This window comes from Chanos chanos, chromosome 5, assembly GCF_902362185.1.
Source record: "Chanos chanos chromosome 5, fChaCha1.1, whole genome shotgun sequence".
Classification (NCBI taxonomy): Eukaryota; Metazoa; Chordata; class Actinopteri; order Gonorynchiformes; family Chanidae; genus Chanos; species Chanos chanos.
Window position 1 is genome coordinate 27463840 of NC_044499.1, and position 144179 is coordinate 27608018.

The 144179-nt window shown below is 40.6% G+C and overlaps 1 protein-coding gene across 1 annotated transcript; it reads right to left on the reverse strand.

Moving 5' to 3' along the window:
• Positions 1–17804: 17804 nt before the first annotated feature.
• On the reverse strand, positions 17805–107177 carry plxnb2b (plexin b2b). Its single transcript, XM_030773604.1, has 35 exons — positions 106065–107177; positions 105772–105960; positions 105418–105543; positions 101407–101507; positions 82502–82628; positions 81839–81995; positions 81526–81637; positions 81055–81166; positions 80695–80796; positions 79514–79609; positions 73749–73836; positions 68355–68518; positions 67664–67812; positions 66856–66967; positions 63767–63903; positions 63340–63522; positions 45115–45226; positions 40455–40664; positions 39821–40000; positions 38968–39104; positions 38752–38852; positions 35894–36123; positions 35553–35734; positions 34061–34127; positions 33474–33620; positions 32883–33039; positions 32241–32341; positions 31108–31192; positions 30785–30936; positions 19920–20080; positions 18859–19006; positions 18657–18721; positions 18478–18553; positions 18166–18240; positions 17805–17909 (listed from the first exon to the last, which is right to left on the reverse strand). The coding sequence occupies exons 1-35, from the start codon at positions 107175–107177 to the stop codon at positions 17805–17807; spliced, it is 5559 nt and encodes a 1852-aa protein (XP_030629464.1).
• Positions 107178–144179: the final 37002 nt, after the last annotated feature.

Consider the following 144179-nt stretch of genomic DNA (forward strand, 5'->3'; position numbering starts at 1 on the left):
CTTTTTGAAAAATTCTACAGTGAAGCCATCAGGCCCTGGAGACTTTCCACTGTGCATTAGTGTAATGGCTGTGGTTATCTCATTTATACTTAGTGGAGCTTCCAGGTCGTTTTTCTCTTCAGTTGATAGGTTTGGGATGTTTTGATTTGAAAAGAACTTTAGCATTTCAGAATTGTCGCTCGGTGACTCTGAGTCATAGAGTTGGGAATAAAAGGACCTGAAGGTGTCGTTGATCCCGGCTGGGTCAGTTATTATTTGACCTGAGGTGTTTTGTATTTGAGTAATCAGTTGTGATACCAACCTACCCTTTAGCTGATGTGCAATGAGACGCCCTGCCTTTTCTCCATGTTCGTATAAGATGCCTCGTGATTTGAGTAATAATTTCTCTGCCTCGTTTGTTGATATGAGATTAAATTCTGTCTGCATTTCAACTATTTCTTTGTACAGTTCTGAAGTTGGAGCCAACACGTAACGTTTGTCTAAATCAGCTATTGATTTTAATAATTCATGTTTTTGTTTTTTTCTTGTCTTGGACACAATATGAAATTATCTTGCCTCTAAGGACTGCCTTAATTGTTTCCCAAAGTAAACTGGGGCTAATATCGTTAGTTTGGTTGGTTTCTAGGAACAAATCTATAGATTGAGTAAAACAGGTGCAGAAGTGAGAATCTGATAGAAGTGTAGGGTCAAGTTTCCAAGAACGGAATTCTTTGGGTTAGGATTTGAAATTCAGGTCTAAGGCTAGAGGAGAATGATCTGAGTTTACCCTTGCCAAGTATTCAACAGAGGCCACTGAGAGGAGAAGCGTTTTATCTATGATAAAATAATCTATGCGAGAATGAGACTTGTGAACATGTGAAAAAAAGGAGAACTGCTTATCTGTTGGGCGTAGAGATCGCCAAGGGTCAGTATAGCCATATCGGTTCATGAAATGTGATAAAGTCTGTGCCATTTTTGAGGGGGTTGCATCTTTGAGACTTGATTTATCAAGAAGGGGGTTTATTACCATGTTCATATCACCCCCAAGTATCAAGTAATGAGAATGTAACTTGGGTATTGAAGAAAGGAGCTTCTTCATAAAATCTTCATTGTCGTGATTAGGGGCATACACATTCACTAACACCATTGGGTATTGACATAAAGTGCCAGCCACAATTACTTAGCGCCCATTATTATCACAAATGATTTCAACAGGACTGAAAGGAACATTTTTTTTAAGCAGTATTGCTGCTCCTCTTGTTTTAGTGTTAAACTTAGAGTGAAAAAAAAAGAAAAAAAAAAGGATGGAGCCCCAAACCCTTCCCAGCCCACCCACCTACACTTTCCCCTTTGTCCACTCCCCCAGATGGAGTGAACTGCAGGTTTGTCACACTTTTGGAATTCCGGGGAGAACATGCGCAGGTACTCTACTATCTCCTTTTGGTAGAGAGAGTCTAAGAGCATTCAAATTAGCAAGCTTATCATGTTGCTACATATTTGTTTCCAGAAACTGAGATCAGTCTTGATTTTTAAATCTTTTTCCCAGTTTGTAATTGGTATGGGTAGTGTTTCTTCTTTTGGTGACGATATGTGTTTGTATATTTAAGATAAAGGTTTCTCAGATGTTGAAATGGATGCTATCTTTTCTGCTAATGGTGGTGGTTGTAAATCAATGTTGGAAAGTTGTACTTTATTTTTTAGTGCATTCTTAAGTTGGAGGTGCTGTACAAAGTTTGGTTGGGTCATGTTATATTTCTGTGTTAGTTCATGGATGGTTAAGAATTTATCATTTGCAAACAGGTGTTGTAAGTGGGTGATTCCCTTACTTTTCCAGGAATTAAATGTGAAGGCGGTCTTATTGATTAAGAAATCTGGGTTGTTCCAAATTGGTGTGAGGTTACACGGTTTAAGTGGGTGATTTGTGATCTTATTGGTTTTCCACCAAGCTTCCAGAGTTGTTGAAAAGGTGATGACCTTATAGCAGTTATATTTTTTGATTGATTGGGATAAGAATGGCAAGTCTTTAATAGAGAGTTCTTCACAAACTGACTGTTCAGTTTCAAGCCAAGGATCTTGTTGCATGTCTGAATATGTCCATTTCATTATGTAAAGTAACTGATGAGCTAAGAAGTAATGGAGAATGTTTGGGGCATTTACGCCACTTACAGCTAATCCAGTATAAGGTCATGCACAGAACACACATCACCAACCGTAGAATGCACCTCATGGGCTTCACCAATACAGATATCTGTCCATAATGCACCCTCAACACAACAGATTGTTATTACTACTCTTTCTGGCAATGCACACCAACCCAAAATTTCTGGCAAGCCATAATATTTGAACTCTCCAAATTTCTGGGTCACAGCATTCCACTGTCCCCGTCCCTTTGCCCTCTAGGAGATCTCACACCCATCAGTCATATTCACAAATACCACAAGATCATACTTGTCACCTTAACAAAAGCCAAAAAAACAATACTCCTAAACTGGAAATACAGGCACAAACTTCCAATATCACAATGGCTTAATCTGTTAACAGACTACCTCTCAATGGAACAAATCACAGCTAAAAACAATAAACAGACCAAATTATTCAGTAACACCTGGGAACCCATCCTTGTAGCTCTAAACTTTCCAACAAATTGACGCCCCTGCCTTCCCTTCCTACTCTTTTTTTTTCTCTCTCTCTCTCCCCTTTCTTCCTTCTTCTCCCCTTTTCCTTGAAATGGTATCTAAATGTTATCTTTCTGCTTCATTACTATCACTACATTATTATCATCATCATCATCATCATCATCATTATTATTATTATTATTATTATTAATACTGATCTTTCCTACTAGTATTATTGTCACTGCTATCACTTATGATTACTCAGTATTATAACTATACCGATGATGATTATTATTATTATTATTATTGTTGTTGTTGTTATTGCTGATATTGTTATTGTTGATGACTGTCCTTCATCTTCCTCCTCCTCGTCTTCTCCTCTGTCTTCTTTTCCCTCTTCTTCTCCAACTGTAACATAATGGCTCTGTGACAGGATCAATGCGATGTCTTGTTCTATGTTATGTGTCCCATGTGTGTGTATGTATGTCTGTATGTATCAACAATAAAAAAAGAAAAAAAAAACAACAACAACAAAAAAAACAAATTAGCAAGCTTAACGCTACAATTATGCGAACCATCAGCTGGAATTTGAACTACAGTTACAGCTTTTTAACACAACTCATCGCTATAACCATTTGGCAATTAGTAAAACTGAACATTTTTTCGTCATTTCCTCGCATTACGTATATTTATCAATGAACTTTATATTAACATGAACATCATAGATAGATTGGTATTCACAACTGAACCAACACATAGATACATTCAATACTAATAAAATGAACGAAGAGTTAAACATGGGCTATGAGTTCTAAGGATTTGTAAGTGTAAAGTTGTAATAACTAGTTTGATAAGACTCTAGGCTGTATTTAAAGACACCTCCCCCCGTTGAACGCTTAGGCCTAATAAGCTGTCAAAAAGGACTTATTAGTCATTTTACCACAAGTTTGTACTCACGTGAGACCATGGGAATATGTTCTGATGTCAGATTACAATCAAAGCAAAAGATTTGCATGTCCTTTTAAGACAGTGCTCTGGTCGTCTTCCTGTTAAATAGCAACCACGTCCCAATGTGTGTAAAGGCTAGTCAAACAGATGAGTTGCGTCTATCCAGATGAACAGGGGGCTAGAGTCTGAAAGAACTGCTGAATACCACAAACATGAAACCACACGTGAAACCACAAAAGTTGGGTGATGTAGCCTAAATGAAAAAGTTGCGTCCGCAGGTCCAGGGAAAGATGTCAAACGCGTTGTACAGTTCTATTCAATTATCCGATCTTTCCAATATTACCGAGCTCTATGCCTCGTGAGGTTACCGTTTATGTCCATTCAGGGATTCGGAAGCCATAGTTAAACGTTGCTGGTAAGATGTTGATTGAAGAAACGCTCTGCGTCCTCTGCATTGTAAAACTTATGTTCCACTTGTTGAGAAGTGACACATAGCACAGCGAGGTAGCGGAGAGAAAACTTGATAGCCTTTTGGTGTAATTTGGTCTTGAGTTGAATGTTGCTCGCTTTTTAGCCAGTGCATTGCTCAGATCTGGGAGGATGAAAATCTCATGTCCCTGGTACATTAGCTGTCCTTTTTTCCTTGCAATCGTGAGGACTTGCTCCTTCTGCTGGAAACGCAGGAAACGCACGATAATGGGTCTGGATCGCTCTCCCTCTGCTGGGAGTTCTGTGTGCTCTGTCCAGCTCGGGTTGGTTGGTAAACGAGCTATCCTGCAGCAGGTCGACAAAAAACTTTGACATGAAAGCAGTAGTTGCTCGCCCCTCACATCCCTCCGGTAAACCAATGACGTGCAAATTATTTCGACGAGATCTGTTTTTGAGGTCCTCAGTCTTCGTCAATAACTCCTTGTTGTCAGTCTCAAGCTTTTCCACCTTCCCCTCCAAGCGCTCCAGCCTGTCGCTATGGTCAGACAGGCAAACCTCCATTTCAGTGATGCACGGTTCATAGGCTTCAAGCTTTTTACACAAGATCCAGTGACAGATTTATAGGCGAAAGTGAAGCTTGAATCTCGGACATGATAGCTGCCCGATTTTTTTCCAGTTCAGATTTTAGCACAGAGATTGAGAGCGTCATGCCCTCATCTGACTTCCCCGCCATTGCTACTCTACTGCCGGCGTTAGCTAGCTTGGTAGATTCGGGGGCTATCTTCCCTTTTTGCGACGTCGCTTTTGGCTTACCCAACATTGATAAAACGACTTGTTATCTTAATTTAACTCACTGCAGTTGAACCTATTCACAGTTTCGTTACTTGTAGCGTTTGTAAGTATAAATATATGAAATCGTGCTCAGAGCCCCTCTCCACATGTCTACTCTAATCTGTCGCCATACCGGAAGTCAGTAAGTTCCACTATTATTATACTTTGTCACATGCAGGTCTATGGCAGCCCCTAGAACCCCTCGGTAGATTTTTGTGATATTTGGCACATCGATAGAGGACAGTCCAAGGTATCCAGGCACCAAATTTGGGGTCTCTCCATCCATCCCTTTAGCGCCACCAACAGGCCAAAAATCAAGGTACTTTTGTGGTACTTATTTGCTCATAGCTTTGTCCCAGACTTGTGATCTTTTTTCCCCTGAATCCTTGGATCATGATGAGTCGAATACACCCATTGGCGTCAATTTCTGCCTCACTAGATTTTCCGCCATTTTGAATTTTTCCAAAAACCTACTTTTGCGAACTAGTCCTAGACCGTTGATCCAATTGCTGCCAAATTTGGTACACATCATCTACAGACCATCTTGACCAAAAGTTGTAAGAATTTTGCTAGGCCAAAGGGTGCGGCCGCTGTCGTCTGATGAATTTTGATGGCGAAGGCTCCAAACAGGAAGTGATAATATCTCAGCAATGCTTGCATGGATGGATACCAAACTTGGTACCATGCATTGACATGATACATACTGGGGCCCCACCAAGTTTCATAACATTTGGCCACATGGTGGCACTATACTGGGAAAACATAAAAAAAATGTATTCAAATACCCATAACTCCAAGACAAAAGCAGATATTTCAGCTTTTTGTGCTCCATTGCAGTATCAAGCCCAGCTGGAATACCATGACCCCTAGCCATCAGCCATTTTGTTTGTCGGCCATCTTAGAATAAGTAATTTTCAATGGCACAATATAGAACCCCTTCATGGATCATGATGAAATTTGGCACCCTCATAGAGCACAGCAAAAGATATCCAGTCATCAAATTTGGTGTCATTCCATCATTTGGCTCTAGCGCCACCAAAAGGCCAAACTTCACAGTATATTTTTGCTCATAACTTTTGAATCGATTGACCTAGAGTGGTGATCTTTGGGTCGCCTGATTGCTTTGGGTCGCCTGATTGATATTGGATTATCCGCCATTTTGAATTTTTCCAAAAACCTACTTTTGTGAACTAGTCCTAGCCCGATGATCCGATCACCACCAGATTCGGCACACATCATCTCCAGAGCAGCCTGACCAAAAGTTGTATAAAGAATTTTGCTAGGACAAACAATATGGCTGCTGTCGTCCATTGAACTTTGATGGCGATGCCTCTAAAACAGGAAGTGAGCCTATCTCTGCAATGCTTGCATGGATTGATGCCAAACTTGGTACATTTCATTGAGAGGGGGACTATTGGGTACCCACCAAGTTTCATGAAATTTGGCCATATGGGGGCACTATACCAGAAAAACACATCAAAACGTTTTGAAGTATTCATTACTCCAGGACATCCATGCCCACTGACCTTGACCCAAGTGAGGGGAAACTCGGGTCTCTGCCTCGCTCCCTAGAGCTCCAGCCCAGAGCCCGGCTCTCCCCTGGGCCCCGGGCACCCACTTTGAAGCCTGGAAACCATCATCTCCACACCTAGTGCGACTTTCAGAGGCCTGACCACATGAGGGACCAAATCGAGCCAAATTCAGGTTTGGGTTACCAGGGGGTCGGGCTTCTTTGAGCGGGCGTATGCTGGAGGCAGCGTGGCCCGTGCTTAAGGATGGGTGCTGGGATACTGCGCCCTGGGGCTCCGGAGAGGCAGGCCAAGGGACCTCTTGGCCCGTCCGGAGCGGCACGGCAGGCGCCCCGCTGGGGGGAGTTCCAGGCCGGCCCTGGGTCCCCGCTTCTTCCCCAGGGAAGCCGGCCATTTTCCCCAACTTCCGAGCACCCTGACAGGGGTAGCTTTTCAACCGACCCTGGGTCCCTGCTTCCCAAACGAGATGTCGCTTCCGGAAAGTGGCTCCAGGCCCCGGCTGAGCTCCAGGCCCCAGGGAAGCTTCCCCCAGTGGGCCTCAGTCCCTGGAGCTAACCTCCAGGCCCCAGGGAAGCCAGCGGTCTTCCCCGACTTCCAGGCACCCCAATATGGGGAGCTTCCGGACCGGGCTCAGGTCCCTGCTTCCCCCTGAACCTCAGTCCCTGGAGCTAACCTCCAGGCCCCAGGGAAGCCAGCAGTCTTCCCCGACTTCCAGGCACCCTAATGGGGGGAGCTTCCGCCTACGTCCCTGCTTCCGCCAAAGTCCCACCAAGGGATGCATTTGAAAGGCCAAGCCATCAGCTAACGACTGTGGTCACGCGGATGCCCGAAAACCTCCATCTAACAGCTGTATTTGGACATTTGCGGGAATTTTCAGGTCCGCAGAACTTTGTTATGTTGTTTGGCATCCGAATACCTCCGGCAAACAGCAGGTTTGGCGAAAGAAAACTTACCCCAATTGACCACATGGTGGCGCTATAACAAGCCAAAACACATTTTGGGCTCTAACTCTTCAAACCTTTGGCACAGACTCAAACTTCTTTCTGACCCTGATTCGCTGGCTCCTGATGAGCAAAAAAGTCTATTGGACCATTGTGTTCCGCCATATTGGATTTTCTGCCATTTTGAATTTTTTGTAAAACCTTTAAAATGTATCTGCTCCTAGACAGTTTGTCCGATTTGCACGAAATTTGGTACACAGCATCTTCAGACCCATATCTTTAAAAGGTCTATAAGGAAAGATGCTGCGTTACAAAACGTGGCCACAGTTAACCAATGAATTTTTGGGGTGTGGCCTAAATTCATATAATGAGGTGTAACTTCTGAATGCAATGTCCAGTCATCGCAAAACTTGAGATATGGCATCTATAGGTCATGAGACTTCAGCCTACCAACTTTGGTGTAAATTCACCAATAGGTGGCGCTATGACAAAAAATGGTTATAATTCCTAAACCTCCTGCCCGATCAAGTTCAAACTTTGGATGCTGTGTCTTGGTCAAAAGTCCTAACAGCGGCTACAAGGCCAAGTTGATGGCACAAACAAGATGGCCGTCATCAGCCAATCAAATTTCAGCAGCCCTTAAACTGGCTTAAATTTGACCTATCGTCATGAAATGTTGTAGGATTGTTCAGGATGTGTCAAAGAATAATCTGCATGAACATTTTTCCAATTGTCCAAATGGTGGCGCTATAGAGCAATGCGAAAGATGTGCAGATTTAACAGGTCATAACATTTGACCTGTATGTGCTGGGGACATGAAACCAGTCCTGTTAGATGCCTCCCCTCAAGAGGAACGAAAAAGCCTCTTGGACCAAAATGATCCACCATCTCCTCCTATGTGTTTTGGCCAATTTGCATGACATTTGGTACATAAGATCTTCAGACCACTATCTTTAAAAGTTCTATAAAGAAAGTTGCTATGTTAAAAGACTTGGCCGCAGTAAGCCAATGAAATTTTGGGGCGTGGTCTCTATTGCTATAATGAGGTCTAATTCCTGAACGCAATGTCCGATCCTCACAAAACTTGAGATGTGACACCTATAGGACATGAGACTTAAGCCTACAAAATTTGGTGTAAATCCATCCATAGGTGGCGCTGTAGCACAGAAATGGTCGTACTTCCTAAACCTATTGACTGATGAAATTTTGTATACTTTGTCTCTGTGAAAACATGAAATAAAATCTAGATGGACAAGGCCATAGTTAAAACAGATGCCTGCCATTAGCCAATAAACTCTGAGCAGCCCTTAAACTAGCTTTGCTTTGACATATCATGAAACTTTGCAGGATTGTGTAGGGTGAGTCTGATAGCCATTCATATCAAAATTGATCCTTTACTTATAATAGGCTTTAACCTTTGACCTCTTTGGTTGTTTCACCTGAGCTGCTTGGACCCAACTGATCACCGCTCGCGGCTATATTTATTATTATTTTTCTGCACTAATAGTGTTTGCACAGCAAAAACTGTATATGTTACAGCTACCAGACTTGGCGCCTAGGTTCCTATGGTCACCCACTAGTTAGGATATAAAAGTTATCTCGTTTGACCAAATGTTGGCGCTATAACAAGCCAAACGCGTTTTGGGCTGTAACTCTTGAACCCTTTGGCCTAGACTCAAAATTCTTTTTTACTGAGATGCCCTGGCTGCTGTTGAGCAAAAAAGTAATTTGGACCAATGTTTTCCATCATATTGGATTTTCCGCCATTTTGAATTTTGCAAAAAAACGATTTTTGTGAACTAGTCCTAGAACGCTGATCCTATCAACACCAAATTTGGTACATATAATCTATAACATAGTCTGACCAAAAGCTATTAAAAGAATTTTGCTAGGACAAAGGATACGACCGCTGTTGTCCAATGAATTTCGATGGCGAAGGCTCCAAACAGTAAGTGAGCATATCTCAGGTATGCTTGATTCGATTGATGCCAAACATGGTCATCTTCACTGAGAGGAGATATACTGGGTCCCCACCAAGTTTCATGATATTTGGCCACATGGTGGCGCAATAGCAGAAAAACATATAAAAATTGTATTCAAATATCCATAACTCCAAGACAAAAGCAGATATCTCACCAAATCTTCTTGTGCATCATCAAAGTGGCAAACCCTAACTAAAATAATATGACGCCTAGCCGTCGGCCATTTTGTTAGCTGGCCATCTTGGAACTAGCTACTGTCAATGGCAGACCATGGAGGCCCTTCATAGATCACCATGAAATTGGCACCCTCACAGAGCACAGTAAAAGATATCCAGGCACCAAATTTGGTGTCATTCCATCATTGCCTCTAGCACCACCAACAGGTTAAACTCTAGAGGACATTTTTGCTTATAATTTCTGAACCGTTTGATCTAGCCTAGTAAGCTGTACTGTCCCTGAATCCCTGTATCGTGATGAAAAGGAGTAGAATGGACTCATAATGTTAATGCTCCATAAAAAATAACCAAAATAAATATTGTTCAAGAGTCTCAAGTCCAAGTTGAGACCCAAGTCTTTTAAGGACGAGATTCAAGTCTCAAATCAATATGTATGCAGCATTTGCCTAATAAGCTTCCGACCAAGACTCCTTTTTGATTTCCTGAAAGAGATACATTGCTGTACTTTACACTACAAACTTGAAATTGTCTGGTCTACTTGACTACATTTTTTAACATTTCTTACAATTCCATATCTTATTTCTGCTGTTCAAGCCAGTGAACCAGTTCTATGTCCAGCATTGGCTACAACGTCTGCCATTCTGCTGGGACCCCGATGATCGCCACTTGCAGCTATATTTAATATTACGTTTTCTCCTCTGGAAGTCTATGGCAGCCCATAGAACCTCTTTGTGGATCTTGATGAATTTTGGCACATGTATAGACAACAGTCCAAGGTATCCAAGCACCAAATTTGGGGTCAATCCATGCAGCCCTTGCGCCACCAACAGGCCAAACTTAAAGGTACATTTTTGCCTATAACTTTTGAACCTCTTGTCCTAGAGTTGTGATCTTTTTTCCCCCTGAATCCATGGCTCATGTTGAGTCCAAGGGACCTATTGTCCTCAATTTCTGCCTCATCTGATTTTCCGCCATTTTGGATCTTTCAAAAAACCTTCTTTTGCAAACTAGTCCTTCACTAGGCCAATCACCGTCAAATTTGGTACACATCACCTACAAACCACTCTGATCAAAAGTTGTATAAAGAATTTGGCTAGGCCGAACGATATGTGTGCTGTCGCCCAAACTTTCGATGGCGAAGCTGGCAAAACAGGAAGTGATAATATCTCAACGATGCTTGCATGGATTGATGCCAAACTTGGCACACTTCATTGAGAGGGTAAATAATGGGTCCAGTCCAAGTTTAACTAAAATTGGCCACATGGTGGTTCTTTACCAGAAAAACACATAAAGATGGATTAAAATACTCATAACTCCAAGACAAAAGTAGATATTTCAACAAAACTTCTTGTACATCATCACAGTGTCAAGCCCCAACTGGAATATTATGAGCCCTAGGCGTCAGCCATCTTAGTTTTAATAAATTTCAATTGTTTTCAGTGGCAGTCCATAGAAACCCTTAATGGATCCAGGTGAAATTTACACTCTCTTAGGGCACTTATTTTTCTTTTTGGGTCAACATTTTACCATTTTTGATGTGGTTCGCACAGGTGAAAACTCATGAAATTTGACACACACATCAGTGCTTGTGACAGTTATTCAGGGACAGGGCTTGGCCCTGGGTGTGGCGTGGGGACTCCATAGTGCCCCCCACATGGCATTGAGTCTTGTGCCCGAAATATAGTTTCACCTACACACACCAAATTTGGTAGGCATGTGGGTCTCCCCAAAATGAACAAATTTACCATTACATTATATTAGCCATTCTCAAAAGGAAGTGAATTATTTTGGATTTTGGGCGTTTTGACACGTGTTACATTTTGACTTTCTCCTCCTAGACGGTCCATCAGATTCATGTCAGATTTGCTATATGTGATGTCAAAATGTTGCAGATTTTCAGTTGCGAAGGGACTTTTGATATATTGTAAGGTGTTGAAATGGTGAAACGATGAATTTATATAGCTCGCCAGGTCCCTACGTCATGACCTGCCCCTTGCTACTCCTTAGAACAAGGGTCGCTGCCATGTTTGTTTATGTGCTTAGAGAACGTTAGCTGTGTTGCTGATTCACAGATGTAGGGAGGCCTTTTGCATGCTTAGCGAAAAAGTGAACTCTTTTAATTGTGGTCTTGTGTTTATTTCAGGAATAACGGTTGACAAGCTGTTCCAACATTAAAATACTGGACGAGACCTAGGCAAACTGAGCTTCGAGTCGCTGTGCTGCGAACTCACCCATGACGGGAGGCATTTCGCATGACTAATTCGCATGATTAATTACATCAAATTCAGATCAAATGATAATTACAGCTAATTTATTTGCATGATTGAATGATTAGCATGTTATGCTAGCCCACGGTGTGCTTTACACATCGGGTAGTCAATGAAACAACTGAGGCTGTAGCATTAGCTTGCTATGATATCTGACAGCAAACTAAGGCTGCCTAGGCTGCCAGCTGGCTTATGTTAACGTTAAAGCCACGTCTTCAGGCTATTGTGATATGGATTACTAAATTAGTGACTATTCCAGTACATGACAACTTTAAGCAACAGAAGTATGATGAGTCTATTTACGTTATGTAGCCTACGCTTATGGCTGTCACTTCTTTTCACTGAGATGGGTGAAAAGATTCTACATCACGCATTGAAATAAATAAAATTTGTGAGATGAATATTTACACAGCACACAAAAGGGGTTGTGGTACTACTGCACATGATCAGGTGTTCTGTAAAGATGTGTTAGTGTATGCAATTACTGAACATAGTGACATTTACATGTCAAAAGGTTTTCCTTTTTTTGTAGTTGTATTTAGAATCATGACACTGAAGTCTATATTGTCTAAGGACACACATGAACATTAAATTAACAAAAAAAATTCTGTTTGTTCGTCAATACCTCAGCAAGTTGGTTGGTCAGATCTTGCGGTTTTGTGGTGTAGGCGGGAAATGTTAAAAAATAAATAAATAAAAAGTGCACATATTAATTTAGAAACTTTTTTAACCAAGAACTTTCACTGTGCATTCAAGCCTATGCATTTATGCCTGCATGTGTACAAGGGGAAATGGTTAATATAAAAAAGCTCACCTGTTCATGGTACTACTTCTGGCAGATTGTTTGGTTCACATAAAAATGATTCTGTTGATGAGACCAAATCCTTTTAGCTGTTGCTGTGACCATGTAATTTGGCATACACATCGGATCTGAGTGCACTGCTGGATGATGAAATGTAACTGGTCTCGAATCACTAGAGGTGTGAGGGCCCGCTATTGCCACTTGCAGCTATATTTATTATTATTCTTCTGCCACTTTTCCAATTTTGCCCTTAAAACCAAAACCATGCATTGAAAAGTCACCAAATTTGGTAGGATGGCAGAGGGTCATCTTCTGAGCAATCATCTACAATATGGTGTCCATAGGGCACATGATCTGGTAGCCATCTCGGATTGAAATCGCCATTTTCAAAAACCCTTGACCCATTTGACAAAAAGTCACGAAACTTGGTGTACAGGTTCTGCGCATCACAAGGAACAACTTTGCTTCTTGAACCTTTCAAGTCCTCCGTATTAGGTTTTGAGCTAATTTGCATTACCATGAATTCACCAAAAATGACATCTTCTCCTGAACGGTTGGGCCGATTTGTTTGAAATTTGAAACACGGAATCCTGAACCAAATCCTGACTTAAATTGCGAAGAAGCTTCTACATCAAAAAACTTGGTCTCCACAAGCCAATCAAGTCGTCTCATTTACTTACTAATATGCAAATGAGCCAGTTTCATTCACTGTTGTATCAATCATTCTGAAATTTCTTGCACACAATGACAAGGCCTCAGTGACAGGATATTCCAAATTTGAAAGCAATCCATCAAAAAATACAGACTCCACAAGCGTTTGATCACACGCATTTTAACCCAATTTTTAATATGTGAAAAAATATATTTAAAAATCTTCTTCTCATGAACCATAACTTCAACTGACGCAAAATTTCACTTGTAGGGCCTTTGGCGTATGCTCTAAATTGTGAAGGAATGGTAGCTATGTCAAATAGCATCAGAGCTATGTGTCAATCAAATTGCAATGGTAGGATAATGAGTTTTTTGACATTTAATACTCATGTGCTTCTGAACCACTAGCCTGATCAACACAAAACTTGGTATGTGAATCCCTTACACTGACCTCTGTCTAATTTCTGAAGGAAAAGTTGCTATGTCAAAAAACATTACCACCACAAGCCAATCAAGTTGCTTCATATACTTTTTAATATGAAAATGAGCCAGTGTCATTCATCGTTACATCAATCATTCTGAAATTTTTTGTGCACAATGACAAGGCCTCACTGACAAGATATCCCAAATTTGAGAGCAATCTATCAAAAAACACTCCACGACTCCACGAGTGCTTGAACACACCCGTTTTTAACCCAATTTTTAATATGTTAAAAATATATGGAAAAATCTTCATCACAGACTTTTAGTGCGTGAAATTAAACACCCCCAGGCAATTAGCTTAATTGTGCTTGGACCCTGGAATTGCTGCTTGCAGCTATATTTTGTTATTATTACCACCCCACACCTGCCTGCCGCCTCTCGCCCCAGGCAACTCCAGAGAAGGACAGAGTCCAGCCCCCATCCAGGAGTTTGGTTCCAGAGCCAAGACTGTGCATAGAAGTGAGCCCAACTATATCTAGTTGGTATCGCTCCACCTCCCGCACAAGTTCTGGCTCCTTCCCCCCCAGAGAGGTGACATTCCACGTACCAAAAGCCAGTTTCTGCACCGTAAGTCCAGTCCGCCGGGGCCCTCGCCCCATCCTGCCACCCGTGTGGCATCGCACCCGGCCCCTATTTCTCCCCTCGCAGGTGGTGGGCCCACGAGAGAAAGGATTTTTAATCTTTTTGATATTCCCCTTGATTATTTATATTCATTTGTCCCCTTATTTATTTATATTCATTCCTCTCTGATATATTCAGGAATTTAATTCATTTTTCTTCATGGAGTTTTCAGTGCGGCATCTAGAAAAGGGGAGTGAGAGCTCACAGGGGTGTTGTCATTCTGTAGTCAGAATCAGAAGTAGTTGAGAACCATTCAATGTGTAATGTAATAGAGAGCTATAGGACAGCTTACAGCACAATTTGTAACAATATAAGAGATATACAATCTACAGCTGTAGTCATCTGGATCGCCATGGCAAACTGTAACCTGGAACATATTGTATATTATTCAGATATTTCGATATTGAACTTGAAGCACTTGAGCCAATGCCATTTGGAGAGACAGACGTCACCTTTATTAACAGGAGAATATTAGAATACAATGTTGTATCATTCAGGAAGTATACACTCCACTACAAATTTATTGGGCATTTAAGAGTAGTCATCTGAGCTGCCACAATAGAGAGAGGAACAAGCTGTTTTATTTTACATCCCTTTGAGTACTTTGTAGAATTTTATTTTCACTGCACATTCACAGGAAGGAGAGGTCTTCACAAAAGCATAACAATGGGATGTCCTGTTAGTCAATGCATAGGTTTACACAAGTACCATACAGTGTCTGCTGATTCTTTTGTTATCATACAAAGGCTATCATAGAACATGAAGAAATCAAACATACACAACAGTGAAAATAAGGAACTGTTGTGTATACATGTTCTTTTTTATACATATTTTGTAACAGAGAAGAATTTGACATTGTAGGTAAACACACAATTGGTATAATTTGCAATATTCAATAAATCTACTTCAGAAACTTTTCTGCATCAGGACTAAATTAGAGAGTGGTGATTATTGTGGGGAGAATGATTTACACTCAGCACTGTTTAGTTCGTTTGAAATGTTAACATTGGTATACAAGGCCTACAAAATCCACAAACATCCAAAAGATATGTACAAGTTTCTTTTAAAAACTTGTCCTGAAATATTCAGTCTATTGGCACATCATGGCTACAGTGCATGTCCTTGCATTAAATAACAGTATTGATTCTATCACCACTATTCCAAAACACACTACTGCACTCCTACCACTAGACCTCCAACAGCCAACCAGTAATCAATAATATTAATGTTACTAGTAAGACTTGAAATCATTTAAGGCACATTTTGGTCAAGGAAAGGCTCAAAAAAGTTAAGGGTTTTGAACATTTGGTGTAAAAAAAAACAAAAAAAAAACCCAAACAAACAAAAAAAAGAATTAAGAAAGATTACACTAAAAGAATGGTATCTGCTGTCTGCACGTAGCCAAATTCTGACAGGGCTAAGCTGTGCTGAATGATGTGGCAGGAGATGTGGATGGGGCTGAGCTCTGCTGAGCATAGTGGCAGGTGGTGTGGGCAGGACCATGCTGTGCTGTATTATGTGGCAGAGGACGCGGGTGGAGCTGCGCAGTGCTGTGACATAAGAGACAAAGAAACAAATCGCCTCCGTATTTTAAGAAGCACCTGGAACATTCGTGGCTTAATTCAAATTATATGTCAACACTCAGTGACAGCTCAAATGAGGGTGACAGGAACCATAAGTCACACACACTGAGAGGAATATTTGAAGAATGACAGTTGATATTAAGAGATACTGCTATTTGCTCTAATGATCATTAGCAGAAGGACTTCCTGTGCCATGTAGTCTCTAGATCAGTCCTAAAACTATTGCTTGAATACATCATAGGAAAATGCCCATCATGCAACGATAGTGTAAATCCACCAGAGAGAAGGAAGGCTAATCGGACAACAGATTAATCTACACTGACAGGCGTAAAAAAAAAAAAAAAAAGAAAAGAAAAGAAAAAAAAAAAAAAAAAAAAGCTCAGGTACAAGCATTGCTTGCTGGCAAATGCTTTGCAGTTTGAATCATTACTTTAGAGTACCATCTGCTTTAGTGCCTCTCATCTACGCAGAATCATGTGTTTGCTTACGTGTGCTACTTTCCGTGAAGTGCCCTTAAACAGCTAGTTATAAAAACCCCATGAAAAGGACAGAGGGAGAACTGAATAGGACAACTACACCATTTTCAAAAACACAAGTAACCAAGCTGCCCAAGATTAGTGAACAGAAATAGACGGGGGGGGGGGGGGGGGGGTATGGGGGGGGGCAAAACATAAAAAGAACCCTTGAACCAAATAAAAAACCAAATTCAAGAGCTTCAGTGCAGTCTAAAGCGCTGCTTCACAGACATATCCCATTCAAACATAACTAAAATGGCATAGGTACCTTATCTAGCACAAAGATACATTTATTTCTGAAACGCATAAAATGATGATTTTGGATTATTCACAAAAATAAATTTTATAGCTCTTAAATACATAACAGAATTAAGGCTGCAATAACAGAATGTTTCAGAAGAAATATAAAAATAATATGTGAAATTAAGGACATCAGACTAGCCTGACAAAAATAACTAATCAAACTCTTAAACTGTTCTCAAATGTCTAAGTGACAGTTAGTTCACATTTTATTGGCGAGTGGTCATAAAACCAGTATGTGTACACACCTAAAGCCAATTTGTGTACACACATGAATACAGACACACAGACTCTTCACTCTGAGAAATGTTAGTTGGGGTCACTTTGTCTAGACAGGGAATTTCCTTTTGGGTTTCAGCGGAGGAACCCTCAGTGTGTAAGCATGTGCACACACATTAAACACACATATGCAGAAACAAGTCCATACACACACCAACACCCACACAAGCAGAAACATGTGCACACACACACATACAGAAACATGAGCATAAATATACACACCGACACACACACACACACACACACACACATGCACAAGCAGAGATACACACACAAAGACACACACACACACACACAGTGGCTATAAAAACACAATCAACACAATGCCATCATTTAAAAAATTATTTCTCCTTATAAAGCTTTTTGCATAAAGACTGCACATTAAAAAAATATGAAATACAATTAATATATGTTTTTTTACACAGAAAGAAATGAAACGACTGAATTTAGATATTATTCCCAAATCCAGGCCTTACTTCAATGGATCAGATTACACAAAGTTAAAAGACAACTGATGACCAAAGCAGATCTCAAAACCAGCCCATAGCATCCCTAAAAGCTTTTTGCAAGCACCCAAAAATACAGCTGCCCACAACCATATGTTCCCATAACTACATGTTTCTGTAAGTAGTGGGTTGCTGCAGAAACTACCAGTGAATCTTTGTACTTCAGTTATCACAAATGACTATATTTGGCCATAAATGTCTTTGCTATGATGTCTGCATTGTTTAAATCTACAACAAATCTACATTTCTCACTGTTCTCCATTCATTCTCAAGTGACAAACTCCTAATGGCTGCTGGACACCATTCCTCATACATGCCTCTTTTGTCCTCCCTCACTTTCTCTCTATCTCTGTCTCTCTTGGCACGCTTAGAGATCAGTCACTTTATTCTCCAGTGCAGCAGCAATTTGCTGCAGCCTCAAGGTGAGCTGTTTGCTTTGAGCTGCTGGGTCCTCGTTCAGGGAGGCAATGATCTGGGTTGAGAAAAGAGACAGAGCAGAAGAGAGGGGAAAACGAAAGTGTTATGTACTCAGTTATGGACGCTTGACTCTCCAGAGATTGGATGATTCATTTGCCTTATGCTGTATTGAGTGGCTCATCTAGCCTGTAAGTGGGGAATGGATATACAAGTAATTTTGGAATAGAGCTTGCTGAAAATAAATTTCTAAGTGCAGTGTTACAAATTTTAAGAGAAAAGAATGTGTGCGGAGAGAGAGTGTTGGTACTCACCTTGTCGTAGTACTTGCTAGCATACTGATAAAGCTGATGCAGGGCTACCTGGGTGTTGAGTTTGTCAGTATGAGCCTGAAACACATAAGTGTTACATTTACATTTTTCATTCAACTCGAATCTAACTTGACAAACTCCAGCCCAACTCTATCCAATAAAGTTCAACTCAGTTTGACTCAAGTACATTCATTTTAATGCAATTCACTCGACTCCACTCCACTTAACTCTTCTTAACTCACACAAATACTAGTCAATTCCCTTTACGTTATATGCAAGGCAGTTTTCAGTAAATAAAGAGAGGGGTTTTCTTACACGAGAAACTTCAGCTAAATGTGTGTTCATGTCTTGGTCACTAACTGGTACCATCTGTTGGATTCCCTTGTAGTAACTGAAGACATTGAAAGATAGTTAGGTATGTTCCCAAAGCCAAAACCTAACAATATTCTAAAATGATACCAGATAGTTCGCTACTATTTGTTAAAATCACTTACTCCTCCACCATTTTCTTATATGTGGAGATCTCCTTTGCATACAGTAATTTGTTGCTGGGAGAGTCCTGTGAGGAGACAGGGAAAAAGGTAAATAAATCTGGATTTTTTTTTTCTTTTTTGGCTGTACAGTACTGAGACAATGCACTGTTGGGCCCTCTTTACTGTCCAAGGTCACATGAGGATTCAATGATACTTCACTCACTCGGCTCAGTTTGTGCTCGGTTTTGGTACAGGCATCCATGAATGTCTGGGCTATAACAGACAGGCAAGCATCCACCACTTCTGTCACGTGGACATCAAAGATGAAATGGGGGTTCTTAAGGATGTTTACCCAGAACCTCAAAGGCAAGCTGTGAGATGGAAAACACAAACTCAAACATTCACGCTTATGGAAGCTCAGCACAGTCATATCAGGACAATAACTAAGGAATAGTAACTACACCTCAGCAGTTTTAAGTAATATTCACAAATGGCTCACATATTTGCAGGATAATTGACAGTGATGAAGAAAAACTAACGTCAGACAGTAAATTTGGGAAATTTTAAAATTGGGAAATGTTGAAATTTACACTTATTTATTTACAAAGTTTCATTTATATTTCTACACAGAGTTCATCAGAGATCTGCCTGACACAGTTTTCATTGCATGTTCACCAGACTCATTTTCAGCTGCAATTTGTTCAAGTTTGGTGGTTCTGAAATTTGTGGGTAAATTGTCTTTTTTGTCACTACTGCCTACCTGATAAGCACATGTCTTGTTTGAACTCATTAATATTCTCCCTAAACAAAAATGTGCACACAAACTACTTTTTCAACATAAACCAATCCCACCACACAGGAGGTTTTGCAGCTCAGTCACCACAAAATTGGGAGAAGACAAAAACAAATCAAGAAATTTTATTTCACACTTGATGGGTTTTAAAAGATATAGCTTAAGAAGGGTGGTGCGGAGATTTATATTGCATTGTTCCATCCCTTGGCAGACTGAAGAATACAAAACAAGAACAGAATACAAAAGTACAATCAAATAAGCCAGGGATTTAATTACTGTGTTTGTTTGGCTGCTTCAAGCATTTGTATTTGATTGATTTTGTGAGCAAAACAAGCTACTGAAATCAATAGCATAATTGTATTCTCATTTAATTCATATTATTCCTGTTTTCATCAATCACACCACATCTGCAGGCTGCTCGCCAGCGTGAACACAAACATGCAGCTCCACCCCACCCCCCCCCCCTCCCCCCAACATACACACACACTGACCTGTTGGTCTTCCAGATATGTATAGTTTCATCATCTACGTTGCCATGCTTGAGAGCCTGCTCATCCAAAAAGTCAAAGAAATACTTGATAGCTGGAGGAACCACAGTTCCTGAGCAGAGAACACCACGGAAAAAGTCATCCACAAACTGCTGCAGCGTACCCTGCAAGTACACACAGTTTTAAGACACAGACTGAAAAGTCTCATCCATATATGTAAATAATTTCCTTGAGCAGAAAAATAAAACACTTACCCCAGTCATAGCCTAACAGTGGATGATCTAATGAAATGACACAATAAGTGAAAGCACTCACAAAAAAAAAAAATCAAATTTCTATCACTAAAATGTTCTTGACATATTTGCATGCAGCATTAAGGCACTGCTTAAAGTGATTTCTACCAAACAGCCCAGCAGGTAAATTTCTCTGCAAGAACAATAGGCCTTATTCACCAATATCTTCCTAAGGTTTTTCTTAAATTTGTTCTTGAGAAAGGTCTTAAGAAAAGTCTACATCAGATTGATCACGTGTTCTTAATTGCAGAAGTTTGCGTAGTTGTGACTTTATTTCGCAGAATTCTGACTTTATTTTACAGAATCCCAACTTTATTTCTCGCAATTCTGACTTTTTGTCCCCACAATTCTGACTTCATTTCTCATAATTTCAAGTTCTTTTCTAACAATCAACTAATAACTTGAGCCATCACTTCTGCTCCCGCTTTAATGGTTCAATGCAATGCTCATACAGTAGCAGACAGGCTACAATGGCTGCATCTGCTCTGTCCAGGTATTTTAATATTCATCCATATGTAAAAGTAAAACTGACTGATTCTCTCATACCTGCTTTACAACCTGCCTGGTTTCAGATGGGATAACCCCTAAGTATGGGTGATGGTGCTACCCATGGACGCCACTGCTACTTCTATTCTTATTCTGCTTGATCTGAATGCAGCATTTGACACAGTCGGTCACACTATATTGTTTAAGTGCCTGGAAAATCAAATTGGCATTCATGGCCTGGCGCTCTCTTGGTTTAAATCTTATCTCTCAGAGAGAAAGCAATGTGTCCACTATAATAATGTGACGTCTGAGTAACGTGAGCTGAACTACGGGGTTCCTCAGGGGTCGGTCTTTGGCCCTCTCCTATCTTCTCCTAAGTTTTCTTACCTATCCAGCACAATTACTGCTCTGAATTGGCTAACCTTGAGGCGTGTCTTTGTGCTATGAAGGGTTGGATGTCTTCAAATTTCCTGATGCTTAACGCAGGCAAGTCTGAAATAATGGTCATTGGTCCCCCTATGCATAAGCATCTTTTTAGTGATCTTACCCTAAATTTTGACAACTGCATCATCTCTCAAAACTCTACAGCTAAAAACTTTGGTGTGATTTTTGACTCCAGTCTCTTGCTAGTCACTTGTATCAAAAACACAACCAAAACTGCCTTTTATCACTTCCGTAATACAGCTAAAACTAGGCTCTTTAGTTGTTCTAGTGATATATAGTGATATAGTGATATTGGGCTCTAAATAAACTTGCATTCTTCTTCTTCTTCTTCTTATTATTAAGCAGTGTTTGTAAAATTACTGCTCACTTATCACAGTCTCCATCAGCTGTTACATTCTCATATTGATCTTTTTGTTCATTGTACAAAAGTATGAATAAATATGCACTATATTCTGGAGCATTGCTTGAAGTGTTAGTATAGTGTTTATTTTAAAAGACCACAATGCTGTGTAAAATAATGAAAATAATTCTTAAAAAAACGTATAAAAGATAAAAAGTATTATTGTGATTAAAATCTATAATATTATACACCTGTAGAATTGAAGAAAACACAATAAGCAATCATTTTGCAGAAACATGTCAGCACTCAAATGTGCGTAAGTGTGCTCTTGAGTGTGTGTAGATTCTGCTCTTACGTAAGAAAAAAATCCCAAATAAAAAAACAATGGTGAATGTTAGAAAACTGTGTAAGTGGATTTTGAGAACAGATTTTTTCTTGAGAACGGTTGATGAATGAGGCCCAATGTTTTAGTTACTGTAATAATGTTATAAAAATAATAATCATTAATAGGATTTTTTATATATAATTAAAGCGTTGCATTATCAAAAAATACTTTTGATAACTTTTGATGAAGTGCTTCCCTAAATGGTTCACACTGATATTCATGCTGATCAGATGTTGTTTAAAGGTCATGAACAAAATTCAAATGACAGAAAATCAAATACAATTCTAAATATAGCTGCAAGCAGTGATGAGGGGGCCAAGCAGTCCAGCAGGGCAGAGCTGCAATGGCAGCTTGATCTGATCATGGTAAAAGTGTGGCTGTAACCACTGATAGCAAGTTTTATGTCAATGGAGCTGACGCAAGAATCACTTTTGTTAAGAGAACCACATCAAGACTTGCAAGGCAAAAAGTTGGTCTTGCTTACTGCAGCACCCCCCCAGTAGTCAAATGACACAAATTCTTTTGCACATCCTCAGGTAGGCGTCCCGAGTCCACATACCAAGTTTGATGTTGGTACATCAAAACGTTGCTGAGATATGACCTCATTTCCTGTTTGGAGACTTAATGGGTAATGGGTAAATGCTTTTGCCAATTGAAAAGCCAACAAATAACTTTTCTAAGGCTTGGTCTGAAGATTATCTGTCCAGTTTTGGGGAAGATTGTACAAACTTTGTGGCCTGTGAAAAAATTTTAATCTTTTCCATAAAATGCAGTATGGTGGCCACATCTATTTGGTTCACATAACAAGTTGCCTTGAACTTGGAACCAACCACGGTATCACCAGACATGTGAATCAGTTATGTCAATACATCAGTTATGTCAATACATCAACAGTTATTAGCCAAAACACATTTTTGCTTATTGCAGCACGCTCCCGGTGGTCAAATGATGCAGAATTTTTTGTGCTTCCTAAAAATGCTGAGTCCTTCTGAATGCAAAAGTCCATGTACCAAGTCTACTTTTGATACATCAAACTGTCGCTGAGTTAACTGTCAACCTTGGTAAAATGCAGCATTTTTTTCTGGAATCCCTTTGGGCAGAGTCCTGAGTCAGTCCCCCAAGTCTGGTGTTGATACATCAATGCGTTGCTGAAATATGAGCTCAGCTCTGTGGATTTTGATTGACAGTGACAGATGAATGCTTTCGAAAATCAAAAGTCCATCTGATAACTTACCTGAGGCTTAGTCTGAAGATCATCTGTGCGAATTTTGACTGGGGTGGACAAAATTTGTGTCCAGTGAAAATTTTTTAAACTTCTTCATAAAATCCAATATGGCGGAAATTGACGCCATGGAGTACACTTGACACAAGGAATCCAATGATAACCCCTCTTTGAAAATCGGGTATGCAGTTCAAAAGTTACGTGCGTAAATGCACAACCAACTTTGAACTGTTGGTGGCGCTAGGAGAATCAGGGGACTGTCCCCAATCAGTGTGCCAAATTTCACAACTTTTTACTATACATTTCTAGGGGCTGCCATAGACACCCAAGCCAGAAGAACAAAAATAAAAAGAGGTAGAGCTGCAAGTGACGATCAGCGGGGTTCAAGCAGTTCAGGAACAAAAAAAAGGTCAAAAGTTAAGTCCTACTAAACCTACATGATTTTCACTACACCGTACCCAGTCCTGCACAGTTTCATGATATGTCAAAGCAAAGCTAGTTTAAGGGCTGCTCAAAGTTTATTGGCTGATGGCAGGCATCTGTTTTAACTATGGCCTTGTCCATCTAGATTTTATTTCATGTTTTCACAGAGACAAAGTATACAAAATTTGAAGTTCATCAGTCAATAGGTTTAGGAAGTACGACCATTTCTGTGCTACAGCGCCTTTTATGGATGGATTTACATCAAATTTTGTAGGCTTAGGTCTCATGTCCTATAGGTGTCACATCTCAAGTTTTGTGAGGATCGGACATTGCGTTCAGGAATTAGACCTCATTATAGCAATAGAGACCACGCCCCAAAATTTCATTGGCTTACTGCGGCCAAGTTTTTTAAAGTAGCAACTTTCTTCATAGAACTTTTAAAGATAGTGGTCTGAAGAAGTTGTGTAGCAAATGTCATGTAAATTGGCAAAAACGCCTAGGAAGAGATAGGTTTTGAAGGTTATTCAGACAATTAAAAATGGCGGAAATCCAACATGGTGGATCATTTTGGTCCAAGAGGCTTTTTCGTTCCTCTTGAGGGGAGGCATCTAACAGGACTGGTTTCATGTCCCCAGCACATACAGGTCAAATGTTATGACCTGTTAAATCTGCACATCTTTCGCATTGCTCTATAGCGCCACCATTTGGACAATTGGAAAAATGTTCATGCAGATTGCTTTTTGACACATCCTGAACAATACTACAACGTTTCATGACGACAGGTCAAATTTAAGCCAGTTTAAGGGCTGCTGAAATTTGATTGGCTGATGACGGCCATCTTGTTTGTGCCGTCAACTTGGCCTTGTAGCCGTTGTTAGGACTTTTGACCAAGACACAGCATCCAAAGTTTGAACTTGATCAGGCAAGAGATTTAGGAGTTATAACCATTTTTTTTGTTATAGTGCCATCTATTGGTGAATTTACATCAGAGTGGGTAGGCTGAAGCCTCATGACCTATAGATGTCATATCTCAAGTTTTGCAATGACTGGACATTGCATTCAGAAGTTACAGCTCTTTTGACCAAGACACAGCATCCAAAGTTTGAACTTGATCAGGCAAGAGATTTAGGAGTTATAACCATTTTTTTTGTTATAGTGCCATCTATTGGTGAATTTACATCAGAGTGGGTAGGCTGAAGCCTCATGACCTATAGATGTCATATCTCAAGTTTTGCAATGACTGGACATTGCATTCAGAAGTTACAGCTCATTATATGAATTTAGGCCACACCCCAAAAATTCATTGGTTAACTGTGGCCACCTTTTGTAACGCAGCATCTTTCCTTATAGAACTTTTAAAGATATGGGTCTGAAGATGTTGTGTACCAAATTATGTGCAAATCAGACAAACCGTCTAGGAGGAGATACATTCTAACACTAGAAGCGCCGCGCCGGTTTGACCTACTTATAACTAGAAGCGCTGAGTGCCGGTCATTTGACCGCTTTGACTACCTACTAGGAGCGCCGTGTTGGTTTTACCTACTTAAAGCGCGGCTAGGCGGTCAAATGGCCGCCGAGTCATTAGACAAGGACACTGTTACTGACACATAATAATCGCTAGATGGCGCTTCTTGCACGAAGCAAATAGTTTGCTTACAAGATCAACTCGCGTTCGGCCAGTGTATCATTCATTTCAGTGTTAGCAGTCGATTATTATTTCATTAGAACGTTTGTTGTCCAGCCCTTCCATCATTAAACATAATGTTTTGATTACTCATTTGTGGCAACCGTGTTTTCAAAGGCATAAATTCCGGAGGAAGTCTTGATCAAATTCGACTCAGAAAACCAATCTGAACAAGACTAGTTCAGGCAACTTTTTCATAGTATTTGTTTTTTAACATTTAATCTTCTACCTTGGAGAACTAGTTTATTATACGGGATGTCACACACGTTGCGAGTTAGACTGCGGTTGGTCTGTAAATGCGTAGCCCGACTGTATCAACATTCAGTTGTCGACTGACAATGATCACGTCGTTGCCCCAAGTGATTAATTTATTGTAAGGGCACGGTCCAGGTAGTGCAAAAATCAGAGACAATTGTGATTGTAAATTAACTACTGTAGGGAGCGATTACAGATTTGAACATTCTAATTGTTGGGCATGTCGGGTGACGGAGTAAGCTATAAACTGGACTATGCTCACTCAATAGAACAACCTATCGGAATGACAAGACAGGCAATAATCGGTTGAGAATTACAATGCGTGTAAATCAAAACTTGTGGAAGTTTAGAGTGTGAGACTGCTTTGGGTGGCGCTGGAGGAGTAGACGAAAGCGTTTCAGTTCCGAACTCGTCTGTCTCCGTGAAATTATCGCTTATACCACATAATAAGCCCAGCCGAGCATATCAAGCTTTACACTTGCATTTTGATAAATTAATGATCTACCACAACTAACAGATCATTCTATGCCATGATAGAAGCAAACACTATGACTTTTCAAGGCACTCAGTGGGCTATGAGAAGCCTAACACCTAGCCTGCCAAGTAACCTGCGAGTAACACCACCCAACCCCCTCCCAATAAAGTGCCATAGTCTATTGTTAGTTTCCCGCACTAGAATGATTTGGCCAAAACTAGTTCATACCACGAGTAGCCTACCACCGTCTATCATGAGTCTCAGCTAAATCTAATTCCACACATGTGATAGAAAATGTAGGCACCGCTTGAAAATGAATAAATATGCATGAATGTTGTTTTTACAAAATATGTATGTCGCGATGGATTTTCGTAAACAAAGCTGTGTCAGGTGTGTAGGCTTTTAGAGTAAATAACGTAGCATAAGATGGCCGAATTTTTACCATTTATTGAAACTAAATTACAGCACGAAAAGCCCTTCTTTTTGGTAAATCGACAGCTGTGTAGTTTATTTACAGTAAATACTTAGGAAAGAATGAAATATACATTACACACGATAGATACACGAGATAGTGTATACAGTGAGATGCACTAAGTAAATAAACAGATAAAGTACTTTTTGAGCTATTTAGTATCCTGTGTGTCAGGATGCTGTAACCACTATTACACAGCCTGTCCAAGTAGGGAATGTTGTACCTCGATGTTTTGTGCTCTCAATTCAAGTGGAGAGATATTCGACCGACAGCCTAGAACAATAGCCTAGGTGTGATCTCAACCCCCTCCCAACGACCGCGTCATGAATCACTTAGTCAACCAACTCAGAAGTTCCCTTCAACGTAGACCAAAAGATTGTTTGCTAGTTCCAACAAGGTGAAGAAATTTTCGGCCTACTGCCACCTTTCCCTAGACAGAGAATTGCGCTCAACATGTATTTTGTTTCAACGTCACCGGCCACTCAGAATTTAATAGCAAATTAGTTTAATGGCCATGTTCTGTGTGAAACGACACAGTAACAACTTCATAGAGAACAGTTGTTCATTTACAGTTATGTTCTCACTAGGTATGTAAGAAGCAATACTTTATCGAAAATCTAATTTATCTGTAACAAGGCAGCCCTTGCATTCTTGTCATCAAAGCACAGATAGCGCATGATATCGTGGAATCTCGATAATGGGATTTCCGTCTCTGAAAATGGGATTTCCCACGTTAGCAGACTAGTAGTCGTCCGGGTTTATGATTTTACCGCCCGTAATACCTCCCAAATAAAGGAGACCTACAGTTTGAACTTATTTTCGATCATCATTTCGATCAGTTTCTGCTTCAGAGTATTTCAGAATCTTTCACCACATTTCTGTGTCAGTCAAACACACTAAACTGCTCAATGGACTTGTAACATTGTCCTTGGCATAACATGTGGGCCCTGGGGTTTCTCTCATGATATTGCACTCTCGCGCCAGCAGTTTGTTCAACCCATAATGTGCCGTCTCTTGCGTAGGGTGTTATTATATTGAATGAATTCGCAAAATTCCTGCTCACTATCTAGGTCATATAATAATTAGTTACGCCACTCTACGTGAAACAAAAATGCGTTTATTATACGTTTATCCGCTTTACAAAACATTTGCATTTTAATACTCTAAATTATTTTTGCAGCTCTAAAATAATGTAATGTCATGACATGAGAATAAAGCTTGCCTTAATTTACACACGAACTATCAGTCATATGATGGCTAATTACGCATGGTTCAAGTAGGCTAGTGCAATGAAACAAAAATGCGCTTCATAGTTATTAAATTGTCGTCATTTTTGCACATTATGTAATATTAATTTATGACTCTTATAACTCTCGATATATATATATATATATATATATATATATATATATATATATATATATAGGGTTTTATATATATTAATATATATATATATATATATAAAGACAGAAAACTAGTACGCTGCGCGAGAAAAGGGAAGAAAAGGGAATCGCAGCCTTGAAAGGCAGGAAACAACATGGCCGAACGCGAGGCTGATAGCAGGTTCACAGAATTAGAAGCAAAATAGCTTTAAATTAGCTTGTACTGGGGTGATTTTGACAATTTAAGGATACTGGGTGATAAAATGCACAAATCTAGGAAAAGTCATGGAAGGACGGTCCTGAAATTTGACCGAGTGCAAAGATTTAATTTTTTTTTGGGTCACTGCGGTCAAATGACCGCCGCTCGGTGCCTCTAGTGTTAAAGGTTTTACAAAAAATTCAAAATGGTGGAAAATCCAATATGGCTGAACACAATGGTCCAATTGACTTTTTTGCTCATCAGGAGCCAGCAAATCAGGGAAAAAAAGAATTGTGAGTCTAGGCCAAAGGATTCAAGAGTTAGAGCCCAAAATGCATTTTGGCTTGTTATAGCGCCACCATGTGGTCAATCGGGGTAAGTTTTCTTGCCTGAGTAATGGGTGACCATAGGCACATAGGTGCCAAGTTTGGAAGGTCTAACATATACGGTCTGTGCAAACAGTTTTAGTGCAGAAAGATAATAAAAAAAATAATAAATATAGCTGCAAGCAGCAATGCCGGGGCCAAGCAGCTCATAGGCACGACATAGACAACAATAAGAACGACCCTGGAACAATACACCAGTCCATCACAGTGTGGGCAGGCTGACCCCCACTCTTAGAACTTTAGCAGATGCCAAGAAAATCCACACAGCACTGTCATGGCCTTCCATAGAAAACCAGATAAAAAAAGTATAATACCAAGATGGCTATAGAACAAAATGGACAACATAGAGGGTTCATAATTCCTCAGCTAGGGTCCTTTAATGTGATAACTCACAAGAAGTTTGTCTGATATGCTCACTTCATTTTCAGAGCAGTCACCATCAAAATTCATTGGACGACAGCGGCAATACTGTTTGGCCTAGGAAAATTCTATGTAAAACTTTTGTTCAGATCCCTCTCTAGATGAAACATACCAAATTTGATGGTGATGTGATCAACGGCCTAGGACTACTTTGCAAAAGTAGGTTTTTTGAAAAATTCAAAATGGCGGATAATCCAATATGGCAGATTTTCAAGAAATGGATTCATTCTCCTCAGCATGACCCAGGACATAAGGTGACACAAAGATCACCACTCTAGGTCAATCGATTCCAAAGTTATAAGCAAAAATATACTGTGAAATTTGGCCTGCTGGTGGCACTAGAGCCAATGATGGAATGACACCAAATTTGGTGATTGGATACGTTTTATTGTGCTCTATGAAGGTGCCAAATTTCATCATGATCCATGAAAGGGTTCTATGGTGTGCCATTGAATATTACTTATTTCAAGATGGCCGACAAACAAAATGGCTGACAGCTTGGGGTCATAGTATTCCAGTTAGGGCTTGATACTGTGATGATGCACAAGAAGTCTGGCTGAAATATCGGCTTTTTGTCTTGGAGTTATGGGTATCTTAATACAATTTTACATGTTTGTCTGCTATAGCACCACCATGTGGCCAAATTTTATGAAACTTGGTGGGGAGTCAGTACTCCCTTAGTCAATGAACGGTACCAAGTTTGGGATCAATCCATCCAAGCATTGCCGAGATATGCTCACTTCCTGTTTGGAGCCTTGGCCATCGAAATTCATTGGACAACCGTGGCTGCACCCTTTGGCCTAGCAAAATTCTTTTAACAACTTTTGGTCAGACTCGTCTGTAGATGATGTGTACCAAATTTGGTGTTGATTGGATCAACGGTCTAGGACTACTTCGCAAATGTATGTTTTTGGAAAAATTCAAAATGGCGGACATTCCAATATGGCAGATTTTCAAGAAATGGATCCATTCTCCTCAGCATGACCAAGCAATAAGTTGACACAAAGTTCACCATTCTAGTTCAAAAGGTTCAAAAGTTATAAGCAAAAATATATTGTGGAGTTTGGCCTGTTGGTGGCACTACAGCCAATGATGGAACGACACCAAATTTAATAATAATAATAATAATAATAATAATAATAATAATAATAATATAATAATACAAGTTTATTTAGAGCCAAATATCACTGTTTATAGTATCAAAGGGCTTTACCTGTCCATAACAAAGTCAGATCAAAATTATATGGATATATTATGGATATCTGCACCACACGGGGGTGCACTCTAGTGGCAGATTTTCCAGTACTACAAGCATTCCCATTGACTCCCATTATATTCTGCTATCATATTACATTGAATTTTTGCCCCCCCATCTGTAAACTTTATGACATAATTGCTTACATTTAAGGCACAAACCTAGAGAATTTGTGTAAGCAGCAGTTATCGTTTTGGAGTTGTAGCCATGAGAACTATACAAAATTATGATTTTATGGCAAAGGTGAGGTTTTGATCCAGGTAACTCCGAAATTACAGCAGATATCCTAAAACCCAGTGCAATTGGATTAATACACCCCTAGGGCTATGTCCAGGACCAAGTTTGACATTCCACAAACCTACGCCCTGGGGTGCTTAGATCTTTGAATAGTACCTTCAAAAATGAGTTTTTTTGTAAATATCTCGGTGGGGGGGCCTATGACCCCCCCTCAAAAGTTTCCATGCACGAGTTCATGTCATTCCTGACATGCTATCAAATTTACTGCAAATCGGACTTACACTTCTATGAGTTTGGCCTGGGAGAAAGAGGGAAGGGAAAAAACAAAAAACAAAAAAAAAACCTAAGAATAGCGAGAACAATACGCTTCCCGCAGTGCATGCCGGGAAGCATAATGATGGAGAAAGAAAAGGCAGAAACACAATGGGGGCCTACACAGCTTCATAGGGAAGCATATAAAGAGTGCCACTGAGTGCTCAATAGCAGCTGTGTTACAGAAGTGCTACTGACCTTGACGGAGAGCAGGCGAGTCAAATAGATCTCTGTGATGGCTTTGGTCATGGTTTTGGCCTTCATGCTTCCTCTCTTTGACTTAACCTCATCCAGCTCCTCTGACGGCCGCACCAGATGGAAGACTTTATCATCCTCCAGCAAGGCGTTTCCTGTAGGAGCAGATAAATTGATTTTGAGAGTGAACTGCTTCTTGTTTCCTTGGGGGTGTGGCAATATGTATATGCATTTGCACACTGTTTGGACACAGCATAAACATACAGTGACTCCAATGACAGAGCTGTTAGTGTTGAGATGCTATTTCCAGTACACGGCTCACTCACTTTCCTCATGACCCTCCTGATGCTGATCCACTACTTGCTGTGTGTGAAGAATCCTTGAGAGAACCAGTGTGGCATTGTCTCGCACCTGAAGGAGACATACACACTCAGCAACGTTACCAGTACATTCACGGTAATCATTACTGTACAGAGAGCTTGACTGCCTAGACCTGACCTATACCAGTATATTCACTATAATCACAGCATATCTTTACAGCTCCTGACCTATACCAGAACATTCACCGTAATCACAGCATGTCTTTACAGCTCCTGACCTATACCAGTATATTCACACAGCATGTCTTTATAGCTCCTGGCCTGTACCAGTATATTCATCATAATCACAGCATGTCTTTACAGCTCTTGACCTACACCAGTGTATTCACTGTAATCACAGCATGTCTTTACAGTTCCTGTAAAAGCACAGACCAGGGGCCGGTTGCATAAAACTGTTTTAGACTAGTCTTAGAAGTTAGTCCTCTAATACCAATCTTAGCTTTTTCAGTCAGTTGCATAAAAACTTAGACTGATCTCATTTAAGACCAAAAAGTAAGACTCCCTACCCCGAGGCTAACTTTTACTGTTTGAGGCATTGTATGTACCGCTGCCAGGGGCAACGGCCTGCCGGTGACTCCACTCTCCCTCCCTCTAGGGATTCCCCAAAGCATTGGAGATTCATCACCGTATATTTTAATAACCAATTCTGTTGCTGTCTTCAGTTATATACTTGGACCTCCTCTTGTGGCTGGATTTTTACACTTATATATCTCCTTCTTTGCCTCTTATACCATTTTTTAAAATTGTTTCTGCTACGTCTTTTGTGGTTTGGGCCACCGACGGATCAAAACCGTTAACTTTTTCAGTTATTGCGCTCCACATCTTGTGTTTGTTTTTTTTTTTTTTTCATTATTTGCGTTGGAATTGCTTAATTTGATCATAAAAATGCAGATATTTTCTGCCAAAGAAAACTGTGCTGAGCACCCTCTGCCAGCCATTTTGCTCAGACTTGATCAGTGTCTCTTAGTTTTCTCAGTTTAATGCTAACTTGTAACTCTTTGTTTAAAATGTTTATTTAAATGAATTTAAAAATGGTTTGTCTCAGTTTTAAAAGTGAGTTTTTGCAGGATAACACTTACATTGTAGTGAGCCAGTGTGTTAATGCGTCGCCGCCATCCCTCTGTTAACGAGGTCATGTCTAGGTCAGACAGTATTTGCCCTGTGGAACCAGGCCGCCACTCTGTGGAGAGGGCCAGAAGAACACAAGTTATGTCCACTGCTCTTACTAAACAAGCCCAAACTGTGGCACAGTCACTCAGCTTGACTCATCTCCTTTATATCTTAATGATGGCTGACATTTTTATCTCTTTTGTCTGGCTTATGACTGAACTTTATATTTTAATGATGACTTTAGTCTGGCCTGTGACAGAACTTTTACAGTTCAGTAATTCAGCAGGAAATAAGTCTCAATGAACATGTGTTGAGGCTCAATAAACATAGATAAACTTTAAATATTCAATGATTTGTTTTGAATAAATAGTTATTACGCAGACTATCAAATCGATCATTTAGATGTATATAATTTTAGCATCTACACAAATGAAATATCAGTATCAATTATATGGATGCTAAAAAGCGATCCAAATCTGCAAAAAGATTTGTTTAACTCAGTAAGTGGCAGTCCAACCATTCAAATAATCATGTTCACAAAACATTAAATTCCAAAAAAACACTTTCTCTCACACACACACACACACACACACAAACAATAGAGAGCTCACCAAGTGTAACACTGTCAACTTTTGGTCGCTGAGAATAGGGTAAGTTTCGATAAATTTGCTCAATGATCTTCTCTTTAACCTGTGAGATGGTGTCACAGTTCAGCACCTTCACTGGTGTGACGTCAGGGCCCTCTCCATGAACTTGGACTTGCACAGTCTGAAGATCACATTTACCAATAGCTTATGAGTGACATCAAGACAGTCAGGAGTGTTGCTGCAGCAGAACCTTTGCAAGTGATACTAAAATGCTATTTAGTTATTGAAACATTTGTACTGGGTTTATTTGTCCTGCCGTTACTGGTACATTTGAACTGGTTTTATTTGTACTGCAGTTACATTTAAAGTGGTTTTATTTGTGCTGTAGTTAAATTTATTCTGGGTTATTTGCACAGTGAATACTGTATTTGACTATAGCTAAGCCAATCATATTAGAATGCTTAACTGAACCTATTCATAACAAATGGATAACAAAAGATGTCAAAATAGTAGTTGTGGCATGTAACAGCTGTAACATGAACAACCTGACAATTACACACACACACAAACATACACAAAGTACAACATAAGACCATAAGGCCAAACAGTTCCCACCAGTATGGAGTACTCCACATCATCTCCCAAAAGACCCGTGTCATTAAGGGTGTATTTAGCCTTCTTTACTTTGGCGTCCACTGGACCTTTCTCTATTTGGTGCTTAATGGCCTTGAAGAGCTTGTATAAGGGCTCCCCTGCTGAATCCTAGGGAAACATTAGATTCCTGATGGATCACAAATGCACTGCACTATCTCTGTGTCAGTCACCTTTTGCACTGACCCTTAATGGCTCTCAGCTCAAAAACACAAAGAAAATTACAAGCTTCAGACAATGGGTATGATCATTTTCATTCTATTTCTGGTATCTGATAAAAACATTGCGAAGTTCGGAGAAACTGTCAAGAAGTTGAGAGCAATTAGTTAGAAGTTGAGAGGCCATGTCATCTTAGCTCCATCCTTGGAGACAGCCACGGATACAAAAGTGGCATTGCTTGGACAGAGTATGACTTCAGAAATAACTCTTGAGGGTGCTACACATGTGCTGGTGCAATTAATGTCACATTAAGTTATGCATCATGCAGATAACAGAATTACATGGATATTCTGGGAATTTTGTTCAGATAGTGTCATGAGGGTCCACATTACCTTGAGGAACTGATAGAGGGAAATAGACATCCAGTTACACAGCATCCTCTCAACAACTGTCTCTGATCTGCAGAACACAAAGACACACACACAGACACGCACACAGACACACAATCAGAACATGGTATTTGGCCTTCCATCCTTTAACTTAAAACTGTTTTTACCCATAGTGCTACAAATATGAACACTTGCCATCTGTTAAACAGGAACAAGGCCATGCAAATAGAACGAGTATGATGTTTACTAGATCAGAGGATAATTTACCAGTGCAACTCTTTAGCAAGCAACCGTCAAACTGTGGTTCTGATCTTCTTGTCTGTTTTCAGAGGACCAACCTGGGCTAATCATCTACTTAAATATGATTTATGATCATTTTATCCAAGAGCCCGACCGATACAGGATTTTTCAGACCGATACTGATTGCAATATTTGATGATTTAAAAATCCGAGAATGATATATAGGTCGGTATTCCTTTTTTTTTTCCTTTAGAAACACATAAAATAAAGAAAGATTTCCCGAACATTTGTTATGTATAGTTATTCAAGAGTCCTCACTAAGATAACATGACATAATGGAACTTAAAAATAAACTTGTTTTATTGTTATAAAGTACTTATTAGAACAAAAGTACAATAAAATACATTAAAGTTTTGATAGATAATGCAGTAAACTCATACACCTAGAGGTAATGCTGCTGTTGAATCCATCTAATACTACATTAGTGTCTGCAACGAGGATTTGCGACTTCGGGATTTCGTACTACACATCTGAAAGAGATAACTAGATGACTTTGTTTGGCTACCAAGCCCTGTTAGATACTTGTTCAGCTCACGTTTATTTACGTGTCTCTTCTGGTTTAATACTTTTCAATGCACCAACTGTAACTATAGACATGTCTGTCATAGATATATTTACCACTGCTTCATTTAGGCAAAATAAGTAAACTATAGTGTTTAAATCACCCATTAAGGTTAGCAGTCTTCCACAGATAAACATAACATTAGCTAGCTTTGTCAGCATTTGTGAGCATTTGTGAGAAATGATGGGAACGTTGTTTGTTTACTCCCTAGAACTGCCACACTGTTTCATAAATAAACCTACAATCAAGTTTGTCAACAGCTTAGCCTACACCACTCAACTACCATGACATTAAACGTAATTGTGATGTTTGACTGACTGCACTGGCTTTCACGTTACTGCAGCGAAACCAGGCATGGCTGACATCATCAAACAGTCACTGGAACAGTCTCTTGTAGCATTTCACAGTATATTGTGGAACTACAAATAATTTTCTACGGAATGTAAAGAAAGACATTAGACAAGACCCATGCCTTGTGCATAGTTTGAGAGTACACTGTCAGTCAGTTAAGCATCTGCAGTGATCTAATTTGATTCAAAAACAATAAGACAAGCTCCTGTACATTTTATTAGAAGTGGGACGAGCAAAGACTGATGCCTCAGGGCCAGCAGCAGCTCAGCTTTCAGAGCTCACCTGCGCAGCATTAATTTAGGATTCTTGCTTTGGACGTACTCCTCCATGAGATTCAGTAGCAGAGTTCTCATAATGTCTGTATAGTACTCCAGTTTACCATGTAGTGCAATGGTGAGTAAGGAGGCAAAATATACTTTAGCACGGGCGTTAAAATCTGAATGAGCCTCCAGTGTGCGGATGAACTGTAGATAAAAAAAGAAAAAAGAAAAAAAGAAAAATCACAGGAAGACATCAGACAAGGCTGATTTTAAAAATCTCTGCAGCCATTTTGGAATCAAAGCACAAAAGCTTGTTTGGAGAAGTTGGATAACTGTGTAAACAAAGACGGAATGAAGGCTTACATTGATGAGGAATGTCTTGCTGTTGAGTAAGTTGGAGAATTGGTTGAGGGCATTGACCACAACAGCCCTATGGGATTCTGGGATGTCCAACTTTCCGGTGATCATCACATCGTTGGTGCCGTCTTTGGAGGGCAGGAAGAAGACACGGTCAGTGTAGGTCTTGTAGTCCAGGAAGGGGATGCGTGCTTCGCTCAGGTCATTAGTATGGTCTTCCATTTCAATCATCAGATCTGACAACAAAAGGGTTTCACTTCAAATTATGCTACAGATTTTATAACCCTGTAACCCTGAACTGGTGTAAACCCTAGTAAGAGTCCTGCTTGGGGGAGAACATCCGCCAAAACGTGGCCAATTGTTTCTTTTCCCCGCCCACTTTGCAAGCATCTCCGTGGGATCACAGCATGGGTGGAGGCCCACACTCTTTTCTTTACATTCCCCAACTGCAGACACCCAGTGAATCTTTGGAGTCCCTGAACCCAGTACTGCTGACCAATCTAGAATGTGGATTATGTTCTCTGCGACACCTGTCATTTTTTCAGTCCTGTCATATTGGAGAGACTGTGACATTCTAGCAGGTATATTTTATATGTACATATGGCATAGTTAGATGGCACTAACATAAGCTGGACTTATTAATTGCTATTCAAAGTTCAGGAAAAGTAGTACTATCTATACATGCATACACCGCAAAAGGTGCACAGAGTTTAACATGCCTAATATAGAGTAAAACTTAAACAACATTATTGTTATTATTAGGGGTTCCAGCAGTGAAGCTGCTGGAACCCTATTGTGTTTGTTCCATTTTTTTCCTGCCTTAAAACTGTTCAAACAATAAAAAGCATATGGGTCAGACCTACCAAACTTGGTACCTTGGTTCCTATGGTCACCCACTACTCAGATTAAAAAACTTAACCCGATTGACCACATGGTGGCGCTATAACAAGCCAAAACACATTTTTGGGCTCTAACTCTTGAATCTTTTGGCCTAGACTCAAAGTTCTTTTTCCCCCCAAGTTCCCTGGCTCCTGATAAGCAAAAAAATCAATTGGACCAATGTGTTCCGCCATAATGGATGTTCTGCCCTTTTGAATTTTTTGTAAAACCTTTAAATTGTATCTCCTAGACAGTGTGTCCAATTTGCACATAATTTGGTACACAACATCTTCAGACCAGTATCTTTAAGAGTTAAATAAGGAAAGATGCTGCGTTACAAAACATGGCCACAGTTAACCAATGAATTTTTGGGGTGTGGCCTAAATTCATATAATGAGGTGTAACTTCTGAATGCAATGTCCAATCATTGCAAAACTTGAGACATGGCATCTATAGGTCATGAGGCTTCGGTCTACCAACTTTGGTGTAAATTCACCAATAGGTGAATCTCCTCCTAGGCGTTTTTGCCAATTTACATGACATTTGCTACACAACTTCTTCAGACCACTATCTTTAAAAGTTCTATAAAGAAAGTTGCTACTTTAAAAGACTTGGCCGCAGTAAGCCAATGAAATTTTGGGGCGTGGTCACTATTGCTATAATGAGGTCTAATTCCTGAACGCAATGTCCGATCCTCACAAAACTTGAGATGTGACACCTATAGGACATGAGACCTAAGCCTACAAAATGTGGTGTAAATCCATCCATAGGTGGCGCTGTAGCACAGAAATGGTTGTACTTCCTAAACCTATTGACTGATGAACTTCACATTTTGTATACTTTGTCTCTGTGAAAACATGAAATAAAATCTAGATGGACAAGGCCATAGTTAAAACAGATGCCTGCCTTCAGCCAATAAACTTTGAGTAGCCCTTAAACTAGCTTTGCTTTGACGTGTCATGAAACTTTGCAGGATTGTGTAGGGTGTGTCTGATAGCCATTCATATCAAAATTGATCCTTTACTTATAATAAGCTTTAACCTTTGACCTCTTTTGTCGTTTTGACTGAACTGCTTGGACCCTGCCGATCGCCGCTATATTTATCATTATTATTATTTTTCTGCCCTAAAACTGTTTCCACAATAAAAACCGTATAGGCTATACCTACCAAACTTGGCGCCTAGGTTCCTATGGTCACCTGCTACTCAGGCAAGAAAACTTACCCCGATTGACCACATGGTGGCGCTGTAACAAGCCAAAACCCGTTTTGGGCTGTAACTCTTGAATCCTTCGGCCTAGACTAAAACTTTTTTTTTGCCCAATTCCCCAGCTCCTGATGAGCAAAAAAGTCAGTTGGAACATTGTGTTCCGCCATATTGGCTTTTTCGCCATTTTGAGTATTCCTCCTAGACTGTTTGCCCGATTTGCACGAAATTTGGTACACATCATCTAAAGACCATGCTGATAAAAATTTGTAAAAAGAATTTTGACTTGTCAAACAGTTTCAAAGTAACGAGCCAATGAAATTTTAGGGCGTGGCCCCTATTGACTTCATGGCAAATATCTTGCAATGTAAGAGTTTAAATTTCATGAAACTTGAGACACTTTATCAACATCACATTCCTTGGAAGCACATCAAATTTTGTCCTTAGGACAGTTCATATTTGCCAGTGTGAATGCCTGATCTTCATCAAACTACTATTTTTTTTAACTACTTTTTTTTTTTTTTTTTTACATTTCCTACAAACCCATCTTTTATTTCTCCTGTTGAAGCAATTGAACCACTTCTAATTCCACCACTTCTTGCAACTTTGTGATTCTGCTTGGATCCCGGTGATCGCCGCTTGTGGCTATATTTATTATTATTATCAACACAGCCAGTTTTGAGTTTTCTGGTTGATTTGTCCTGATGATAATTAATAAACAGGCAAATGTGACTGGTTAAGGTGGTTTTTAATAAAACACAGTGGATTTGTTGTAATGACCTGTAAACTCTTTCTTGCAGCGGTCACGCACACTTTCCTCCAGATTTTCAAGCTGGTGTTTGACTTTCTCATACTCTCGTTCGGCCTGCCGGCTCTTCCTCCTATTAGCACAAAGGACACAGTTAATTAAAAGAAACAACTAAAATCATTCACAGCTATTTCTTGTAATATTTCCACTCAGAGTCCATGCAAGGGATGCCCAGTGGAATTGTGTACCTGTAGCACAGCACTGCTATGAGGATGATGAAGACCATGGGTAGGATGACTGCTGGGATAATGATGTCCAAAGGTGGCTTGTACTTACTCTCATATCGGACTAAACCCACCACCCACTCACCATTACCAAACTTAATCTGGAACACAGAGTCACAGACACACAGACAGCAGTTGTTAGTGATGAAATGGAAATTGCACTGCTTTTTCCTCAACTGAATACAATGACTAAGCATCCATAATAAAAAATAACTGAGTACAGTAATGAAGTATAAAAGCTCCTTAAAATAAGTATAGAGCACATTGTAGGAACAAAATATAAAGTATTAAATACTGTAACTGCACAGATAAAAAAAATGAAAATCTGAGCATAAGTCTGCGCTGGCTCAGAGGGTTAGGGTTCAGTGGATGTTACTGTCTCAGTACCGAAGGGTGCAGGCTCTAGAGCCCCTTGTCACTGACCACTACCTCAAAGAGCTCCAGGATAGCCAAGACACAGTATCCCTGCTTCCCCTACCTCTCATACCAGTATCCCTGCTCCCCGTACCTCTTATGCCAGTATCCCTGCTACCCCTACCTCTCATACCAGTAACAGGGTGGTGCTGGGGGTCTCTAAGGAAAATGAATGATTTGGTTATCTATCATTTGGTTAGTTGTCATTTTGTTAGCAATAAGAAAAGAAGTGCCCCATAAGGTCTGTGGGCAGAACTTGAAACTGGTCTAGTGTGTCCTAGCCTGCTACAGCAGCCTTGAGAAACAGCAAGTCTGCTTAAAGGCCCTACCATGGATAAATCAAGTTGAAAAGTTAAATGAAGAAAAAAAAAGCACTAAGCCCAGTCTTAGCATATGTCCTCACCAATAGATCCAGTAGATCAGAACTGGTGTCTGTCCTTTGTCTTTCTGAGCGAGCCTGGGGCTGAGTGGCTGGGGGGTCTAGGAAGAGTTTGTCATCCTGTAGGGTGTTAATGTTACACTGGACATCACCAACAAAAGCCTGAGCCTCTTTGGCTGTCATTGCCTTGGAGAAACCTCGCCCCTAATACAGGAAAATATAAAATAGTTGGGAATTACACTTGTAATAATTATACAGTGTGTATACTTGTGCAGCATTGACACAAACAGTGATCTGAAGTGTTCCCTGCAATTTCTGATTCACCATTATGTAAAAATCATGATAAAAAACCCCATCAAATACGTCAAATATTATCTTGTGACCATAAACTAACAATATCAAAGTTTGTCAGTCTGTTTGTCAGTATTGTCTTGATAAAGCAAGACAGAAGCTAATTTATCAAAGCTAAAGCTAAATATATTTGCACAGTTAAAAATGTTAAAAATGCGTTACAGTTTGTTATTCAGAAGCTGAGAGGACACACATACTTTCCATTCACAAACTACAACAGCATAAGCCTATTTTGTAACTAGACTTAAAAGGTCATCTCTTACCAAATAAACAAAGCAAAATGACTAAAAAAGAGGAGGAAACCTACGGTCACAATGATCATGCTGTTCTCAGTTATGATCTTCTTGGTGAGCTTGTTGAAGATGGGGTCAGGATGGTAGTCAAACGGCTTGAGGTCCACTTCAATGTTGTCTAATCGGATGAACGTCCGGAAGGACTGGGCCTGGTATGTCTTATTCACTGCAGGAGACAGGAACTGTAACACAGTGTCATTCTTACTGATGGCTTCCTGCACAAACTAAAAAAATCAAAGGAAAGAAAGAAAGAAAGAAATTAGTTTTATATTGAAACATCACAGTATATTGATGAAATCTCACATTGCGTAATCTTTAGTTCCAATTTCCACTTGTTTATGTCAACGTACTGTGCAACATCCAGACAGGATGAGTCAAATGTTATGAGTCACATTTTATTAGTCTAATATGTCTAATGTTATGTAGAAATAACTTTGCAGCACGGTTGTAGCTTGCTTTGTTCTCTGAGACATGATTCTTCTTTTTTCTTTTTCATACTGACAACAATACAGAGATCCAGGACATGAGGGGACAGGAGGTTCAGTCAAATCAGGGAAAGTTAAAGAATGGAAAGACAATCTAAATTATGTTCAAAATAAAAATAATACGTTTTATAAGCCACTGGATCAAGAAAAAAATAAACATAGAGAGACCAATGAACTTCTCAGGAGCCAAGAATAAAAACCAAACGTAGACAAAACCATTCTTTTTTTAATCCTTTCTCCTTTCCTCAGTCATATTTTTGTCATGAATTATGTCTTGCACTACCAATACCTTCACTTTCAAATGTGGTACCACCACAGTTACCACAGCACCAGAGTTACCAGAGCTACCAGAGCACCACAGTTACCACAGGTATATACATAAAATGCATTCTATTTATAGAGCGCTTTTCAAGGTACTCAGAGACACTTAACATGCATAAAATAATCATAAGAATCAATACAATAAAAAGCATATGACACACAGCGTTATTCACACATTAAAAGCAATTTTAAAGAGGTGGGTTTTGAGAAGTGATTTGAATGTTGGTAGTTCAGTGCAGTCTCAGATGTGTTTGAGGAGGGAGTTCCAGAGGGAGGGGGCAGCTATGGAGAAAGCTCTGTCGCCCCAGGTCCGGTGCTTGGTCCTGCATGGTACAAACAGGAGTTCAGACATCGGAGGAGAAGAGGCTGTGGGAAGGAGTGTGGTGATGGAGCAGGTCCGTGAGGTAGGAGGGGGCCTGGTTATGGAGGGCTTTGTAAGTGAAGAGAACTTTGAATTGGATCCGTTGTGGGATAGGAAGCCAGTGAAGCTTCTGGAAGACAGGGGTGATGTGATCACGGGAGCAGGAGTGAGTGAACAGGCGTGCAGCAGAGTTCTGGATGTACTGGAGTTTATTTTGGACTTTAGATGATGTATCATAAAGAATGCTTTTGCAGTAGTAAATTCTATGTGATGAAGGCATGGATCAGAGTTTCAGCGGCAGAAGAGGAGAGTAATGAACGGAGATGTGCTATGTTCTTTAGATGGTAAAAAGCAGTTCTAGTGACTTGGTTGACATGGTGTTCAAAAGAGAGGCTGCTGTCAAAAATGACTCCAAGGTTGCAGATAAGTGGGGAGGGAGACAAAGTGGAGTTATCGATGGTGAGACAGAAGTTGTGAGTGGTTTTTGTAAGGGTTTAGGGACCGATGATGATCATGTCTGATTTATCACAATTTAGCTTGAGGAAGTTGGCTTGCATCCAGGATTTGATATCAGTGATGCAGTCGCTCAAAGGGGAGTGAGTTGCGTGGTGCTCGATTTGGTGGAGATGTAGAGCTGGACATCGTCAGCATAGCAGTGGAAGTGAAGACCATGATGACGTATGATGTTGCCAAGGGGGAGCATGTAGAAGATAAATAGAAGAGGACCAAGCACCGAACCCTGGGGGATGCCTTGGGACAGAGGAGCAATGGAGGAGGTGCAGTTGTTGAAGTTGACAAACTGTTGTCTATTTGTGAGATATGACCTCAGCCAGGGGAGGGCAGTGTCAGTGATGTTGACAGAGGATTCCAGACGAGAAAGAAGAATGGTGTGGTTGATGGTGTCAAAAGCTGCAGTGAGGTTGAGGAGGATGAAAATACTGAGTCTGATGAGGAGCAGGTCGTTAGTGACTTTAAGAGGGGCTGATTCTGTGCTATAGTGTGAGCGGAAACCAGATTGAAATGGTTCAAATATGTCATTGGAGATGAGGTGGGCTCTGAGTTGGGAGGCGACAACACGTTCCAGTATTTTTGAGAGAAAGGGGAGATTGGAGATGGGCTGGAAATTGCTCATGATGTCAGGGTTGAGTCCAAGTTTTTTGAGGGTGGGGGTGACAGCAGCCAGTTGAGCATTTGGGGGACTGAACCAGAGCTGAGGGAGGAGTTTACAATTTGCGTGATGAGTGAGGAGATGACTGGGAAGCAATCCTTGACGAGATTGGATGGGAAGGGATCCAGAACACAGGCAGAACTTCTCATTCCTACCACAATGTTCGTCAGTTCTGTTGGAAACACAGGAGAACTGAGACAGGGGCTGAGTGGTGAAGAAGTCAGAGAGAAACAAGGGGTTTGGCTTGGGGGAATGGTAAATAATGGCAATGACTAGAGGAGTGGGGCCAGAGAATCTGAAGGCAAGGTGTTTAAAGGAATGGGTGGCAGGAATGGAGATGGTAGTTGTTTTAATGTCCTCCCTGAATACAGCAGCAACACCACCTCTCCACCCCTCAGTACGAGGTTTATCAATGTATGTGAATCCTGTAGGTGTTGCCTGGTTTAATGAGAAATAGTCTAGAGGTTTATGCCAAGTTTCAGTAAGACAGAGGAAATCTCGATTACTATCCTGCTCAGTTACTTGTTCATTAAGTTCTTTATTTTGCTCCTCTCTACTTTGTATAGGTGGAGATTTTTCAGATAATGTTTTAATATTATTTTGGAAACCTCTTACTAGTATCTTTACTCCGCCCTCTTGATCTGTCATTTGTGCTGATTTTTGTTGTTTAGAAAACTGTATAAGATCATATCATATAATTCCACATCAGCCTCTAAAGCTTTTTTGTTTTGCTCTATTTGCTTTAATATTTCATGATTGTGTGATCTGCTACCACATTCTGGCTAATTTTAGGATCTATCACTCTCTGTACCTCTTGAACAAGCAGTCAAGCCCCAAGTAACTCTTATGTGCAATTGAGAAAAAAAAGTAAAATCTTTGGAAGTAAGTTCAGAGGTCCAAAACTCAGTTCTCAGAGTTCCAGCTGACTCATCCAAGACATGCCCTTTACCATCCTGTGTGTCCAGTTATGGACAGATAAGGTGTCCTGCCAAGACACAAACAACTCTGTCCTGTGTCACCAAGAGTTCTGAAATGCAGCTCTTGAATTTTGCATTTCTTCTTGTGGATTATAAACATTGAGAAATGCAATATAAATGTGCTGTACTCCTTCTATGACCATATTTCTGCCTTTTCTCTCTGTGAACATTTTTATGTTGTTTCTGTAGTTTGTGTTTAATCTGTCTTTTTCTAGCTGAATTACTGGATTAATTATACCATTTACATTATGTGGGACCATCTTTAATTCAGAATTCTTAATTGTGAGAAGATGTAAATATATGTGCATGTACATAATTGAATCAACAACAAAATAATCTGCTTGTATCCAACTTTCATTTAGAATCCTCTAGCTGAATGCCAGTCCACATCTTCTGGCTCAAACTCTATAGAAAATAAAGCCTTCTGGCAATACAGCTATTATTACCTGTGCCACCCAAAGAAAAAAAGACTGAACTCTTCTTTTTGTAAGATTTTTCTGAAGGCACTGGTATAACTTCTGTTGTGGCTGTACTTTATTAAATTCATGGTTAAAGTCCACTCAGCTTCCTTTGAAACATTTTCGCGTCTCTGCCCGTGGCTCCTGCTGAACTCTCTGCTTCATATCCCACATTAAAAAGCACAATGGGACTTGATGGCACATTTGAGCCTAAGGGCTTGTTGAGAGTGACATGCTTGGACAATTGCTGCTCATTTTGCTGGTATATTCAATGTCTCTCTGAGTCATTTTTCAACAAATCCATTTTACCGTAACACTCATTTCTAACTTCCACTTGATATATATGGGTGCAATTTTGTCTCAATTTATTTTACACATAAACAAGTTTCATGCAGAGAGATGTCTGTTCTTGAAGCATGAAAATGAATGGTGTTGTCTCTAGGTCTTCTATCTTCCCAAGACAGTTCATCCTTTGTTTCACATCAGCACCAGACTGCATTTTTTTCTGCACCATCCTTGTTATTTCTCACCACCATCCCAAGCTCAGCCAGCTCTCATCTGACGTAATTTCTAAATTCTTTTAGGTGTCTATGCGCTCCTCTTCAGCCAGGTTGTGCACTACTTAGCCTAATGTTTGGTGTTTCTTTTTTTGCTCTGTTTTCCACTGCATGTGTTACTATTTGTTACTGTTTATGCCCTACGCTTTAAGAGGAAAGAGGGAATATTCAGGGTATCTTAATGAAAACAGGGTTTTTAAATCAGAAAAATGATATCCCCAGTTGAGATCAGTATATCCCTTGATTTCAGTATCAAAATCCCCTCAGATTTCAAAGTAGCAGTGGACAAATTACATTAACACTAATGTAAATAAAGGATACGGTTCAGACAAACACAAAGTACAAACCTCCACAGGAGAGGCAAGCCTTGACCACTCATCCACTGAAGCCTGCACTCTCATACTGGCGCTCTGGATCAGGTCAAAATCCACCCCTGTGACAACAATCTTCCGCCCACCACTGAAACACACATGTAACTCAGTCAGACAACCACAGTAAATGTACAAGCTACATCAAACCATGTGATCTTATCCTGCGTGTTAGTGCTGCTGCTGATTCACTCTGTTATTAGCAGAAGATCTGACAAAACAGGAGAACAGTCTTACACTGTAAAACTTTAATTCACATTAGTGATTGCTTCTAAAGCTTCAAAACTGCGTTACTTTGAGTAAGTCCTGCTTTTCTCTTCAAAACTGCATTACTTTGAGTAACTCCTGCCATAGCCGTAGGAACGTATTCTGAACAGGGGGTGCAGGTGTGATTTAACTGTGCAGAAATGGACCTGGCATTAACAGGGCGTGTCGATTATGAGGAAGCCTAACACTACTTGTTTATGATGTAAATAGCTTAGGAGTGTGGTATAAATTAGGGATGTCCCGATCCGATCTCAAAGATTTTTAACTGATCGGTATCGGCTTTATTGAGTGTGACCCTAAGCCTGAACCTTTGTTTTACATCAGCTGTCACACAGGTGTCATAAACGGAGAGCATAATTTGTGACAGGACGCAGCTAAAGTGTCTGCAGTGTGGAAATATTTTAAATTGGGAAATGAAAGCAGTCCAGAAGCCACTTGCAATGTTTGTAACGCGAGCATTTCGCAAGGCAGGAGGAGCTGCGTTCAAAAAGCTACTACCACTTTGATATGGCACCTAAAAAATGCACACTAAATGGAATGCAGGGAGTTCACTCACTCAGGCAAAGGCTGCTCCGAAGCAACACACATTGGAGGATATAGATTTAAAAGGAAAGAAATTTCCTCAAGACAGCGACAAGGCCAAAACGATTACAGAGAAAGTAATTAAATCAGTCACTTTGGATGACCAGCCCTTCACTGTGGTAGCAAATACAGAGGTACTTTCAAATTCGGCAAACTAAGGTGAATGTTCCATGCTAATGGGTTTTCTTTTAACTTTCAATTTGAACATTTTTGAGATCAGCAGACTCTGACGACATTAGTCCTCAAGGCTACTAAAAACAACCAAGATATCATTTCAAACTTGAAACACCTAACACTTTAGTTGTATGTGATGTATGCAAGTTAGCCAAAACTAACGGCCACAGAGAGTAATACAGTCGCTTAACTAACGCTAAAGACTGATAATGATAGCATACAAAAAGAGGCTTTCCGAAAAAGTAACAACGAAACTGACAGACAATTTAACCACTTGAATTATTGTAAGAAGATTACATAAAATTGAACACTTAGGCTACATATATTTTCTGGTATACCCCCCATCTGGGCACACCTACATCTCCCTTGGTCCAGCGTCCATGTTTATTTGCCGAGAACTACTTCCTCAAACCGTTTGTGTGTTCACAAACGTTCGCAGTGAACTCAAAGCAAACGAAAAATTGTTTGAAAATGTTTGTGAATATTTGCCTTTCTGGGCTAATTGAACGCACCTCTGGGTTTTTGGAGCTTTTGGAACCACGGTACGCACTACCCTCTCAACACTACATTTCAGACACTGCCCTACCAGAGCTTTACAAGGTTTACTTTGTTATTTTGTAAAATGAAAAAAATTATACATAAAAAAAGGACCAGCTGTAATGCAGGCAATTTTTTTTCTTAATGCATTGCTATTCAGTTGTCAAGCATATACACTGGATTGATTTTAATACCTTTACTGTACTTGAAATGTGCACTGTGCAACTGTATTATCTAGGGAAATACAAGTATCGGATTGGGACTCAGTATCGGCAGATACTCAATATTAACTGACTCTGATCTTGATCAGGCGCAAAAAAACTTGATCGAGACATCCATAGTATAAATATTAGGCTACAGTGATGCGTTTCAAATTAACAATGTGTCTAATCTAGCGGTTCCTAAACTTTTTAGGTCACGCCCCCTCTCCCCCCACCAAAAAGCCGCAACATAGCACATTTACAGCTGTATGAGGGCATCAAGTTGAATGTTCACACGCAAAGAATGGATAACTACTGCGGAAGCGCAGAGCTCCGCCAAGGCCAATACACCTCTCTATGAAATTCAGATCTGCAGCCGCAACCATTATATATGTCTGAATATGTTTCCAAAATTGTTAGAACCAAAAAATCAGAATGTACGATTGTGAAGGCTAATTTATTGCACGAAACGATTAGCGATTGTGCACGTGTTATGCAAGTCCACAATAACCTTTAAATAGGCCTATTTTGGTCATATCGATTTGGAAACAGTAAGGGTAATGTAGACATTGCTTATTTCTGACATACCTGCTGCATTTGTTTCTACAGTGATGTTTGAGGTTGCTGTTATATGTTTTGTTTTGCTGTATGCTCAATCGCGGCACAGTATTTAGTATAATTACGACAGACTCGCGCATGCGTGACAAATTCAGTTCATTACAGTTCATCTCGCAATGTTAACGAAACTGGATAATAGTAACTCAGATTCACTCTAAAATTTAATGAGTTCTTCCTTGGCCCACGCTACACCCTTCCACCAAGTTTCATGAAAATCGGCCCAGTAGTTTTTCTGTAATCCTGCTGACAGACAGACAAACCAACAACCACACTGAAAACATAACCTCCTTGGCGGAGGTAATAATTGGAACAGCCATAAAGGCCATAGTGTTGAGGACATTGAAATGCATTTACAGATAGCAACAAAGTTATGCCCGGGTCGGCGCATTTAAAGAGCGAGTGAGGGTGAGGAACACACCCAGGCTTTGAGACATATTATTATCAAAAGGGGGAAATACATGTGAATATTTACAGCAGCATTAAAATATTTGCATAGAGTTGCATCGTGCTCAACATTCATACGAAACCGATCAGCAATGTTTCAAAAGTAGTGAAAAAATAATGCACTACACAAGCCGCAGAACAAAGAATTTTTGAGGCTGAGGAGTGGGTTAGACCATACACAGCGACAGATTTGCCGCGACATTAAATATTTGCAATGAGTAATAATACATAAAAGTAATTTGTTATTTACAGCTATTTACAATATTATTATTTTTCTGCCCTAACAGTGTTTGCGCAGCTAAAATGTACATGTTACAGCAACCAAACTTGGCAGGCAGAGTTCTATGGTCACCCACTACTCAGGTTAGAAAAAAGTGCCCTGATTGGCCACATGATGGCTCTATAGCAAGCCAAAACACGTTTGGGGCTGTAACTTTAACGCTTTGGCCTAGACTCAAAATTCTTTTTTTAGCAGATTCCCTAGCTCCCGACAAACAAAAAAGCCAATTGGACAAAAATGATCCGCCATACTGGTTTTTGGTTTTTCCGCCATTTTGAATTTTTTGTAAAATGTTTAAATCTCCTCCTAGACGGTTCTTCCGATTTGCATGAAACTTGGTATACATCGTATAAAGACCACGCTGCTTACAAGTTTTAAAAAGAATTTTGATTCATTGAACCGTCTTAAAATTGCATGTCAATCAAAATTTAGGGTGTGGCCTAATGACTCTACAGCCAATATCTTGTGATGTAAAGGTCCGAACGTAACCAAACTTGGTACACCCCATCACTACAACATTCTTTGGGCACCTGCCAACTTTTGCAAAGTTTCGTCCATAGGGGGCGCTACAACTAACATATTGGATTTTCCGCCATTTTGAGTTTTTTGTAAAACCTTTAAAATGTATCACCTCCTAGACGGCTTTTCTGATTTGCACGAAATTTGGTATACATAATCTAAAGACCATGCTAATAAAAATTTGTAAAAAGAATTTTGACTTGTCAAACAGTTTCAAAGTTATGAGCCAATGAAATTTTAGGGCATGGCCCCTATTGACTCTATGGCAAGTATCTTGCGATGTAAGAGTTTTAATTTCATGAAACTTGAATACTTTATCAACATCACATTCCTTGGAAGCACATCAAATTTTGTCAAATTTTGCCCTTAGAGGGTGCTATAACTGCAACATGGCGATATCTCAAGAACCGCTTAAGTTAAAAATCTGAGAATTGGTGTACTTATACTTGGCTGCATTTGCTCACATTTTCAACAGAAATGGCTCAAATTTCAGCAGTTCATATCTGCCAGTATGAATGCCTGATCTTCATCAAATTTCAAATTGTGTGGTCAATGTAATTACTATTATTTGACATTTCCTACAATTCCATCTTTTATTTCTCCTGTTGAAGCCATTGAACCACTTCTAATTCCACCACTGGTTGCAACTTTGCGATTCTGCTTGGACCCCGGTGATCGCCGCTTGTGGCTATATTTTTCTGTTCCCATTGGCACTGCCAGTAGGAACGCTGAAGTGACATAAGCCGGGCAACAGTATAGCAACATCACACTAAGAGCTGTTGTTTACACAGCTAACCAGGGTAGCTGCACATTTTTAAGTACAAATTTACTTACTTTTAAGACAAGTTTCAAGTTCAAGTTTAAGTTTATTTAGAGCCCAATATCACTGTTTACAGTCTCAAAGGGCTTTACATGCCCACAGGATTACAACAAAACAGAGCAGGGTGGCACCCCCTGACTTGATCCTCATAGCGGGCAAGAAAAAACTCCTCAAAAAACCCAGACGTTAGGGAAAAATAGGAGAAATCTTGAGAAGGACCACAAAGAGAGGAGACCCCTTCTAGGCCAGCCAGGCGTGCAGTAGGTGCCAGCCCAGAGGGCAATTTACAAAACAACAGAGTGATAATAAATGAGAACACAACTGGTAGGTAGTATGAGGAATGACACAACAGCATGGGGCTCAGTTGGGGTGGCGGCACAGCTGTAGCAGCGCAGGAGGACACGAAGCCGCAGCAGCCATCGGGATGACGGTGAAGAGGGATGGCATGGAGGGTGGGGGGGGGGGGGGGGGGGGGGCGGACACCTAAGAGAAAGTAGCCACATTCACACTAGACACTCATGCTCAAAACAGATGAGCCACAGCCATGCAGGAGATGAGGGAGGGAAGGAGAGCAATTGGAGTAGCGGCACTTAACAGATGAAATAAGAAAAGTAATTTTATAGATAATTTTGTATTGAAAGTTGCAAGAGTAGTAGCTGAGGAGGGCGCAGGAGGAGCAGGGCCACGTGGGGGAGCAGGGCCAGGGACAGCAGGGCACAAAGTCATTCAGCCGGTCAGGGGAAGGTGCCACATCCAGGAAGCAGGCGCAGACATCGACCACTCACACAAAGAGAAGAGAGCAGGTTAATGACAGCAACTGATCAGGTTAAGATAAGAGCAGAGGAGAGGAGAGGGAGGAGAGAGAGAAGATGAGAGGTATCTAAGCCGGCAGCTACTAAGCTAAACTATGCCAGGAGAGACTACAGCAGAGACTGAGCTATACCGGAAGATTAGTTTGAGACTATGCTATCATACGACACGGAGAATAAATGAGTCTTAAGTTTGGTTTTAAAGGTAGCAAGACAGTTTGCCTCTTTAATATCTATAGGTAGGCTGTTCCAGAGAAAGGGTGCGCGGTAGGCAAAGGCGCGATGGCCAGCAGACTTCTTTTTAACTTTTGGAACAACTAATAATTTAGCAGCCTGAGAGCGCAGGGTGCGGGGGGGGGGGCGTAGAGTGTAATTAAATCAGAAAGATAGGCCGGTGCAAGCCCATGGAGAATTTTAAATGTTAATAGGAGGACTTTAAAATCAGCCCTCATGTGAACTGGGAGCCAGTGAAGGGAAGCCAGGACGGGAGTGATGTGATCGAACTTCCTAGTTCGGGTCAGGATTCTGGCAGCAGCATTCTGGACAAGCTGAAGACTTCTGGTGCTAGAGGCGGGCAAGCCAGAGTACAGAACGTTACAGTAGTCGAGGCGAGACGTGACAAATGCATGGACAATGGTTTCTGCATCAGCTAAACATAGTAGGGGCCTAATTTTGGCGATATTGCGGAGATGGTAACAGGCCGTTTTGGTAGTGTTCTTGATATGAGTGACAAGCGAGAGACTACAGTCAAAAATCACACCAAGGTTTTTAGCTGTAGAATTTTGCGAGAGAATGCAGTTGTCAAATTTTAATTTAAGATTACTAAAAAGATGCTTATGCACAGGGGGTCCAATGACTAGCATTTCTGTCTTACCTGCGTTAAGCATCAGGAAGTTTGAGGACATCCAATTTTTAATGGCACAGAGACACGCCTCAAGGTTAGCCAATTCAGAGCGGTCACTGTGCTTGATTGGTAAGTAGATCTGAGTATCATCAGCATAACAGTGGAAGTTAATGTCATAGCTACGAATAATGTCTCCAAGAGGGAGCATGTAGATAGAGAAAAGGAGAGGGCCAAGGACCGCCCCCTGAGGGACACCACAGTTAAGCTCTCGATACTCAGATGTCACATTATTGTAGTGGACACACTGCTTTCTCTCTGAGAGATAAGATTTTAACCAAGACAGCGCCAGGCCACGGATGCCAATTTGATTTTCCAGGCGCTTTAACAATATGGTGTGATCGACTGTGTCGAATGCTGCACTCAGATCGAGAAGAATAAGTAATGAGGTATCACCAGCATCCATGGCTAGTAATACATCATTAGTCACTTTAGTTAATGCGGTTTCAGTGGAATGAAAACGCCTAAAGCCTGACTGAAACACTTCAAAGAGGCTGTTGGAGGACATATATGCGATGAGTTGCGCAGCGACAATTTTTTCGAGTATTTTAGAAAGAAACGGGAGATTAGAGATTGGTCTATAATTATTCAAGCTTTCTGGGTCGAGGTTAGGTCTTTTAAGTAGGGGGCCAATCACGGCTGTTTTGAAAGCAGAGGGTAGAACGCCCGACTTAATTGACAAATTTAAAAGGTTGAGGATTGTAGGGCCGAGGATCGAGAAAAGTTCTACGTAAAGTTTAGGAGGTAGGGGATCGAGCAGGGAAGAGGCTGGTTTAGCGGAGTGCACCAGTTTGGAGAGCGCGTCTAGGGAGATAGGCTCAAATTGGGTTAAAGAGTGCACATCCTGATTAGGCTCTGGGGCAGCGATGGGGAGTACGCCTATGTTTACGCCTATTTTTTAGCGTTAATGGTGCTACCGTATCTAAAGCATTGCGGAGGGTACAGTTTATACTGTCTGTCAGATCGTTCAAAGACCCTTGTTGATCATTGAGAGAGCTGAGGGCAGCAGGAAGTAAGTTAGCAAGTGCGGCAGTGGTGGAAGCATTAATGCGGCGGCAGCGACGCACCACGGTGGAGACTACAGGAGGAGAGGGGAGCGTGACCTGGAAGGTGACAAAAAATGGTCAGATAAGGCAGTGGAATAGGGAGAAACAACCACATGAGAGACGGTTAGGCCGCGAGCTAGAATAAGATCTAAGGTGTTGCCATTGGAATGAGTGGGCTCGCAGACGTATTGGTTGAAGCCAAAAGTGTCTAAAATAGAAGTAAATGCTTTATTAAGAGAATCAGAGCTATCATTGATGTGGATATTAAAATCCCCCATTATAAGGATTTTATCCACCGTAGTTATAATGCTAGAGATCAATTCAGTGAAATCATCGAGAAATTGACTATAGGGCCCAGGGGGCCGATAGATCACTACTATGAGGAAGGGTGAGGTAGAGCAGGATTGTTTCAGAGAGAGCAGCTCAAAGGAGGTAAAATTTGGTGCATTAAAGATGCTAGGCGAGAATTCAGTGTTATAAATTAAGGCTACACCCCCACCTTTCTTCGCTGCTCGAGCAGCATGTGAAAAGGAATAATTGGGGGGTGAGGCTTCATTTAAAGAAAAATAAACATCTGGCTTCAACCAAGTTTCACACAAACCCATCATGTCAAGGCTAAGATCAGTAATAAGGTCGCTGACCAGCAAGGCCTTGTGGGAGAGTGATCTAATATTAATAAAACCGAACTTCAGGGTTGTTGGGCTTACAACGATCGAATCGGAAGAGGGGGTCAGCTGAATAGGAATTAAGTTATTGTGGGAAATAGGCTGTCTAAATCTAGGCCGACGTGGTCTGCGAGGGCGTGAGAGTACGCTAATAGCAAAAGCCAAATTGCTGCTGACAGAGGGATGACCATAGAGCGAGTTATGTTGAGCAACTAAGGCAGAATGAGGACCAGGCTCACAGAGGGAGCTAGTCTCTGCTGAAGCCCCTCCACTAAATGAATAACTAGTCAAATTAATCTTTGCCTTATGCTGGAGGAGAGGAGTCATTGGTTCATGGAACTCAGCAGCCTCTGAGGGGATTTCATTAGCAGGTTCTGTAATCACCTGCGACCTGGCCCGCTCTAGTGGAAGATGTCATAGCTGACTCAGACATCTATCTATGTTACCTGATAAAACAGCAGCGCCATGCCCATTAGGGTGCAGGCCGTCCGCTTTTAGCAAGCCAGGTCGACCCCAGAACGAGGGCCAGTTATCTACAAAATCAAATCCCTGATCTAAACAAAACTGCGCCAGCCAGCGATTCAGTTGCAGTAATCTACTATATCTTTCGTCGTTACCCCTAGCTGGTAGAGGGCCAGAGACAATTAATCGATGCCGACACATCTTTCTGGCGAAGTCACAAGTCCTAGCTATGTTGACTTTTGTGACTTCAGATTGCCTCATTCTAATATCGTTGGTGCCGACATGAATAACAATATTGTCATAGCTAGTGTCTGTGTGGTGTGCCTTATCGATACGGCTATTCCTGTTTGCCAGCACCCTAAGGTTAGCTTCTATGTCGGGAGCTCTGGCCCCGGAGAGACAGGTAACAGTCGCTGGCGTTGCTAATCTAATCCCTCGGGTCACTGAGTCCCCTATAACTAAGGTACAGGGCTTGGGGCGGTCGTGGGAGGTGGAGGACCCGGGCCGGCAAGCAGGAGAAACAAGAGTAGCATAGCGATTCACCACCGGCAGCGGTTGTGAGTCGGGCCGTACGGATGACGGCTGGTGTCGGCGTCGGCGAGACCTCCTGCCACTCATGACCGTAACAAACTCCTTTTCCGCCGGCGAAACTGCACTAAAGGGAGAGACTGAGCCGCTAATCGGCTCAGAGGCTAAACTAATGCTATCTGGGGTGCCCGTCGTATCTATAGTAATAAAACTAGGGCTAGCGCTGCCTTGTTCTAGCTGACGGACACGTCTCTCTAGGAGAGACAACTTCTCTACGAGAGCGAGGCAGAGAGAGCAAGACATAGTGGCAGATAAAGAGAGGTAACGTAAACGTGAACTATCAACACACTATTGCTGTGCAAATAAGGTTAGCAAGAATGCTAGGCTGGTGTTAGCACGCTAGCAGCCAAACAGTAGAAAGAATGTGTTGATAGGTAACGTTAACGAAGCAGACACAGAGCGAGATTAAAACAAGCACACAATATTACAAGATTAGAAGCGCAGCACAACGTAAATGTTAGAGACAGACCGTAGAGCAGTGACGAATAATCAGCACCAAAAAAAGACCTTTTAAAAACTTCTAAAAGGAAAAAATAATATCATTACGGCAGCAAAAGAAGTCAACAGACTAGACAACAGCATACAGTTATTGAGTTTTATTGAATTTGAATGACAGAAATATCGCATTGGCGATAGACCCAGTCCAATGGAAAAAAATGTCCCCCTGCATTTACCACCACAGTAGCAGTGAATGACTTGATGGGCATAGTAGTTTTGGGTGCTAGCATAGTGCTTGCGCCAGACGCTTGCTCGCAGCGTCGTGTTTTTGGTTTTTTCCTTTTTCCCCGCTGCAACCCTCAAATTGTAAGCTGGATAAACACATTCATCTTCTAAGTTAAAATGCCAATCACAGCCACACAAGCGGACATGCAAGCGAAGTGTACTCTACCTCTTTAACGTACAAAGAAACAGGTCTTTGCGGAACTGGTCATTGTTGTGGAAAATAAAATATCTGTAACATAAAACATAAGACCTAAACATGCCAGCCCTCCTACAATCCCAAACATTTTAAGACATTAAATATAAAATTTAAAAATTTAATTCAAACTAAATTAAATACGTTTTAAGGCTTTATATTTTATACAGATTTTTAAAAATGGTGGTTGCAATCACAGAATACCTATGTTTGGACCAGTCGCTGTACACCTACGTCACCCAAGGTTCCTATCACGCTGTGAAAGTACCTACCCTGAAGTAGGAGCTAAAAAGCCCCTCAACACGGCGTTCTAAGAACTATGATCGTTCTAAGTTCCAGCAGTGCGAACACGTGAAAAAGGGGGTGCCAAGGCGCCTTCAGTTTGCTGTTAGATACTGTTGGATTTTCTTGTGATTTTACAAGTAAATGAACCGGAGCAAAAGCGTGCTTAGAGAAAAGCTTTATTTGGTGGTGGTGGAATCCGGCAGCAAGTCTGCTTGCGCCGCAGCTTAACTCAGAGAACTGTTACCGTGATCGGTCTTTTATACCATGAAGCAAACAGACAATAGGTGTACAACGTTGCTTGATGCAAATCAGAATCTAGGTGTTAATGCTAAATTCCCCTTTTGTCTGTGATGGCTGCCATTCGCCCATTACCGGTTGTATTTTGTCTTAATCAATTGCTCTTGGCTCCAACAGTAACGCGGCGCCAAAGGTGTGAAGCTTTCTTTGTATCTATGGTAATAAGACCATCAGGTTAAACAGTTATCCTATCATGAACCATGTCTGTTCAGATGTCACTATAATCTTACAATACCATAGCAAGATAATACAACAGCCTCAATTGCTTCATTAAGTACCCGATGTTTAAAGCACATTGTGGGCTAGCGTAACATGCTAAAAATGTTAATACTGACCTAGGATGTTAACTACTACATCGAAAAGCGCAAGTGCAAATATAACATAAGAAAACTACACTTCCCCAAACACCGCTACATTTCAATGTGAGTTACACATCATGCCACAACTGGCTACCTCAAGTGATTCACTTCTCTCAAATTCAAGGGCACACAAAAAAAAACTAACAAGCGAGAAGCGAGAAGATGCAAAGCGGAACTAAATTGAAAAATGTTTCTGCTGAAAGGAGAGACTTCTACGAAGTTGTGATGCTTTTCTCTCCCTCTTCTCACCCTCGAACCAATTATACTCCTCTGCGTGTTTGGTGGTGTATGGCGCTTTAGATTTAAGTCTTTGAGGAGGGCAATTTACTCCTTGAAAATCAAACAGGTTGCGGACCCATTAAACTCAACAAAGAAGTAATCACATGTCCACTTTTCTTGAAAGTGCTCCTGGTCAACCTTTCTTTTTGCTTTAGAAAGAGACATTTTTGCTTGCATTTACAGTTTAGTGACAGCTAACTAGCTAACAGTTCAAAGTGTTTGCGAGGAATAGCTCTGCTGGTTGCTGGTAATGGCTCTGCTGGTTGCTGGTAATAGTTAGCTCTTTTGGTTATTTTGGTTGGCTGACCCAGAGCTGCATTAACTGCTCTGGAATTAATGTTAGTCTACGCACCTATAGTCCCAAAGCTAATGTTGAGTATTCTAAAGAAGCTAACGTAAAACGAAACGCAAAACGGATATACGGGCTGAATCTCATTACAAGTCTAAAACAATCAGGGGGCTGCACAATGTGGCTGGTTCTTTGAGACCCCTGGGCTAGAATAGGAGAAATCTAATAGTCTGGTGTTCTGCAAGTTTTGCAAGGATGCCCCTATGATACTTACAGGCTCCTCTCTTTTTGTCTCTGGAAACCTGCATATGAGACGCGATGCAGTAGTAAAACACATTGATGCTGCAGGGATGTGTTCATTAACCGGTCACAGCCCAACATAACAAGATTAAGATTCTGGTGGTTTCATGGTATATCATGATATTTTTATTTTTTGGATTACTGGGCCTTTATATAGGTTTGTAGTAGCTTATTCTACTGCCAGGAGTACACAGAATATTAAACACTCTAATTTCATCATGTATATAATGAAGGATGTGATTACCAATGGGTTTGCTTGGCCCCACAAAATGATAAAATATGCAGAATGTACGCAATATGCAGAATGTTGTAACGACCTCGCTGGTTTCAGCCATTCCACGCTCAGCGTCACCGGTTTACTAATCACCGGTCTGATCACCCTCATTCTTCACACCTGCCTGCACTTTAGTTTTCCCTGACGCCATTCACAATTTAAACCCTTCCGCTGGATCAGTCAGTGCAAAGTCTACACCGTCCATGTGTTCTCTCAGCCATCTCGTCTCTCGTATATTCAGTGTTCAGTGTTCCATAGTCTTGTTTGGCTGCCTGTTAACCTATTTTTGTCACTCATTCTTTGGACCCCTGGTAACCCTGTTTGTGTTGAGCCTGTTCCTGTTTATATTCTTGTCATTAAAAAACTTGTGCTTTGTCTCGTAGTGGCACTTCACATTGCCACTTTTAATAAACGCCACGGTCTCGGAACATATGAGGAATACAGGTTTTGAACTGCCAGTCAGAAGAATGAACATGTAGAGCACGCCAAGTGAAATTACTTTTCTCTGACTCTCCGACTACCAATTCTCGTCTCGTCTGTCTCTCATGCCTGTATCTCATAAACTGACTCAAGTCGCAGTGCTTCTCAGAATGCACAGATTTGATTGGCTGAGTAGCATCACGTGAGATGATTTAGAATGCATGCAATTGGTCTGTGAGTTTCCTGGTTCGCTAAGCCAGTGCCGTAAAGGCTAGAAAAGCTGAGCCAGTCAAATAGAAATGCTCCATCAAAAGTGAATAACTCTTATTTATTATTTATCGCTTATAGGTCCGGTATGGCGGTGTATGAAAAATTTATACTGTATGGGAAATTAAAACCAGCATTAAAACCCGTATGGGAAATTGAATCAGTATACCGCCCAGCACTATGGTGAACTGAAAATAGTAACATTCTTTGAAATCCTGTTTACTATAAATTTTGTTTCAGTCATTCTTAATCTTTCCAGCTGGTGCATTGGTGTGTTTATTTGCACAATAGTGATGCATTATGTTTAAGTCCTTAAAAACAGAACTGACTGTGCTCCTAAATTTCTGAACTTGGGCGCACAAGTGCCCCTTGAAAAAAAATGTAAGCGTAGAGCCCTGCCATGGGAACCACCTCAAAAATGGCAAAGTGATGACCCCGAATGAATAATAATAAATATAGCTGCAAGCAGCGATGTGGTGGCCAAGCAGCCCTGCAGGGCACAACTGACATGGCAACTTCATGTAATCATGTTAAAAGCATGGCTATAAGCACTGATAAAGTTTTATGACAACTGATCTGACACAAGAATCACTTTTGCTAAGAGAAACACATGAACACTTAAGAGGAAAAAAGGTATAGGTCAAATGACAGAAAATTTTTTGCACATCCTCAGGACGGGGTCCCGGGTGCACATACCAAATTTGATGCTAGTATGTAAAAGCACTGCTGAGATACGCTCTTACGTCCTGTTTGGTGGCTTTGCCACTGATTTTGATCAGCTGTAATGGGTGAATGCTTTCGTCAATCGAAAAGCTAATGAATAAGTTTTGTGAGGCTCGCTCTGGAGATCATCTGTGCCAATTTTGAGGAAGATTGGACAAACTTTGCGGCCTGTGAAAACTTTTCAAACATTTCCATAAAATCCAATATGGCGGCCACATCAATTAGGTTGACATGACAAGTTGCTATGTCTAGGCCTTGGGACCTCTCACAGTATCACCAGACATGTGATTCATATATTTAAGGCAAACACATCAACAGTTGTTGGCCAAAATGCATTTTTGCTTATTACAGTGCACCCCCAGTAGTCAAATGCCGCAAAATTTTTTGTGCCACCATAGAATGGGGTCCTGAGTCCATGTACCTAGTCTTGTTTTGATACATCAAACTGAGTTGGGGCTATACTTCCTGACTGGCGACTTTGCGGTCAAATATGATCGCAGAACAGGAAATAATAATAATAATAATTATTATAATAATATTTATTTAGAGCCCAATATCACTATTTATAGTCTCAAAGGGCTTTACATGTCTATAACAAAGTCAAATCAAAGTTATATCATGTGTAAGTTCGAGAAAATAGATAAGTCTTTAGTTTTGTTTTAAAGGTATTGAGAGAGTTTGCTTCTCTAACTTCTTTAGGTAAACCATTCCAGAGGAAGGGAGAGCGGTAGGAAAAGGCTCGGTTGCCAGCGGACTTCTTTTTAACTCTTGGAATGACTAATAATCCAGAATCTTGAGAGCGCAGGGTGCGAGGTGGGTTATAGGGTGTAATTAAGTCAGACAGGTAGGAAGGCGCAAGCCCATGTAAAATTTTATATGTTAATAAGAGGACCTTAAAATCTGCCCTTGCATGAATTGGGAGCCAATGAAGGGAAGCCAGGACAGGGCTAATGTGATCAAACTTCTTCGTTCTGGTCAGAATTCTAGCAGCAGCATTCTGGACCAGCTGAAGACTATTGGTACTAGAGGCAGGCAGGCCAGAGTAAAGAACATTGCAGTAATCGAGGCGAGACGTGACGAATGCGTGAACAATGGTTTCTGCATCAGCCATACTTAGAAAAGGCCTAATTTTAGCAATGTTATGGAGGTGATAAAAGGCAGTTTTGGTTGTGTTCTTCATATGAGTGACTAGCGAGAGACTAGAGTCAAAAATCACACCAAGGTTCTTAGCTGAAGAGTTTTGAGAGATGATGCAGTTGACAAAATTTAGAGTTAGATCACTAAAAAGATGCTTATGCGTAGGGGGACCAATGACCAGCATTTCAGTCTTGCCTGCGTTAAGCATCAGGAAATTTGAAGACATCCAACCCTTAATAGCACAAAGACATGCCTCAAGGTTAGCCAATTCAGAGTGGTCATTATGCTGGATAGGTAAGAAAATCTGAGTATCATCAGCATAACAATGGAAGTTAATGTTGTAACTACGAATAATGTCACCCAAAGGGAGCATGTAAATAGAGAATAGAAGAGGGCCAAGGACTGATCCCTGAGGAACACCATAGTCAAGCTTATGGTATTCAGAGGTCACATTATTATAGTGGACACACTGCTTTCTCTCAAAGAGATAAGATTTAAACCAAGAGAGCGCCAGGCCACAAATGCCAATTTGGTTTTCCAGGCGCTTTAACAATAAAGTGTGATCAACCGTGCCAAATGCTGCACTCAGATCAAGCAGAATAAGAACAGAGGTAGCACCAGCATCCATGGCTAATGAAAGATCATTAGTTACTCTAGTAAGCGTGGTTTCAGTAGAGTGAAAACACCTGAAGCCTGACTGAAATATTTCAAACAGACTGTTAGAGGACATATGGGCTATCAGCTGAGCAGCTACAATTTTTTCAAGTATTTTAGAAAGAAACGGGAGATTAGAGATCGGCCTATAATTATTTAAGGCTTCAGAGTCAAAGTTTGGTTTTTTAAGTAAAGGCCTGATCACGGCTGTTTTAAAAGAGGAGGGTACAATACCAGATTTAAGTGACATATTTAGAGTGTTTAGGATTGTTGGGCCAAGAACCGAGAAAAGCTCCATGTAAGCTCCATATAGCAGGTAGGGGATCAAGGAGGCAAGAAGCTGGTTTGGCAGAGTGCACCAATTTGGACAGCGTGTCTAGAGAGATAGGGTTAAATTGAGTTAAAGGTTGCACATCCTGACTAATCTTAGGCGCAGTAACAGAGAGTGTGCAGGCAGACTGATTTGATAAATTAATTTGAATATTTCGACAAATCAAGTCTATTTTTTGCGAGAAAAATTCAACAAAATCGTTTGCGGTAAAAGGGCTAGATTGAGGAGATTGATTCTGGGTAAGTTTAGATATTGTATGAAAAAGGAACCTGGGGTTATTTTTGTTAACATTAATTATTTTCGAGCAATACGCGTATCTGGCTGTGTAGAGAGTGCGTTTATAATCTATCAGGCTGTCGTGCCATGCAAGGCGAAAAACCTCTAGTTTGGTTGCCCGCCAGTTTCGTTCCAAACTCCTACACACCTGCTTCAGCGCTCGGGTTTCATTATTAAACCAAGGTGTTACGTGTTTACGTCTATTTTTTATAGTTAATGGTGCTACCATATCTAGTACATTACGAAGGGTAGAATTTATGCTGTCCGTCAAGTCGTTCAAAGATCTTTGCTGATCATTGAAAGAGTTGAGAGCAGTAGGAAGCAGATCAGCGAGCGCAGCAGAGGTGGAAGCATTAACGCGACGGCAGCTACGAACCGCGGTAGAGACAATTGGTGTCAACGGAAGAGTTACTTGGAAAGTAATAAGAAAATGGTCTGAGAGGGCAGCGGAGTAAGGAGAGACGACAACGTGAGAGATATCTAGTCCGCGAGCTAGAATAAGATCTAAAGTGTTGCCACTGAGATGAGTTGGTTCGTGGACATATTGGTTAAAGCCAAATGTGTCTATGATAGTTGTAAAAGCTTTATTAAGTGAATCAGAATTGTTATTGATGTGAATATTAAAGTCCCCCAGGATCAGGATTTTATCCACTCTAGTAAGAATAACAGAGATAAATTCAGAAAGAGAGAGCGTGAAAATGCACCAATGGGAAAAATGTCACTACTAGCTATATACATAGTCATATTAGTCTTAACATTATGATGTTCATTACGATGAACATTATTCGTTAGAGGGATACTTCGAAGAGGGCGACGGTTTTCTTGTTGTTTCTGTTGTCTCTGCGTGACCAGTGCTCCAGCTCTTTTGCCTCGCTTCCTTCTCTGTCTCCATTTACAAGGTGTAGCAGGTAGGCTAAACAATTTAAATCTAAACAAATGGAAGTCCGCTGAGTCCGTTGAGCAATTTTTGCCTATAAAATGCGCATCGATTGTAGATCTGATGTTGATCAAACTCTCCCTATCGTAGGTGATCATCACGTTCAAAATTATAGTGTTCTTGCACAAAATAGTGTGAACAAATTAACAAAAAAGTTCAATTTAAGATAGAACTCAGAGAACGACAGCCATCTTGACGGCGTGTTACCATGGAGTCCCATGCTGACACGTCCAGACCTCAGAATAAAAAAAGGCATGACTTGAAATGATAATCATGATTTTAGACCAAACATATGAAGAGTAATGAGCAAAAACATGTTTTTTTCTTATTATAGCGCCCTCGAGTGGTAAAATGGGGCAATTTGTTTTGGACTCCCTTTGGGTGGAGTCTTGAGTCAGTACACCACATTTGGTGTTTATACATTGAATTGCTGCTGAAATATGAGCTCACTTCCAATTTCGATTGGCTGTGAGGGACAAACAATATTGCATTGAAAAGCCAATAAATAACTTTTGTGAGGCTTGCTGTGAAGATAATCTGTGCCAATTTGGGGAAGATTGGACAAAATTTGTGGCCTGTGAAAACTTCTGAAAATTTTTAATAAAATTCAATAGGGCAGAAATTGATGGCATTGGGTGCGTTGAGTGTTACGTGTATAAACGCACCTCCAACTTTGACCCGTTGGTGGCGCTAGAGTGATCGAGGTTCAGACATGAAACTTAGTGAAAACAATCAGGGGACTGTCCCCAATCAGTGTGCCACATTTAACAAATTTTTACTATACGGTTCTAGGGGCTGCATTGACACCCTAACCAGAAGAATAAAAGGAAAAAGAAGAGGATGATGGAGAAAAGGTAGAAACACAATGGGTGCCTATACAGCTTCGCTGCTTGGCCCCCAGTAAACACAAGGAAAGCAATAGGGCTTTGCACCTGCGGTACAGGCGGCCTCCAGTGGACACCGGAGGCCTAGCACCACAGGTTCTCAGCCCTAATGATTTATACGAATACGAATATGAATATGAAATACTTTATTAATCCCGAGGGAAATTCAAGTGTCGCAACAACTCCGTCAGCACACACCAAACACAGCATAGAATAAAATAGTAGAATATAATAAGATAAATAGGAAATAGGAATAAAATTAAAACAAGATAAAATACAGAGTTGTTTCTGTACACAGTGCAGTAATTGGTAACGTATGCCACAGAGTGAATCTCGCCCCCATACAATTTGAACAAGAGCGAAGCGAAATTCACTGCAATGGAAGTGTACGGTACAGTCATTAGTGTCTGCAATGAATCTTAATGAATTTTCTTGAATTTAATTTATTTATTTTTGGGTAAATAAATTTTTGTGTGCGGCAGCTGCAACAGGGGGTGCTGCAGCACCTCCAGCACCCCTACTTCCCGCAGCTATGACTCCTGCTTTTCTCTCAGCTCATCTGCACTCCTGTTGTCGCTTCCACCACCATAACCCTGTAACCACTGACAGGATACACTGTGGATAAAGGGAGGATATAAAGTCAAATAAAGTCTGCACATCTTACCACACAAAGCTCCCTTTTGGTTGGTGGCCTGTGATTTCGGGGTTGTTAGAGAACTGGAAAGCGGCAGGCACCTGCGTGGTCATATATTTGCCATAGTTTACAGTGACCGGTAAATGGCCAGAAGGCACTTTATGAGCCCTGTATTGCCCTGTCCGACAGGTGATCTCCTCACCAAACAGCTCCCTATGAGAGACAGACAAAGCCGCGTTAGAGCGTGTGAGAGAATGAAGAAGACGAATGAGGGAGAGAGAATAACAGATAAAAAAAAGTGGAGGGCTGAGGAAAGAAGAGCCCTTCAGTCCTAAAAAAATTTGAAAGTAAAAATTCTTATGCAGCAATGAGCACGTTAATCAACATAACTATTTCTCTATACATTTGGGAGCAATGCAGAAAATGATGTATTAATTATAAAAAAAATTATGCCCACACTTCACATACAACTCCTCCCACAGATATGTGGATGTCCTGTTTGGAGGCTGTGTCCAGGGCACTACCACTGATAGTAACGAGTGTGCCCCCCGCCTTAGGGCCACTCCTGGGGCGGACCATGTCAGGCTTGGGCTCCTGGAGAGTCAGAACAAGACAATGGATCAAATAAATCCTCTCTTATGTGAGAACTGTGTAATTCCTGTTACAAGAGAAGCAACAAATTCACTGCAGTTATCAACAAATGTGAAGTATTGGAAATGTACTGAAGAGGACACTGCAAGGTACCGCACAAGTGTGTTCTTTCACACCATGATGGAACAGTTAGGCAGAAAGAAAAGAAATATCAAAGATCCTGTGAGATTTTTTGTAGTGCTTTTTCATACATGCTTTAAGAGCCAGAGGGGATTTAGGCTGTACACTGATATATCTGAATGTACAGCTTGGATTGTAAAGTCATCTTTACTTGGTCGCTAAATGTAAGCACTGTCATATCAATAGTTTTAAGTTTCTTTATCATCTTGCTCCTTTACATTCAGTTATTGTATCATTTACATAAGAAGAATCTTTATGTACATAATTATGAACATAATTCTAAAATTAAGATGATGATTGCTGATGTTCTTAGAACAATAAAGCTTTTTCAGACACCTAGTCCACACAAAAACAAAACATAATGTCTATGATGCAATTATATGGAGGCTAGCTAATGCTCTTTTCTTCCAGTGGACACATAACTTAAAACCCTCATTACAGAAACTCGCCTGCTCATGACTGGAAACTGAAAGTGAGGAAACATGGATTTATGTACTCACTTGGTTATTCCTGATAGATTCAGAAAATGTACAACGCTATTGCAGTTTTTTCCCTGGATGCCAGACCTTAACTAAATACAAATAACAGTGTTTAATTTACTAATTGTATAACTGAATTCAATTCAGTTCAATTCAATTCAATCTATTTGTTGAGTGTTTTTTTTTTGTTTGTTTGTTTGTCTTCATTTTGGTTTAATTTCACATACTCTAATAGGAAAACTCACATTTTACTCCTTTGCTATTTTCAAAGACTAAGAAGGGTTTGTGTGCTAAAAGCAAGCAAGGGACAGAGTTTCACTATACTACATATATATGTATATGTGTTTAGCACTATGAATTATGACAGTCAGTACACAATGAAAACATGGCCAATTCAATACCATGAACCTGAACACCCAGCAGCACATTTTATCAATCTATAATGAAGGGGAAGGGGAAAAACAAACAAACAAACAAACAAAACCCTCTGTTCCATTTCAGTAGTGTAATTTTTTCACAAATCATAGTAACATGAGCCTATAAGAGTTTGTCAATGGTCACAAAAATCCGCAGTGGCTCCCATGACAGACTAATAACATAATAGCTCTTACAATTACTATTACAGCAGAGCCCTCTGAAATATCTACAGTTATTATTACTCTACATTAATATTCTTAGTATTACACCCAATATATTTATGCAGCAATGACAGAGGGCCAAGCCCAGAGTGTGAACCATAGAGTGTACCCTGAGGAAACAGGTTGAGTCCTGAAAGTTTGTGAAAATGGAAGTGAAGTTTGTTCAACATTGTAGGTGTTTCCTGATGGTGCAGCTTTGTGCAAATGGTGTGTGAGACAGAATGAGAAGAGAAAGAATGTAGACAGGTGTCACATTCTATGTAATCTGTGAAATACAGATTTGTGTAAAACTAAATAATCACACAAATCATCAATGGCATTGTCAGTTATTACTGTGGACACAATATGGTGCTAGAGAGCACAGAGAGATAAGTAACCCCCAAGCCCAAAGACAAATCATCCCAGAGCTCCAGCAGTTGTGGTGAAAATCAAAGATGTTACACTGAAACTGGACGTACTTGTATGAAACTGGATGACTCACTTTGTATCACTGCTTGGTGGCACTGTGCAGATGAATCACTACTTGGTAGATAAACTGGCATGATTTTTTTTTTTTTTCATAAAAATTGGACAAAGACCACAGCAGCAATGCAGCTCTACCTGATTTGTTATATGTCTCATAAACAGCATGCATAAATTCCAAGCATGCAGGTATCACAGTATCATGTCGACAGTACGTTTTTAAAATCATAACACTGTGCCTGTGGCTGCAGCATCAGCTAGTAGTAATGACATGGGTCTTTACAAGGTTCTAGGTCTGCCCTATTTGATACGCCATGTTTGGGTCTTCACAAGGTTCTAGGTCTGCCCTGTTTGATATGCCATGCTTGGCGAATTTCTGAGCAAGAGAAGTGGGTGACATAAAAGTGGGTAAAACTGATATAAAAAGAATAAAAGAACAACAAGAACAAGAAGAAGAGCCATTATAGCAGGGGTCCTATGTACCTTTGGGTCATTATAATTCTAAACATTATTAAGGATGTTGATACTGAGATCTCTATTGCAACACTGTTGTTCAATTAAACCTTATGGTTAGCAGAGGTGCTGGATCACACAAAGGATACGGTAACTTTACTCTGGCTTTTTACTGACCTTGCACAGTAAAATCTATCATCCATTTGCCACCAGTTGTAAATTGCAACAATTAAGCTTTTGTGTTTCCGTATGTTTTAGTTAAGACACCACTGACAAGTGTGCTGAGCTCCTTTCTGTCTACTGAGCAAGCACGTAGCACTACACATCCATGTTGAGATGATAAAGTACATCTTATTGCCTCTAACAGTGATCCAACATACTCCATTTACACTTATAAACCTGTTAAGTCGCAGGAAAATGTAATGGTGTAATGAAAATAGACTGCACATTGCCCTGCATTGTGAAACAACAAAGTCATTTACCATGAGCCAAAAATACGAAAATGGAAGTGCAGCCTAGTCACAAAATTGAGTAAAAAGAAGCCTGAAAGCTGTTAAATGTAATTCTGCATATAGATGTAATTCTCTCTGTAAGAGTGGTGCTTTAACACAACATCTGCAGCATAATGAGTCTGCCGCTCAGAGCTACATCAGCAAAAAGAACAAGGCCAACAGTCAACCACACATTCATACTCAGTTACAAAAATTCAGCGACATCGTGCTGCATGCACTCTAATTTCATACCCTATAGGTGAAGTTAAAGGAAGAGACTCCCTTCTTCCCTCCTGTGACCTCTACCTCGACCTTCCCAGCATGGAGGCTGTGGCGCTCCATGAGACCAATCTCACAGACAACACTGCAGATAGGAAGAGAAACTGTTATTACGAGCACCGAGGACAAGGCCATTCATGATAGCAGAATCTATCACAATATCAGAAATATCAACATATCTATCTATATGTCTATCTATCTATCAAAATATCTATAAGTCTATCTATCTATCTATCTATCTATCTATCTATCTATCTATCCATCAGAAATATCACAATATCAGAGGACATCAATAGCAATGTTGACTAGCTTCAACTTCGAACTTAAACTGAAGCTCAATTCTGAAAGAACTTGTATCCTGAATAGTAGGCCCCTGCTGAATTCATCTTAACACATGGTTTGGAGGAGCTCACCAGATGCTGAGATAAAGGTATCACAGGCCAGCCAGTGTTTGAACAGCTTATTAGCAATGAAGAGGAAAGTAAACTCAAGAATTTCCTCACTTTAAATGTTCTTATACATAATTTTAATTATTCACTTTAGCTCCCTTGCAGTGGGTTACTGTACAAAACAAATGCAAGGAGACGGAGACATGCTATTGAACTGTCCAAATAACAGCCTGTGGGGAAGGTGCTGCATTTCCACAATATACACTGGATAAATGCAGTTGACATACTATTAAACCACGAGGAGGCTGAAACAGAGCATACAGAAACCCCTTCCACAGTGACAGGATCTGTGTTACAAACAGCACCCAAAAGCACCTATAGATAATTATTACCTGGTGGAGACAGAATATTTGCCCTCCTGATGGGCACAGGTCACTCCAGCCACAGTGATACTCTTAATGTCATCCTTGTGGATGCCCAGGTTGGAGCCTTTTATGGTGACTGCAATGCCCCCCCTCAGTGGACCATAGCGTGGAATAATCTGAGGTTAAGAAATGGAGAAATGAAGAAATGACAGGATTAGCACACATACTTGGGACAGCATATTACTTAAACAAGGCTAGAAATGAGTCTAAATTAGTCTAATTTCATGAAAGTATTAACAGAGATTGTAGTCTACTAACTAGGTATGTACATTAGTTCAGTATGACTTCTAAAGGTAGACATTGGAGTAGGTAAGCTCGAGTAAAAAGGCTTGAAGCTATTAACAAGTAGAGCCAAGACACTAGATGAAGCAAGGGGTTAGAGACATCTAAGAAGGTATGGCTGATTGATGCTATGGCTGATTGATGCTAGAGTTTGGCAATTAGGCAAGACTAAAAAGACAGAAAATCGTCCCATTTTGACAAAGTGAATCAGCACACTACAGGAAAGCATTCATTAGACAAGCTTTGAACATACGAGTAAAGTGTAAACAACAATTGGTCAAGTGGATTTGTGTGACCATTTTCAAGTTCAAATACAAGTTGAACAGAGATTTCAGTTGGACAAAAATATGTTGGACAGAGCGAAAGCATAACTCACATCAGTAATTCTGGGGTCAGGGCACTCCAACAGTTCATCATCAGGGCACAGTCTGTCGAACACACAGGAGCCAGATCTCTCACACCACACACACTGGTACTTGGGGTCAGCATTCTTACAGAGACTACAGTCCTCCCGTCCCAGTGAGCAGTTGTACAGAGTCACTTAATGGAAGAGGAATAGTGGCAGTAAAAGAGAAAAGTTTAACTGAGATCTGTCAGTAATTCATTCTCATTCAAATGTATCAGTCTCCCTGTTGAATATCACAGCTATTATCAGTTAGAAATGGCACTGATTCTTGAGATAAGGGACAAAACATGTTTAATGTCTTCCATTTTTTCTATAAATACTGCATTAATTTGAAGTGGATATATTTTTCTAGACAAAGGTCTCAGCTAACAAACCATGTAAGGGAACAGGTTTTTTTATTAAAACATTTTTTATGAAAATTGGCATTTATTCACGTCATAACTTGATTTGTGTCAACTCCATCAGACACACCAAAAAGCATAGTATTTTAATTTGATCAGTTCAACAACAGTATAAAGTCTTCAAGTATCCAATAATGGTGCTCTGTAACAGAGTGAAGTAATAAAGTGCATTATAAACATTTTTGTTCTGATTTCACACTATTTTGAAAAATCCAATTCCAAAAGTTCTTAATTTTGTGTATACATTTTTAATATTAAGCATATATAATCAATGTTCTTGGGCAAAAAATATATGACTGCATGTAGTTCAGCTGGTGTTTTAATATATAAACACAATAAATTGAACAAAGATTAACGTATTTCTTTAAAAAAGGACAAAAAACATCGTCTGATGGTGTTGACAATTACTGACGGTGTTGACAAACAACTGATTGAGATCAGACAAACTTTGACATGGACCTGACAACAGGATCTCCAGGCAGAAATCAAGAGACTAACATGTTCCTGGCATCAAAAGAAAACTAATGACCGAGAACTCTGCCTATACCCCAGTAGAGGTGAGTAAGACAGGTCAGTATAAAAGGAGTTTGGTTTATCTAGAATACATATTTTCTGAACAGGTTGGTGTTGCAGGTACAGTTAGTATAAAGGTAAGTATATTGGCTTCAGTGTAGAGGTAAGCATTACCATAGGACACCTTGTAACAACAACAGAAATGCTCATCATTCTGTGGGAATACAGGAGATCTGTAGCCTATTTTGAAACAGGGTCAGTTACTTAAGATTTCATTTTTGTCTGACCCGCATGACTTTGGGCAACAGGTGTCGGACATGCTCGCGGTCTGTGAAGTCGATTATATCAGGGGCTAGGCTGTAGAGCTCTCTTGTATGGCTTGATTGGAGTGGACCTGCCTTTCCGGTTAGTTTCAGAAGAATGTCTTTGACTGGACAGAAACAGACATCCCTCTTCCCATGTTTTGGGTGAACACTTGCTGTTGGACCATGAGGGTGCATAAACTCCACTTTCACATCTTGGTGCTCAGTGTCTACATCAATGGCCTTTGCTAGCCACCAGTGGTCATCATACACCACTGCTAGCCAGTCTCCATCCTCAATGCTGTGAATAGTTATTTCGACTATAGTGCCCTCAGGACCTTTCAGTGGCTCCTCTCCTATTTCCTCCTCCATCAGCTCTTCTATTTCCCTCTTCCATCTCCTCCATCAACATGGCCAAAGGACCTTTCTTCCTGGCCCTTGCATCAGTCTGCTGTTCCTCTGTGCAACCATGTAAACAGAAAGTAGCTGGGGTAAAGCACTGGCAATTCAAGGGCTCACTGCAAAAGCATGTTAGCTGTCTGTGGCAGACACTATTTTGATGTGGGATGACCTGGTGTATTTTTCTTGTCAGTGGAACCTGCTTGAGTTTTCATGTGAGAAGTGTGTCATACCTTTCCATGTCCTCTTCCTCAATGTGATACAATTGAACACCATTCAGACTGTTTGAGATCTTTTCAAAGAACTCTTTTCAATCCCTCACATCATTTCCTCGAAGAACCAATTTGTCTGCAGTTCTTTTTACTGTTCCTCCAATGCCATCTGGGGCACCCTTGCCATGGGATGATGGGAAATAATTCCATGTGGTTCTATTGAAGCCCAGTGTGGGTGGTACCTCAGAGAGGAGGAAGAAGTTCCTCCTGTTCTTATACTGCTTACTGGGACCATCTGACCAAAAGTGCACAGTGGTAATCAATGGAAATTTTGTCCGAATATCTTTTAGGACTGGATCCATGTATGTCCAGATTGCTGCAGCATCTTGTCTCTTAGACTCTGAAACTGTGCAAAATGCTGCCTTTTCACCCTTGATGTAATACATTCCAGTATGAAGATTCAACTGAGGCAAATTCTGGCCAAAATGGCAGGCTTGAACTTCAGAGGCATACTTGCACTTCCAGGATTCTGAAAAATCAACATGTATTATGACTGTGTTCTCACTGCAGGTCTCAATTAACTTTCTGTATGCCTGTGCTTGATTGTGAACCAAGCACACATGTGTTGTGGTCTCACTTCTAAGTTTCTCTTCATATAGATGGAGCACCTCTGAAAGACTCCCACTGTACAAGTTAAGTTTCACGTTGAAGTGGATCCCACTAGCTGTTTCTTCTTGAACTCACTCCCACTGCCTCCATTCAACATGGATTCAACATGCTCTGGGGCCAGAACCGTGTGTTTGTTTAAGCATCGTAAACAGGTGCAAAGAAGGCAGGCCTCACTTGCTGGAGAGCAACAGACTAATTGAAATCTGTCCTCTAATTTGGTCGACTTCACAGCACCCGATGTCCTTAGAACCTGAAGTGTCTTCCTATCAGATGCCTTTGGTGCTGTAACATAGAAGGGTCGCAGAGCACAGAAGGAAGAGTAACTGAGCTTCACAGCTGGGTTCCTGTTGATGAACTCACTGTGGAGGTTGATCATGGAGTCAGTTAGAATCATTCGCTGGCACTTAATTTTGTTTCTTGTGATGGTGTCAGTTTTATCTGTTGTTATGCGAGAAGAGTTCACGAAGAACTCCCGAACAGATTGGCTGATGCCCTGGAGAAATGTAGCCTTTTTCTGTGTTGCCTGTTTCTTTTTACTCACTAACTTGTAAGTCAAACCAAACTGGCGGATCTTATGAAGAAGGCGATATTTCTTTAGAATCTTGCCTGATAATGTCAGTTGCCGACTAGGTGATTTGTCAGTTGCCCGTCTCCGTGACACGGTTAGTTTTTTCATCTTGGCAGAGAACATTGTGGAAGAGAAGAGCTCTCTTGATGTTAGGATTCCTAAGTTTTCTTCCTGATATCATTCTCTCAGTTTTTGTCTGTGGAGAGTCTATTTGCACTTTATCTCTTCTTTTTTCTTTGCCATTTGATTTGTCAATTATTTGAGCCCTCTTTTTGCCATTTTTGCCTTCTCAGTCTGTTTCGCTGTTTCGTTAACATCTTAATTTTCTCTTTCAAAGCATTTATTTCCCTTGAATGCCTTTTCCTAGTTTTTCATCTCTCCCTCTCACTTGCAAGAGAACGTCTGCTCATAGCTGGCTCTTCAGTACTCTGGTCTAGTGGGCTATCCAGGGGTGTGTCTACTTGCTGCACTACATTCTGCATAGCCCTGCACTTTCTAGACCTTTTCTGAGCATCCCTCCAATACCTTCTCTGACATCTCTGCTCCCTTGCTCCCATTTCTCCTATTTGTTTCACTTTTTTGTCTTGAACCCTCTTCTTCCACCTTTGTCTTTCCTTCTCTAGAATCTCACCTCTGCTGTCTGGGTCATTGTTTAATTTCTCTCTTCTCTTTCTTTGATACTCCCTATTTCTCTTTCTTTGCTCTTCCACTGACAATTTTGTTCTAGCCATGCTTGCCTGCATTACAGATAAAAGGAATAAATATGAGTCTGTCTTTATTGGGAGATGGACAAGGGAAGTTAGTTAGCTAACTAGCCTATGTGGTTGTTATCCATTACATATAAAGAGTTTTTGGGAGCACTTGTCAACCCCATCAGCTTAAACGTCATCTCCGTGACGGAGTTGACAAAATTAAATGTTTTTCCATCTTAACCGTGTCTTGTACACTGGAGCAATTTTGTTTTTTTCCTCAGTTGCTAGCTGCCTCTATAAGCTAAAGTAAAATGCCAACATTTATTCCACAAATCTTAATTAAGACTGTCATAATGGAAAGATGGTGTTGACACGTTAAAGCTGTGACTGTAGTGCTGCCAACATTGTTTGTTTAAAATATCATCAAATTGAAAATTTGCCAGACCAAGTGTCCTACGGTTGCATCCACAAAGAACAGGAAGTGGAAAAGGGGTCCTCAGGGCTATAGCTGACATTGCCTGATTTATTCAGGATTTTCAAAAAATCTGATGGAGTTGACGGAAAGTGAGGACGCGACTTTGAAATGCAGTTTTTTATGGAGAATTTAATTTAAAGTTCACTTTATATATTATGTGACATCTTATTTAACCATTCATTTCTTTTGATATTTATATTTATGCATTTGCAGCATTTTTAAACACTTTTTTGGGCAGCTTGACATTGGGAGCTCTTGCTGAGGACAGGTTAAGTTACATGTACTTTCCGAGTACAGAGCCTGCATTTTAACAAATTCTATGTAAAAAAATGTGAAATTCATTTCATGAATAGACATAGTTTCTACAGATTTAACTTTTAAAGTGTTTTTATTATTATTAATTTCTTGATTTTTAGCATAGAGAAGACTTTTTGATGTAGGACATGTTTTGTCCCTTATCTCAAGAATCAGTGATGGAATAATGTGTTTATCATATAAAATATGAAGTTCAGCAAACTTTGTGTGGTTTTTAAATTCTGCTGTGATCCTCCTGTGACACTCCAGCCACTAAAACTCCAGGTCAGTAAAGTTGATTATGCAAGCCAGCGAATCAAAGCAACATCACAGGTCAGTCTATAAGAATACCAAAGTTTAAACAGCCTTTTTTCCTTAAATCTTACATACTGTTTATGAATCCCCTTTGACAACATAATTCCATTACAAAAAGACTTAAGCTATCCCACCCTCACACAACACTACCCCACACTCACGCTACACTATCCCATCCTCACACAACACTACCCCACACTCACGCTACACTATCCCACCCTCACACAACACTATCCCACCCTCACACAACACTATCCCATCCTCACACAACACTATCCCACCCTCACACAACACTATCCCACCCTCACACAACCCCACCCTCACGCTACACTATCCCATACTCACACAACCCCACCCTCACGCTACACTACCCCACACTCACACAACCCCACTCTCACACTACACTATCCCATCCTCACACAACACTATCCCATCCTCACACAACACAACCCCACTCTCACACTACACTATCCCATCTCCACACAACACTATCCCACTCTCACACAACACTATCCCACACTCACCGTTCAGAGTGCTGTCAATCTTCTTCCCTGAGTATTTGTCTTTCACATAGAATAAAACCCAGGAGGTTGGTGTTCTATCATACGAAAACTGTGATTCGGAAAAACAGGGAGAAGAACTCTGAGAATTTTCATATACAGCACACTCTTTCTAAATCAGCATGCAGGCAGAGTCTGAATAAAATTGTTTTGTCCTCTCTATCCACACAGTTTACCTTGGGAAGAAACTTAGAAGCACAGTTACAGAAATAATTGCCATAACAGTGTGGTTTGGGTCCTACTGGCCACTCATACCGGTACATATTTTATTCTTTCTGCACCAGCAAAAGTGTATGCAGTTCATATGTTAGCTGGCAATGTTGTAATATTAAGCTGTTTTAAGATGTGCCAATAGTTTGTGTAACAATCTGTATTTTAATAAGATCCTTATTCATCATGCCATGCCACTTCAAGACTAAAACATATAAACATATGAAATGACTAAAACAGCATTTCTCAAACTCCGGTCAGCGGACCGTCGGAGGGGCACTCACATCCCAGATCTGCATGTTCTCTGGCACTCCCAGATGTGAGATTCTCTGAGAATGGCCTGATTCACTGAAAATTGTCTGATTCAGTGAGTCTGACTCACTGAGTTTGATTCAGTGAGGATAGTCTGATTCAGTAAGTCTGATACATGGAGAACATTCTGATTCAGTGATTCAGGGAGTCTGATTCATAGAAAATAGTCTGATTTATGTAGAAGGGTCTTTCTAAATGTGATAGCACTTAAAAACATTACCTCCGTAATTAATTGCTTTATCAGTGGACACAATTTAGACTTTACATATATATATATATATATATATATATATATATATATACATATATATATATATATATATATATACACACACATATATATATATATATATATATATATATATATATATATACACACACACACACACACATTTTCTTTCTTTTTTTTTTTTTTTTCTTAATCTGGCAAGGAACAAACGGATCTTCCACCGAATGAAACATCTTCATCACAAAATACTTTTCGCTTGGTTGGTGTAGGGGTTGCCAGGCCCGTAGACCATACTACCCATAATTCCCTGCTTGACTCCATGGGTAATCTGAACCCATCTTCTCAGCTTTCAGTTAACGGTATTAGATACAGCAATGAACCCAGATACACTGATGACACAATTTTCTTTCAATTGCGACTTCTAAAGGATAGATCTTGCATGCGCTCTTTCTCTCTCTATAACTCCCTTTGTCTGATTACACACACTTCAACTTTGGGATTACAGTGCAAGTTAAGGGTTGGGTAGAGTTGTTGAGGTTGGGGCCTACTTGCTTGAGACTAGCTCTCAAATTGGAGATCCTTTGTCTCTCTCACACAAGTGCTTCTTGTTGCCCATCCAAGCTTGCGCACTACATTCTAATACCACACATACCTCTTTGCCTGTGCGCCTACGCACAGCCTCTCTCCCTGGCTCCTCCTTCTCTTTTCAGTGTGCAGCTGGGCACCATCCAACATACACGCACGTTCTCTCTCTCTCACTCTCTCTCTCTCTCTCTCCCTCTCACACACACACACACATCTCAGCTCTTACATTCACTCTTACACTGAATACTTGTACATGACCTCATTACCATCATATTACCATGTGTGCTTTGATCATTCTATTTGCTGCTGATTATTGATTGGACCATAACGGTATTAGTTTGCCAAGTAGTGTTGATTATGTCAATAAACAGTATCTTTGGAGTAAACTGTTGTCCTGTGTTTCTGCTGCAATATTCACTGAATGCCAACCTCTGCCATCAAAGTACTCCCAATTGCCTTCATCAACCTGGTTGTTCATGAGTGTTATAGCTTTAGTAGTGTAATTGTAATACATTAGTACTGCAATACTAGCTAAGACTGTAGCTCAGTGTTACAACTAGATTATTCCATTAATCTTAGTGGATTAACTATAAAATACGAAACACCAAAATTAATGGTTAATGATTTATATGATTAACTGATTTATTAATCCTATTGCACCTACATCTTTTGGTGCCCCCATGTTAGGACACTGTTTTCCAGGTTCATGCAACTCCCAGCAAATTAATGAATCCATTCACAAATTTAAAATAGAATGTCGGAAAGCAAAGTGGAAAAAGTAGAAAAACAGAAATATTTCCATCATTTATACAGGCAAGCAAATCCTTGGTTCAAAAAAGATGTGTGATAGAAACAGTGGTTTCTCCCCCTCCTTTATTTACTGCATTCCATATTTATTCAGTCCTATAAATGATTAAAGTCAAATTAAAAAAAAAAAATCTCCAAAACTGTGTAGAAAACCTCCATACTGACTTATGAAGGCTTTCTCATCAAAAATGTGAAGAACTTGCATCATTCTTTCATGAGGAAATTATTACTGTACAAATTGGTTGACAGCTGGCTTCTTACTCTAGAAAATCTATCCTGCAACACACTTAGCTTTTATTACTGCTGTTGCCTCTTGGTGCATCGTTTTACTGGCCTCCAGTTATGTAACACAGGCATGTTATATGTCACTGTTTCCTGAGAACATACAGTATGGTTAAAGTCTTAATGGTCATTATAGCTGTAAAGCATTGAAATGAATAGACCACTCTTACAGTGACCAACACAGTGTAAGAAACTGTGAAAAAGCTTATACTAAAATTTTGAATTAATGAATCTTTGATTTATTTATATCATCAAATCTGTTGCATGAGCTGTCACATAGGTTTTGCAACTCTAAAGGAGTATTGCTAAAGTTGACTGATGGGTTTTTCTTGCTATGAGTTCACCTCAAAGCCTTAAGGCCACTTTTCAAACTGCATTTCTAGTTAACTGCACTGTGTCTCTGAACAGTTCCAAACAGTCAGAAACACCAGCCTCCATATTTAATCTCACATTCGTTATGACATGTTCTGTCTTGTGTCTCTGCTGGTTTGAAACTGTTAACACAGAAAAAAGTGCTTTTTAGTTCGTTGTGTTGAACTCATAAATGAGCAGAAATGTGGCTAGCTACAATGTTCCGGCAAAATAATGACTGTCTCCAAACATTTATTTAAGTTGTTTCCAAAGATCAACAATAAATCTAACTAATGTTCTCAAAGTTTAACTGAAAAATACATTGTTATAATATTAATAATTAATTAAAAAGGTCATTTCTAATGAGATTTTATCAGTCATTTGTTCACTCATTCATTTTCTAAGCTGCTTATCCTAATTAGGGTCGTGGGGGCTGTTGGAGCCTATCCCAGTGCTCATTAGGCGAAAGGCGGGGAGACAAACTGGACAGGTCGCCAGTCCATCCTAGATTTTATCGGTCATGCCCTCTGTACCTCTTATTACCATTACCACTGGGTGCAGATGCACTCATGAAGAAGAGAAGAAGAAGTACTTTATCTGTCACACACACACACACACAAACAGAGCAGTGAGCAGTGCAACGCAGCCTCTGCATTTAACCCATCCTAACACCAGTGAGCCCACACATACACTATGAGCAAGGAGCAAAAGGAAGCCATCGCCGGCACATGGGGACCAACTCCAGGTCTTTTTGCCAGGGCCATGGTCAAGGTCACTGACAGGAATACTAATCCTAGCATGCATGTCTTTGTGGTGGGAGGAAACTGGAGCACCTGGAGGAAACCCAAGCAAACACAGGGATAACATGCAAACCCCACACAGAAAGGACCTAGCATGGCCAGGATTTGAACTCAGGGCCTTCTTGCTGTGAGGCATTGCACGTGATAGACGAGCTTAGTTCATCTATAACCATTATCTGAACATTTCTGCAATGTAGTGGTCTGGTGAAGGAAGTTCAAATTTCCAGGGCATGCAATATAAATACAATACCACCATCCAGAAGTGTTTTTCAAACTGTGGGTTGTGGGTAAAGACCAGATTATATAAAGTACACATTTTATTACACCCACTTAGCAGTTGCCAAATGTACTAGCTAGAGAAAGAAAACATTGCTTCAAAATAAGCTGTAAATAAGCATAAACACAAACCAGTTAGTGAGTGCATATTCCTTATAGACTGCTGTTCATCACATATCAAGAGCAGTGTCATTTGCAGTTTGCCTGCTAAACAGCATTTCCATTTTACATTGCAACAAAATGAAATGAAATTGCTTACAATTATTTCTGTGGTCTTCATCTCAGAATGACATTTTGACCAATCACAGACCAGGCCTTGAAGTACTCATTTTGTATTCCCTGTAATTTAACAATCAATGCCGCATTTCATTTTCTGTGGATAACATGGGAAATGTATTAATTTACAAAAAGAAAACTCAGAAGGGATGCTGCTACTGGTAATGATATTCAAACAGTGCCAAAAACCAAGTGTAAACTGGCACAGAGATAATGATTTGTCCATACCGCTTACTGCTTATCAAAGCCAGGCAAAAGGAAGTATGTAGCTTTCCAAACTGAAGTGGCATCTCTCCAGCTTAATGATTTCATGCTCTCTTTTTAACAGTTAAGATTCATAGCACTGTTTTTTTTTTTTTTAATCACCATAATAACCTCGATCCACATACCAATCCTTGTGTTGATACTGTTACCATAATTACTTGATTAAAAGAGTTTGTAAAATTCATCTTATCATATATCTAAATCTTACATGTGTTATGTGAGACAATTTTTCATGCGAGTGAGTTTTTATACCTCTGAGTTACTTTCTAGCATAAGGAGTAAAGTCATTTATTGTATAGTTTCTAGTTTACTGTATAAACTGTTGCCTTGTAAAACCTTTTTGTTTCTTATGGCAAAAACCAGGATACAAGTGTAGTACACAGCCCTGAAGGGCCTTTCTGTGTTATTTCTCTTCATACATAGTCTTTTGGTGGTTTTTAGGTATGGGCATGCTGCGTGGCTGAAGGCATAGTTTAGATATTTTTGGCACAGTTTAGATTTAGATTGCTGATTAATTATGCCTGAATTTAAAAAGACAAACTAACCACAGTTGTAGGCAAACTCAATTATGGTAATATTTTCTAACCAAAAGATTTAGCAAGGTGCAACACCAAGCAAGGCTTTTTCCTCCCACTGGGACTGTAAAACTCCAGGCGGTTACCCTGACATTCTGTTTGACTTGCATAATTTGCAATTGAAGAACCTGGGAAAAACAGACTGACTCCCAGCCACTGACTGTTCTCCTGCCAAAGGCTGAGGCTATCTTTCCAAACTATCAAACTAGCAAGCTAAAGAACTATGATTTACTATTCTAAATTAAGCTGAAATGAGAAATTCTGCCTTCCATATTTAGACGTATTTATAACAATAAATATGCCTAAATGTGGTAGTTAGAATTTCTAAGCACCCACGTGGTAAGTGGTGTTTTCCGAGACGTAACTCAATTACTGAATGGATAGATCCGAGATTAACTCTGACACATTCCTTACCACCTACACAGAGCTCCCAAACCCTGCAGGATAGTCCTGCAGCTCCATTGCACATTTGCTTTGTTCCACTATTTCTGATATAACAATGAATGATTTTAATCTGAGGCTTTCTCAAGCTTATACTCAACTGTGGCACAGGACTGGATTTATTCTATAAAAACTGTTGACTTGGCTTTGAGAAAAGTATATATGTTACTCTCAAAATGAAGCTAAACAACAACAAAGAAGAAGACTACAAAATACACATGGACAGTTGAACTAACACTTGTAGCTTAATACACAATATACAGTAAAACACAATATCGAGAGAGAGAGAGAGAGAGAGAGAGAGAGAGAGAGAACACTGACCACATAGCCACTGAAAGAAAAGAAGGGCCCAGCCTCTGTTTTGACATCTTCCTCAAAATGTTTCATTAGCTCTGTGCCTATAGTGAACTCTCCATCCTGCAGAGACAAGATAGAGGAAAATACCCAGTAAACTTACATGCAACATATTCAACAAGAGGACCAGATTTCAGTATCTGATGCTTTAAATAAAAATAAGTTAAACAATTTTTCATATCTCTACCTCAGTACATTCCACATTAAATGAGTGAGTAGGTGTGGTTGAATCAAGACTAAAATGGCAAATCTGACAAAAGATAACTGCCAAACCTCAACTTGCTACCCTCTTCACTGAGATTCAAATGGATTGTGGCTCGGATTAAGCACAGCTGGGGTTATTCACAGTTTTGAAGAAAGAGTAGCAAGCATGAAAGAATCCTTGACTTCAAAAAAAAATAATAATAATAATAAATCGTGTAATCCAACCTTTATTTGTGTATTTATTTAGTATTGATGTCCAAGATACTCTAAAAACTGTGTTTTTGTTACATGGTGATGTCAAAGTTCCACGACCCATTTCCATCCAGTCAGCTGAGTCTTCAGTAAGTAGTCTGTACAGTATGTGGATGCTAAACAAGCTAAAAATGCATGATGGAAAGGTATTTTGTGCGTGATAGAAGGATATTTTGCTAGCCAAGTACATAGCCACACATTTGTTTGAAAATGCATAATAACTTTCTTTAAAATAAATCATTTTGAGTTTTGAGTATGAGTGAGATCTGGCAATTGAATCCACTGTTATACAGTTCTTTAACAGGACTGAGTCAATCATGCTGTTTCATGCTCTAACACTGTTTTATTTCTTTTATGTGCGTATGGTTTTTGTTGCTAGAATTCTTGTAGGTATGTCCATTTTTGTCTCTTGTTAGGCTAAGTCATTCTTCCAAACTTCAGGTTGCAGCATCACCAAAGAACACAGAACATGTGGAGGAGAGTGCTATTCGCTTTACTGTTTCTAAAACTACACCTGCCTTTCAGTGGCCAGTGAGTGAGAGATGCAGGAAGCCCAGTGGGCTGAATTACAGGCCCAGGGAATTGCCTCCTAACTGTGGGCCAAACTGGAGCATAACAGCCAAATGTGGTACAGGTGGGATTTGAACTGTAAAGTCAGACATATTCTGAATGACTTACAAGGTATATCTTACCTTGTAAGGCTCCAGATTTATTCCTTCAAAACTTATTCGAGTTTTATAGCCGACTGGTATGAGGACAGGATCTGGGTTTTCGAACCGTGGACAGCTATGGGCCTGAATGTATAAAAAGAAGACTTAACTTGCAATATTTCAATTCTGAATTTAAATTCTTATGCATGTTCTCATAAATGTTCAAATATTCTGGGAGAGGTGTGTCATGGGTAAGCTGACGTAGGTCAGAGAGGTCAATGATGGGTCTGGAAGAAGATCATATTTGCAAATGGTTAATCAAAGTTATAGTGCTTACATGCTGATTGTCCTTGAACACACAGACCTATTGAAAAAATGTGAATGAGGTTTTGGGAGTTTCACCTGTTTGTGTTTGATTATATTAGGTCCTGTATCAGCCTCACTCATGTCTGTACAGGTGTGGTCCATAGTGTTCCACTGGCAACCCCACACACTGCTAATACAAGACGTGCACCTAAAAAGACCATAAGCTATGAAAACACAGGCTCTTAACTGCAGTTTCTAAAAACAGCAACAGAACTGACGGGAGGCTATTTTGATGAACAACATCATCAGTTACATTCTAACTCTTAAAAACAGCCTTACAGGCAGCAAAAAATAAAATGGATGAATGACTTTGGTTATAAGGAATGGGAACCTAAAGCAATTTTCTCCTGTCAACGGGAGAAAATCCTTTCATTAGTCATGCATCATTCAATGTAATCACACATGTCATACTCATTACGATCACACATGTCACACGTATAAACACAGAGCAATAGCCCCAAGGCCAGCATAATGCCTGCCATACGGGAAAACAAAAGGCTCACTCACGGTGTGTTTTCTGCCTTTCGCACAGTTGCAGCACAGTTATAGAATCTGAATTCACGGGACGCCACCTCCACAGCATTGTTGACAAAGAGTTTTAATGGCACTCCCACATAATCTACAGACAAAACATGAGAGGTTTAGCAGAGAGACCACCTTCTTCACCAGGTGTCTCCAATGACAGAACAGTGCAAAAAATGATCACGTGAAATAGGAAAGCAAGTCTAATATATAATCTTTCATTCTGAATTCTAAAATTGGTCCGAGAGCAAACTGTGCTTTCATGGAATAAACGACAGAGACCATTTCTGAGCCTTACCTTGGTGCTCAGGTGTAGGGGGAATATCAGCGAGCCCAGGCAGCTGGCAGCGCACCACAGAGCCAATAACCTCTGCATTACTCTTATAGGAGCCAAATGAGCAGTGCAGTTTGTCAGAGCCCCTAATGGTAGGGAGGGAGGGGATATTGATCTCCACCTGAGGCAAATACAAGAGGTTTGACAAAGGGCCCCAGCAGCTATAGTTTAGTTTCAAGTTTCAAGTTTATTTAGAGCCCAATATCACTGTTTACAGTCTCAAAGGGCTTTACAGGCCACAACAGTCAAAATCAAAAGAGGACGGCACCCCCTGACTTAATCCTCATGGCACAGCACTACATAGATTTGTTCCATGAATGGTGCAAAGAAGGTACAGAATTTTTAAAACTTTAATGATCTAAGCTTATCATAAACTTCACACTGCTTTATAAGTCACTTTGGAACACAGAACAACACAGCACAGCACAAAGCTCTGTTTTAAAAGTGTTTTCTTTCCTCTTGTAAAGTACTGGACAGAGCGCTAAAATGCACTGAATCATATACCTGCTAAGCTCTAAGTCCATTAGCTCCCATTGCTTTACTCCTATTTTCTGACAAGCGCAATTGAAAATTGATGTTTAAAATTGGGAGTGATGTAATTGTTTCCTCTTAAGCATCTGTGCTAACCTGTTGTGTCTTTCTGTAGCTCAGACTGGGAGGATGGAATGAAACAATCTTCACACACTGCTGCCTGGAGCTCCATAACCAGCCGTTCTTCTCTCCTGCACGACTACATTCAGACATCCTGGTACATCTGCCAGAAAAAGGACTTAGGACCAAAACTGCAGCTAACCAGAACAGGTTAAGTACAACAGTGTGTCCTCAGTATGTAATATACACCATCTAGCAGAACTCAGCAATTAACAGTGAACACTGGAGCAAGAACCATAACATAATACTGCTATCAACGATAGATATCTTCAGACTGACACAGTGTTTCATCAATGTCGTGCCAATGGTATAGGGAAATTCTGATTAATGGTTCACTGTGTATATTAGACGTAATACTAACATCACTTAGCTGTGACCATAATCTTATTTCAGAACCTGAACCCAGTGAAATTGCAGTTACTCCGAAAAATTCTATTCATAGCTCAGCAATCTGAACACTGAACCTAGAAATTATTAAAATAACTCCTCATAAGCTTTAACATATATTAAATGATGGCATTAAAGTAGCAAGTACAACTAGAGATGGATTACTGCAAGAAAATGCAAATGTGACTGCGCTGCTGCGTCATCGAATCTTAACTGTAGACATTGTCGACCTTTCTCCAGCTGAAGTGTAGTAAACAAAGCGGCTTAGATCAAATTAGCAAGCTAACTAGGAAGGTAAGTTGCTAAAGCTAACCCCAACCTTAACTTTTCCGAACGTCGAGCATCATCAGTTGACTGACAGCGAAACAACCAATCACAGCAGCGTAGAGTTTAGCACGCCCACCAATAATTAAAGCAGGAGCTAAACGATGTGCTGTGTCATGTTTTTCCTCTGGGGTCTTGTGTCGCTTGGGTGCATTGAAAATGGGGGAAAAAAGCGTTTAAAAACGGCAATTAAAAAAAACGAAAGGACCAATTAATTAACTGTATACAAGAACACTATTAGGCATTAGAATGGACCTGTTACCGTTTGAATGGAATCAATATCATGAAAACTGCAGGAGGAGAAGCGGCGCTAAAATTGGGTAGAATAATAATAATAAATATAGCTGCAAGCAGCAATGCCGGGGCCAAGCAGCCACCATGTAGACAAGCTGTCAGAACGACCCTGGAACAAGACACAAGTCCATCAAAGTGTGGGCAGGCTGACCCCCACTCTTAGAGCTTTAGCAGATGCCAAGAAAATCCACATACCACTCCTATGGCCTGCCATAGAAAATCAGAGAAAAAAAAGGATAATACCAAGATGGCTATAAAACAAAATACAACACAGAAAGTTCATAATTCCTCAACTGGGGTCCTTTAATGTGATAACTCACAAGAAGTTTGGCTGAAATATCTGCTTTTGTCTTGGAGTTATGGGTATCTTAATATGTTTTTACATTTTTGTCCCCTAGTCAACGAACTGTACCAAGTTTGGCATCAATCCAACCAAGCATTACTGAGATATTATCACTTCCTCTGTGGAGCCGTCACCATCAAAATTCATTGGATGACAGCAGCAAGACTATTTGGCCTAGCAAGATTCTTCATAGAACATTTGCTCAGGTCCCTCTCTAGATAATACATACCAAATTTCGTGATGATTGGATCAACAGCATAGGACTAGTTCGCAAAAGTAGGTTTTTTGAAAAATTCAAAATGGCGGACAATCAAATATGGCAGATTTTCAAGAAAAGGATCCATTCTCCTCAGCATGACTCAGGCCATAAGGTGACACAAAGATCACCACTCTAGGTCAAAAGGTTCAAAAGTTATAAGCAAAAATATACTGTGGAGTTTGGCCTGTTGGTGGCGCTAGAGCCAATGATGGAATGACACCAAATTTGGTGACTATACCTTTTATTGTGCTCTACGAGGGTGCCAAATTTCATTATGATCCATGGAGGGCTTCTATGGTGTGCCGTTGAATATTACTTATTCCAAGATGGTCGACAAACAAAATGGCTGACATCTAGGGGTCAAAGTATTCCAGTTAGGGCTTGATACTGTGATGATGCACAAGAAGTTTGGCTGAAATATCTGCTTTTGTCTTGGAGTTATGGGTATTTGAATACATTGTGACGTTTTCCTAGTATAGCGCCACCATGTGGCCAAATCTCATGAAACTTGTTGGGGCCCTAGTAGGCCTATGTATCATGTCAATGAATTGTACCAAGTCTGGCATTACAATTTACAATTTGGTATTTAGCAGACAATACAAAACAATAAGTGCATCAATTACAATAAGTGCATCAGTCAGATCCTATTACCTCATAAACAGAGACCACAATAAGGCTGTGCCTTAATCCACCCTTCGTACTGCGCTCCTGGAATTCTTTGACAGTGAATGACAAATATAAATACAAGACAAGGTTAGTATATATATATATATATATATATATATATATATATATATATATATATATATATATATATATATATATATATATATATATACACACACATGTATTATATATAAAAGAAAGGGAGGTTAGGCAGTGGGGGACAGGTGGGACCTGAAGAGGTGCGTTTTCAGTTTTCTGCGGAAGATGGCAAGAGATTCCGCAGTCCTAACTGCATGAGGGAGGTCATTCCACCACCGCGGAGCAATGGCGGAGAAGAGGCGTGGTCGGGAAGAATGGCTGCCAGGTTCCCAAAGCAAGGGGACCGTCAGATGACCAGAGGTTGCAGAGCAGAGGGTTCTAACAGGGGTATAAGGAGTTATCAGGGATTGAAGGTATGATGGGGCGGAGCCTCTTGTGGCCTGGTAGGCCAGCACCAGCGTCTTGAACTGGATGCAGGCTGCTACCAGAAGCCAGTGGAGTGCAGTAAGGAGTGGAGTGACATGAGAGTGCTTAAGGAGGTTGAATACCAGGCGTGCAGCGGCATTCTGAACAAGCTGGAGCGGCCTGATGGCGCAGGTTGGCAAGCCAGCCAGTAAGATGTTGCAGTAGTCCAGGCGGGAGATGACAAGTGCTTGGACCAAGAGCTGGGTCCCCTGTTGCGTGAGGAAGGGGCGGATTCTCCTGATGTTGTAGAGGGAGAATCTGCAGGATCGAGTGACTGCCGCAATGTGACTGGAGTAGGTCAGCTGGTTGTCAAGGGTCACACCAAGGTTTTTGGCTGCTCTGGTGGGGAACGTTGGGGGGTTCTTAGCGGGAAAAAACAGAAGCTCCGTTTTCTCCAGGTTGAGTTTGAGATGGTTAGCGGACATCCAGAAGGCAATGCTGGCTAAGCAGGCTGTGATGCGAGGCTGAACCTGAGAGTCAAGAGGAGTGGATCAAGTACAGAACCTTGTGGGACTCCAGTGTGGAAAGGTTGCAGGGAGGAGACAGATTCCCTCCAAGAGATCTGGTAAGAACGATCGGACAGATACGACTTGAACCATGCGAGTGCAGATCCGGCGAAGCCCAGCCCAGCAAGGGATGAGAGGAGAATCTGGTGGTTAACCGTGTCAAATGCTGCGGAGAGGTCTAGGAGCACGAGGACAGAGCTCAGCAAGGAGGGCCGTCTCAGTGGAGTGGCCGGCTTTGAATCCAGACTGATTCTGATCCAGGAGATTGTTCTGGAGAAGATATGGAGAGAGTTGGTTATAGACTGCATGTTCCAGGGTTTTGGAGAGAAATGGTAGAAGAGAGACTGGACGGTAGGTACTGACATCAATTGGGTCTAGAGTGGGCTTCTTAAGCAGTGGCTTGACCTGTGCCCTCGTCAGGGCAGAGGGAACTGTGCCAGTAGACAGGGAGCTGTTGATCAAGGACGAGATGAAGGGCAGAATGTCGTCCGAGATGGCCTGAAAGAGAGAGGAGGGGATGGGATCTAGAGGACAGGTAGTAGGACGGTGGGATATTATAAGTGGGAGAGCTTCAGAGTCAGATAGAGGGGAGAAGGAGGAAAAGATAGTGGGGGGGCGGAGGGGATGAGGGGAAGGAGTCGCATATGTCTTTAATCTTCTTCTCAAAGAAGGAGACAAAGTCATCAGCAGATAGGGATGAGGGAGGAGGAGGAGGAGGAAGAGGAGGAGAGAGGAGAAGGTGGAGAAGAGTTTGCGGGTGTTAGAAGAGACAGAGTTAATCCTGGAGTGGAAGAAAGAAGATTCGGCAGAGGATAGAGTAGAGGAGAAAGAAGAAAGAAGAGAGAGGTAGTGGGATAGGTCGTCTGGGGATTTCGATTTTCACCATCTCCGTACAGCCACGCGAAGTTGGGCTCTGTCAGCACGAATACTATCAGTCAGCCAGGGACTGGGAACGGAGAGGCGAGCCAGTTTGGTGATGGGGGGGGCAGAGGGTGTCCAGGGAGGAGGCCAGTGCAGAAAGGACCGTAGAGGATTTCTCCTGCACGGGAAGAAGTGAGAAGGCTTCTGCAGATGGGAGAGAGGAGCAGACCATAGAAGAGAAGGCACTAGAGGAGAGGGTGCGAAGGTTACACCTAGCTGAGACTGGCAGCGTGGGAGCAGAGGATTTCAGGGAGGGTGAGATCGAGAGAGAGAAGGACATGAAGAAGTGATCTGAGGCGTGGAGCGGTGTGACCACAAGAGACTGCCATGTTCCTGATCTCACGAAGACAAGGTCCAGCTGGTTGCCACCCTTGTGCATTGCAGAGGACTCTGCAAGGGTGAAGTCAAAGGACTGAAGGAGGGAGAGTAGGCCATCAGACTGAGTAGAATTCAGCAGAAGGTTGAAGTCTCCTAGCAGCAGGATGGGACTGCCGTCCTCAAGGAAGGAGCTGAGGAGGGTGTCCAATTCGTCCAGGAATGACTGCAGTGGGCGGTAGAGAACAGTCATGCATAGTTTACAAGGGGAAGAAACAGAAACAGCATGAAATTCAAAAGATGTGGGGGAGATAGAAGGGAGAGGGGTTACTCGGAAGCTCCATGAGGAGGAGATCAGGAAGCCAGTTCCTCCACCCCTCCCCGAGGGTCTGGGGGTGTGAGAGAAGGAAAAAACAGTGGAGAGGGCAGTGGGAGTGGCTGTGCTCTCCGGCATGATCCAAGTCTCAGTGAGGGCCGGAAAGTGCAGGGACAGCATGGAAGCTTGAGCAGAGATGAAGTCGGCCTTCTGTACCGCCAATTGGCAGTTCCAGAAGCCACCTGAAATGACAACAGTAGTGTCAGCAGAGCGCAGCGGATGGATGAGGTTAGACAGGTTACGTCCACAAGGATGCTGCGGCCGCCACCTGCAAAGATTGCGAGAGGAAACTCGAATAGGAATAGGGAGATGACACATGATTAGTGTGAGTGTGAGAGAGACAAATATAATTGGAAAGTGTGGTAGCGCAGTATCAGTATGATGAAACAACAGCAATAAGTGTAGTTGCCCAATTACATAGATAAACAGAAGGAGGGGGACAAAGGTATTTAGAGAAGCAGGGTAGTAGTACAATTATGCAGATAAGCAAATGGAAAATGAATCACTAAGGGTACGGCAGATGGGCAGCAGTTGTCTCAGCTTCCTCGTTGTCCTTCCTCGGTGGACTCCCACAGGTAGACTCCCTTGTCTTAGTCCGACCAAGTCTTCATCTGATGAGACAAGGGAGACGAGACAAGGGAGACGAGACAAGGGAGATGAGACAAGGGAGACGAGAGCGCTCCAGCTGCCGCTTGGTGGAAGCACTACTCCTAATGAGTCTTGTGACTACAGCGCTCGCGGCTTAAGGGCTGGCTACAGCCCCGCCCCCTCAGGAACCAGAACAAACCGGGAATCGTCAGTGGCTGAGACTAACAAATGAATGCAAATCAGCAACTCAACAGATGACGCGACAGGAATTCAAACTCCCTAATAAAGTAAGCTAGCGAAGCTACCAGACAGAGCACAGTTATAAATTGACAAAGAACCTAAGTCAAAGCGAACCCGAAAGAATCCAGCACGAAGTAAGTAATATATGGTGAACAACAACAGAGTGAGCAGAGCAAATAGAAATCGCAGCAACTCAGGCAAATAACAAGCAACAGAGACGAGAGAGAAACCAGAAATCGCGGCTACTGAAGCAATTTAAAGCAAAGCCTTACTTGGATCCTGCTCTGAAGGAGAAGCAATCTGACTGAAAAATGATGCATCAATCCATCCAAGCATTGCTGAGATATTATCACTTCCTGTTTGGAGCCTTCGCCATCAAAATTAATTGGATGACCGCGGCCGCACCCTTTGGCCTAGCAAAATTCTTTATACAACTTTTGGTCAGGATGGTCTGCAGATGGTGTATACCAAATTTGGTGGTGATTGGATCAACGGTCTAGGACTAGTTCGCAAAAGTAGGTTTTTGGAAAAATTCAAAATGGCGGAAAATCTAGCTAGGCAGAAAATTGACGGCAATGGGTGCATTCAACTCGCCATGACCCAAGGATTCAGGGGGAAAAAAGATCACAACTCTAGGTCAAGCGGTTCAAAAGTTATGAGCAAATATGTACGCAAAACGTACCTTGATTTTTGGCCTGTTGGTGGCGCTACAGGGATGCATGGATTGACGCCAAATTTGGTGCCTGGATACCTTGGACTGTCCTCTATCAATGTGCCAAATTTCACAAAAATCAACCAAGGGGTTCTAGGGGCTGCCATAGACTCCCATGGTGGAAACAATAATAATAGTGAAAAATTCTACCAATTAGAATAGGGTTCCAGCAGCTTCGCTGCTTGGACCCCTAACTACCAATTACAATAGGCTTCGCTGCTTGGCCCCTAATAATAGTGGAACTTACTAACAATAGGTGCTTTCGGACCAAACAGTTCTAGGGTCTCATTTGATAGGAACTACCCCCTGGGGAGCTTCCCCTAGAACTACATACCTTCTAGGGCCTTTTTTCTGTTTGCATTCGCACCGCCACTAGGAACGCTGAAGTGACGTAAGCCGGCCAACGGTACAGTAGCTAAGAGCTGTTGTTTACGACTAACCATGGATAGCTGCACATTTTTAAGTACAAATTTAATGACTTTTAAGACCTTTTAAATACCTCCAAAAGGAAAAAAATGCCATTAATGCGGCAAAAGAAATCGACAAACTAGACGACAGTATACACAATTAACCAGTTTTATTGAATTTGAATGACAGTAATATTGAGTGCACATTAGGTAACATATAACTGCCTTCTCATTAACAAAAATAAAACTGTATAGCGATAGACCCAGTCCAATGGGAAAAAAAATGTCCCCCTGCATTTATGCATTTACCACCACAGTAGCAGTGAATGACTCGATGGGCATAGGACTTTTCGGGTGCTAGCATAGCGCTTGTGCCTGACGCTTGCTCGCAGCAATCGTAAGCTGGGTAAACACATTCTTATTTTTAGTTAAAATGCGGATCACAGCCACATAAGCGGACACACAAGCACCTACCGAAGCGGAGTGTACGCTACCTCTTCAATGTACAAATATACATTGGACGTTGCAGAAATGGTCATTGTTGGGGGATATAAAATACCGGTAAAATAAAAACATAAAAACCATGTCTCCCCTCCTACAATTCCAGACATTTGAAGACATGAATATCAAAAACTAAATGTAATACGCTCTAAGACTTAGAGCTCGGATCTTTAAAAATGGCGGTTGCAATCATCGTACACCTGCGTCTGGACCAATAGCTGTACACCTACATCACAAGGTTCCTATTGCGCTGCGAAAGTACCTACCCTGAAGTAGGAGCTAAAAAAGCCCCTCAAAACAGCGTTCTAAGAACTATGATCATTCTAAGTTCCTGCGGTGCTACATGGGCACCATACAGACAAGCAATCAGAACAACCCTGGAACAAAACACAAGTCCAACACAGTGTGGGCAAACTGACCCCCACTCTTAGAGCTTTAGCAGATTCCAAGGAAAACCACATAGCACTCCCATGGCTTGCCACAGAAAACCAGGGGAAAAAAGGGTAATACCAAGATGGCTATAGAACAACATGGACAACACAGAGGATTAATAATTTCTCAACTAGGGTTCTTTACTGTGATAACTCAAGAATTTTCCATGAAATATCTGCTTTTCTCTGAAGTAATTGGTATTTTATTATATTTTTATTTTTTTCTGGTATAGTGACCCCCTGTGACCAAATTTTGTGAAACTTCGTGGGTACTTACTAACCTCCCTGTCAATGATATTGACCAAGTTTGGCATCAATCCATGCAGGCATTGCTGAGAGAAACTCACTTCCTGTTTTAGAGGCCCCGCCATCAAAGTTCATTGGACAACAGCAGCCATATCCTTTGGCCTAGCAAGATTCTTTATAGAACTTTTGGTCAGATCCCTCTCTAGATGATGTGTACCAAATTTGGTAGTAATTGGATCAACAGTCCTGGACTAGTTCGCAAAAGTTTTTTCAAAAAATTCAAAATGGCAGACAATCCAATATGGCAGATTTTCAAGAAATGGATCTATTCTCCTCAGCATGAGCCAATAAGGTGACACAAAGCTTCGCTGCTTACCCCCTAATAATAATAATGGAACTTACGAACAATTACAGTAGGGTTCCAGCAGCTTCGCTGCTTGGCCTCTAATAATAATAATAATAGTGGAACTTACTAATATTTGCAATAGGGTTCCAGCAGCTTTGCGAATGTGATTAGGCCGTAGCATCATCCACATAGAAAAGACTTGGGCACACGACCGAGAATCCCAAAACCTTCTTGCCGAGAGGCGGCAGCGTTACCCGCTGGGCTACGGTAGGCAGCACACCTCTTCCTGAAACTTTCTCCATTTACTTTCAACGGGAAAAATAAGTGATTCAATAGGCAATTAAAAAGACGAGTAGACCGATCAAACAAGCAGCAGTCACTAATCATAATGCTTAAGGATGAGAGCAATATTCCTATTAAAGGCTCTGTACATTTTTCATAGAACCAGTGATTCTCAGCCACAGACAGCGACGCGCTGGCTAAGTCATGTTGTTTATGCAGTGGATCACCAGCTTTACTGACAATCATCAGACTCCTTACATTCATCAATCACTAAATAAAATACCTGTAAATAAAACATAATTAGTCGTTTCGCGAGCAAAAGATCATAGAACCCAACTCTTGGCTGCCGCTGTGTGCAAACCCTCGTCGTACCAGAGCCGTAAAACTTTCCCCATTCATTTCATTGGGAAAAGAAGCGATTAAAAACGGCAATAAAAAGAAATGAGTGGACCGATCAAACAAACACCAGTCAGCAATCATAATACTTAAAACGAGAGCAATATTCTTCTTAAAAGCTCTGCACCTTTTGCAAAGAACCAGTGATTCTCAGCCACAGACAGCAACGCAGTGAGGTTGCTGACAATCGTCAGGCTGCGTACATTCAACAATCACATTAATACCTCTAAACAAAATATAATCAATCGTTTCGTGGAGCAAAGGACCATTGAATCCAACTGTTCATTCAATGGGGAAATAAACGATTAAAAACGGCAATAAAAAGAAACGAGTGGACCGATCAAACAATCACCAGTCAGCAACCATACTGCAAGAATGAATTACTAGTTTAGCACGTCAACAGCACTGCGAGATTTCTTCTGTTAGTTAAGGCAAACTGTCTTGACTCACCTGAAATGCGAAACTGAAGATCATGTGCAATTCGCGAGATGAAATATGGCCGAATCGTAACTGTAGAAATACTCGATCTGTCTCCAGCTGAAGTGTAGTAAACAAAGGGGCTTAGATCACATTAGCAAGCTAAGTTGCTAAAGCTAACCCCAACCTTAACTTTTTCGAACGTCGAGCGTCATCAGTTGACTGACGGCGAAACAACCAATCATAGCAGCGTACAGTTTAGCGCGTCCACCAATAGGTACAGTATGAGCTAAACGATGTGCTGTGTCATGTTTTTGGGTCCTAGTGTCGGTCAGGTGCATTAAAATGGGGCAAAAATGATTAAAAATGGCAATTTAAAAAAAAAAAAACGAGTGGACCGATCAATAAGCTGTATACAAGCACACTACTAGGCATTAGGATGGACCTGTTACCGCTTTAATGGAATCGATATCATAAAAACTGCGGGACTCACATAATGATGTAATGACCTTTGTGTCGTTTGATTTGTGTGCATTGTATTGTGTTCGCACGTTCAGTCTGCAGTGCATGGAATGTTGGATCAGTCTTGCGCTGGGGGGGGGGGGTTGACGGTGCAGCCGGGGGGTGGGATATTCAGCTTTTCAAGTGTTGCATTAAGAAAAGTGCTCTCTCTCTGTTTTTGTCTTTTGGAGTGAGCACTAGTTTTTGGCGTGGGTCGTAGCCAAACTAATAATGGCCTTAGAGTTATTCAGTAAAACTGCTATTTAAGCACCAGTCAGAGTCAGATGTGTGAGCGTTATCATTACAATAATAATAACAATGATAATAATATAAATTAAGAACAACAGTATGTGATTGCTGACGCTATCACCTAATAATAAAACTTAAGAAGATCAATATGTGATTGCTGATGCAATAGCATAAATAATACTCTTTGAATTCAGTTCCCCTAGATAATTAAGCTCCTGCATCACCACATTCAGCGATCAGGGAATAACGCATCAGGTATTCACAGTATAGAAATGCGAACATGAGCATTTATTTTAACAAACAAGTTTAGTGGTACCAACAGAACTGTTAGATAGAAGGACTTCCGACTTTAACTCATTCACTAAAGTAGACACAACTTTTGAGCAGACAGATGAACTAACGGCTACCCATAGACAATTTCTAAACTTCGTACAAGGAGACAAATTAAACAACAACAAGACTTTGAGCAGCATGATGTACGAGTCAATAACTACTCTTACAAAGAGGCACACGTAACCGAGGGTCTGTTCTACAGTGTTGTTGACAGGGCAGCTTGCGCGAATTTTGACGCTCTCGCTGCTCTCAGTTTGAAGGCCTACGTTCACACTGGGAGCGCCGCGAGCCTTCAAAATTCCCTCTGGACGCCCTGCCAACAATGTGGTCGAACGCTGTGGACGCTCTGATGTAGATGAAATAGGCGGATATAAGTTAGTTCGAAATGCTTGGTCTTGCAACATTTTTTTTAAAGTGGCCGGAAAACAAACAAACATGTCGACTGGTATCTTTGTGCTGACTGACTACAAGTAGGATATAAGTCATGAAATCTGTTAAAGGTGAAGCAGGGAAATCGATCGATGAAGGAAAAAATGAACAATTACAATTACATGTTTGAAATAAACCAAAATAAAATTACATGTTTGAAATAAACCAAAATAAAATAAGTAAAGTAAAATAAAATAAAATAAAAAGCCATTTGTGTGGTGTGACTTTTGTGCTGATGCTAAGTGATATGGGGTCAGTGACGAGAGGATTTTTAATTTAACGAGACTGCACCATGCCGATAAGAAATAAATTTGATTTCATTATATTATTGATGAAAATATGATGAAACGAAAACATTGTGAAACGTTTATTATGTCCTTAAACATTTTAGAAAGAGCATGGATGATTTAAATAGTCCAATCACAGACGCACACTTACTGGGGCAGCCGTGGTCTAAAGGTTAGAGAACCGGGCTTGTGACTGGCTGTGTGTGTGCAATCACAGAAACTTAAACTTAACTTAACTTAAACTTAAACTTACTGTAGCAAAGGCGCACTAGAAAACGCATGCTCATTATTGGCAGACTATCAAGTCAGCTATCAAGGAAACATTAGCCGTTTCTCAATATGCGTTCTTCTCTGTACTTGCGTTCTCATGGACTTGTGAAACATCATTAGTTGCGGCCAAAGTGCTGTTCCATTTCAAAGTTAACATCTAGCCAAGAACAGATGAAATACCTCAAAAGTTGACTTGTGTGGACTTGGGTAGTCAAGTTTCCCAGAATGCATTTCACCCAAATTTCACAAAAATAATGGCAATGGCATCAGGTGAGCTATAACATAACTGTAGGTTTTGTATTATGACTGTTGTTTTGTCACCAAATGTAGTTTTTAAGATTTTTCAGGCGAGAAATTAATAATTCATGATTCGAATATGAGTCAGTAGCACCTCCTTGAAAGTCCTAAATGTTCGGAGATGTGACACCTACTAGCGGACCGAGCTAGCTAGCTCCATAGCCTCTAGCCAGCAAAAACACTGCTGTTCCAAATGTAGTTTGAGCGTACTTCATCCTCCCGCGTCACCGTGAGTCCAGATTCCCGAGGTGAACTTGCGAGTCCGAACTCCCAAGAACGGGAGTACCTACTTGGCGTACTTCATATTGAGAAAGGGCTGTTAGCACTCATTTTGTCCATTTCATCGTCCTCATTGCAAAGCCCCATGATATGGCAGACAATCCACCAGACTCGGGTAGGAAACAGTGTTAATTTCATCAACCAAATTAATGACGAAAATATTCGTTGGCGAATGGATTTTTAATTTAATCAACGATGACGATGACGAGACGAAACACTGCACCGTGACGATATAACAAAATAAATTTGATTTCATTATATTACTGACGAAAATATGATGAAATGAAAACATTGTGAGACATTTATTATATCCTTAAACATTTTAGAAAGAACATAGATGATTTAAATAGTCCAATCACAGACGCGCACTAGAAAACGCATGCTCATTATCGACAGACTATCAAGGCAGCTAACAAGGAAACATTAGCACTCATTTTGTCCATTTTATCGTCCTCACCGCAAAGCCCCATGATATGGGTGACAATGCACCAGGCCCGGGTGGGAAAACATCAAATATAAGGCAGTTCTTCAAATTTGATGAGAAATCATCAAAAAACAAACTGCACAATTAACAAATGCACACACGCATTGACCGGGAAGAACAGGACTAACCATAAGAGACATCTACAACAGCAACATCCAGACCTCTATGCAGCGGTAAGGGTCATTATTATTATTATTTCTAGACAATGTAATAGACTAATCGTTAGCTAGTTAGTGAGCAAGCAGCAAATTATTAACAACAGGCAAAACCTGATCAAAAACTGCTCTCTGTTCAATTGTAGCAAGGCTAACCTATGTGTCTGACTAACATCATGTTATCGAAGTTTGCTGGATAGATAGTTAGCTAGTCGAGCTGAACACTTAGGTTAAATGTTTATTAGGATGTGGTGAAAGATGAGCACTGGCAATGAAAAGAAGGAAATGTACGCTCATTTTAAAAGGAGTGAACTAGCTATTAAGATTTTTTTTTTCATGTTTTATGGTATGGATGCAGTTATGTTCTTATACAGTGTTGACTTCAATTAAAGTGTTAGACATAACTAGTGACCATGACAATATATAATCTGTTGTAATCACGACAAAAACAAAGCTCTAAATTTGTTCTCATATAGCAGTGGTCACATTGATTATGTGGTCATATGGCACGTTGTCAACACGCTCATGATGTGTTGATATACTCATGATTTGTTTTGTCCTTCAGATCCTCTCGTAAGGAAAATCATGTTCCAAAGAGCAACAAACGAAACAAACAACATTACCTGAATCCTTCTCCTTAGTAACTAAATATACATATCTAGCAAAAGAGCAACATACAAAAGAAGTAGCCATGGCAAAGTGGATAGCCCGCTCAGGCCTTTCCGCAAGGACTATTCAAAATGAAGTTTTCCATGATATGATACAAGTCTTTGACAGAACATTCAATCTGCCAAAAAAGAATAAGATAAGTAACCTTGCTAACAGATTGTTTGAAGAAAAGAAGCATAAACTGATTTCTGTTCTGGCTGATGCCCGGAAGGTGACGATTGGATTCGACATTTGGACAAAGAGGGGGGTGACGGCTTCTTTCCTTGCCATCAGTGCTTGTTTCTACTGTCCCACAGAAAATAACGCCAGGCATGTACTTTGTCACTACAACAAATTGCTCATCCCCACACAGGTGACTCGATCAAGGTACATGTGGACCGTTGTCTCTTTGAGTGGAAGATCCCAACACTGAAAGTTCTTCCGGTGATTAGTGACAATGGAAGCAATATGGTGGTGGCATTCAGGAGACCGTTGGAAGTGGAACAGAGTAGTTCAAGTAATGATGACAGTGAATTGGATTCAGAGACAGAAACAAGCTGAGGAGAAGAGCATGATCATGTGTGCGAAAACCTTAACCGAACTCCCTGTGTGCTACATACACTTCAGCTTGTACTGAACATTATACACAAGGAATCCAATCTGAGCCATTTGCTGGACAAAGTACACACCATCGTGAGAAGATTCAAGAGATCATCTAAGGTAACAGAGAAACTCCTGGAAGCTCGTGGACTGTGTTTAATAATAGACTGTCCTACAAGGTGGAGCAGCACCTTTAACATGTTGGAACGCCTTATCCAGGTGAAGGACAGCCTGTGCCACCTGCCTGACCTAGAAGGCTGGGACTGTCTCATGCCCAGTGAGTGGCAGAGGCTGAGCACCTTGAAAGACTTACTTTTTCCTTTTGCAGAACACTGTCACTGGTGATCCCAGCTCTGCAGGATCTCTCTGCTCATCTGAGTAACAGTGCAAGGACCAGTCAGCACAGAGACTTTGTTGCCTTGTCAAACAAAATGAAAAACAGCCTGGGAGAACATTTTAGACACTTTGTAGATCCCCAGCAGAACATCTCCACCCACTGGCAGCCTCTGCTTGTTTTCTGGATTCTACAGAAAGTGAGCAAGTGAGACACTTGTACAGAATGAAGGTGAGGAAGTCCAGGTGCTTTTAAAGTCAGCAGAAGACTACATCATCTCTTGTTTTCCAGGTGCTCCTCAAGAGCAGACATCTGAGGTTATTCCTCCATCACCCCCCTCATAGGCAAAGAAGCCCGGGTTCCAGTTCCTCTCCAAGTCCAAACCAAAGCAGTCCACAGGCCCCAAGGCATGCATTAAACATGAACTGATGAAGTATAAACAGTTGTCCCAGAGCTGGGAAGATGACAGTGCCATTACTTTCTGGAAAACACAGAGCAGTGAAGTCCTTCCATTGCTCAAGCCCTTTGCGCTGGACCTGGTCTCAATGCCAGCATCACAAGCCTTTACAGAAAGAGTTTTGGGTATCACAGGTGACCTCAGTACAGGGAAGCGAAACCGAGCCAGGATTCACCTTGAAAGAAATACCTATATGAAAATGAATAAACATAGATGAGAACTATCCGTTTACTATGTCCTAGAACATATTTTTTGAGTTTATGCCATTTATCATATCAGTACTGATATAGGTTTTGTTACATGGTAAAGGGTGTTTTTGTTTGTTTGTTTGTTTTTACTGTACTTTATTTATCCTTGATACTTGAGAACACTGATTTAGAGTATGCTTTATAGAACTTATTTACTTGTTTGAAGAACATAGTTTTTGCTGTTTTAAAAAGAAAATAAGTGAACATGCCATTATTTCACTGTGCCCACAACAGTATTTTGTACACGTTAAAGCTAATAAATGTTTTTGACATTGTGCTCTCAAGAACTGACTTTGTAAGTTAATCGTTTTATAAAGTCACATTTATGTTAGTGTAGTGCTCAAAATGTTTCAATAAATTAGAAAATCTCAATGTTTTTATTATAATCACAACTACCCTGTTGTGTAGTGGTGCTAATTGTTGTAATTTTCTACAGTCAAAGAACTGTTAGAATTTGACAAACGTATCTTGGGCTACTGTAAAATGTTGATAACAATAATGTTAAAATATTGTCGGTATCATCTATACTTCACCATTGCTTAAGGTAAGACCAAGTGTTATCTTCATATCATATCGTTAATGTTATACTTTGCCCTATCCGCTGAGACCAGGAAGGTTCCTAACTGAGTGAAGTGACCTGGAAGTATCCAAGTGGCAGCCATGATAAGAGCTGGTCGAATTCTCTAAATGCTAAAGAAAGGTGCTTCAATGCTTCCTGTCCTATCTCCTTTAGCATAGGGTACACTACGAGAGGTAATCCCTGCCAAAATTAAAATGAAAATGAAAACGGTAAAATGAAAGTTCCAGCCCCATTTTGACATTTCTTTTCCAATGCCTGTATGCACATATCCTGCCAAAATGAAAAATGAAATTAGATAACTCAATTTTCATTTTCATTTTCCCGACAAACATGAGTCTTTTCTGACAAAAGTAAAAATAAAATTAAAATATTTTTTTTTGTCATTTCATTTCATTAGTTTCATTAGACTTTTCCTTTCAAAAGACTTTGCAGTACAAATCAGACAAAATGCAAATGAAAAGACAAAGCTGATAAACCTATGGCAAAGTCCCGGTTTGTGATTTAATTTTCGTCATTAACGCGCTGTGTCTGACAATATGAAAGGGCAAAGGCAAACGAGCATTGCGTTATCGTGTCCCACTTTGGCTTTTCGTTTTCGAGTTGGCCTACATGCAAATATATGTTAATTACAATTGGGCATTGCTATGGGCATGACGGAGGCTAAAGGCTACATATAGCATGATAACATGTATATGATTAAAAGACGTATGGGTGACCTGATTGTGTGCATCGACATGAATTGTTATTTATATGTTACATGAACATACTTGGGGCCAGAGCGGTAGAAAAATCTCTCAACGAATCTGGTCAGGGCAAATTGATTATTGTAGATCCCCATTGAAGCATTGGAACTTTGGAGCTAGGTGACTTGCTTGCTGTTTTCACAACCATGCCCCCAGAGGCAAATTTAGAAGGGGGAGATTTGTGAAGTGATTTCACTGTTTGGTGTGTTTTTTTAGCTTTCGAGCACTTCTGTGATCACGTGACTTCCATCATTGGCATCCCTGTTTAGGCAACGCCCATTCTAATTAACATATATTTACAGATATTTGCATGTAGGCCAACTCGAAAATGAAAAGCCAAAGTGGGAAACGATAACGCAATGCTCGTTTGCCTTTGCCTTTTCATATTGTCAGACACAGCGTGTTGATGTCGAAAATTAAATCGCAGGACTTTGCCATAGGTTTATCAACTTTGTCTTTTAGTTTGCATTCTGTCCGATTTGTATCGCAAAGTGTGTTGAAAGGAAAAGTCTAACTCATGAAATGAAATGACAAAAAGATATTTTAATTTTATTCTTATTTTTGTTAGAAAAGACTCATGTTTGTCACGAAAATGAAAATGAAAATCGATTTTCCATTTTGGCAGGATATGTATACACAGGTATTGAAAAAGAAATGTCAAAACGGGGTTTGAACTTTCATTTTACCATTTTCATTTTCATTTTAACTTTGGCAGGGATTACCTTCCATAGGTACACCATACCATCCTTTACGAAAGGAAAAGAGATAATTTCGACCCACAATTCTTTGCGGCCGCAACATTTAAAGCGATGCACCATTTGGCAGTCCCTGAAAACAAACATGACCAACAAGGGATGTGAGACATTTATAGCCAGATGATATTTTTAATTCAACGTTTAAAACTTAAGAATGATGATATGTACAGTAGTAGATTTGTAGGCCTAACATATTATGCTTATCTTGCGTAAATTTAACAATTGTTTTCATACAATCACACTAATTGGGATTCATGCCGATAAATATGAGTGGACAGGAGGGTGAGCATGAGCAACCATTTGTTTCACTTTTGTTACTTGTAGCCTATATTCCTTTTTTATTTCAATTCCAACCATGGTAATGAAGTAATATTTTTTACTGGGTTGCCCACGTTTATATAGCCTGCAAAGACATAAGACGTCATTTTTTTCACTATTTGGATGCACCCTTGGTTGTTAATAGACATTAACATTAATTTGTGTGTAGCTTGCATTAAAATAACTGTGATCCTGTTCCTGACTGAGGTTTAGGGGGAACTAATGTTTGGTGGGAACAACAGTTTACCCTGTTGTGTTCTCTAGAATTCTCTAGAGCGGAGCACTTCTATATTCCGATTGGTTGCCATGTAACCGCATCATAGCTCATTACCATAAAGTTAACCGAACTTCAACTTTATTCTGACGCCCAAGACGCACCGCGCCACTCCTCACCAACGAGAGACGCTAGCTCACATAGAAAATGAATGACTTCCATCCGCTTTGACGCTCTCACCACTTCCAGTGTGAACGTAGGGTTAGGAACTGCGAGACAGAGTCAAAAATGATCATCATTGCGGATCTTCAGGAAGACTGGGTCAGTTCTTCATGATGGCAAACAGGATAGAATGGAGCCAGATAACACGATCACAGAAGGACTTGAGGATAGCAAGGTGTTGGTCTTTTATCTGCATTAGTAATGGGTGTGCTGCTATCTCCTTTTGGGATGTCCCTGGCAAGGGAAGGGGACACTCTTTGGAATTTTGGAAAGTGTTAATCACAACTCATAGAAATCACACATTCATATAATTTTATTTTTCTGTTAGGGAAACTAGCGTACTCGTGTTCACAGCATTTTACACTTCCAAACGAGATGAAATACGGGTTCTCTATCATTAAGAGCAGCATAGTTTTACTGATGACTCTAAGATTAGATGCTTGCTATCCACTCCGAGTTATTTGTCGTCCTGCCACACCTTTGTGGCTATAAGGATGGTTATAACTCAACATGTGTAATTATTGGTAGTGTTGTATGGTTAGTTTGACAGTTTAACTTCACTCTTTAACATTTTGTTCTACATAGTTTTGGGGATGAGTGGGGGGATATGGATTGGACTCAACTGAGTCGATCTAGTATCTTTTGATGAGTCATCAACTCTGTCGCCAGTTTGAGTTTCGCATTGTCACTTAATGAAGGGGGCTTGGGCCTTGATCAAGGGACAGGAACAGAGACAAAAAGGAGAAATGATTAGAGGAAGGTGTAAAGGAGAAAACAAGGGGGGAATGATTAGGGAATCTATATAATGGTCAAAATCCAATCCATGAAACATTCTATACAATGGTCAAAATCAAAACAGTAAAATATTGGTTCACTCATGCATTTACATAAGACAAGTCTGTTTTCTTATTGCCGCCATCTATAACATGATAACATCAAATATAAGTAGACTAAGCACGAGTGTGCACCTTGTCATCTGGCTGAGTGGAGAGAGAAGTCATTACAAACGGCTCTCACCTGCCCTCCAGGACACACCATCCACAGTATGGGTCCCTCTGGGTTACACAAGACTGACAGTCTGTCTTCAAATTACACATCTGCACAGGCACCTTAGTAATCTATGGAACCGCAGAGCAAAGAAAAAAACATTCAGCTTACCTCAGATTTATGCTTAAGCTCTTCAAACACACTCTCAAGAGAGCAGAAAACAACAAACATCAATAAAGGAGTAGTATATTAAATTAAATGCAAATGGATTAAATATCAAACTGAATGAAGCACAACCCAATTTGCATCAAATCAATTCAAATGCTTTGAATTCACAAACAAATATCAATTAATTAAAAAAAAAACAACAACGATGACTACAACAACAACAACAACATCATTTGATTTGATATATGAATTTACCCTAGTCCTCTTTTTCAGACCTAAAAAATGTATCCAGCCGGGATTTCTAAATCGCCAAAAATGTCTGGGATTTGGCTTTTGCTTTCCACAGTCACCATTCATTGTGTGTGTATTTGCATTGCTTGGACCTTTTTCTTTAGGTCCTGGCCTCTCGCACACCACCAATGGACGGCCATGTACATTATCATGCCATGAACATTGGTTAAACTGCATCTCATTCATTACCGTTAGCACCGCAGCAATAGCCAAGATATCTTAAGAAAGCCGTAACACCACAAAAACTTGAATGGAAACAAATAAGGTCATCTTGCCACTGTTATTATGCTAGCAGTTATTTGTCTTATTAAAGAGTAGCCAGCTATGTATTGTGGCAGTTAAGTGCAGATGTAGTTTCACATTGCATTGTCAAGCCTTAGCCTTACATGCACAACGACAGGAACCAAAAGTGACATACACTTAAATTTCCCTGAAAGTTAGGAGGGGAATGCACACCCACCCATCCCCCCGCCCCCGTCCTCTTTTTTGAAAACTAAAATATGGTCAGCCTATTTACCCTGAAAACTGACTGAAGTGCAGTTAATTTGTTGCCTTGCAATTCAGCCACCACAATTCATATCTAGTTAATGCACCACTTTTATGAAACTGAATTGACCTTCATCAGTTTAAGTCACGCATGCATAATATGTTGATCAAAAAGCCTTACCCACCAATGTACTTTAAGCTCTGTCCACAATTGAAGACTACATACTGTCACAACCAAATACTACATTCTGTTTCTGTTACCACATACCACCTACTTCTCTGTAAAACATGCATTATGGTCATAATCACTACAACAATTGAAATGCCAGGAACTCGATGTTCCTACAGGAAATGTTTTTTTGATTTTAGGGAGGTATTCCAGAAGGTGGATTTAGTGAAAACTCAGAGTTAGTTAACTCAGAGTAAGTGGCAAACCTAATAGAAGAGCCCTATGGCTTCATTCTCCTAGCAAAACAAAGCCATAGGGCTCTTCTATTAGAATGTTTACTACCTGCCCTGAGTTAACTAATGCAGAGTTTTCACACCCGCTTTCTGGAATACCCCCCATATGTACACAAGACAAGAAAACAAAGACGCCTGCAATGCTTTAAGTTAAGAGGTTAAAAATGTGTGTAAGTGGACCAGGACAATTGTTTCTATGGAGACATGTAATGCTTTCACCAGGAATGTACATGCCAGTTTGCTCCCTTAGGCTGCCAAATAATTGACACTCACCAGCCACTTTACTTCAAGGACCTTTGTTGCAGATACAGTTTATTGGTATACAAATGGAAACTGTGGCTTATCTGTTGCCAGGCACAATTTGGATTGTCATCCTCTAGCCCATCATCAACGAACAGTTTTTGACTGTAGGACTACTGTTGGCTGGATATATCTGGATAGTGTACCACTCTCAACTCAGCAGTGACACTGGCATGTGTAAAATCCCCAGCAATGCTGATGTGCCTGATACACTCATGCCAGCACAACACCCACTACAACACTACCATGACACTACCTCACTGCTGTGTTGAGAAGGGTCCGTCTCTCAAATACTATCTGGTCAACAGCAGTCCTGCAGTCAGGAACTGAAAATGGACGAATGTGGTAGAGACTAGCTGACAAATTGTGCACAGCAATAGATGGGCTACAGTCTGTGAACTGTGAACTGATATAGTGTACCTATAAGGTTGGTATACCTCATAAAATGGCCTGTGAGTGTGGGCTCAAGGTAAGTGTTTCTAATGAAGTGGACAGCGACTGAATATTCATGCTCAATACCACTTCAATACCACTTTCCATGTAATGTATGAAGACTGAAAACTATAATGAAAATATTCTATATATGTAAACAGGGTCATACAAAGGCAGTAATCTCATATGACATAACATTTGTTACATAAACATAACATTTACTGAATCTTAAATGTTTAATTTTTAAACAGTTATAATGGCAAGAGGTCCATCATCTGGCCCAGCTCGCAATTAGCCTCCATTTTTTTTTCTAAATTTACTAAGCTTCTCCTTCAAGAGAAGATCACATTTAACCTGAAAGAAGGGGTCAACTGATATGTTTTTATCAGGGCCGATACTGATACCAATTATTAGTAATCAAGGAGAACGATAACCAATATTTGAAACTGATGTACATTTGCAGTAAAGATGAAACTCTTGGTGTCAAAATTTAGAATTACACAAACTCCAACACAAAACTTTGTTGAAATGCCTTTAAGCATATGTTTAATTAAAAGAGAACTTTTCAACGCCGTCTTAAAACAAAAAGTGCAGGGACCTCCCAGCAGCATTTCTTATAAAGGTAACTGAAAATTCTAATAAATAAATAAGCAAACAAAAAAAATAGCTCCCGAAAGTTTTATAAAATTAATAAAGTAAAAATTAATAAAACTAGTAAAACTTAAATTTGTAATGAAATTTGAGCCTCAATTAGTAATCCCAATTCAGCAGCACCAGATTGTGGTGTAGAAAGTGGAGTTGCTCAGCGTGCTCTCCAGTGAGACGGCTTCTGTTCTTCGTATAAATTGCAGAGACTTCACTGAAGACGCGCTCACTTCGAACAGACGAGGGTGGTGTGCAAAGAAACTTTCTGGCTTGTGGCCTTCAGTGTTGATAGGCCACTGTGCCACACAGTATTACTCATGACACGTAACCAATCAGATAGTGCTGTGGGTGGGACACTGCTTGAGACCACAGAGTGGCGACTACAGATAGAGAGAGGCGGCTGCATCAGAGCCACAGTAGTGCATTTTTAAATTAATTTATTTTATCGGCAATCGGATTAATAAAATAACGATTCCAGTAATCTTAAAAATCGTTGAATGTCAGATCCGATAATCGGCCAGGCCAATAATCGGTCGACCCCTACCTGAAAGTGCTACTAAGGGGAGAATAGAGCAGATCTCCCTGCCTTTTTATGTATTCATTTTAGCAAGTTAGCTAAATATAATAATTCGCTTTACAGCCTCCTTTACCTATGGCTGTAAAGCACATCTAAAGCAAAGTTGAAGGACTGTTAAAATTGGAGGCAAATTAAGTTTCCAATTAAATCTCATCTCTGCTTGTAACATAAGTGCTACACTGAAAATTAGATGCAAAGAGGATTAGGCACAAATTGATTTTCTCATCCAATTTAAATCTGATCTCCAGTTAAGTCTTTCAGCCAGCTCACTCAGTATGTAATGTTTCCATTACTGGTCCGGCTGACTTTTGCGAAGTAAGCTATCCAGTCACCCAAAGTGGCTCGTTATTTGACAACAGATGTCATCTCAAATGTCATTCATGCAAATTAATTACAATAAAAAACAGCTCTCTCTGTGTTTGTCAGAAATATCAGTTTGGTTTACCCCACAGTGAGAAAGATTTGTAGTATATGATCAAATATGTTGTTTATATTGGTCCTGTTAGCTAGAAGAAATCTGGTGAATTTTGATTTGCTGCATGTCTTCAGACAGTATGTCAGTGGAGGAGGCTTTTGGTTGCACTTTGTCAGTACAAGGTGTCTAAATAACCCTGAGCAGTAAAACAAACACTGAAGTGAAGAGAAGTGTATTAGTGATGGTAAACAATGCTACGTCATACCTTTTTTGCACTGGTGATGTATAGGTGCATCTGAGTCTTGTCAAAAAACAGGTTCTTATTTACACGATCACCTGTTATGTCCCCTGGGCCTCTGTTGTACATCTCAGGGTTTCTTGATAAATGGACCTTTGTAGAAAAGGCAACATGGAACAGTATGATCTAAACACAAAGTAAAACAAACATTTCTACAGTGTCGCCTCATAGTCACTCCCAACTCCCACTATAGGCAGATTAGTCAGCCATCTGAATCAAAATCTGGGACATCCAGTCAAAATCTATAATTTGCCTGCCTGAAAGAAGTTTCTCACATGAAAGACATTTATTTGCCCCATACATTTTTGTGTCCATTTTTACCTTGAACACTTCTCCCACACTGTTTCCTAGGAAAGCTACAGTATGGTCATTCTCCACTGCGATAGCCACGGCAGTTAGTAGGCCCTTCCTGGTGTAGACTGCTTCAGCTTCCATTGCAAATTCTGGTGTGCTGGCCAAGGGAGAGGGTAGGAAGTCTGCACCACACTTGTACTCATTCAAAATGTCTCTCTGCAACAGATTCAAAAGAAACACTGAAACATCCGCAGGTAAGAAGCATCTTAGGCATGAGATCCCTTTGTTCCTACTTTGCAATGGATTACAGTCCTACTTACACGAATATGGCCCGTGCACAGTTCATCTGACCTTGATGAATATGGGCGATCCACAGCCAGCTTTCCTTCAATCTTCCCTGAGTCAGTGTAGCAGGCAGTGATGATTTCCACCAACCTCTTGTTAATGCTTTTCAGAGGATACATGCACAGAGCCGAATTGGAGTTGTCCTCATCCGTACTAGCCACTACAAACAGTATTTTGTCAGTGGTGAGGACATCCCCGTACTGACCCATTTCGGTCAAGCTGTGTGCCAGCTCAGCCCCAGGCTCAGATACGTACGCAGCTTGCATCTTATTGAAGTTGTTATTGGATCCACATTTGAGCTGCAGTTCAGTGTAGGAGTAGTAGTGATCATCAGCTTCACAAAGGCGTGAAATAAAAGTGAAGTTTTTTATGTCAGTCCCGCCCATAGTGCGAGAGAACAGGAAGTAAACAAAACCATCTGCATTGAAGGCAAAACGGAAATCATGCAAGTACTTGGGGAGGAATGGGAGGGCTTGAACGGCAGAGGCCTCAACGATGCTCTCAAAGACTACCAAGTCACGGTAGTTCTGAATGATGCGTGTGCTGATGAGCTTTGAGCTATCAAGGCTACCATAACCCTTGCCCACAAGGAAGACACTGAAAGACTGGCCGTCAATTTCAAAGGTTGACATGACACCCACAACTGACACTGCCTCCTCAATGCTGGCTACATATGTCCTCTCTCCATTGGTATCACTGTAGTAGATCACTTGACTGACATCAGAAAGGTTAAGCAAGGAGCAGATACCCCTGTAAAGGCTCCCACAAACTATCAATGAACCATTGAATGCATGAACCAGCAGGAGCTTGTTGGTGTTGTTGGTGTCTTTGGGATCTATACATGTGGAAACAGGGGGTGTACAGGAATGAGAATCCTTTTTGGGCCCCGTTTCAGCTTTAGCCTCCAGGCAAAGTGAGGAGTCCAACTGGTAGATGGCATTGACAGCCCCAAGATAGATCCGTCCAGTGGAGGGGTCCTGCACCACATTGTTGATGAGAGTCTCTGTAGAGAACTCCAAAATGGCTTCCTCACAGCAAGCAATGGAGAGACTAATCAGAAGCAGGGCTGCCCACTTCCAGCTTGCCATCCCTGTAAATGAGATATAAAAACATTTCAGTCAAACTATTCAGCATATAACTATAAAAATATTCAAATGACTATTAATAAAATGTCTACAATCACTTAAATATTTTTCAGAGTGAATACATATATAAATCAGAGAACCACAAATCGATTCCTTTTGCTGAACTTCAAAACCTAATTTTTCAACATTTCATTAATAGTACATGTCAAGTCATCAACTTTTGTCCACCAGTTACAAAAACCCTCCTGAAAATTTTACAGTGGAATTAATGAGTGATTAGGTGATTAGGCAATACAAGGTTGTACATGGTAAAAGAGCAGTAGTGGTTCAGTGAACTCCTGTTGGTTTCGGGTTGTTAAGTCCACAGATACACAGGCCAAATTGAAAACTGATGAAGTTCCCAGGAGGCTGCCCCTGAATTGATGTTCTACTATGTTCAATTCCCCTCCCCCACAAGACTAAGTAGAGAGACAAATGATTATACATTCACCCCCTTCAGGGCCTAGTTAATTCCAGCTTGGACTCCCATTTACTCAGAAGTGGTCACCTTCATACTGTCTTTTTTGAAGCCCACTTACTTCAACATCCATTTCTTTAGGTAATGTTTCCTTTTCTTTCCCATTCTTAAACAATTCCACTTAATTCAAAATTGAGACAGGAAGTAGCCTGCAGTTCATCCTCATTTCAGAAGTGATCTTCATCTTAAGAGAGGGAGCTGCTCCTCTGTGGGTAGGTGTTTTTGCCCTCTAAAGCCTCTGTTACATCAGTTCCTCTGACTGTCCTCTAATCGGCCATGGCTGCCAAGAAAATAGGCTGTCAATGTTCAGATCATATTAAGTGATTTTATTTGGGAAATACAGCCGTAAGCGGCGATGGCGGGCCCTCGCACCTCCGGTGATTCGAGACCAGTGACATTTTGTCATCCAACAATACACTCACATTTGATGTGTGCTCCAAATTTTAGCAACAGCTAAAAGCATTCTGGCTGAAAAATTACAAAATATGAGCAACCCACTTGCTGAGGTATTGGCAAATAAACACAAATATTACTGTCAAATTAATGTTCATGTGTGTCTTTAGACAACACAAACATCAGTGTCAAGGTTCTAAATAAAACTACAAAAAGGGTAAACCTTTTGACATGCACTGCATACACACATATCTTTACACAACACCTGGTCATGTAACCTGCAATAGTACCACAACCCCTTTTATGTTCTGTGTAAATATGCATCTCACAAATTTTCTTTATTTCCATGTATGATGCTGAATTGCATGTAATATCTCATTTTCAGACATTGCCTTTTCATGCATGTGCTAAAAAGTAGTCAAGAGTTTTAAACATTGGAAGTATCAGTTTTTTGTCAATCAAGTACAAGGACACAGTTGTGGCATGTAAGTCATAATGCTTAAATTCTAAACATTTTGTGCAGTTTATCCTTCATGAGCGAGTGTGTAATAAACAACCACACCCTGCGTCACATTACATGCAATGTTTAATATTGTAAAGTTAGGAGCAGTGTTGCCAACTTAGCGACTTTGTTGCTAGATGTAGCGACTTTTTGCCCTTCCCTGGTGACTAAAAATCTTATCTAGTGACTAGCGACAAATCTGGCAACTTAGTGCAACTTTAGCAAGCTCCACTCTCGTTGTTGAGCAACAGCAAAAATCACTGCTTTGTGAATGACTTCATGTCTGCCTTTCCTAGTGCTGTAGCGTTGGACATGTTTATAAAAGTAATGACTGACCGACATAGTGTCAGCTGCTGTCATTGCACAGAAGTAGATGTTCTACAGATCTAACAAATACTATGCAGCTTGGCCAATGTCATTGAAGAGCAGACACAAAACCTACGCTCTGCCTATCGTTGTCCGTGGCTATTATAAAACTCATGAACACTCTGTATGTATCAACAGAAAAGTGGGCATATGGTACACCTTACCAATAATAATCATTTTAGGCTACTGTCCTGTGTAACTATGTATACCGACATTCCAGCATTTTACACTCAGTAGGCTACTGCACCACGATGATGCGGGCACTCATAAATTCAAATAGCACATCATTATTTTTCTGTTAAGCCACTAAATATGGCTTGTAAGTTTCCATACATTTGTATTGTTTTAATTTGCTATGTACATATTTGTGGCACTTGTGTCTGCCAAATTATCACATATAAATGTATAGTTCATTAACTCCAAACTATTAAATTATCATATTATTATATTATAGTACCCTATTTGCGTGTAGTTTAACTCCATTTTGCGACAGTTTCAATCTGTTAATCAATACGCACATACTGTTGTTCTTTTGAAAATATGCACATAGTCTTTGACGCGACAAAGATGACATCACAAATATGCTAATTAGTGTGTGACGTCATCTATCGACATTTAGAGACTTTTCGAGCAGGCTTTAGTTACTTTCCATTGAAAGTAGTTGGCAACACTGGTTAGGAGCACTTTTTCATTGTGAATAATAGAGTTTTATTTGCCACACTGTATATTCAACGAAATTAACAATTCATTGATCAAGAGAAAATACAAATAGAAATATAGCTGCAAGCAGCAATGAGGGGGCCAAGCAGCTCATGGCCACAAGTTAGACAAGTAATCAGAACAACTCTGGAACAAGACACCAGTTCATCACAGGGTGAACAGACAAATTGAAACCCACTCTTACGCTTATAAAAATCAACACTAAAATCAAGACAGGGTGTCTAAGGCCTGCCATAGAAAACCATAGAAAAAAGAATGATATTAAGACAGCTTAAGTACAAAATGGTCAACACAGAGAGTTTAAAATTTCTCAGCTAGGGATTCTCCACTGTGATAATGCTGAAGTTTGGCTGAAATAGCTTGCTGCCATCTTAGAGTAATGGGAGATGGAATACATTTGTGTGTGTTTTTCTGGTATAGCACCCCCACGTGGCCAAAGGTTCTGAAATTTGGTGGTTCTCCATCAAATCCCTCCCCAGTGACGTGGGCCGAATCTGGAATCAATCCAACCAAGCATTAGTGAGATATGCTCACTTCCTGTTTTGGAGGCTTCGCCATTTAAATTCATTGGACGACAGTGGCCATATCTTTTGGCCTAGCAAAATTCTTTTGATACTTTTGCTCAGAGTGCTTTCTACACTGCGTGAAAAGTGGTGTATTCGGAAATATCCGGACAAAGTAAACTTCCGCTAAACCTGCTGTTTGCCGGAGGTATTTGAATGCCCAAAGAACTTTGTTATGCGGACCTGAAAACTCCCGCAAATGTCCTAATACAGCTGTTAGACGGAGGTTTTTGGGCATCTGCGTGACCACAGTCGTTAGCTGATGGCTTGGCCTTTCAAATGCTAATAACAGTCAGTGGTCTAGGTGGGACTGGGTATAGAAGCCTGCCCCCCTTCCTCGCTGTAACCTTCTATCAGTTAGCCTATATGTAATATTTAGGCTATATTTTGATAACCACACAAACTTGTTAGGTGTTGCATGGTGTATAATACAGCAGTGGTAGGCCCATATAGCCATTAATGTCATTGCACTGTCGTGCAGCTAAGTTACGATGGACTCTTCAAATGGAGCTTACAAAAACACACTGAAAACATCATTTAAAAAAAAGTCTAAATGAGAGGCTCATTAATTGCATATTTGATGGTTATGCAACTGTCCTTTACTTGGGGTCAAAGGTATAGGGTGACCAGATGCAAACAGACCAAATGGGGGACAAGTAGTAAGTTTGTGTGGGACAATGTGGGACATGTTACCAACGCTGAGAGATAACGTAAAACTTAGATATAATGTCAGTCTAACTGAATAAGAAACACTTGTATACACTTGTATTGATAGACATCCAACATGCATTGGCCATTACAGGCCCATCAAAGGCAACTGTACTTAAGCAAAGCAGCAGGCATCATACAGCTCAAGAAAAAAAATAAATAAATAAATAAAAATAAAAATAAACCTTTGTCTTGTATTTCTGTTTGTAAAAGTATTCCAGGGGCGCAATGCGAAGGGGCAATTTGACGCTCAGTCTTATTATGATCTCTGTTGAAGGTATTAGAAATCCGACTGATGCACCAATTGTAAGTCGCTTTGGTAAAAAGCGTCTGCCAAATAACTAAATTGTAAATTGTCATTTGAGCTGAGGTGGGCTTTGATTTGGGAGGCGACAACACGTTCCAGTATTTTTGAGAGAAAGGGGAGATTGGAGATGGGATGGAAATTGCACATGATGTCGGGGTTGAGTCCAGGTTTTTTCAGAATGGGGGTGACAGCAGCCAGTTTGAGCGTTTGGGGGACTGAACCAGAACTGAGGGAGAAGTTTATGATCAGTTTGATGAGTGAGGAGAGAACCGGGAGACAGTCCTTGATGAAGTTGGGTGGGATGGGATCCAGAATGCAGTTGGAGCTTTTCATTCCCGCCATGATGTTGGCCAGTTCCATTGGGGAAACGGAGGCGAATTGAGACAGGGGCTGAGTGGTGAATTGGAGAGACGCACTTTGGGAGCTGAGGAGGGCAGGGGAGGTGGTCAGATTATTGTAAATGGTATCAATTTTAGTTTGGAAAAATGAAAGGAAAGAGTTACACTTATTGACAGTAAAGGTTTTGAGAGTGTTGTCAGTGGGCTTGAGAAGATTGTTTATTGTGGAGAAGAGAGCCTTGGGGTTGTTGGGGCCAGAGTGTATGAAGTCTGAGTAATAGGTGGACCGAGCCATGGTGAGAGGTTCTTTGTATTGTTGGAGGTAGTCTGAATAAGCCTGAAGATGCACTGTGAGGCCAGTTTTCTTGTAGAGTCTCTCGAGTTGGCGCTTGCGGGTTTTCATTTGGTGGAATTCAGAAGTGTACCAGGGAGCTGAGTGTGTGAATGAAATGGTTTTGGTTTTAACAGGAGACATCTGATCAAGACAGGAGGAGAGTATGTCATTGTAATAATTAACGAGATCAGAGGGATTATCAGACAGAGGGGGAGAGGAGGTGGACAGTTTACTAGCAAGAAGAGCAGATAGAGCCAAGGGAGGGACAGAGGGACTTTCTGAAGGAAATATTTCGTGTCTTTTGGAATGGGAATAGGGATGTCGATGTCCTGATGACTGCCAGGTGGTCAGAGACATCAAGGTTGAGGCTGGAGAGGTGATGAATTGAGAGTCCAGTGGAGCAGACCAAATCCAAAATGTGACCATGGCTGTGAGTGGGGAAGTTGATAATGTTGTGTGAAGTTAAAGCATTGTAATATTTCCAGGAATTCTGTGGCGAATTTACAGTCAGTGTCATCTATGTGGACATTAAAGTCACCCAGGAGGAGAATAGAAGGTGAGATATAACTGGGCACATAACTGGGTCAGAAACTCAGAGTCAGAGTCAGAGAGAAAGGAGGCGTTTGGCTTGGGGGGACGGTATATAACGGCAGTGACCAGAGGAGTGGGTCCTGAGAGTTTGAAGGCAATATGTTCAAAAGAACGAGCAACAGGAGTGCAGATGGTGGTTGTTCTGATGTCCTCCCTGAATACAGCAGCGACACCACCTCCCCGCCCATCAGTGCGGGGTTGGTCAATGTAAGTGAATCCTGTTGGTGTTGTTTGGTTTAACGAGAAATAGTCCAGGGGTTTGTGCCAGGTTTCAGTGAGACAGACGAAATCCAGATTATTGTCAGTTATAAATTCGTGCAGGATAAGGCTTTTTTTGTTGAGCAAACGAATGTTCAGCAAAGCCATTTTCAGGTGGCGTTGCTTTGTAGTTGGTTGTAAGGACCAGGGAAGGGGACGAAGATTGGCCAGATTCACATGTTGTTTGTTGTGATGACGTAATGCGGAAGTTGGTGCACGACAGGACCATAGGGATGGAATAGAATATGGAGACGAAGCGTAATATGTAAACATGCGGCCAGATCCTCTGTGTAGAGAATGACCGCAGCGAAGTATTCCAGTCTCCCTGAGAATGTCCATACAATCCAGACGCAGGTGGTTATTGAGGTTGTGAAGATCAGAGGTGTAGTAGAGTAACGGCATGGTCCAGCTGGAGAGCGCTAGCACAAGCTGGCGATTAGCTTCTATCCAAGAGAAGGACATCCAGGAGAGGGGAAGCTCAGCAGTAAACACGGGAAATCCACAGCTTGTTAGTCCCAGGACAGCAGCAGTCCAATGGGTAGGAGAAGTAGCCTGGAGGGGCTACCAGATTAGCTTTGCATTCCTACTCGGGGAATGGAGGTCAACCGGTGTGGTGGTGGCTAGCGGAGAAAAACGACCCGAGCCCGGCAGATGGACCACACCAGAACGGGAAGATCCTGGTAGGATAAGCAGATGGGCTCGTTGTAGCTAGCGATGTGGCAGACCAAGACCGCTCCGGTAGCAGAGCGACGAATTTCAAGCTGTGAGTCAGTCCCGAAGTCCTGGAGTTTGCAGGAGAGGGAACTTCATTGGCAGGTAGAATGATGAGTTGAACTGGAGACAGTAGTCCATATAAACTGATTAAAAGTGTTTAAAAGTGTTAGTCCAGGTAGGAGAGTAAACTGCGAAAAATACCAGCGTCGATTTCGTCGATGAAGCTGTAAAACTTTAAATCTCAGAGACAGAGTGGCACCCAAAGTGCGCCAGCGTCCGCCTGTGTCCTCAAAACATACCACGGAAGGATTGTTTCTCCTCAGTACGAGGACACGCCCCATTTTCAAACCACCCACTCAGAATCTAAGGTTGAGTCCTGTCCAATCAGTTTTCTGTGCGTGCATGGCGTAGAGTGACAGTAACCAATAGCATTGTGTGCAACTGCAGTGCAAAATTTGCTTTGGGGAAGGGGTTACCTGTATGTAGGAGAAGCAAGTCACTGAAGGATTACAGAAGTTGTACTCTGTATTCTGTTGATAGTGTGCATTTTGAAGATGACTTGCAAAAGAACACTCGAGTTTTCGAACGGACAGCAGAGTGGAGAGGCTACTCGTGCGCCAGGAATATCAAATTTTTCCAACGCCGAGTCTGAACGAAAAAAAAACAACTGGTGGCCCCATTAAATGCATTTTTAAGATGTCTGAACAGCAGTAAACGTTCATGGAGAATGTTATTCGGCGGTTGGACAGGATGGAGTCCCATCAAAGAGGCGCAAGAGGAGTCTGCCCAAAAAAAAGAAGACGAGCGGGAAATAACTCTGTCTCGGTAAGTTTATTTCTGTAGCCTTCTGGCTTTTGTCTTTGACTGCCGCACATTCTGATACATTTGCATTTCTTTATCTACTTTATCCCTTAATGTGGTTGAATTTAACTCTTGCACCAATTTTGCTTCTACAGGAAGCTGTGCGGAGAATGCATAATGCTGAAAACAACATGCACAGATATGATCAAGGTAAGACAACGTGTTTTGTTGGTAGGCTATATCATTGCGATTGTTTCATAGCAGTACCTGGAATTCTAAACAAACTTTTAATCAATCTTCCTTTCGTCTCCACTTTTTTTTCTCTCTCTAGCATCCTGCAAGACCCATTGAGACTATTCGAAAGAGTTACAGGATGAATATAGAGAACAAAGAGGGGGACAGGAACGCCACTCGAACGAGGCAAAGGAAGAGAAGAGTAAGTTAAAACATCATTTCCCCAGTAGTTCTTAGACTTTTTCTCCATTTGCTATTTTTAGTGATCTAATATCTGTTTTCACTGTGTTTTGCAGCAACACAAGGCCAGAGCTAGTGTTCTTTAAACTGAGGAAGAGGCTGCCATATTTAGGACCTCATCAGTAGATATAATTTCTGAAGAGGAGGACGCCATCTTGGATGGAAGGCCAGCGTGGGTCCTCCCGCCTAGCACAGAGTTGTCTGCACTGTGTGGGGTGATACAGAATAGACTGGACAAAGACCAAAAATATGTTGTGAATCACCATGCACGAGTTGGTGTGGATAGATTCACAATGGAGACCACGGAAGCTGGGTTGTTCTTGGGAATGCTCAACATTTAGTTTCATTTATGCTCCCAAAAAGCATTTATATTATATAGTACAATATTACAGTATATTCTGTTCTAATGTATTCTATTCTGTTATATGTTGTACATTGATGTATATATATATATATATATATATATATATATATATATATATATATATATATATATATATATATAATTGTCAATTTATATGCCTTATGATTTATATTATATTGTATTTTCTTTATTTATAATCAAATTTGTGTAATTCATTTTTGTTCGCCAGACTATCTATACAGTCTATCTATGAACATAAAACACCACCACCAATAATAATAATAATAATAGTAATAATAACAATAATAATATTAATAATATAAACCATATGAAATCATGTTTGGGGATACACAATGGACCAATGGGGAAGGGTTTTAGAGGAGGGGCAAGACATTGCTCCACCAATCCAAAGTAAGACTTTTGACCAATTGCAGGATACCTGGTGGCCCAAGGTGTGAAGTGCAAATGTTCCCTTGCAAGCACCCCCAAGGGATTATTCACCATGGCAACTAAGGGCTCTAGGCAGACCCCCAAACCTGGTACATATTCAGGAGTATTCCATGCCGCGTAACAGAGCTGCAAACTGCCGGATACAGCCGATTATCTGTGGAGTATCCGGGAATATACAGGAGTATTCCAGTCCGGATACACCTCTTTTCACGCAGTGCTAGATGACATGTACCAAATGTGGTGGTGATAGGACCAACGGTCAAGGAGTAGTTCGCAAGAGTAGTTTTTAGAAACTTAAAAATTGCGGACCATTCAATAAGGCAGATTTCCATAAAATTGGTCCATTCTATTCATCATGATGCAGGGATTCAGAAACAGTAAAGCTTACTGGGCTAGGTCAAGTGGTTAAGAAGTTATAATAAAAAATGTCCTCTAGAGTTTGGCCTGTTGGTGGCACTAGAGACAATGATGGAATTACTGGATACCTTGGGCAATGCTCTATGAGGGTGCCAATGCTCTATGAGGGTGCCAAAGGGCTACTATGGGATCTCATTGAAAACAACTGAAATTTGTTACAAGCAAGATGGCCGACAGACAAGATATTGATACTGTGATGATGCTTTTCAATGAAAGAAGTTTCATTGAAATATCTGCTTTTGTCTTGGAGTTAGGGGTATCTGAATACATGTTTTAATGCTGGTCTGCTATACCGCCACCATATGGCCATATTTCATGAAATTTGGTGGGATCCCAATATATCCCCTCTTAATGAAGTGTACCATGTTTGGGATCAATCCAACCAAGCATTGCTGAGATATGCTCTCTTCCTGTTTGGAGCCTTCGCTATCGAAATTCATTGGACGACAGCGGCCGTATCCTTTGGCCTAGCAAAATTCTCTTAACAACTTTTGGTCAGACTGTGCTGTAGATGATATGTACCAAATTTGGTGTTGACAGGATGAACAGTTTAGGACTAGTTCGCAAAAATAGGTTCTTTGAAAAATTCAAAATGGTGGAAAATCCAGTATGGCAGAACACAATGGTCCCACTGAATTTTTTGCTCATCAGGAACCAGGGCATCTAGGAAAAAAAGAATTTTGAATCTAGGCCAAAGGGGTCAAGTATTAGAGCCCAAAACGCATTTTGGCTTGTTTATAGCGCCACCATGTGGCCAGTCGTGGTAAGTTTTCTTGCCTGAGTAGTGGGTGAGCATAGGAACACTTTTAGGGCAGAAAAATAACAATAATAAATATAGCCACAGGCGGCGATCATCAGGGTCCAAGCAGAACGTCAGCCGTCGGAGGCCAATGCTGGATGTAGAACTGCTTCATTGGCTTGAACGGCAGAAATAAGATGTGGAATTGTAAGAAATGTTCAAAAATGTTGTCAAATAATTTCAATTTCAAGTTTGTAGTGTAAAGAATACTTGAAGTACAGCAATGTATCTCTTTTAGGAAATCAGAAAAGGAGGCTTGGTCAGAAGCTTATAAAGGGAAATGCTGTTTATTTTGTCTCAACAAACATAATGACGGAGATGTGGACTCGATTTTGTGACTCAGATTCGAGTTACACTTAAGTGGCATACACATTGACTTGAGACTTGAACCTCATCCTCAAAAGACTTTAGACTCGACTTGGACTCGAGATTTGAGACTCTTCAACAATATTTATTTTGGTTCTTTTTTTGAGTATTAACATTATGGGTCCATTCTACTCCTACTCATCATGATACAGGGATTCAGGGACAGTACAGCTTACTAGGCTAGGACAAACGGTTCAAAAGTTATAAGCAAAAATGTCCTCTAGAGTTTAGCCTGTTGGTGGCGCTAGAGGCAATGATGGAATGACACCAATTTTGGTGCCTGGATATCTTTTACTCTGCTCTATGATGGTGCCAAATTCCATCATGATCTATGAAGGGCTTCCACAGTCTCCCATTGACAGTTACTAATTCCAAGATGGCCGACAAACAAAATGGCTGAGAGCTAGGGGTCATAACATTCCAGTTAGGGTTTGATACGTTGATGATGCACAAGAAATTTCAGTGAAATATCCGCTTTTGTTGTGGAGTTATGGATATTTGACTACATTTTTTAATGTTTGTTTGCTATAGCACCACCATGTGGCCAAATTTCACGAAACTTGGTGGGGCACCAGTATATCCTCTCTGAATGATGTGTACCATATTTGGCATCAATCCAACTAAGCATTGCTGAGATATGCCCACTTACTGTTTTGGCAGCTTCACCATCGAAATTCATTGGACGACAGTGGCTGTATCCTTTGGCCTAGCAAAATTCTTTTTACAATTTTTGGTCAGACTATGCTGTAGATGATGTGTACCAAATTTGGTGATGATAGGATCAATTGTCAAGGACTAGTTCGCAAAAATCGTTTTTTTCAAAAAATTCAAAATAGCGGACAATTCAATAAAATGGGTCCATTCAACTCATCATGATGCAGGGATTGAGGGGCAGTACAGCTTGCTAGGCTAGGTCAAATGGTTCAGAAGGTATAACCAAAAATGACCTCTAGAAATCAGCCTGTTGGTGGCGCTAAAGGCAATGATGGATTGACCCCAAATTTGGTGCCTGTACATCTTTTACTGTGCTCTATGAGGGTGCCAAATTTCATCATGATCCACGAAGGGCTTACATGGTCGGCAATTGACAGTTGCTAATCCCAAGATGGCCGACAAACAAAATGGGATGGCCAACAAACAAAATAGCTGACAGCTTGCTTTTGTCTTGGAGTTAGGGGCATTTGAATACATTTTTGGATGTTTGCTATTATAGTGCCACCATGTGGCCAAATTTCATGAAACCTGATGGGGTCCCAGTATATCCCCTCTCAATGAAGCGCACCAAGTTTGGCATCAATCCAACTAAGCATTGCTGAGATATGCTCACTTCCTGTTTGGAGCCTTCACCATCGAAATTCATTGGACGACAGCGGCTGTATCCTTTGGCCTAGCAAAATTCTTTTATCAACTTTTGGTCAGGATGGTCTGTAGATGACGTGTACCAAATTTGGTGGTGATTGGATCAACGGTCTAGGACTAGTTCGCAAAAGTAGGTTTTTTGAAAAATTCAAAATGGCAGAAAGTCTAGTTAGGCGGAAATTGACGTCAGTGGGTGCATTCGACTCGGCTTGGCCCAAGGATTCAGGGGGAAAAAAGATCACAACTCTAGGACAAACGGTTCAAAGGTTGTAGGCCAAAATGTATCTTAAAGTTTGGCCTGTTGGTGGCGCTAGAGCGCTGCATGGATTGACCCCAAATTTGGTGCCTGGATACCTTGGACTGTCCTCTATCAATGTGCCAAATTTCATCAAGATCCACCAAGTGCCTCTATGGGCTTCCATAGACTTCCACAGGAGAAAACGTAATAATAATAATAATAGTGAAAAATTCTAACAATTACAATAGGGTTCCAGCAGCTTCGCTGCTTGGACCTCTAAAAATCCGAACAAACACAATAGGGTTCCAGCAGCTTCATTGCTTAGACCCCTAACTAGCTATCAAACTCCTGCCTGAGGCCATTAGCTAAGGGGTTATGGGAGGCTTAATAATCAATTCTCTTTCTGCTCTGGCTCTTTTACTTTGCTTAGATTAAAAAAAAATCTGTGAATATTACAAACTTGGTTAGCATACGTCACCATCAACAATTACTTTGTGGAGGGTAAAGGAATAATAAACACTTTTTGTTTCTGCAGGACAGTATAGAAAATGGTTAAAAATGATTTAGCATAGAGACTCCACTCCCCACTGTTACTGCCAAGAGAAAATTGTTTTAGAAATGCTTAGGAAAGCTTGTGTGACAACAGCTATCCAATTTCCATATGAACAATTACCCTGCACTTCATTTATTTCAATTTGAGTGACTCTGCCACTGACTCCTGGCCACAGCATGCAGCCCAGGCAGGGCAGAGAGGACCCAGCTGCCTCTCCACATGCCACTTCCACATATTGAGCCCTCTACTCCCTCCCTCTCTGCGAGAATCAGAGAACACTGTATTGGAGAAAATGAATGGCAAGTCTAGACCTGGAACACGACTGATTTTCAGATGGAGAATGTATGGTTTGTGTCTGGCAAAAACAAAGACGTGACCGTTTCCCCCTTGTTGTTATTGTTTTTTTCTCATGTAAATGCAGGGTACATTTATGGTATTTTTCATGAGAGAGTTTATTGTCATTTAACGGTTTATTGTCATGCTTCCGGCCTGTCAGTGTCCCCTCTCCTAACTGCCAGCTGTGCACTTGATGAAGCACACACATTTGTGTGTGAACACTTGCGCACAAGCGCCTCACACACACACACACACACACACACACAGACACACATAGACACACAGCACACACATCTAGTGCTTTCTGGCTTTTGCCATATTGTCTGAGCTACCCTCACACTGGACAAACCTTTTTCGCTGGACATCTCTGGTCCAACCCATTTGGATTAAAACTAGGATGATAAAGGAAGAAATTTAACCTGTCGTATGTCCATACATCAGCTCAGCACTCATTCATTTACAGTCAACCACATGACTACAGAACATACAAAAGAGGTCATGAGAGATTTGGGGAAAGGATGGACAACTTCCTGATAATAATGATTAACCTTTTATGTGCATTAAAACCAGTGGGCCATGAAGTATTCAGTAACACACTCACAGCACTGCTTTGCTAGCAGAGATTAGTACACTGAGTACTATATTCAGTAAGCTCATGACACATGGCAGCTAAGCACATGGAGAGCTCAGAAAAGTCATGGGTCACAAGCAGTTATGACTACAGTGGTATTTCTGTGACCTTTCTGAAGAAAACAACAGTGTGATGTTTGATGTTAATGTTTAAGATTGTGTAAAATAGTTTCTTGGAATTGTGAATGGAAAGTTAACAGCAGCCCCTCTATCCTCCAAGTAGGATCACATTAATTAGCCCAAACCAAAATGTCTAAAATCACACATTTACAAGGCTTGTCTACTGGCATAAGGTGCTACCACATAGAGGTTGACACTATAAAATGGATATGAGGTTTTCTAGTTGTCTGTGGTAAGCTGGTGTACACTTCAAAAAGATTGATGTCTGTACCCCTCCTGCTGTATGCTGGGAGCAGATTAGAGAGATTATTGGCCCTCACCCATCAGTAAAAAAACATTTATTGTCATCTTCACCAGAGAAAAAGGGAACATACAAGACGTTGTGGAGCATCAGTTCCGTTTCTGACTAGGTCCTGTCATTACTTTTACCCAACAGTTTTCATGACTTCTGAGCATCCTTTTTTAAAATAGACATCACACCTCTCCACATATGTGAAGAATCCTGCTACGGAACAACTCCCTACAAGAGCTTGATTACAGGGTGCTGCAGAGGGTTTCACTGTGAAAGGTGATCTGTGTCCAGTCTATGGCAGTGGATGCTCAAGGCTGCTCCATGAAAGTGGACATCTGTCTCACGCTTCTGCATGGGCACACGAATGCAATAAGCATTACATTTCCGCTGTCCATATGGCTGCAGTCTGAGCAGAGGAAACATGGAACAAAACATAAATGTGGGAACAACTGAGTAAATGCTGTGTTAGCTGAAGCGGAGCTGTCTGGTTGCTATGATACCAAACATTAAATAAACAGGATGATAATGGCTCTGAGACAGGCCCATGGCTTTATGCTTCAGATGGGTATTGTGATCAGAGGTAAGTGTGCAAACATCTATGGCCAAGATGCAGACAACAGATAGAGGCTCTCAAGATCCATATGAAATTTTCCATGGTGTTAGAAACAAAAGAAACCAGGTTAAAGAAGGCTTTGACCCATTTGTCAGGTTTACATAAGCTGTGGTGCAGCTTTATTACACCGTAATAATGCTTTGTAGATCCATGACCTCCTTATCATATCCTGTGAATAATCAAAAACTAGGAAATACCCAGTCTTTCTCAACAATCCAAAAACTAAAGCCGAACCTCTGTGTTAATGAAGATACTTTTACTGCTTGTGAGGCCTACCAGAGCATGCACTGGTAGTTGCAACCTAACACAGAGTTTACTTATTTATTTGAGACCTTATTTTTCTCCCATTTTCCTAACCATCAAGAGTCCCTCCCATGGTAGGGATTTTGTCTGGTAGGATGTGTATGCTATATGCAATATGAACCACTGCTTTTGTCTGTCCAGTTTACAAGCCTTGTGTGTGTGGAGACCCAGCATATCTCCCCTAGATGATACTGAGAGCTGCTGAAGTCAGATAATGGGGAGAGTACCTTGTCCAGTTGATCCTCCCATTAGTTGGTGAGTTGTTTTCTTTGTGATGTCCAGCCCAGCGGCACTGAGACTCAAATCTGTGAAGCCAATGATGATGCTGAGCATAAAGTACCGCTGCACCACTTGAGTGCTCTAACACATACATTATTAAAAGGATTCTATTTTAACTCCTGTTAAGACAAAAGTAGCTCTAATTAATCATGTTTGTCTGGCATCCCTACTTGATAAAATTTCAGTGTTTTGTTGGATGGGAGATGGGAGACTACAGTCTGGAGTATCTGCTGAGCCATGTAATGCACTAACCTCCAGTGCTATGGTGAATGTAATGCACTAACCTCCAGTGCTATGGTGAATGTAATGCACTGACCTCCAGTGTTATGGTGAATGTAATGCACTGTCCTCCAGTGTGATGGTGAATGTAATGCACTGTCCTCCAGTGTGATGGTGAATGTAATGCACTGTCCTCCAGTGTGATGGTGAATGTAATGCACTGTCCTCCAGTGCGATGGTGAATGTAATGCACTGTCCTCCAGTGCGATGGTGAATGTAATGCACTGTCCTCCAGTGTGATGGTGAATGTGGATCAACAGTCAGACACTCAGATGAATTAAGTCTAAAATCAGTGAGCCGATCAGTGGCATGAGATTCTTCGTTCCTTCTAAATAACTAAGTTGACAAATGAGGCCAGCCAGTGACTCCAAGCAACCCAAGCAGAGGACTACAGTGCTCTGACAGCTGCTCTGTTCTCCACAGAAGAGTCACGTTTTAATCAACTGGCAAATACAGGCCTTAGCTCCTTTTGGTATTAGTATCACATACAAGAAGCTGTAATTCTTTAAAAATGGACTGTGGTATTAGTTCAATGCTTTCAGCCAGAAGGTCTCTTCTGTCACCTCACCTGTCTGTTAGCCCTCCAGGCACAGGTTATTATCCACACAACTCATCAGCCACCTTCGAATCTTTAGGAATGAATGACAGACATTATAAAAATAAGAGGTATAAGAAAGAAAGATTAAAAAATAAGTCTCTGTGAAAACAAACTGAATTTATCTTGTTTTGAATGTACTGATAAGCAAAAGAAATGCCTGCAAGGAATGAACAGTTTGGAAGGCAACCAGATCCTGAATGCTATGCATTATCACTAACTATGGCCATGACTGGACTTTCATTTGTGGTGTAGAAGCCAGCGAGCCATCAGGCCTAAGGAACCCTCAGGGTTATATAAGCCCCTGTTTCTGTTAGCTGTTTTTTGCATGACTTGCAGGAGGCCCCACTGATCACACACGCTTATATTTAAATCTCTCACCTAACCTGTTTTCTGGGGCTTTTACAGAGAGCAAGCCTGGATGGACATGAATTGATGGCTCAGTTCAGTTCAGTTCCAGGCTTGGATGGACATGAATTGATGGCTCAGTTCAGTTCAGTTCTGGGCTTAGATTGACATGAACTGATGGCTCAGTCCAGTTCAGTTCAGTTCCTGGAATTGAACTGAACTGAGCCATCAATTCATGTCCATCCAGGCCTGGATGGACATGAACTGATGGCTCAGTTCAGTTCCAGGCAAGAACTCTGAGTACTCTCACAACACTCAGGTCTCACTGACCCTTGACCCACTAAAGAGTGGAATATTCACCTCTTACATTTGACTAAGTCCCCATGGGAATTCAAGTAATTTATAAGTAAACAATGTGATAATTTAACTATTCACCACATCTATTGTTTTGCATCACCAATTAACTAGTTCTGGATATTACTGTTGGATTAATAAACTTTCAGTTAAAACATATTTGTTATTTGACTTCAATGGGATCATCTAAGACTCTAATGTTGCCAGCTGTCACTGAATTGGGACTTATGAATTAAACTTAATTTGATTATTGGTAATTACATGATTATATTTCTGTGGGGTTTCCCAGACTGTACAACATTCAGAACTTTCCAGCAGTGATTATAAAAGTACAGGATGCTTATTAGAAATGAGACAAGTATGTTCGCTTACAGGCATTTTAAAGTATGTCAAAAAAAAAAAAAGAGTAAGAGCCAAATTTCAATCATCAGATCACTCTCGGTCAAGCAGTGTGTTCGTGTGTGTGTTAGTGAGTGAGTGAGTGAGAGAGTGAGAGAGAGAGGAGAAAGAAAGAGGAGAAAGAGAAAGAGTGTGTGAGACTGAGATAGAGAGAGAGCACATAAGTGGAGAAGAGCTGCATTTGTCTAACAGAAAAAGGGCAGAGCTCCCCTGTGATGAAGCACTTTTACTGTCCTCTCACTCTCGTTGTTCCCTTAAAGGCAGAGATTACATCTTTATGTAGAGGCCTTCAGGGGGTTTAGTATCCTTATTAAGGGAATTCACAGCCTTATATAAGTAAAGTGAGATTCCCCCTGCAACAGAGGTATCAAACTTTAATGGTGATATGTGGAAGAGAGTCCTGCGAGGCAGACTGTAGCATGGACTGGCCAATGATTTGACTATGGACTGGCCAATGATCTGACTATGGACCGGCCATTGATTTGATTATGGACTGGCCAATAATTTGACCGTTCCAGCTGTAGCCAAATGGCTGAGAGGAGGCACTGAAGAATCGAAACTAGAAATTTTCACAGTTACACTGACAGAATCTTTTCAAACATCTGAAAAGAAGAAACACTTAGGTTTCTTTGGAAGCGGCAGAGATGAAAAAAACATCTTTTCAGGTAATAAATTTCCTAATTGCTTCTCCACATACTCGTCCTATCTGAACTGACCACGTTACATCATTTTCACTACTCACCAAAAAGCCTAATTAGTCGTATCCTTGCTACAAGAGGCTAATGTGTGTACCCCCCACCCTCCACCCCAATTAGGCTGAAAAAGCTTACACAGCTCTACAGTGGATGGCCTTTGTTTTGCTGGACAGCTCCACTCTTGTAATGAGTGCTCCTAGGCAGTGGATTTTGCCAAGTGCCTAAATTGGATTCAAGGCATGCCCTCTCATACATTCTGAGAACCACAGGCAGAAATGAGGTAGGGCTTCAGCCTTTCTCTGGTCCATGTCCAAACATTTCACTTTATTCTTGGGATTTGTCATGCCAGCAAAACAGTTCACATTTTGCACAGTTTGCTCTTCATGAATCAAGAAGCATCCATTCTTAAACCAAGCATCCATTATGCTAAAACATGTGCTTACATTGTTAATATTTTATATGCCACTACAACTTACCAAAACACACCATCTCCATCACCAAAACACACTATGTCCATCACCAAAGCACAGCATCTCCAGGGTCCAGTACAGACAAGTTCTCTTTCTTTCTCTGACTCACATTTTCAAATAAACTGGTCATAAGAGCAACAGAATTTGATTAGGCACAGAGTAGTGACTTGATCTGACAACACAATGTCAAATCCTGCCTCTGTCAAAAAGCTTATCAAATTCAAATCACCTAAATGAAGTCAAGTGTGACAGCATCCATCCACCATAATCAGTTATATCCCTTGACCTAACATATACTAAGGATTCATAGTGGAAATCCCTCCATACCCCACTGTAAGTCTCTTGAATCTGACATCCATGACATCACCAGTGAAATAAATATGTCCAGTAATACTGCAGTGTCCCCTGACACAGCCTGCTAATTTCACTAGGGTAAGTCTCCTTACACTGTCTGCTATTTTCAGTTCTGTACACTCGTATAAATGAACACTTTGGACAGTTCAGTTCTGTAAGGTGGTGTGAATGAAGACTGGACAGTCCAGTTCTATATGGTGGTGTGAATGAAGATTTTGGACAGTCTGGTTCTGTATGGTGGTGTGGATCTGTGTGTTCTGTTGAGCAGACGAAGAGAATGAAGAAAAGCTTTTTGGGCTTCACTTGCAGGCTGTGATGACTGAATGTCAATGTACAAAAATATCCTTAATTCTATTGGTAGCTTAGATAAAAATGTATCATAAAACAGCATGTGCAACCATTTCTATTCCCTTGAAAGAGCTTGGCCTGTAAAGGTGGACATAAGTAACTGATATGTGAGAAACGGTGAAGCATCTCCAATGAGTCCTGTCCAAACAGCCAAATTCTGACGTGATCAAGAGATTTACAGATTGAAACCCAGTTACCTTAGTAATAATGGTTAAGCAAGTGAGCCATCATCATACTGCAATCAATATCAAATCAAGATCATAAATGATGAGGGACACGAAGCAAAGTGAGCTTAGAAGAACAGCGCAGTGCAGTTGGTCCTATGCTTTGACAGTCTACCTCTCTGTGTTGTGTGTGTATGTAATAAGAGCAGGCTCTCTTTACATGATACAAAAAATGCAATTAACTCAAGTTAGCCACTTCTGGTCTTCTCACATCAACCCCTCCTCAGTCAAGAACAAAACAGGCTAAAGAAAAAAAAATACAATGACAAAAAATATATATACAGTTAAAGTCCTGCAGTTATAGTTAGGGCCAAGCATACAATGCTCAAATCTACAAACAAGAACAACCAATGCAGCGATACAAAGATATATCAGGTAACATAATGGAATGTTGGTTTAAACAAGCCACATATATTAAAAAAAAAAAAAAAAAAACATCCAAACACACTCAAAAGCATTGCAAAACTACAATATCTTATACACTGTGGAAAAAAAAAACTAGTTATGGAAGCTCAGTTGCAAAAGATACTCAAAATGCAATTAACTTGTGCCAGTCACCTCTGGCCTGCCCACAGCAGCCTTTTCCACTAATCCAGTAGGGAAAGATGTGTTAGAATATGACCACAGAAAACTAGTTTTGTAACAGGTTAAATGTACACTGCATTCACCTAATGTCTTCCCATTCAAAGCATGAAATTCACTATAAACTACTTATATGATCAGATAAAACATTACACTAAATTATTTTTTGCTATGTTACAGGTGTGAAGAAAGGGCCTACAGAAATATACAAATATTTAACACTGATAATAGCAAACAAAATTTAAAGAGAAGACAAAACAGAAAAGAGAGAGAGAGACTGAGAGAGAGAGAGAGAGAGAGAGAGTTAGTTTGTAGACTCATCCGCAAAACCACCCAAAATTGCACTGATATTCCAGTGTATATATACACACACATACACACACACGTAATCTGATATACACATAACCAATTTTAATGTCCTGCCAGTTGTTTATTATTTATTGCATGCATGCATGCACAAGGCTATGTCTCCTGTCCCTGCTTTTGTCCCTCACTCTCTCCTGCTGTCATGTTGCTCTGCCTAAAACATTTGTGTTGTAATCATGAGCCACCTCTCAGGATTGGTTTGGATGAAGGCAGGGACAAGAATAAATTCATGGGGGAACAGATGTCAGTGTTGGACTCCTTTCTCCTGCTACAAGACAGATGTACCTGTGTAGTGTCCTCAAGATTAAGAGTTGACTAAAGCCTTGTAAATAGTGTAAATAGATTAACACACATTCTCACGGGGTACCTGTCAAGTACATGTGTCATTTCATTTAACTGTACGATTTTCTCTTGTTTATGTTAGGGAGTTCTTTGTTGTTTTTTTTGTGTCCTTATACACACACACACACACACACACACACTTGTTTGGTTATGTGCTAGTTGAGTGCCCAGCATTCCTTCGCCTAACAGTATTCATTTATTCATTCATTCATTTTCTAAGTCACTTATCCTAATTAGGGTTGCGGTGGGTGCTGCTGCCTATCCCAGCGCTCATTGGTCAAAAAGACAAGGAAACACCCTGGATAGGTCACTAGTCCATCGCAGGGCAGACACACGGACAAACACATTCGTGCATACATTCATACCTATGGGCAATTTAGTATCTCCAATTAGCCTAACTTACATGTCTTTGGACAGTGAGAGAAAACCAGAGCTCTCTGAGGAAACCCGCGCAGACACAGGGGGAACATGCAAACTCCGCAAACTCAGAGAGATAGATAGATAGATAGATAGATAGATAGATAGATAGATAGACAGATAGACAGATAGACAGATAGACAGATAGGGGATGCTGGACACTCAACTAGCATCTAACCAATGTTACGACCCTCGGTCGTTAGTTCTTGTTCTTGTGTCTGTTTCTGTTGTTTCGTTGTGTGGGTGTGTGTGTCTTGCTGCCATTGGTTTGTTGTGTGGGTGTGTGTCTCCCTGCAGATGTGCGGCGACGGGATTGGCTCCACAGAGCCACGTGGGATCCCATCGATTTTCCTGTAGGCTGCGGAGAAGGTTTTAAAAGATGAACGGATCAGCGGAGAGTGAGGAACAAACTGAGATAGAGAGATTTATTGTATTTTTTAGCTATTAGGTGTGTTATATGGTGTTTGTTAAGTGTTCCTCTGTTGTCTACCAAAAAGGAACCAGTTGTTGTTTGTGTGGGTTGTTGTGAGTGTAGTATTTGTTTTCTGTTGAAGTTGTACATAAGAGTGTTTGTAGTTATATGTGCGTGGTTAACATCTGTTCTGTTTCGGCCCTGGGAGCTGTGGGGGTGTGCTGCCATTTTTTTTTTTTTTTTAGCTTTATTGTTTTCGCCTGTTCTTGGTTAGATAGGGAGCCAGCGTAGTGTTTGTCTTTATTTTGTTGTTTCTTTTCTGGTAGAATAGGTAGATTTTCCAAAATAGTTTTGTTTTGTTTATTATTTTGGCCTTGGCAAACGCTATTCTCCCCTTTCTTTTTCTTTCTTTATTTTGGTGTAAATAAAAATTGTAAATATCTTTTGGTAATTTAACACACTTGGTCTCTGTCACTTTTGTGTTGCGCCCCAGAACCACTAGAGCTAGGACGTAACACCAAAGAAATCAACATTTACAATCAAGGGAAATACAACAATTAATCTAGTTAAGATCGGTCGCCTCACCTAGTACTACCCCTACGTGTTGCATATAACATGGAAGTATACCTCTCAGCCCCTCCGAATTAAATTTTGATCTAATATGGACATCCCCCTGCTCTGTCAGCACAGCACTGTGTTTCAGTTGTAAAGCAACATGTGAAATGGATGAGAGAACTTCCTGAGAGGAAACTCTTAAGAAGATTATGAAGCCACATGTGACATGCTTTGCTGCAGGATTGCTGGACCTGGATTTTTTTTCTGCGCGGAATGAAAATACACTTAATATTACATTACTTGGTGATATCAGGCACAATGAGACACAAAAATTTCATTTAAAAATGTCATTCAGTTTTCAGCAAGTACTGACACAGTCAGTAGCATGTCAAAGCAAAGCGATGCAAGACCTCAACAGAAAGATTAAATATGAGTCACAAAACAAACAAACAATCTCTCAGTGACACAGCTTTGGATTATATGGTTGGGTGGGCATCATTTTAGAAGTAAGATCTAATCTTTTTCCACCCCCTCTTTTAGACCCTGTCTTTTGCCTTTGGTAGAGAAATGGCATAGAATGTTTCAGCGACCTATTCATAGACAATGTTTTTGCTAACATCTCTGACCTATCCACCTCTCACAGCTTACCCCCAACTCACTTATTCAGGTATTTTCAAGCCTGAAAAGATCTTCAAGATCATAGGTCTTTAATAATTTCACCTGGCTAGACAAAAAAAAAAAACAAGATGGATCAAATCTCTTTTTATCATTCATTCCTTATAAACAATCTTAGAGATCACATTCCATCTGTATTTTCTTACTCACTCGGGTTTGTTACGTCCTTGTGTGTATTTCACTTGTGTTTTGCTTTGTTCTGTTCCTTTGTGATTCCCTGATATGTTTCAGGACGCCCCGTGGTCAGATGACACCCTAATTACTCGCCCCACCTACGTCGTGCGATTGGGGGTCCCGCCTATATAAAGGGTGTAGTTTCAGTTTGTGGGGAGCTGTATTGGTGTCACACCACATCATGTTACACCACAGTTTGTTGCCACTGCCACCGCGTTCGCCATATTCATAGAGAGATTCTGATATGCCTTTGTGTGGACTCTCTAGCTTTACGAATCTTAGTTTTCAGATAAAATATACTGAGCCTTGTCTTGCTGTGTTTTTTGCTGGCTGTGCCATCTCCCATCCTTTTGTTCACGCTCCTGACCCTAGACAGGGGCATGACAGATTAAAGAAAAAAGAAAACAGCTTCCTTTTTTTCAAGAAAAGGTGAGGCCATTGCAAAAGTCAATCTGCTTGGTATGGCATCAGTTAAACATCTGTCAACATATTACAGGCCTTAAAGAAACTGCACCCCACACATATCACATTTAAAATGCAAACCAGTGACTTTTATTCTTTAACACACTTTCATTTATTTCCCGTATGCTGCTAGCCTTCCTCAATCCACACTAAAGCTAGACTGAGATTTGGGTATCCCTCTAGACGATTCACACTGCTGTGCCATTAGACAGATTGGTAAAAATGTGTTCTAATTTCTTATTTCTCTGTGTAATTCCGCTTCTGTCCTGCTGCTCAGGATTTGGTAATCCTCATGATGTAATCCTATCTTTTTGATGTCACCGTAATCCTTGGATTCCCTGAACACAGTCTAATAATCAGACACATGAGATGTTTTGATTTAAACCTACTGTTATGTCTTGTTTGGCCAGTCACACAGTGAAACAAATGCAACCCCAAATACTCCACACAGGGCATCGTATATCACCTTTTGGTTCCCTTTCCCTGCTTTGCTGCTGTTTTGGGATGAAAAGACAACCCCATGTTTTTTTTTCAATTCGGGATTTGTGGGAATCAGGATTGAGTTTTGGAGAAGATGAAACAACATAATCTATACTGATGCAGGGCAACCAAATGACGTGGATGAAACAAAAACTATTTCCTCATTTGGAAGTAGTCCTTCACTAAGTGATAACTGAACCAACATAGAAAAGCATAGAATGCTTCAATTAGCAAAAAAACCCCAAAAAAACACCAGAGAGGAGGCAGACACTGATGTAAAAATACAAGAAATGGCCAATCATGAAAAACAAGAACAAGCACCTGAAACAAACAAACAAAGCAGGCAGGTGATGCTCTAGCTCAGAGTTCTGGGGAAAGAGCATGCATTTTGACAATGGAGCAGAATAACACGTTTAAATGGTCAGCAATGATAAAACACGTGGAAATTTTTTAAAAAATGCTTGTTTTTCCCCAAGAAACTCACACACACACTCCTCTAAAAACATTTCATATAACATATCTGATAACATATCAGCGCTGCAGTTACAGCAGCACTGGGGCAAAGCTGGAAAGAGCCGGTGTCTCAATTGAATCTGATAGATTTTATACCTGTACATTATATTAGTCTAAATTACACTGGAGCAAGGTTTAGATTGTATTAAAAACCTTGATTTGTCACTGAATATTAAACAAGAACTCATTAATATATAGCATAGTCTAATGATTGATTGTTTTTAAATTAGTGCAGGCATATTTGAAGTTTCTTTCATTGTGTAAACTACTGAATTTTTCAAAACTGATTTTCATTTCTGATTTTAGGATAACTGCATCGTAAACAGTCTTCATCTGATCAGGACAACTCTTGACACATTGATACGGGAACACCATTGGATACTTGTAGCAGTGAAGTTCATCACATGGACTACACACCTGACTCATGACAGTATCTGGCTAATTTATCAAATGGTAACCTGACCCGTTCTCTATCCTTATCGTCTAACTCTGTGTTGTAAGCATGAAATGTCTCACCAAGGGGATGTACTATGAGGTCTCATCACATCTATGTATTTTGGCAAAATAATCTGAATCGCAAGTTCCTTACTTTTGACACACTGTAAACATGATTTTGGTCAGCCTTGTCAGTATATGGGGTCCTCTTATTCTTGCTGTCATGATGCATACCAGCAGAAAGCATTGAGTGCAGGAGGTGATGGAAAGACAGAAGTAAACCAGCTTTTATTTATTTATTTATTTATTTATTTTTACTTTTCATTTAATTTTTTCATTCATCCAGTCTTGCTGAAGAAATTAAACTTCATCAACAGAAACTGACCAAAAGACAGTGCTACTACCTCATCTCAGCATCATTAAGACATTTTGCACTACCCTTCCAAAAGGATCTCTGCCCCTTTTTCCCCTACAGTTATGTTCTAATGACTGGAAAACCTCCATCATCTCTCACCAGGCTTTGATAAAAGTGTCATTTTTCCCACTTCAGTGATCTGATCTTGAATGATCTTGGGTGTATTCAACATGACTGTCAGAGTGTTGAACTAAAGTGAACTGAATATCTGTGTGTTTTTTGTGAATTCAGTAAATCATGAGAACAGTATCGCGGGAATGAATCTGATCTATTTTAATAAACAACAATAACAACAAAAATAAATACACAACTGAAGTGAAGAAAGATTAAAAGCTTACTTAAAACACCTTCTGCCCTGGCTCACACTGATGAATTCAGCAGCCAAACAGGTTGACCAGGGGTACTGATATCTTTGTGGTGGTGACCACTAGTTCACAGACAATACAATAACAAGCTTTCTGGCAGCACTGTGTGCTGCACTGAAAAAGAGAAAGTGCCAGACCAACAGTTTGTGTCAAGGAGAGTATCAGGTCAACAGTTCATCTCCCTAGATCCTCTCTCATGCACCTGTCCCTCCATCCAATACTATAGTCTAGCAATTCCTGTCCAAGAGTGTTAACTGAACTGTGGCAGTTTTCTCAATTCATATCTCAGCTCAGATAGCAGGATACAGATTCATTTTCCACTACATCATTCCATACAGATAGAATCTCTTGTTTTGGTGTTCTGTAATAGCTCCACACACTCCATGCTGGTATTGAGCAAGCCTGAACAGCCACGTGTCTGCTGGCTGATGTGCAGTGAGACAACATACCAAATGCTATAACATACCACTAGGGCTGGGTACCTAGCGTTGATACTTTTATGCACCGACCGAATTGCTTAGATACTATCGAGTATCAAAAAATGCTTTGTCATTCTGTACTAAATTTCAATACCTAAGAAGTAAATCTCATCAGCGTCAGTGAGCCAACAAGCATGCAGCATGCTTGTACCAAGATCTAATAATGCTGGTGATTGGCTGTCTAATGTAACATTACACGAGCATGTCATAGAGACATGAGGGAAAAACACTACTTTACATCCAGAAGATGGGGCTTGTATATGTGTGTTGTTATATTTTAAGAGGCTTGACTTCAGTGTGCATCACATAGTAGGTGTAAAAGTGTCTAAGAGATCAAAAGCATAGCTCCATTTTATCAGGCTCAATGCCAGTGTGCGATGCAATATATGCAAAAAGGACATTGCTGCCAAGGCCGGCAACACGACAAATTTGATGAAACACTTGAAAATGCATGGGATAAATTTAAGAACAGAAAGTTGCTCCGTGTTCGACTGCAAGAGGAACGGACCACAGCCATCTTCTTCTCATCATTCAAGTCCGCCTAACGTTACAGAGTCTCCTTCAAAATTTCCACCACTGTACCGCGGACAGCGCTATCACTGGGATTTTAGCAGGCAACATTTAGCAAACATAAAAATTCGGCCAACTTGTACATGGTTATTTGCCTATCTCTTATCAGTGTCTACACTTAATAACAGAATGCCACTGAACATGTTGCAACTTGAAGAGATAAGATGAATGTGAGTCTCTAAAGAGTATGAGGAGATATGGTGAATGTGAGTCTCTAAAGAATATGAAGAAGTATGGTGAATGTGATGTTCTGAATCCTCAGTGTAACTGAGAAGAGCAATAACACATGGCACAGGTACAAGGTCAAAGGTGATTTGAGAGAGTGCCCAGCTCATACATGACAGACTACATTGTAAACCAGTTACTCTGGAACCAATCCCTGTACAGTTCAGTGACAAGAAAAGAACCTCTTCTTCTTAGAAATATCAACATGAAACTAGTTTGAAGAATGCACAGCTAGCCTAAACAACTAAATTAATCAATATAGAATGTGGCATGGGAGGGGCAAAAAATCATCAGATGAAAATCATAATAAAGTCTTGGCATGCCCCCCACAGGAAAATGTGAAGAAATATTACAATACATAATATATTTAATTAAAATAGACATTGATGTCTAATTTGTATGTGAACTCTACATAAAGGTAATAAAGGGGTCCATTTGAGAGAAAAAAGTCATAAAACTTGAGGACACAATGGGGGAGAAAAATTGAATACACAGCTTATTAATGAAATCAGCTGCTTGGCCCTCTATACTGCTCACGTAACGGCTTATTAATGAAACCAGCTGCTTGGCCCTCTATATTGTTCCATTAACAGCTTCGAAATGAAAAGCAAGATGAAGCCAGAATGTTTAGCAGAAGCATAAGAGGAAAAAAGGTTTGTAAAGCCAATGCAAAATTAAATGAGGTAACTATGTTCTCATGGGATATACACAAATTAAAGTGCACTTTTGAAAACTCCTGTAGGAATAAATGTTGATTAAGAACAAATTGTTCATTATTAATATGTCACAACTAACTTGTGACATACCAATGGTGAAAAGAATTTATTAATTAACAGATATTTTTGACTCAACATTGATCAATATTCCCATTTGTCATTTGAGAGAAGTGCATGAAGAACACATCAGCACGAGACTGTCTGGACGGACTGTCACATGTTCATTTCACTCCCCACTGTCTTTTCAGTCTTACACAGCCTTTGAAACACAAAAAATTAATAAATTCACCCTTGTTTTGATAACACACATACAAAAAGTGCATGTCTCTCACGTACCTGACTCACAGTGTATACTGTAAGCATATATCTTATTCACAACGTATTCTATAAGCATATACCCGACTCACAGCATATAAGTTAAGCAAAAGAGCATATGTGCACATATAATTCATCACAGTATCACAGCCATACAGCCCTTATCCACTGGCACATAAAAGGCACATGCAAACCTGGGCATACAATTCTTTGCTCTCCCTCACAGGCAGTACGAACATAAAGGATGTCATAATCCTTTGCAGAAAAGTTCAAGAGACATTCACAAATGCCCCACAAGCTTCTCTCTTTCTGTCACAAACATATCCATCTCTGCTGTGATCCCAAGCGTTGTTCTCAGCTGTGGTATTTACATCCAACCCACTGTCACTGTGTAGACACAGGTCACTGGCCCTGTGGCATGTGGCAAAGCATCAGCACTAGGTTGACTGCTACACCACTGTGCTTTCCACCACTCCTATTCCCTGCCCTGGTCAGCACACACCAGCCAGGCTCAACACTCCCAGTGCTCATGCTAAATGCTGGTGTCAGATTTAATTAATAGTCTTGTCTCTTTTCTGGAGCAGTGAAGAGACACTTTTTGCTGTATTTAAAAAAGAAAAACAATTTTTAGTTTAGGGAAGAAAGAGAAACAATGCTGGAACCTGTCTTGGTTGTGAGGTGTTCTTCTTTACTGTTGCAGTGGGATGTTTCTTGGTTTCATTCTAGTACACATGTACTTCTTATTTGCCTCTTACCTATACTGATGCCAAAGATAGTTATTCATTAATTCATTAGGTTTAACTAAAGTAATAAATTAGAGAGAAATTATTTAATCTATTTATTGATTGATGGTTATTTCGCTTTTATTGACAGAGGAACAATGAATAATGAATGAATAATGACATAACCCTTGGTCTGACAAAGCTATTTCTTGCTCTGATGCAATTATTACATTGGTTTAGAGGACTAATGATGGCATCTGCTGACAGGAACAGTGAAGGACTACATTGAACAGTCTATATGCATTTTTTTTTTTTGGAATCCTGGAGGGTTTTTGCAAAACCCACATGAAATATGGAAGAGGTTCCATTCCCACCACAGCAGTGTCTCAAATATCACACAGGCTGCGCGAAGCACAGCCAAACCCAAATGCAAATATCACACAGGCTGCATGGAGCACAGCCAAACCCAAACGCAAATAACACACAGGCTGCATGGAGCACAGCCAAACCCAAACGCAAATAACACACAGGCTGCATGGAGCACAGTCATACCCAAATGCAAATATCGCACAGGCTGCGTGAAGCACAGCCAAACCAAATGAGAACATGACAAAAGCTTAGAAATCAAAACTAAAACAATGTGCACCACAAGACATGTCCTCTCTCAATCCTAACAGATTAGTTTGACATAAATTCCATGTAGGATTTATATCTAATCATTGGAGAAAGTATTGCCATATATGGGCCAAGGACAGGAATGTCATGAACAGCAGTCAGTGAAGATAATGAGATTTCTCGTTATTCATTTCTGAGACTCAGATTCATTCTCATTTGACATGCCAGCCAATACAGCCAAAAAGTGTGAACTGACCTTTTTTAATTGAATTTAACCGTATCCCTCCAGACATGCTGTCCAAATTGGTGCACTCTGCTAAACCAGCCTCTTGACTACTTGACCCCCTACCTGCTAAACTTTACATATAGCTTTTCTTGGTCCTTGGTCCTTCTAAATATGTTACTTAGATCTGCCGTTTTACACTCCACTTTTAAATTGGCTGTGATCAGGCCTTTACTTAAAAAACTGAACCTTGATTGTGAATATGTCGAGCCAATGGTATGAGGAAAATCTGGTTAATGGTTCACTGTGAATATTAGACTTAATACTAATATCACTTTGCTGTAACCATAACCTTATTTTGGAACCTGAACCCAGTGAAATTACAGATATTCTGAAAAACTCTATTTATAGCTCAGTGCTCTGAACACTGAACCTAGAAATTATTCTGAATACCTCCTCATTAGCCGTACATATAATAAATAACAGCATTAGAGTAGCAGGTACAATAATACTCTTCGAATTCAATACTTCTAGCTAACTAAGTTCCTGGATCACCACATTCAGTAACTAGGAAATAACTTATCACGTACTCAAAGAGCAGGAATACGAACGTACACGTTTAATACAACGATCAAATTCAAACGGTACAGAATGAATCTACTGTTGAATAAACTGGAAATCAGGTGGAATTTAGGCACATCCGCTATACACACACATACAACAGCATCTAATCTACTAACAAGAAGACGAACAACTAACAGTAGACAATAACAATATCCTCGTTACCTAAAGTATGTATGAATGAACAACTACGCGAGCATGAGGCATTACTCACGAGAAGGCAAGCTTAACCAAAAGAACTACCTGAGTGATGTTCTAGTGGAGTTACTTACACACAAAAAGGGGTTGTGAGGAAGGGAGAGAAAAGGGATGAGGAAGAAGAAGAGTGGGCCCAGCCACGTTCAGGTATGAGAGACCGGAGTTACCGAGGTTGGCAGAAGGAGATCGTGAGCGAGACTTCGTGTCGGTGCCGGGAAAGTCTTTTAGCGTCGCAGATCTTCCGTAGCGGTGAGCCTGGGCTGATTCTTCGTGGAGACGAGCAGGACAGAACGGACGGACTAACATTACGGCTGATACAACCGGAGCTCAACTGGAGCTGAACCTTAGCGCAGCTGAGCTGAACTTTGGTGCAGCTGAACTGAACTGTAGGATAGCAGAGAGTCTGGCATTTTATCTGATTTGCAGACGGGGGGTGCCGCTATCCTTTTGGGGGGGTCTCTGCGTGAAAGGAGGAGACACTCCTTGGAATTTGGGAAGTATTTATTTGAGCTCGGTTGAAATAATTTTACATAACTTTTTCCCATTAAAGAATTGTAAAATTACGTCTGCATACTCGAATCTATCACATTTTATGCTCCCGAACAAGACCAATATGGTTTCTTTACCATTAAAAACAGCACAGTTACACCGATGGTCATGCACTTAGCTGCTCATGACTTGGCTCCTGGCTACTTTTAAGTTTTACAGCGCATTTATGACTATACGAACAGTTATGACTCGATATGCGTATTTAACTGATAATATCGTATGGTTAGTTTCATTTTTCTTTTGTTCTACATAGTTTGTACCCGAATGGGGCAATGCAGATGGGGCCTGTGACATGGTCTGAATTCCATTCCCTCGCAATTAAACGTTATCAGCATTTGACCAAATGGTCTGGGGGTTGCTGCGCTAAAACATCGAGCCTGGCGTCTGTTAGGTGTTACCGCGAGTGGTTTCTGCTTTGGTATGCATTGGTCCTACACGCAGGGAGGCCTGGGCCATAAAGGAGAGAACTGGGATCAAAGGGGATAGGGATAGAGAGGCAGAGTGAGGGTGATAGAAACAGATGAAGAAGGGTGAAAAAGAGGGAGAGAGTTTACACAACTGCAACTTTAATTACTAAGGAACACTTAAGGTTAACAAATGTCCTTTTCTTTCTGAAAGCTGCACAGTGTCTGCCCGACAAAGCCTTAAATAATTATAGGCCGATCTCTAATCTCCTGTTTCTTTCAAAAATACTTGAAAAAAATGTAGCTGCTCAGCTTATAGCCCAAATATCCTATATCAGTCTATTTGAAATGCAGGCTGGCTTCAGGTGTTTTCATTCTACAGAAACCGTGCTCACTAGAGTAACTAATGATTTTTAGTTACTCTAATAAGCACTGGTGCTCAAATTGGCATTCATGGCCTGGTCCTTTCTTGGTTTAAAGCTTATCCCTCAGAGAGAAAGCAGTGTGTGCACTATAATAATGTGACCTCTGAGTACCGTGAGCTTAACTAAGGTGTTCCCCAGGGGACAGTCCTTGGCCCTCTCCTTTTCTCTATTTACGTGCTCCCTTTGGATGACATTATTCATAGTTAGAATTAACTTCCATTGTTATGCTGACAATACTCAGATTTTTTTTACCTATCAAGCACAATTACCACTCTGAATTGGCTAATCTTGAAGTGTGTCTTTGTGCTATTAAGGGCTGGATGTCTTCAAATTTCCTGATACTGAAATGCTGGTCATTGATAAGCATCTTTTTAGTGATCTTACCCCAATTTTTGACAACTGCATCATCTCTCAAAACTACAGCTAAAAACCTTGGTGTGATTTTTGACCCTAGTCTCTTGCTAGTCACTCATATCAAAAACACAACTAAAACTGCCTTTTATCGCTTCTGTGAAATTGCTAAAATTAGGCCTTTTCTAAGTATGGCTGCTGCAGAAACCACTGTTCACACATTTGTCACATCTCGCCTCGATTACTGCAATGTTTTATACTCTGGTCTGTCTGCCTCTAGTACCAAAAGTCTTCAGCTGGTCCAGAATGCTGCTGCCAAAATCCTGACTAGAACAAGGAAGTGTGACCACATTACACCTGTCCTGGCTTCCCTTCATTGGCTCTGAATTCATGTAAGGGCAGATTTTAAGGTCCTCTTATTGACATATAAAAATCTACATGGGCTTGTGCCAGCCTACCTATCCGACTTAATTACAACTTATAACCCACCTCGCACCCTGCACTCTCAAGACTCTAGACTATTAGTCGTTCCAAGATTTAAAAAGAAGTCTGCTGGCCACCAAGCCTTTTCCTACTGCTCTCCCTTCCTCTGGAATGGTCTACCTACAGAAATAAAGGGGGCAAACTCTCTTCAACTGGATCCATTCCTGCTCAGAAACTCATCAACTTCATGTGGATTTTTGAAGGTGCACTCCTCTCCGTTTAAGGTGAAGTACGCTAGCCGGTTAGCGCATTCGGACCTGTATTCCTCTTTGGATAAGCTGTTCACGTGTCCCGTTGAACTGATGTCTGGCCTCCCTCACCTGGGCCGACAGATCCTGGCAGATGTAAATCTTGCTGCCCTGGTAGGTGATCTTTCCTTTCACCCTGACCACTGCAAGAATCCTTTATTGGTCAATGAAATTGTGCAGTCTAAGGATAACAGGCCTGTTATAGTTTTGCTTCGGCGGGCCAAGGGCTCCGTGTGCTCTGTCAATCTTGATAGTTCCTCGCTTGGTCTCCAGACCCTGCGTGCCTGGGAGACAGGTTTCGAAAAACCTGATTGCCTGCCTCCCTTCTGCACCCTCTGTAAGACTGATTTACGGACTGCCAGGCCTGTAGCACATAATACCCATAATTCCCTACTTTACCTCACGGGTGATCTGAACCCATCTTCTCACCTTTCACTGTAATGATATTGGATACAGCAATGATACCCGATACCAGATACAGTGATGACGCAATTTCACCTTAAAAACCATGGCAAAATCAAAATTCTTCCTCTCTAGCAGTGGATGTCTCTAGCGGGTGTTCCTATCTGCATAAAGAGATACCTGTTACTCGCTGGCATTGGATCTCTCTGGTAAGTGATCCTACCTGCATAAAGAGACACCATTATTCTCTCTGGCCGTGAATTTCTTGCCCATAAAGAGATATTGTTACTCTGCAGAAAGAAGAAGCAAGAACAACGAAGCGAGCTGTTTGTGCCAAACTTCTGGCCAAAGTTTAATGTAGGCTACTTTCTCTCATGCAGTTAAATCAGTTAACTATGCTGTAGCCCACGCAGTATTCGAAGAAAGTGAAGGCGACTTGATCCCTTTTCATTTCTCAAGACGTCGATGAATTTTAATTAAGACCCCTTCAAATATCATCAGACAGCCAACAGAGCCCCGAGGATCTTCAGCTAACCAGCTGGGAAGGAAACAAACTGTTTCACTGGACCTGTGCTCCGTGCTGTTTATCGGACAACAGGAGACGAACCTTCGGTCGCCAAGCAAGAGCAATCTCCAGTAAGCCTGGCATCTGAAAAAATGTTAGTCATAATTGTGTTTAGTTAACGTGAGGAAAGTATTGTTTTTTTAATTCATTCATGGTTTAGATGTACACACTCTGTAATTCACGTGAAATTCGGTCTTAGACCATGTGTTATATTTCCTTGTTTATCATCTGTATTAGAAAGACCATGCATGCTTTTTTTTTTTCTCTCTCCAACCCCATTTCTCTCTCCAACCCCCTTTGGCAGGTGATTTTGATTTTTCAGTCTTTTGACTAAAATACTTATTGTTCTTTATCATATTTTAGTCATTTGATCATTATTAGTTTTAGTCAATGAAAACTATACAAGTTTTAGTCAAATTTTAGTGAAATGCATTTTTTGTCACAGTTTAGTCAATTTGCGTTTTTGCATTTTTAACTGAATTCTTACAGTAATTTTATCAAGCACTCAGATATTCGACGGCGAGAGCGTGAGCCCTGCTCATATCTATCTATGCTGTCTCCGCTAAGGAAGTAAGGGGCAGCCAACTAGCTAGATAAAAGAAGGAATGTTGACTTCATTCTTGATGTAATGTTTACATTCATCTAGCACCTAGATAACTAGCCTATCGGTATGCACAATTCACGTTAACAAGTCAAGTGAACAAGAAAAGATAGCCATCTGCTTACCTTAACGTATATTTCTTGGTGGTGCACCTTTAAATGCTTCTTGAGGTTTGTGGTATTTTTCCCACCGATTTTGCGCCCACATTGTTTGCGGCGTGTTTTATTTTCGGTTGTATTATAGCTAAAATGTGTCGACAAATGCATTCTTTTTCTTCTTCCAAGAGTATCCATGATTTGAGTTGCCAAGTTAACGTTAAAATGTGTAAGGTTCAATTTCCAGAGGTGGGGTATACTGGCATGGCAGCACTACCAGCATGTATCAAACAATCGCAAATATGCAATACACGGCTGTACATATCTCGCAAATTGAGTGCATGCCATGAGCTAAGAAATATAGGCTTATGGTACTTAAATTGCTTGCCATTTATCTGTCTCTGACATTCTTGTTTCGTTATTGTTAGTCAACGAAAATAGTAATATCACAGTTTTTATTCTCAAAGGTGCATTTTTATTTAGTTATCATCTCGTTTTCATCATTGGAAAAAGTTCGTCACAGTTTTTGTCGATGAAATTAACACTGGAGACTAGGAGTGCATCCGAATAGTCAAAAAAAATTACGTCCTATGTCCTTTCCTAACCACTTTTCCTTGACCTCGATGGAAAATGTCATGAGGTCAAAGAAAGATGGGAAGGAGAATCCATAAGGTCTTAAGAAAAGACAACTGTGGTGCTGAGAGAAATCCGACTGCAGTTACACTAGGTGTGCATCCGAATAGTCTTTTTTGCTTAGGAAGGTACCGAACTGAAATAAATGACCCGGAAGTATCCAAGTGGCAGCCGTGATAAGAGCTGGTCGAATTCTCTAAATGCTAAGGAAAGGTGCTTCAATGCTTCCTTTCCTATCTCCTTTAGCATAGGGTACACTGGACCATCCTTTACGAAAGGAAAGGAGATAATCTCGTCCTACAATTCTTTGTAGCAGTGACATTTAACGCGATGCACGATTCGGCCGTTCAGGAAAACAAACGACTATGTGAATGTAACACTAACCGTTGGACAGTGTCAAGCGTATCCTTGCCGTGACACAAAGATTATCCGGCTGAAGTTTTCTCATTTAATGATTTGCTGATCCAAATACAAGTAAAATAAAGAAATAAAAGTAACATGACAAAGTGATGGTGTTGGTCAAAAGATGTATATGCTGTCCAAGAGATAACAGTTTCCAAAGATTTCTGACTATAAAAGGGCTTCTTGCACAAACTGCCTTGTGCTCATGCGTTCTTACTTAAATTCTTAACAGAAAACAGATAAAATTCACAATATGAACTTAAATAATTTACTAACAATTTTCCTACTATTTTTGATTAAAAGTAAGAATTGCTACTGAAATACAAGCATTAGTAATTGCAAAAGAAACTATTTTCTAAAAATGGATCAGATCAACATGACCGATAAGGGATATGAGACGTTTATAGCTAGATTATGTTTTCAATTCAACATGTTTGAAACTTAAGAATGATGATATGTACAGTAGTAGATTTGTAGGCCAAACATGTTATGCCTATCTATAAATTTAACAATTATTTTCATACAATCATGCTAACTGGGATTTATGTCGATAAATATGAGCGGACAGGAGGGTGAGCATTAGCAACAATTTGTTTCACTTTTGTTACCTGTAGCCTATATTCCTTTTTTTTTTATTTCAGTTTCAAACTCGGTAAAGAAGTAATATTTTTTACTGGGTTGTCCACGTTTATATAGGCTGCATGAAAGCACACGGTAAGAGTTCACAGAGCGAAGTATCTAAGATGCGCTTTTAGTAGTCCATTTTTGAAACATTGTAGTTGTCACAGCCTGCACCTTGCTTTTGGACTTTTATTTTGAAATGTATTGTGCTCCTGTTCCATGTGTGTCTCCACCCCTCACCTGATTCCGTTTATTCCATTTATTAACCTCGTTGTAGCCTTGTTAATTTGAACCAATCACGTTTTCCTCAGTTTAGTTCTCTTTCTGTATTTAAGCCCTTGTGTTTGCCTTGTCCTTGGTTTATCGTTGTTGTTTTGTTACTGGTCTTTGTTCCTGTTTACACCTGTTTGTTTATCTGCTTTTTTCCATAAGTCCTCCTTTTTGTCACCACCATCATTGTGTCTTGCGCTTGGGTCCACCTCCACTCCACTCCTGACAGTAGTATTACCATGGCAGACCCACGTTAATAACATCCGCCATCACATAATTATGTAGCCTAGGGTGCAGCTGAATAGTCAAAAAAATGGCATACTACGCAAAATGCAATACTACGCACTACTTGTATACTGATCTTGACATAAAAGCTGTAAGTAGTATGCAGTGCATGAAAAATAAAAATTTTGCAGTACACGACAGTTACCCGGATGATGTCCTATTCTGCCGAATATTTGCAGTATACAACCAGAGCTCACTTTGTTGGGTACTGCATCCCATGATACAACGCAGTGATTTCTAACTGCCAAAAAATTCAAAAAACATGGCGGACAGCTACAGAGCCGACTCCAATTTCAACTCCAGCTGCAGTTCCGAATAAATGTATCAGTTGCATATTTTGGTGTAATGAATATATGCTTTCTTATAGGGCTGCTTTTGATAGATGTTTGCTATCGTCATGTGGTGTTCATTTTTAACAAAACAAATAGCCCAACCGATGGCAAATGTGTAGTACACTACACGAAAGTTTTCATACTTGCATTCCATACTGTATAATAGGGTGGGAAGTAGTGTGCAGTACAAAGTGCATACTGGGCCAGTATGCAGTATGCAGTACACTAGTATGCCATTTTGGACACAGCCTTTCCTAAGTCCTTTCCTAACCACTTTTCCTTGACCTCGATGGAAAACAACACGAGGTTAAGGAAAGGTGGGAAGGAGAATTCATAAGGCAATAGAAAAAGACAAGAGAATCCGACTGCACTTACACTAGGCTATGTAAACATGCGACGGCGGATATTACTGATGTAGGTCTGCCGTGGTGAAACTACAATTTTCCAAAGATGGACTACTAAATCATAGATACTTCGCCCCGTGCGTTCTTATCCTGTTTTTTCATGGTATATAGACGTGCACAACCCGGTGAAAAATGTTACTTCATTACCAAGGTTGGAATTGAAATAAAAAAAGGGAATATAGGCTACCAATTACAAAAGTGAAACAAATGGTTGCTCATGCTCACCCTCCTATCCGCTCACATTTATCGACATAAATCCCAGATTGTATGAAAATAATTGTTAAATT

What these genes read in the sequence shown, in the direction of transcription:
- plxnb2b (XM_030773604.1), bottom strand. Translation starts at nt 107,177, where the DNA reads ATGGCAAGCTGGAAGTGGGCAGCCCTGCTTCTGATTAGTCTCTCCATT. An exon ending in CTGATCTACTGGATCTATTG is followed by an intron (nt 39,105 to 39,820) that starts GTGAGGACATAT and finishes TCTGTGTTCCAG; the next exon opens with ATTAAGTTTGGTAATGGTGA. An exon ending in CTCGCCTGCTCTCCGTCAAG is followed by an intron (nt 20,081 to 30,784) that starts GTCAGTAGCACT and finishes GTGTACTTGCAG; the next exon opens with GGTACGCTGCAGCAGTTTGT.